Consider the following 144,179-nt stretch of genomic DNA (forward strand, 5'->3'; position numbering starts at 1 on the left):
TAGATAAGGCTGAGGAAACAAGGTTCAGACAGAGCAGTGGAGGGATACAGGATAGCTAGGAGGGAGCTGACAAAAGGGATTAGGAGAGCTAAGAGAGGGCATCTTTGGCGGGTACGATCAAGGATAACCCCAAGGCCTTTTATGTGTATGGGAGAAACATGAGAATGATGAGAACAACGGTAGGTCCGATCAAGGACAGTAGTGGGAGACTGTATATTGAGTCGGAAGAGATAGGAGAGGTCTTGAATGAATACTTTTCTTCAGTATTTACAAATGAGAGGGACCATATTGTTGAAGAGGAGAGTGTGAAACGGCCTGTTAAGCGAGAGGAGATACTTGTTAGGAAGGAAGGTGTGTTGGGCATTTTGAAAAACTTGAGGAAAGACAAGTCCCGCGGGCCTGACGGGATATATTCTAGGATTATGTGGGAAGCAAGAGAGGAAATTGCAGAGCCGTTGCCAATTATCTTTTCGTCTTCACTGTCAACTGGGGTGGTACCAGGGGACTGGAGAGTGGCGAATGTTGTGGCCCTGTTCAAAAAAGGGAATAGGGATAACCCCGGGAATTACAGGCCAGTTAGTCTTACTTCAGTGGTAGGCAAAGTAATGGAAAGGGTACTGAGGGATAGGATTTATGAGTATCTGGAAAGACACTGCTCGATTAGGGACAGCCAGCACGGATTTGTGAGGGGTAGGTCTTGCTTTACGAGTCTTATTGAATTCTTTGAGGAGGTGACCAATCATGTGGATGAGTGTAGAGCAGTGGATGTAGTGTACATGGATTTTAGTAAGGTATTTGATAAGGTTCCCCATGGAAGGCTTATGCGGAAAGTCAGGAGGCATGGGATAGAGGGAAATTTGGCCAGTTGGATAGAGACTGGCTGACCGCTCGAAGTCAAAGAGTGGTGGTAGATGGTAAATATTCCACCTGGATCCCAGTTACAAGTGGAGCTCCGCAGGCATCAGTTCTGGGTCCTCTGCTGTTTGTAATTTTTATTAATGACGTGGAAGAGGGAGTCGAAGGGTGGGTCAGTAAATTTGCAGACGATACGAAGATAGGTGGAGTTGTGGATAGTGAGGAGGGCTGTTGTCGGCTGCAGAGGGACTTAGATATGATGCAGAGCTGGGCTGAGGAGTGGCAGATGGAGTTCAACCCTGCCAAGTGTGAGGTTGTCCTTTTTGGAAGGACAAATAAGAATGCAGTATAAAAGGTTAACGGTAGTGTTCTTAGTAAGGTGGAGGAGCAAAGGGATCTTGGGGTCTATGTTCATAGCTCTTTGAAAATTGCCACTCAGGTGGATAGAGCTTGTAAGAAGGCCTATGGTGTATTAGCGTTCATTAGCAGAGGGATTGACTTCAAGAGTCGTGAGGTGATGTTGCAGCTGTACAGGACCTTGGTAAGGCCACATTTGGAGTATTGTGTGCAGTTCTGGTCGCCTTACTTTAGGAAAGATGTGGAAGCTTTGGAGAGGGTGCAGAGGATATTTACCAGGATGTTGCCTGGAATGGAGAATAGGTCGTGCGAGGATAGGTTGAGAGTGCGAGATCATTTCTCATTGGAACGGCGAAGGATGAGGGGTGACTTGATAGAGGTTTATAAGATGATCAGAGGAATAGATAGAGTAGACAGTCAGAAACTTTTCCCCCGGGTACAACAGAGTGTTACAAGAGGATATCAATTTAAGGTGAAGGGTGGAAGGTATGGGGGGTATGTCAGGGGTAGGTTCTTTACCCAGAGAATGGTGGGGGCATGGAATGCGCTGCCTGTGGGAGTGGCAGAGTCAGAATCATTGGTGACCTTTATGCGGCATTTGGCTATATACATGGATAGGTGCTTAAGCTAGGACAAATGTTCGGCACAACATTGTGGGCCGAAGGGCCTGTTCTGTGCTGTATTGTTCTATGTTCTGTGTTCTAAGACTGTCAGAAACAGATTTTAATCAGCAAGGTATTCAAAGGTTAGGTGCTATTGCAGGAACTTGAATCTGAGGATTATCAGATCAGCTGCAGTCGCACTGAATGGTGAGAGCAGACTGCACAGGTTTAATTGACGACTTCTGCTCTTGCATCTTATTATCTTTCCTTTCTGGACTTTCAATTACTTCTGTTTTTCCTTTATCAATGAATTTACTGGGCATTAGAAGAAGAAGGTTTACAGTGCGAAGGCTAAAATCCAAATATCACTTCAGTATCTGATGGTGTTGTCCAGTTGATTGTTGCCTGACTATGATTCGCTTTTGAACATGAAAGGGAAAAGCATCATTCACCGTGTGGAGAAACTGTACACGTGTTGTACGTGTGGGCAGGGCTTCACCAGATCATCTGCCTAGTCAGAACATAAATACAGTCAGACGAGGGAAAGGCCATTCGTCTGTTTCGTGTGTGGGACAGAATTCACTTGATCCACTACGTTGTTATAACAACAGCAAGTCTGCCTAGCGGAAATGTCTTTTAAATGCCCTGAACGTGGGAAGCGGCTTAAAATCTCTGAGAATCTGTTGACCCATCAATATGTTGACACAGATGAGAAACTTCATTTGCTCCCAAACTGGGCCTGGATTAAAGTGGTTAATTGGACTCTCTGTGCACGCGCCATCTCACTGTGGGGAGAGGCTGTTCACCTGCACTGGTGTGGGAGGAGATTTTATGTGAAATCCAACCTACTGAAACAACAGCAAGTTCACAAGGGAACAAAGTGCCTGGTTGTTACTGTGCTTCATCGTGTGTCAAAGTCTCAACCAAAAGTTTTGGTTTGAATTCCAGCTTACTGTGGAGCTATTCCATAGAGTTTAATGTATAGGAAAGGATTAGAAGGTTACGGGGCAATGGCAGGAAGATGGGGTTAGTCTGAATGCACATTTTGGTTGGAATGGGCCAGTTTGGACCAAAGAGTCTGCCTCTGTGCTTTAGGACTCTATGACTCTCACAACCATTGCTTGTCTCCCACTGAATGTCATATTGTACTTTCCCAATTCACTGGAGCGAACTTGACCCTCCACCCTGCAGGCTTCCCTGATGTTTGACAATCATGTTCAACATTCGATATTATATGCAGATGCCGTGTAAAATGCAACCTATTAATTTCACATTTCCTGAGAACAAGATTATTAATTAGTCCTTCTGAGCACACATCAGCAAATCCAAACTAACCTTGTCTCTAGTTTGGATTACAACATACTCTTCCAGCTGCCTAATACACACTTCTGTAATTTATTTTTCACAGCATGAGCAGTCACTTAGTTTATGCAGTTTAGATGTAACGTGAGATAATTCAGTATTCCTGCAGCACCAACAATACCAATTTTCCACAGCATAAGATATACAAAATTTGCACGACAATTTTACACGGCAGAACACACCAATGCCTGTTTCTCATTGCTAAGATCCTCCAAAACCGATTCTGTGGGATCTGAGGGACAGGGTCAGTGGCATTATTAGTGACAGACTTAGAGAAGACGTTCATTGAGGCTCACCTCGACGCTGAGATGATCTGAAGAAATGTCCAGGACGTTCTGTATCCTCGTTCTACCAGGATAAGTATAACCGTATTCTCTCTGCTCCCTCACACTCACTGTATATCTGTTATCGCACCTACCCCCGAACAAGGCTTACGCTCTATCTCCAAATAAAGTTCATGCATTTCCAATCTCACTGTTGAATTCAGCACCTTTCTTCCATTATTTTGTCTGTCGCCCATGCAATACACCCGCACCAATAACACCTTATGGATTCTGCACTGTGGACTGACTCCGTCCAGACACCTCACCGTTCAGCAACCCTCCCACCCCCAAAAACCACCTAAAACAGTACGAACAGCTCATTCCCCATTTCCCTTTCTCCCATTCCAGGATAAACAGCCTTGAACAAGACAGAAAGGGCCAAGCCAGGTGGTGGAGTGTCCGATATCCGTTCCCTTTCCCCCCCTCCCCTCTCCTCGCCATGTTGGTAGGACCCTTGCACGAGCTGGAGAGGACCGAGTGAATCGTATGGAGATTCTGTAATATCCACATCCTACCAACTGAGTAAGAAGCAATGTTTTATGGATGGCAATTCTCACTTTAACCGCTCTGTCTTTTCCGCAACTTCTTTCTCTCCCAAAACAACAAATATCTCATTGCAGAAAAATGCAGACACAGAAATACTGAGAGACATATGTAAACACCACAATATACTAACACTCACAGCACATGCAATGAAATGGACCCGCACACATGTGGAGGCATACAGAGACATACACAGTCACAAACAGACTTAAACAGATAAAACGCAGAGGCAAATACATGGAAGAACAAATGTATACACACAAATACACAAACACATGAACAAACACACACGCACGCATGCAGATACACAGAAACGCAGGCACTTGTGTCTCTAAGCCAGAGATAGATAGGTTTTTGATGAATAAGGGTACAAAGGGTTACCGAGAGAAGTCACTAGAATGATGTTGAGAAACCTCGAAGCCAATATTAAATGACATTCAGCTTCGATGTACCCAATTGCCTAATTCTGCTCCCTTTTTTAATGCTCGTGTGGTGTTATGCTATCTGGTATTCTCTTCCTGGAACAGGAGCAGCGTATGAGTTTAATACACATTTGATTGGAAAGAGTCAGTGGTAATGTTGGACAGGTTTAGGGGGCTGTATAAGTCTATTCCTAATTATTCTGTCCTTATGTTTCAAAAAAGGTGACAATTTGATGTTAGTTTAACACAGTTTTAAAATGAGTCCTGCAATGGAATAAGGACGTTCCTTTCCCTTTCGTGTTATGCTATCTGTGGTGCCCTTTTCCTCAGGGAGCACTAAAGACGCATTTTTTTAAGCTATTCAAGGCTGACCTCGAATGATCTTTCCTGGACAGGAGAGTCAATGTTTATTGGGAACAGACCAGAGACAGGTGGTCAGAACATTCAGATCAGTCATGAGCATTCTCAATGGTGCAGCCGAATGACCAACTTCTGTTCCGATCCATGAAGTTAGTCTGCAGATGTAGCAAGTGGTATGAAATGGTGTTGTTTCTGGGAAAGGGTATCCGGTTTAATCGTAGAAATGTTTTACTGCATCTGGACAGCGAGACTGCAGATGCTGGAGGTCAGAGTCGAAAAGTGTTGCCCTGGAAAAGCACAGCAGGTCAGGCAGCATCCGAGGAACAGGACAGTCAATGTTTCGGGCATAAGCCCTTCATCAGGAATGTGCCCGAAACATGCCTCTCCTTCTCCCTGTACACACGTTCCTGGGAGGCCTTTTGATAAGAAGCATTACCAGTTTAGGTATTGGATGCGAAATCTTTTAGAACCATCCACGATTTTGTGAAAAAATTAACTGGATACATATTTTACCTTGTTAGACGTTTGAAACTACAGAATAAATGTTAAGAATAAAATGTGTTGATTGATAAAATTGCATAGGCGTGTACTGCACCTTTTAAAGAGAGTAAAAGTTGGCAAGGACTTAACAAACACAGAGCATGCTGAAATTTTTTTTTAAAAAGTAACATTTGACTCAAAGAAACAGTTGAGCTGAGTGCTATGGTATACAACAAATTCGATTTAGGCCGATCAGTTTAACTTACGCCCAAAGAAACCAAAATCCAAACGAATTTGAATTTTAATGCTATAAAACCAATGAGACATTCTGGTGTTTTGTGGTATAAAATCGGGCATTTTAAACAGTTAGCCAGGGCGGCAAAAAGCACTAATAAATGCAGACTGCCTGCAGAATCACTCTTTGAAAGGTACCTGTTTCTATGAAATCTGTGCAGTTGAAGACCGAAGAAAAGACCCGGGAAAACCTACAGATGAAGATTCACAGGAAAATCGACATAACTCACTTGGGGTTTTGAAGTTCGATTTTTTTTTGTAAATCTTAATCGGGTGGTTTTATTGGATCAGTATATTGCTGTCGAGTAGGAAGTAAATAAACTGATCAGACCAGGATGAGTACAGTGTAGAAAGTTGTTGTTTAATGTTCTCTTTTTTTTTCTTGGAGTGAAAGAATAAACTATTATTGCTTTCGATAGACAGTGAGATTTGGTCATTCTTTCTCACTCACACTTTTAAAGACTATGAGGCGAGGTGATTTTTTTTCTGTTTGGTTTAAATTAGCAGAAGGGCTTCACACTCTGTCGTAACATTTATTTTAAGCAGATATGATGAAGACATCAACCGATTTCTTAAAATTATGCAGACACATGTAAACATGCCATGAAATTATGCAGCTGGGATTTTGTTGTTTTTTTTTGCCCAGAAAAGGCACTGTGTCCAACAGCAGTAATGATGCATTTGTATACAGGATCTTATCATCCATTGCACAGAATTTTCAAGGAAATCACACGTGGTGCTTTTTGGTGTTCAGTTGGCATTATTGCATATTTTAACACAGGGAGGGATAAAAATGTTACCTGCCACAGAAGCAGCAGCCTCGTGCCCCCCTCCCTCATTTTCTTCCACCTGACGAGAAAAAAATCCTGCGTCATCTTTACCAATCGCGTAGGTTTCCTGATGAAAGATTCTTTGGCATCTTTCCACTATCTGATGTAAAGTGAATTGAACCAAATCCAACTGTTCCAGGGAGATAGCCCATTACAAGCAGCTTGTGTGAGTGGAAGAACTTCAGCGGACCGAACAACATTTGGGACATTCTGTCATCTTTCCATTTGTTAAGAGGTCAGCTATTAAAGAACTCTGGAAAGCTTTCTTTTTTGTTTTGTCTTAAAATGTGTGTGTTCATGTGTGCATGCAGCGGCACGTTTGTGTGTTTGTCACATTTCTCTAGAAGGTGATCCAGGCTGATACTTATATCATTGGCCTTATCAGTAAACTTTGAAATTTCTTGTAACCAGTGGATGAGTGTGACTGCAAAAGGAATCAGTGACCCTGTAACATTGTTTGGAACACGAATGAGAAATTCTGAAAGAGCTGTAAAAGTGGGAATTCCCTTTCCCAGAAGTATGTGATGTCTAGGTGTTTGTATTGAACAGAGAAATGAATGAATGGAAATGGTACATACAGAAAAGTGCTGCTAAGGTCACAACCAGATCAGCTACGAACTTAGTACCTGGTACAGCAGTGGCGAAGTGGTTAATGACCCACTCCTGCTCCTCACTCAAATGTTCCAATGTTCTATTCAGCCCCTCACAGGAACATATGGAGGCCACTTGCGCCAAATACCTGGTTCACAGTAACATAGGATATCATTCAGTTCCTCCAGACTGACACACACACAGTATGGTGTGGGTTGGAAAATGTTATTGGGTAATACAAGCTGGGTTTGAAAGAGGCCTCTGGTCTCTTTACAGAGCGTTTCCACTCTGCAACCTGTGGTTCATTTGTTGGTCATGTCGTGGACCCAGATTCACTGTGAATACAACCCACAGACATCACTCAGAGATGATACACAAGATAATTTGCGCTCGCTGACTGCAACATTCAGGAAAATTACAACCGTTAACTTTCCAGATACAGGATATGACAACATAAGGAACAGGATTAGTTAATTCGGCCAGACAATCCTGCTGTGCCATTGTATACCATGATGGCTGATCCACTGTTGGTAGCAATTCCATTCAATTCCCAATTCTTCACACCCTGCAACAAAATGAAAGTGGGCAAAATCCAATCTACCTCCACTGTAACTACTTTCAGTGATCTAGATCCCCGAACTCTATCATCCAGATAGTTCCTGACATGCATTACCATCAGTGAGAAGAAAACACACCCCACACAGACACAATGACCTATTGAGTTCAAAAGAGGTGAACACAGGAGCCCAGCTAAGAGTGGCAGACCCTGATATCAAGGCAGGAGTTGACTCAATGTGGTATCAAGGAACGCTGACTAAATTAAACTTAGTGGGCATCAGCCACAATATCTCTTCTGGTTGGGGTCATCCATAGCACAACGGAAGATATGTGTGATTTGTGGACATCAATCCTTTCAGTTCCAGGACATCACTTCAAGACATCCTCAGGGGAGCTTCCTTAGCACAAACAGCTCCAGCTGCTGCATCAATACTTTCCACCACCATAAGATCAGAAGATGTGATGGTCACTGAAGATCAGACAATATTCAGAATATTTTGTACACTGTCAGCTCCTGAACCAGTCTGCGTCCATATGCAGCAAGACCCGGACAACATTCAGGCTTGTGCTGTTAAAGTGTCGGTAACATTCATGATACAGCAAGGCCAGATACTGCACATTTCCACAGTTAAAATATGAGCTCATTCAGCATCTCAATGTGGTTGCACCCGGATATGAGGAAGTAATTCAGGCCATTGAAACGAATGAACAAGAAGAGGGACAAACCATTCAATCCTTCTGCCTGTTCCACAAGAAAAGAAGCAGCCTCGTCAGTGTATCTAACTGCTAAACAGGAACGTGAAAAGTCCAATCAGACCCTTGAGCGTGTTCCATGCGACATGGACGAGAACATTCATCCCCTCAAGGGCTTATGCAGAAAAAGGAGGATGTCATTGATGCTCCAACGCGACAAACAAAAGGAGCAGAGACTGCACTCAGAGACGGCTCCATGATGTTCCTCGTAGCCCCATTGCATGTGGAACGTGTGCCATTTTAACATAGTTTCTTGTCAGTGCGGAGAGAAGCCAAATATTTTGTGCAAAGTCTCAAGGACACATCTTCCCCCTCCGAGAAGACAGACCCATTTTCTCCATCCAGGACAGAAGCAGTTGGGAATAGTTAACTGTTTTAGTGTGAAGGTATTTTGGCTGCTCTCGGGATTGTGGGTAACATGACGTTCTGTGCAGAATCACACATACCGAATGCACTATATTAATGTCGGAGACTGTATGCAAAGCCTGAACATGTCTCTGTCAATCGACATGGAGAGTGGGGCTGAAGTAGGAGAAACGTTCTCAGAGGCACTTAAACTATCGAGAATTATAACCCGCATAAAAAAAACCAAACAATGGAATTTATTACTTTCTTAGTGTCTGTTTAGAACATAATGAGTGATTGTCCATTCCCCTCAAGTTTCAATGCAATCACCTCTTATTCTCTCACAGCGCTACAGATTAATCTTCACTCACTCCTCATGGTACCATGATCCCAGTGATTAGTCTGTTGACACTCTTTCACACTCTCTCTGTGACGAGAAGATCATTCCCGATAAAGGAGAGAAAATCTGCCCCAAAATACCCTAAATACTGCCTCAACAACACTCTCAGAGATGATCATAATAATTCCCTTACCTCACTTTGCCGTCTCTGTTTCTTTCCTGTGGTGTGAAAAAGCCATTCCTTCTCTATGCCCTGAGACTGACGTGAAATTTACAAGTTCCTTACGTCTGTACATCAACATCAATAAAGCCACCACCAGAGATGGAGATGAACATCACTCTTGTGAAGAACTTCAAAGATATAGAATACACCTAAAACAAGGAATGGTCACCTCCCCCAATGGAAATGGGCTGTGGGAATATGGTAAACAGGCAGAGGGAGGAGCTATCTTTCCTTTGTTCTTCCCTCACGGGATGTGTGCAGCCCTGGTCAGACCAGCATGTTATACCGATCTGAAACTGAGTGGCTGGTTCAACTGTTCCACAGGACAGTAAAGAGTAAACTACATTGCTGTGGGATTGCAGTCACACTGAGACCTGTCCAGGCAAGGATGACCCATTGTCTTCTCATAAGGACATGAGGCAAGCAGATGGACTTTTTCTCACAAATGATAATGGTTTCATTTTAATTATATCAATTTCTTTCATGAGATGTCAATGGATTATTATTCGATGGCAGTAGGTGAAGCGTCATGGACTTGAGCACTATACACTGTCTTACATCTGACAGATTCTGTGCAGAGAACAAGTTAAACATCTCAAATGCAATTATTTTGTAGTGGACACGTGGTTTGAAGAGATGTGAAGAAACAGCTGTATCGGATTTAACAAAAACACAAACGATGGTTCATTCAGGAATTGCACTGAGGCTGAGGAGGCGACTGGGATATCATAATGGTGGTATTAGACAGGAGTGGTGGGTAGGGAGGATATGGAAATGTAAATTTGTGCAGGACAGAAAGGATTATGGAGTTTGAGTTACTTCTCGCATATCTGTGAGTAATTTGTAAATAGTAATTTGCTTTATATATTTTATAAGGAAAGGAATTTTTGATTGGAACTGAAGACATTGATTGCCATTTCCTATTATTTACATATCATGAGCAGAATTTCAATTCAACCCAGTTTAACAGTCAAAGAAAATGATTTACTAGGAACACCAAATATATTGAGGATGGGATAGTAACCACCTTGAATAATCCAAAGGATATCCTGGATCCGCCATGCTAATGATATCCAAGGCTGAGAAAGATAGTAAAGACCCAAGGATAAACTCCTGTCCATTGTTGGAAAATTCCAGTCTAATATGCACAGATTCTGATCCATTGTTGGGACATTCGAGTGTAATTTTCTCAGATTCTAATCTCTCCTCCCTTCCCTTTGGAGCTGCTGATCCCTGTTAGTGCTGTCGGTGATACTCCCTCTCACACTATGTCATAATACATTGACAGAGCCCATTTATCGTTTAACGATGGAAACGCTCCACTGGGATAATTAGAATCCACAGAGATTGATAATAATCACAGTTGGTGAACAATTAGCTCCAGGTAAACCCTTTCAGTTCAATATTAATTTTATTAAAATTCAAAATAACGTTTCAAATTTTCACAGTCCGCATGGGATATGTTGGAGTGACTGAGGGAAGGGATGTTGGAGATGCAGATTGTTTGTGAGTAATCATTGAATCTGCCCTGGATATGAGAGCAATGACAGAGAATTATTGGAACATAAACGATTTTCTCCATTTATAAATGAAAATTATAGCCTGAAATTATTGATCAGTGATTATATTGATGAATTAACTTTTATAGTCCAAAATCTGATGGGAAAATGTGCTTAGGAAAACATGGATTATAACAGGAAAACTGCATGGATATGTTAACAGAGAATTGTACATGACAAATACAATTCAGATTGTTATTTGAGGATGAGAAGGGGCAAGTAAGGGTCATGCTGTTGATGTTATTGATGTCAATGAACTCTGATAAAGTATCATTTATTAGACTTCAATTACTGTGTGATTATGACATTGGGGAGGAGACAGAAATCAGAGAGAATCGGAGGAAATGGCTGCTGCGACTGGAGGGAGAGATTATGATATTGCCAGTCATCAGTATTGGAATGTGTCTCTTTATAAATCATTAGGTCAGAATCATGATGCAGCTATAGTAAGGGATGAGGACAGCCAACATTGACCATAAGACCAGAAGACATAGCAGCAAAAATGTAGCCTTTCTGCCCATTGAGTCTGCTCCGCCATTTGATCATATCTGTTAAGCTTCTCAACATCACTCTCCCGCTTTCTCCCCATGACCCTTGGTCTCCCTGACAATCAAGAACCTATCAAACTCAGTCTTAAATATAATGACCTTGTCTCTCCAGCTTCTGTGGCCGTGAATTCCAAAGATCCCCGACTCTCTGGCTGAAGAAGTTTCTCCTTATCTTGTTCTAAAACGTCTTCCCTTTATGTTGGGCTCTCGAGTCCTAGTCTCTCCTATCAATAGAAACATCTTTCCAATATCCTCTCTTTCCACGTCATTCAGTATTTGGTAAGTTTCAATTAGATGCCCCAGATAATTCGAAACTCCATCAGATACTGACCCAGAGTCCTCAAATGTTACACATATGTTAAGCTTTTCATTCGAAAACCATTCCTATGAATCTTCTCTGAACATCCTCCAGTGTCAGTGCATCCTTCCTGAGATAGGAGGCCCAAAACTGCACACAATGCTCCAAATGTAGTCTGACCAGAGCCTTATACAGCCTCAGAAGTATATCCCTGCTTTTATATTCAAACACTTTTGTAATGAATAGCATCATTGTATTCGCTTTCCTGACTAGTGACAACCTACAAGTCTACCTTGAGAGACTCCTGGACTAGAACTCCCAAGTCTCTGCACTTCAGACTTCTGATTTTACTCTTAATATTGAAAATAGTCCATGCCTCTTGTCTTTCTGGCAAAGAGCACGACCACGCACGTTTGCACACTGTACTCTATTGACTAGTTCTTTACCCAATCTCCCAAACTGCCCACATCCTTCTGCAGGCGAAGGTGAGGACTGCAGATGCAAGAGATCACAGCCCAAAAGTGTGGTGCTAGAAAAGCACAGCCGGTCAGGGAACATCCGAGGAGCAGGAGGTGCGACATTTCAGGCATGAGCTCTTTGTCAGGATTGAAAAGGGTGGGCGAAAGGGTGCTGAAAGATAAATAGGAGAGGGTGAGGCTGGGGGGATGGTAGCGTGAAATGCGATAGTTCGATGAAGGTGGATTGTGATCGTGAAGGACAGGGAAGATGGAGAGATTGGACAGTTCAAAGGGACAATGTGAAGTTGGAGTGCTCGATGTGAGATAAGGTGGGGAAAGTGAGATGAGGAAATTGGTGAAATTGACATTGTTACCGTGTGGTTGCACGGTCCCATGGTGGAAGATGAGATGTTGTTCCTCCAGGTGTTCGGTGACTTGGGTTTGGCAATGGAGCAGACCCAAGACTGGCATGTCTTTGGCGGATTGGGAGGGAGAGTTGAAGTTTTCGGCCATAGGATGGTAGGGTCATTGTGTGTGTGTGTGTGTGTGTGTGTGTGTGTGTGTGTGTGTGTGTGTGTGTGTGTGTGTGTGTATGTGTGTGTGTGTGTGTGTGTGTGTGTGTGTGTATGTGTGTGTGTTTGTGTGTGTGTGTGTGTGTGTGTGTGTGTGTGTGTGTGTGTGTATGTGTGTGTGTGTGTGTGTGTGTGTGCGTGTATGTTTGTGTGTGTGTGTGTGTGTGTGTGTGTGTGTGTGCGTGTATGTTTGTGTGTGTGTGTGTGTGTGTGTGTGTGTGTGTCCCAGCGATGCTCCCTGAAACGGTCCAAAAGTTGACATCGTGTCTCCTCAATGTAAAGGAGACAGGGAACAATGGACAAAGCACAATGTCTACGGGGTGTGGAAGGATCCTTTGGGGCCTTTGATGGAGTTGATGGGGAAGGTGTCGGCGTGCGTTTTACACAACTTGGGATGGCAAGGGAAGGTGCTGGGAGTGGATGATGGCTTGGTTGGGGGGTTGGGGCGTGGACCTAATGAGGGAGTTGTGGAGGGAATGGTCTCCGCAGAATGCTGATAGGGGTGGGGAGGGAAATATATCTCTGGTGGTAGGGTCTGCCTGGAGGTGGCAGAAATAGTGGAGGATAATGATTCTATCTGGAGGTTGGTGGGGTGGAAGTTAAGGACCATGGCAGTCTATCATTGTTGTTGTAGGAAGGGTGGGGTTCAAGTACAGAGGTTTGGGAAGCTGAGGAGAATCGGTGGAGCAACTTTCTGCAAGCTCACCACCTCTTCAATACTATCTGACCCTCTTCATATCTTTGTACTGTCTGAACATCAGGCTGTCGGTGGCACGGTGGCTTAGTGGTTAGTACAGTACCAGGGACACGGGCTCGATTACCACTTCGGGTCAATGCTAGTTTGGAGTTTGTGTATTCTCCCCATATCTGCCTGGGTTCCCTGCGGGTGTTCTGGTATCCTGCTGCAGTCCAAACATGTGCAGATTAGGTGAAATGGGTATGTTAAATTGCCCAGATATTACATTATTAGTCAGCAGAAAATGGGTCTGCTTTGATTACTCTTCGGAGGGTTGGTGTAGGACTTATTTTGCCAAAAGGCCTGTTTCCACACTCTAGTCATTCTAATACTAAAAATTAGCCAACGTGCCCTCTGTTCCTTCATCTAGATCGTTAGCTGTATAAGGTGAAATTTGGTGCTCCCAACACTGAGCATTGTGGCAATGCTTGTCACTGACTGCCATCGTGAGATGGCACATTTTACGCTTACTCTCTGCTGGCTTCAATCGATGCCAGCACGTTGCCTCTGACACCATGGGTGCCCCTTCTCTATAACCTCCAGTGTAGCAATTTGTCAAAGGACGTCTTGAGGTGTAGGTAGATAATATCCATTGGCTCTCCTAATCTACTCAGTACTTCCTCAAAACATTCTAGTATGTTTGTCAGACATGACCGCCCTTTGATGAAACCATGCTGACTCTGCCCTATTTTACAATCGACATCCAATGATACAGAAATCGCATCCTTCATGATGGATTTCAGAATCTTACCCACAACTGAGGTTAGGTTAATCAGTCTGTAATTTTCGGTCTTCTGCCTTATTCCCTTGTTAAACGGGGTGTCACGTTAGCGATTTTCCAGTCCACTTTGCCCTTTCCTGATTCTAGTCATTCCTGAAAGATCACAACTAATGCTTGCACTACACCTTCAGCTATCTCCCTTACAAGGCTTGGGTGTAGTCCATCTGCTCCAGATTATTTATCTGCATTCTGGTTATTCAGTTTTCTAACCCGTTGTCTTTGGTGATGACCACCATACTCTGTTCTTCCCCTCACTCTGTTGAGTTTTTTTGGGAAAGTAATCCTGTCTTCCACTGTGAAGACTGACGCAAAGTTCCTCAGCCAGTCCTTTGTTCCCCACCACGACCTCTCTGGCATCATTTCCAATATCTACGTTTGCCTCTCTTTTGCACTTTATATCTCTAAGTGGCTAGCTTACCTCCTTATTAAATTTTCTCCCTCCTGAAACATTTTTGTTGCCCCCTGTTGGTCTTTATAAGCTTCCCAAAACTTTGGTTTCACACTGCCCTTCACCACATTATATACTTCTCTGCTTTGCTTTGATGCTATCCCTAACTTCCCTCGTCAGCCATGGTTGCCTCATCCTCCCTGTACCATGCCTCTTTGTCTTGCAATGTATCTCTGCTGTGTCTCCTAAATTACTTTTAGAACCTCCCGCCATTGCTGTACTACTGTCTTTTCTGCAAGGCTACTCTCCCAGTCAATTCTACCCAACTTCTCCCTTATGCCTATGCAGTTGCCTTTATTCTGCTGAAGTACTGTTGCCTCTGATTCTATCTTCTGCCTCTCAAATTGTAGTATAAATGTTATGATCGCTGCTTCCAACGGCTTGCTTCAATTTAAGATCCCTTATCTAGTCTGCCTCTTCGCACAACAATAAATCCAGTATTGCCTGTTCCCTCATGGATTGCACCACAAGCTACTCAAAAAAAAATCTTGTAGACATTTCATGAATTTCTTTTCTTACAATCCACTATCAACCTGATTTTCCCAGTTCCCCTGAATATTGACATCACCCATGATCACTGCAACCTTGCTTTTCCTACACACCTTTTCTATCTCCTGATATATCTGATGGCCCACCGCCTCACTACTGTTTGGAGGCCTGTATAAGATTCCAACTGTCGTTGCTTTAACATTGTGCTTCCTCAATTTTACATATGCAGATGCTACACCATCTGACCCTATGTTATTTCTTGCTATTGATTTAATTTCATTTCTTACCGATAAGGCAACCCCACCTCATCAGCCCACCAGCGTATCTTTTGGATAGGGTGCATATCCTGGAATATTTAGCTCCCAATCCTGATGCCCTTGCAGCTATATCTCCGTGATGCCCATCACGCCATACCTGCCAATTTCGATCTGGGTCACAAATTCATTTACCCTATTCCTCATACTGCATGCATTCAGATATAACGCTGTCAGTCCTGTATTCACCATCTCTCCTCTCATTGTCATTCGTATTCCAGTGTGCTTGAAGTTTGTTTGTTAATCATTTCTCGATACTCTATCCTATTTATGTCTGTGATGGAGATGTTAATAATCTACCCTGAATTCTGCACTCTTACCTCCTCTTTTAATTCAGGTTTCTAATTACCCCTATAACTGATTCCCGTTCCCCCACTCCTATTCCATTTACATCTCTGTCTATCGCCCTAGTTAAGCGATTCATTTGGACTCTGGTACCAACATGGATCTGATAAAGGCTGTCCCATCAGAACAGGTCCTTTCTTCCCCAGAAATGATATGCGTTTATTCAACACAAAATACAGGGACAAAATGATTTTGTCGACAAACCAAAATATGAAATGTACAAAGAGATAAGATTGTTCAAATACCCTCATGATATCGAGCTGTATGAAGTGAAATGTGGATTACTAAACCATGGAAGTGGGGTGCAAACCTTTTCAGTCATTACTTGACCCATAGCTGAGATGCTGATTTCCCCTCTGACAGTGATCCCCCTCACTGAGATTCTCTGGCTCAGTCACTCGCACAGATTCTCAGGGGGTTATCAGTTCCTGCTACCATTGGCACAGTCTATTTAAATTAATCCACCTTCTCTCTGGAGCCAGTCAATTGGTCTATTGGTTTCTGTTTAGCTGTCAGCCACTCAACTCTGTGATATTATAGGAGATAAATGATCTGGGATCATAACCAGAATCAGCATGGTGCTCACAGGGCATGGCTCCCAAACAAAGAGCTTTTGGTTCAGGGGAAATGTTTAAATAAAGCTTCCATCTTCTGTCTATGTCTCCTCATGCTGTCTCCTGATCTACCGAATTTCATCCCCATTTCACACCCCTTCATTTCTCAATCACTCTGTCATTCCGTTTTCTCTCCTCTCTGTTCATCTCCCTTCACATTCTTTCTTTCTATTTCATTCTCTCTCTCTCTCTCTATCTATCTCCAATAACTCTCTCTGCTTTCTGATTGCATAGTTGGAGAGCTCGTGAATGTACGAAGGACTGAATGGCTTCCGTCTGTGCTCTATTAATTCTGTGGTGCTCTGACCCACAATAAAAATATTAGGTGCCTGTGGAGACAATCTGATTCAGTGAAGGACACAGGTCACAATCATCCATTATCTCTTTCTGTTCTCTGGTATACAGCGACTTCGAAATATCTGTTCAAATAAAATAGATTGAAATTCGAACAGTCAAGAGGACGTTCGCCAGATGATATTGCAATCAGGATTTAATAAACAGTTGCCACATACAAAATGTGGATTTGCCTGATAGTTACTCCTCCCAATTAACACTCCCTAGCTCCTGCCTGATACTGACATAACTTGCCTTACTCCAATTCCATAGCTTATCAAAAGATCCTGACTTATCCATGTTCCTAGCTATCTTAAAACTGAAGGAGTTTCCAAAATGATTCCACAATGCTGTCCCCCTGAAATGTCAGTCAACTGTCCAGGCTCATTAGCCAATACGAGGTCCAGTATGGCCCTTCCTGTAGTGGGCTACCCACATACCGATTCAATTAACCCGCTTGGATGCACCAAATTCTGCCCCGTCTAAGCCACTTGCTCTAAGGGAGTCCCAGTTAATATTGGGGATTTTGAAGTCACTCAAAATGACAACTCTGTTTTCATTACACCTTTCCATAACTGGTCCACACATTTGTTCTCAAAGTCTCGGTGGCTGTTGAACGGACTATAGTATAATCCGAACACAGCAATTGCATCAATCTTATTTTTGTGCTCTCCTCATATTGCCTCAGTGGATGCGCCCTCCAGTACTACCTCTCTGAGTGCAAATGCAACATGATCCCTGATTAGTAATACTTCTCCTCCACCTCTTTTACCTTCCTTTATATCTCACCTAAAACAACAATACCCGGAAATGTTGAACGCCCAGTCCTGTCCCTCTCCAAACTAAATGCCTGTAATAGCTGCAACATCATGGTCCCACGTATTGAATCAGGCTGGAAGCTCATCTGCCTTATCCATAATAATCATTGCGTTGACATAAACACACTTCAGCCCAATGTCATCAGATCCTGAGTCGATAGGATATACACAAGAAGGACGGGATGGACCTTAATTGGCAGCAATCTCCGATATGTGGATGATTGGGATTTGCAGGTCGGTAGGATGTTCGCAAGAAGGACGGGATGGACCTGAACTGGCAGCAATCTCCTGGCAGGCAGGTTTGCTGTTGTCAAACAGGAGGGTTTAAACTAGTGTGGTCGTTGGGGGAGGGGGGAACAGTGGGAACCAGAGCTGTCGGTCCACAAGTACACGACTGAGGCGGGGTTGGTGACTAATCCCAGTACAGCTAAGACCAACAACAAACAGACAGAGGTTACTGAACACAATGAGCCTGGCAGTCTGAAGTACACTGATTATAATGTGAGGAGTATGACAGGTAAGACGGGTGAAATTGGAGCTTGGGTGAGTATATATCACTGCTATGTCAATATTATAGATATTTGTTTGAGAGAGGGACTCGGGAATCCCAATGATACACATATCGGAAGTTCTGCCTCCTCTACCAGTTCTTTGCCCATGTATTTAACTCTACCTCCATCCTATTCCTCACCTCATTGGCGCATTGAATAATCTTGTCGCATGAAAATGTACATATCATTTCAGCACAACTCCGGCAATTACTTTTTCTTTAAAATGGACAGACTTGACAATAAATACTTAAGAGTGAGTTCATTAACTGGGAAAGAGGAGTCCTCTGAATTAGTCCAGTGATGACAGGATCTGATATCCATCACCTCCACCAAACCTGCTTGACAACGAACTCCATTTTTTCAGAGCGGCGGGGAGAGGAGGAAGAGTGAAGCGAGGGCTGCTGGGAAGGTTAGGGCTTAATTTATATCTGGGCTGTTGTTATACCGAGATACCACACGTATATCTCCCTAACGCCCCCCTCCACTAACCAGAAGAAAACGATCCTGTAAGGTAAGGCTTTTATATCTTATCCATCTTTTTCATTTATTTAAGTGCATTGTTTGGTTTTAGTTAGTTCATATAAAGGTAAGCTTACAATGGCAGGGGACCTCAGACGCGTGCCATGTGATTATTGCTTGATGTGGGAGCTTAGGAATGTGTCTGTCGTTCCTGACTCTTACACTTGCAGGAAATGTGTCCAGCTGCAGCTGTTGTTTAACCGCATGATGGCCCTGGAGCTGCGGATGGACTCACTGTGGAGCATCCGCGATGCTGAGGAGGGAGTGGATAGCACATTTCGTGAACTGGTCACACCGCAGGTTAGGATTGCTGAGCGAGACAGTGAATGTCTCCAGCTACCACATGATGCAGAAATAACACATCCCCCGACCCACCATCGTTATTGTATTTAGCTAGTGCTGAATTTGTTTTTTTAAATTTTTAAATGTTTTTATATCTCTACTTATGCAACTTGTAACCAATAGATGAACAAAATTCAATTTAAGACAGATTCATATTTCGCAGAGTCCCAATTAGCCAATCAAATCACATCCTTCCTTGTCAAACTTGCACATTCTCATCTGAAAGAATTCTGCCAGACTTGTCAGCGAGACCTCTCCTTGACGAAGTCATGCTGACTCAGCCCTATTTTACGATGCACCTGCAAGTCCTACATTACAATGGCCCTGTTCTGCAGCGAAATATCCCAGGCCAAGCCATCTCCAGCTGCTTCATCAATGTCCTTCCCTCCATCATAAGTTCAAAGGTGGGAATGTACAATGACAAATGTGCAATTAATACCACCCACAACTCCCCAGTTTAAGTTTAACTTAGCACAATCCATTAGAGATTGGGCAACTTTGGATTTAGTCATAGCAATGAGAAAGTCCAATTGCTAGGCCCTAAGGGATCCTTCCATATCTGCAACAAATTCACCTGAACCTCCACACATATCATTTACTGCATCCGCTGCACCTGATGTGGCCTTTTCTATATTGGGGAGACAGGCCGCCTACTTGAGGAACGTTTCAGAGAACACCTCTGTGACACCCGGACCAACCAACCCAACCACCCCGTAGCTCAACAGTTCAACTACCCCTCCCATTCCACCAAGGACATGCAGGTCCTTGGACCCCTCCATCGCCAGACCATAGCAACACAACGGCTGGAGGAAGAGCACCTCATCTTCCACCTACGAACCCTCCAACCACAAGGGATGAACTCAGATTTCTCCAGTTTCCTCATTTCCCTCACCCCACCTTGTTTCAGTCCCAACCCTCGAACTCAGCACCACCTTCCTAACCTGCAATCTTCTTCCTGATATCTCCGCCCCCACCCCCACTCTGGCCTATCACCCTCACCTTAACCTCCTTCCACCAATCGCATTTCCAACGCCCCTCCCCCAAGTCACTCCTCCCTACCTTTTATCTTAGCCTGCTTGACACACTTTGCTCATTCCTGAAGGACGTATGCCCGAAACATCGATTCTCCTGCTCCTTGGATGCTGCCTGACCTTCTGCGCTTTTTCAGCAACACATTTTCATCCTAAATTATTCACAAGGTTTATAAATAAAACATGCAAAACTGGCAGCGCGTACGTAAAAGGAGAGTGCAGCTCTGTGTTCAAAATGCTACTTCAGGCTCCCTCAGAAATGACCTTTCTACACCACTCTGTACATTCCCCAAAATAAGAACAACAAGAGATTGTCCCACTATTTCCATCGCTGTGAGCATCATGTGGGGAGGAATACAATCTCCAAGGTTACACAGCATCCTGGCTTGAATCAATATCATTGTCCCTTCACTGTCACTTGTTTAGAATTCTGTGGCTCTCTTTGAAACATATCAGTTAGTGTCCCTGCACCATGAGGATCACTGGGGTTCACCACCATATTCTGAATGGAAATTAAACATAGGAAATAAATGCTGGTCTTGTTAACGGAATTCACCTTACAAGAACAACTGACAGGAATCTGCTCAATTAACGGCATCCATTCTAAACTATCTGATTTCTAACGCCGTTTTAATGAGGCTTTTACTTTGACCTAAGCATCTGATCTTTCTGTAACTCCATGAAACTTCCACGAGCGCTTTTGCAATGCTGATTAAAAAACACATTTGCAAGTTGTGCTCATCATTCTGAAAGGGAGAGCCTTTTTGCACTTGAGAATGCTTTCATTATTTGTCAGTATCTAAAGGCAATAGCTACAAAGAAACTAAGATCAGGAGTAAGTGATTGGACAACTTGAACCAAGTCTGCCATGTAATAAGATCATGGATGATCTGATTGTGGCTATGCCCTATAACTTTAATTCATAATTCATAGCCGATAAACTGTCTGACTGTGTCTTAGAATATTCATTGTCTTACGTTTCATCACTCTCTGGGAGGGATGTTCCCACAGACGCAGAACCCTTTGAGATGGTTAAAACAATCACAAACTCCTTCACTGGGATATTCTCCAGTTTCCAGGAGTCCATCCATTTCTGGAAATCTCTCGCACAAATTGAAATATTGTTTCAGCATTCAACTTGAATAGACTACTCAGAATATTATGGGTTTAAAAGGGATCATGCGTCATTTGCCTATACCCTAACTGATCCAAAGCCAATCTGACAACGTTCTTTCAGAGATAAATGCTCCTCACAGGAATCAGTTGAGTGAATCTTCTCTGGACTGCTTTTCATGTCATTGGGCCCTCAGCTCTCCTAATGTGGTCTCACCGTACCCTACAAAAGTGTAGGATATCTTCCCTACTCCTGAATGTATTCTCTTTCAAAAGGTTTGAAAATTTATATCGCCTCCCTATGATGTGCACGCAACGTGTTTTTTTTTGTTATCCAGGTGTCTGATTCCTCTGTGCCTCAGCTTTGCAATCTCTCCATTGGATTAATGCACCGTTTTTCATTCAAATCACCAATCTATTCAAACACAGACACATATTTCCTGCTATGCCCCATATACCAATATATCATTCACTTGACCCACTTCGAACTCTCTATAATATAATGAAGTGGAGGTCAACATCCATCTGATAATTAAAAGCAATGCACCCAGCGAAGAGAGTGTGACAAGTGATGTAACCCACTTCCTTTTTGACAACCCAGTTTGTTATAAAGGAATGGTTCAATGAAATGGAATCCTTTCACGCATTTTGTAATTAACAAGTACTATTTGATTGTCTAAGGGTGACACCGTGGCTCAGGGGCTAGCACTGCTGCCTCATAGTGCCAAAGACCCAGGCTTGATTCCAACCTCGGGCAACTGTCTATGTGTAGTTATCACATTCTACTCGTGTCTGCGTGGGGTCAAACACGTGCTCCTGTTTCCTCTCACAATCAATGATGTGCAGGTTACTTGAATTGGGCATGCCAAATTGCCCATAGTATTCACGGATGTGGAGGTTAGGTGCGTTAGTCAGGGGTAAATATAGTCAATAGTGTAGAGGATTGCATCTGAGTGGTTTACTCTTTGGAGGGCCTGTTCGTCCGAAGGGCCTGTTTCCCTACTCTATGTATTCTATGATTCTAACTTGAACAGTGAACAAATCACTAACAAACTGAACGAGCAGTCTGTAACTAATTACGTTTTCCGGAAAAAAAACAAGATTTTCATGATATGCAGTTTCATTAATGCGGATTCCACTCATAAATCCAGTAGTACTAAGAGTAAAATTAAAACTTAGTTTCTCAAAGTTCATCCAGAATGGAATCTCTTGAAATTTCTGTATCTTATTCCGTCGTCTTTCTCTGCCTGAAATGCCTTCTCAGTTGTTTTCTGGTTTCAAGAATATTTGCTCAGCGTGTTGTGTACCTTTATTGATGGATAGAGGTTTTTAGGCAGGGCATGGAGATTTTTTGTGAGACCCCAATATTTCTTTCACAGATGACACTTCCCTGTCATCGTTTTTTTCAGCTAGCAGTGGACTCCCCCCCTCTGTCCAATTGCCTCTCTGTTATATATATCTCCTTGACACAATAAATTCTTAGTATATGATTAGTTTCATATTGTTAACGCAAAAATGGTTCCTAATCTCCAAGTGCCGTTTGAAGTTAATTGGCAGCATTCGAACTGTTGCCTGGATAAAAATGCTGCTTGGGCCTGCTAACTGAACGGGTTTGATCCATTCTTTCAATTTGGGCACCTGTAAACTGCTTACCACAGACATTTGTTCTTCTGTTGAATCACCAAAAAGCACCTTACCTTGTTAAAAGTCATCATGGTATTGCCAAAAATTTTGCAAGTTCGCCGCTTTCACTAACCAATAGACTGATATGCACACTGATACCTCCACCTCTATAATAATAGCCCGATCAAAAAATCCTGATGAAGATTTTTTTTAAAACTCTTATTTCAAAACCAGGCAGCTGTCGAATCTTCTCGATATTCCTTTCTTATTATTGGGGATTCTGCTTCCCAGGTCTTTGGTTGATAAAGGTCCCTGTCAGATTAGATTAGATTACTTACAGTATGGAAACAGGCCCTTCGGCCCAACAAGTCCACACCGCCCCGCCGAAGCGAAACTCACCCATACCCCTACATTTACCCCAGCACCTAACACCTGACCTGCACATCTTTGGACTATGGGAGGAAACCCACGCAGACACGGGGAGAATATGCAAACTCCACACAGTCAGTCGCCTGAGGCGGGAATTGAACCCAGGTCTCTGGCGCTGTGAGGCAGCAGTGCTAACCACTGTGCCACCGTGCCGCCCTTGAGAGCAGATCTTTCTGCTGCCAGGCTGGACTTGTTAGCGGTTTGCTGCTCTTTGCAGCTCTGGCCAACTGTTCAAAATGTTTGATATTTATACCTTCAAAAATTGGATTGTTTTATTGGTTTTATTATTGTACAAACACTAAATACAAACTTGATTAGCATTTGGCGTCTTGGCACATTATTTAAACTGATTGGCTGAATTTAAATTTGAATTTGTTTCATAGCAACCCAGATAATGCTAGCTGTTTGACCAAATATTACATTTTTAATTTTTCCACTACTCTGGCCAGCCTTTCAAATCTCTTGAAGGTATATACACTTAAAGATTCATAACACTATCCACCCTATCTAACCCTCTGATTATCTTTTCTAGATCAATTCAGACAGCTCTCATCCTTCTTCTCTCGAATGAAAACAGCGACAACTACCTCAGACTTTCCTTATAAGACCTTCTCTCAAAAACAGGCAACATCCTTGTAAATCTCTTTTGCACCCTTTCCAAACGTTCCACGTCCTTCCTGTAATGTAGCAAGCAGAAATATACAGTACTCCAAGTGCGGCCACATCGGAGTTTTGTGCCCCTGCAGTATGATCATGTGGCTCCAAAATTCTATCCCTCTTACAATAAAAGCTAACATACTCTACGCCTTCTTAACAAGCCTATTAGACAGATTGGCAACTTTCAGTGATCTACGTACATTGACACCGAGATCTCTCTGCTCGTGGACACTGCCAAGAATCTTACCATTGGCCCAGTACTCTTTATTCATTTTGCTACTTCCAAAATGAATCACCTCACACTCTTGCACATTAACCTGAAGTTGCCACCTCTCAGCCCAGCTCTGTAGCTTATCTATGTCCCTCTGTAACCTGCAACATCGTTCAGCACTATCCACACTTCACCAACCTTAGTATCATCATTAAATTTACTACCACATCATTTTATGCCCTCATCTAGGTAATTTATTAAAATGACAAACAGCAGTAATCCCAACAAGGTCCTCTGTAGGAACTATAGTTTTTAGTGTAGTCTGTGAAAACAGAAAACATTGCTTTTGTGCCTTTGCCATTTTTGAGTTTTTCATCGTTATTTTGTCAGTTTCATCCTGCAAAGAGCCATCACTTAGTTTCACTCTGCGATTCTTTTTTATGTACTAGTGAAAGCTACAGGTATCAGTATTTATATTTCCGTTCATTTCTTGTCATAGCTTCTTTTAATGTTGTGTGTTAACCCTTTGCTGATTTTTTTTTGTTTGTTTTCATCAATTCACAGGAAGTGGGCATTGCTGCGTAGGCCAGCATTTATTGCTCATCCTTGATTTCCCAGAGGGCAGTTAGGAGTTATCTACATTGATGTGGGTCCGGAGTCACATATCGGTCAGACCAGGTAAGGATGGCAGTTTCCTTCCACATAGGACATTAGTGAAACAGGTGAGCTTCTTCTGACAATCTACTCATGTTCACCATCAGTTTGGTAAAAACAATGACTGCAGATGCTGAAAAATACATACTGGATTAGTGGTGCTGGAAGAGCCCAGCAGTTCAGGCAGCATCCAACGAGCAGGGAAATCGACGTTTCGGGCAAAAGCCCTTCATCAGGAATAAAGGCAGCGAGCCTGAAGCATGGAGAGATAAGCTAGAGGAGGGTGGGGGTGGGGAGAGAGTAGCATAGAGTATAAAGGGTGAGTGGGGGAACGAGATGAAGGTGATAGGTCAAGGAGGAGAGGGTGGAGCGGATAGGTGGAAACGAAGATAGGCAGGTCGGACTAGTCAAGGAGACAGTAAGTGAGCTGGAAGTTTGAAATTAGGATGAGGTGGGGGAAGGGGAAATGAGGAAACTGTTGAAGTCCACATTGATGCCCTGGGGTTGAAGTGTTCCGAGGTGGAAGATGAGGCGTTCTTCCTCCAGGCGTCTGGTGGTGAAGGAGGCCCAGGACCTCCATGTCCTCGGCAGTGTGGGAGGGGGAGTTGAAATGTTGGGCCACGGGGCGGTTTGGTTGATTGGTGCGGGTGTCTCGGAGATGTTCCCTAAATCGCTCTGCTAGGAGGCGCCCAGTCTCCCCAATGTAGAGGAGACCACATCGGGAGCAACGGATACAATAAATGATATTAGTGGATGTGCAGGTGAAACTTTGATGGATCTGGAAGGCTCCTTTAGGGCCTTGGATAGAGGTGAGTGAGGAGGTGTGGGCACAGGTTTTACAGTTCCTGCGGTGGCAGGGGTAAGTGCCAGAATGGGAGGGTGGGTCGTAGGGGGGTGTGGACCTGACCAGGTAGTCACGGAGGGAACGGTCTTTGTGGAAGGTGGAAAGGAGTGGGGAAGGAAACATATCCCTGGTGGTGGGGTCTTTTGGAGGTGGCGGAAATGTCGGTGGATGATTTGGTTGCTGCGAAGGTTTGTAGGGTGGAAGGTGAGCACCAGGGGCGTTCTGTCCTTGTTACGGTTGGAGGGGTGGGGTCTGAGGGCGGAGGTGCGGGATGTGGACGAGATGCGTTGGAGGGCATCTTTAACCACGTGGGAAGGGAAATTGCGGTCTCTAAAGAAGGAGGCCATCTGGTGTGTCCTATGGTGGAACTGGTCCTCCTGGGAGCAGATACGGCGGAGGCGGAGAAATTGGGAATACGGGATGGCATTTTTGCAAGAGATAGGGTGGGAGGAGGTGTAATCCAGGTAGCTATGGGAGTCAGTGGGTTTGTAAAAAATGTCAGTGTCAAGTCGGTCGTCACTAATGGAGATGGAGAGGTCCAGGAAGGGGAGCGAGGTGTCAGAGATAGTCCAGGTAAATTTAAGGTCAGGGTGGAATGTGTTGGTGAAGTTGATGAATTGCTCAACCTCCTCCCGGGAGCACGAGGTGGCGCCAATGCAGTAATCAATGTAGCGGAGGAAGAGGTGGGGAGTGGTGCCGGTGTAATTACGGAAGATCAACTGTTCTACGTAGCCAACAAAGAGACAGGCATAGCTGGGGCCTGGACTATCTCTGACACCTCGCTCCCCTTCCTGGACCTCTCCATCTCCATTAGTGACGACCGACTTGACACTGACATTTTTTACAAACCCACTGACTCCCACAGCTACCTGGATTACACCTCCTCCCACCCTATCTCTTGCAAAAATGCCATCCCGTATTCCTAATTTCTCCGCCTCCGCCGTATCTGCTCCCAGGAGGACCAGTTCCACCATAGGACACACCAGATGGCCTCCTTCTTTAGAGATCGCCATTTCCCTTCCCACGTGGTTAAAGATGCCCTCCAACGCATCTCGTCCACATCCCGCACCTCCGCCCTCAGACCCCACCCCTCCAACCGTAACAAGGACAGAACGCCCCTGGTGCTCACCTTCCACCCTACAAACCTTCGCATCAACCAAATCATCCACCGACATTTCCGCCACCTCCAAAAGACCCCACCACCAGGGATATGTTTCCCTCCCCACCCCTTTCCGCCTTCCACAAAGACCGTTCCCTCCGTGACTACCTGGTCAAGTCCACACCACCCTACGACCCACCCTCCCATTCTGGCACTTACCCCTGCCACCGCAGGAACTGTAAAACCTGTGCCCACACCTCCTCACTCACCTCTATCCAAGGCCCTAAAGGAGCCTTCCACATCCATCAAAGTTTCACCTGCACATCCACTAATATCATTTATTGTATCCGTTGCTCCCGATGTGGTCTCCTCTACATTGGGGAGACTGGGCGCCTCCTAGCAGAGCGATTTAGGGAACATCTCCGGGACACCCGCACCAATCAACCAAACCGCCCCGTGGCCCAACATTTCAACTCCCCCTCCCACTCTGCCGAGGACATGGAGGTCCTGGGCCTCCTTCACCGCCGCTCCCTCACCACCAGACGCCTGGAGGAAGAACGCCTCATCTTCCGCCTCGGAACACTTCAACCCCAGGGCATCAATGTGGACTTCAACAGTTTCCTCATTTCCCCTTCCCCCACCTCATCCTAGTTTCAAACTTCCAGCTCACTTACTGTCTCCTTGACTTGTCCTACCTGACTATCTTCTTTTCCACCTATCCGCTCCACCCTCTCCTCCTTGACCTATCACCTTCATCTCCTCCCCCACTCACCCATTGTACTCTATGCTACTCTCTCCCCACCCCACCCTCCTCTAGCTTATCTCTCCATGCTTCGGGCTCAGTGCCTTTATTCCTGATGAAGGGCTTTTGCCCGAAACGTCGATTTCGCTGCTCGTTGGATGCTGCCTGAACGGCTGTGCTCTTCCAGCATCACTAATCCAGAACTCACCATCAGTTTGTTAATCCCAAATTTGAATTCAAATTCCACCATCTGCCATGGCTGGATTCGACCCCAGCTCACCAGAACATTGTCTGGGTCTCTCGATGAGCAGTTTAGCTGGAATGCACTAGGCCACCGCCTTACCCAATCTCCCGGAGCATGACTAACTTGTGCAGTATGATTTGCCCTAGTTTTTGCCCTCATGTTGTCGTTGAATTCCTTATCAAGTCATGGATAAATTTTCTCTGTCATGCAATTCCTCTTCTCTCACAAATATACTTTAATTGAGAGGCATTTAGTATCCCCTTAAGTATTTGCCAAATTTCTTCATCTGTCCTGCCTTTGACTGTTCCCCCACACCCCACCAACACCTTCCTTAGGCCACTGTAAGTATCATTACCCTACACTAAGGCTCTCGTATGTGACTCTGTCCTCACTCTTTCGATCTAAATTTGAAACTACAGCATGTTGTGGTCATTCTTTTCAAGAGGATCCTTTCCTGCAAGATCGTTTTTCATTCCTTGCTTATATCAAAACTAAAGTACCCTGCTCTCTGGTTGGTTCCATGACATGTGTTCTTAGAAACTATCCTTCATATAATCTACGATTTGTTCTTGGAGCCTACCCTTTGCCAAGTTGATTAATTGATTCAATATGCACGTGTATCCCACCGTTGTTATCTTGTCACGAACCTTCATCATTTCCGACCTCAGAAGTATTTTAGGGAGACGGTGGCTGAAAATTACTCTTCCAAAGAGGTTTCTTCAGTTGCTTTTTATTTGCACCTGGACTGATTTTAATTTTGCTCCCTAGTGCCAATATCATTTCTTAATATAGCCTTGATATCATCCTTAACCAACACACCAATTCCACCTCCTTTACCTTCATGTCTATCCTTTCGGAATACGGAGTACCCATGGGCAGTTCACTGTCCAGTCCTGATCTTCCTGTAACCATGTTACAATCATCCTTACCAGGCCATACCCATTTATGTCTGTATCTACTGCCAGCTCAGAAATTTTATTCGAAATACTGTGTGCTTTTAGGCCTAAGGATTTTAAATAAGATTGTTTCGATTTATTTTTCCCCTTTAATAGTTTCTTGAGTACGAGCTCCTTGATCTCACACACCGCACTCCTTCACGAACCCCATACATTCCATCTTCATTTATTAATCGTTGACATACATCTCGATCATTTATTCCAATCTCCAACTAACATTTTGGACTGATTTGATTCCTTCTCGCAGCATCGTCATGAGACTCACCTCTACATTCTGCTCCGTTGCTGACCTGCTGCTTTGTTTCCCAGCCTCCTGGTTTATTAGTTTAGATCCACCCAATTTGCACGAGAAAACCTCCCCACTAGGATGTTGGTGCTCTTCCAGTTAAGATACAATCTCTCCATTTCTTAAAGCCCCCACCTGTCGTGGAAGAGGGCCCAATGATCCAGAAATCTGAAATCATCGCCCCTGAAGTAGCTCTTTTACCATATGTTAATCGTTACCTAATCCTTACCTCTTTTACACCAGGCATTGGGTGTAATTCAGACATTACAGAGAATTGTTTTCTCTCTCTCTCTCTCTCTCTCTCTCTCTCTCACACACACACACACACACCCTTCATTACTTTGAAGAAGAATACCTGGAACCTTATAAATAATCAGAATGATAAGTGGAATGAAGAAATTAGTTAAAGGTAGGATGTGAGAAATTAGAGTAATGAACTTACTCCTGATTGATCAGAACAGACTAGGATGTGAACTTATTGCAGTGATCAAAATTATGGCAAAAAAACAGGGTAAAATAAGAATACTTCATTTCTCTTAGCTGGCATTACATCATCCCAGTTTCAAGATCATCGGCACAAGACGTTGGAGTGAGATAAGTCAAAAGCTCTTTATTGAGAGAGTGGTTAGGATTTGGAATGCCCTACCTGGGAGATTTGTGAATGAAGACTCAAGAGGGAAATGGATATATAATTTAACCTTCCCAAATTAAAGGGCAACAGTGATAGAGGTGGCAAATGGGAGGATTTGGGAGACACTTCCTCAGCTGATGCATACACACTGTTCCAATAGCCTCATTGTGTACATTAAAGTTCTGTTCTCTATCAGGTACAGATGCAAGTCAAAGCCAGTATCAGATTATTTCCAGCTGTAAATGTTGGCAAATATCTGATCATTTTGCTGTAGCATAACCATTTATAATGCAAGTATTGCAAGTTCAGCTTCCTGATGAAGTCTAATTAGTACTCAGCACACGAATATTTTAAATTTTGTATCCCAACAAATATTTCCTTTGCTTTGCCACAATACTCTTTCGAAAATGTCTGACTGTTTACTCACACGGATGTATGTTGTTCATTCTTTTTCACATTTCACATTAAATACCATTCATTCTGAAAATTGCAAGGTTTCAAATTGTTGTTCACTTCAATTTAATAACATAAATCATTTATTTAATCTAATATTCTCTGAATTATTGTCATTTTTCAATTGTTGGAAAATAACTGAAGCTCGCACATTTGGTGAGAAATTAAACTGATCGATTATGCATAAATATGTAAGAACGCAATTTCTATATTACTGTTCAATAGTTTTCTCACTCGAAAAATACAATCATTCAGAAGCCAACGACTTTCCAAATGTTGGAGCAACGATGTATTCATTTAAATACTGACAATGAGTGTGCAATTGCAGCGAGTTTTGAGAAGATTTTTAGCTCAGGTTGAAATTTTGGATGTAGGCTTCTTCGCTGAGCTGGGAGGTTCATTTCGAGATGTTTTACCATCTTCATCTTCAGTGGGCCTCAGGGGAACCAACGCTGAAACTTCCTGCTTTCTATTTATATGTTTAAGTTTCTTTGGGTTTGTGATGTCATTTCCTGTGGTGATGTTATTTCCTGCGGTGAAGTCACGTCCTGTTCTTTTTCTCAGGGGTGATGGCTGAGGTCTAACTCGGTGTGTTTGTTGATAGAGTTCAAGTTGAAATGCAATGCTTCTCGGAATCCTCGTGCGTGCCTCTATTTGGTTTGTCCTAGGAGGGATGTGTTGCCCCAGTTGAAGTGGTGTCCTTCCTCATCCGTATGTGAGAATACTAGTGAGAGAGGATGATGTATTTTTGTGGTTACATGATGTTCATGTATGCAAAAGCATGTAATTGTGATCACCACTATAGTCAGATAACATGTTCTTTGTTCGGTATTAAATAAAATATACAATCTTTATTTTTGTATCATAAAATGTTGGCAGGAAAGTATATTTTAGTTCCATAAATATAACATCAACCTAATTATTTTCAGAGGTGATGCAATTATTGTTTGGTTAAATAATGATATTTCACACTTTTGTGAATCACAGTTCACGATCATAGCAAATATCTGATTTTATCAGATCAGATTGCAATCATAACCTACATTGAAAAAAGACTTTAAAAGATTTGAATTCATGCACAGCTGCCTGTGATACTGGGTAAGACATTTGTCTGCTCTTAAATGAATCCAGAGAGCTTCCACCTGGGTCAGGGCAGTCATTCAAACATTATTTCACAACAAATTATTTCGACTCCATCTTCGGTCTGAGCCTTGACTGGGGGCAGATGAATGGACATGGAGTCTCAGAATCACATCGCACAAGTTACTTATGGTGATTATATCTGGCCTGCCTCCCAGACTCCAAGCATCTGCTATCTGGACCAGACACTGGGTAAAGACAAGTTGACAGTATTCTGCAGCACATTGTGTCTCGCAAAGAAAGCTCCAAACCCGTGTCCAATAAATGTCACCTTCACATTCACCAGTATACAAATAAAATTGTACATCTCTGTTGATGGACAAAAAAATAATACATGGGTCAACCAACAAAATCTATCTGAAGAAAACAGCAGCAAATGACAAGTCCAGAATCACCTTAATAACAGAACTTGACAGATTCTGTCTGGTGTAGGTCATCACACACATGTTGTACTGGTACTCAGGTGACTGTAAAAATGCACCCCAGAAGTGGACGCCTTGGCCCAAGGCCCCTACAGAGCTTCCTGATCTCACACACATCACTCCCTCACACATTCAACAATTGAAAAGAATCCACATGCTGAGTGAAACATAGAACAGTACAGTGTAGACCCTTTGGCCTTGACATCCTGCCGACTCTTTATCCTACTCTAACATCAGACTAACCTACATACCCTTCATTATACTATCATTCAATTGCCTATCCAATCGTCTCTTAATATATCCCCAATGCAGCTGACTCTACTACAGTTGCCAGCAGTACATTCCAACCATCCACCATTCTCTATGAAAGGAACCTACCTCTGACATCTCCATTCAACCTTCCTCCACTTACCTTTAGGTTTTTCGCCCTTGTGATAGATATTTGCATCATGGGAAAAAGTATCTCGCTATCCACTCTATCTTTGCCTCTCGTCATCTTATAAACCTCTATCAAGTCATCTCTCATACTTCTTTGTATTCATCAAATGCAACTTTCCAGAACTAAGTAATGGAGAAAGTGAGAACTGCAGATCCTGATGAACTGCTGATTCCCAAAGCTTTGACTCTCCTGTTCCTCAGATGCTGCCCCAATGGCTGTGCTTTGCCAGCACCACACGTTTCGACTCTGATCCCCAGTACCTGCAGTTCTCACTTTCTCCATTACTTCGAGCTCTCCCCTCTGCACACTGAACAGGGAATTAATCAGCAGAAACCCGTTGCATGTGGAGCTGACTGTTTAGTTCTGGAAAGCTGCATTTGATGAATACATTTATTAAAAGAGAAATTACAATTCAACAAATATTCATTCATTCCCAGAGGTATAGGATTGGTTCATGAATTGGGCAGCTTGAGAACAAACAATGAATGACGAACGAACTCCGCGTTATAGAGTATTCCAGGTGTTACATTCCAGGCTGGATTTTGTTTACCTTAATGCTGGGAATGTTATCGGATAAACAGATGTGATAACGGAATGAGGTGAAATGGAGAGTTGTGACATTTTTGCCATCACAGAGATGTGTTTGAGGGAGGTCAGGGCTGACAACTCAATGTCCTGTCGTACAAGATCTCGAAGCACGACAGGAGAGGTGGTAAAAGAGGAAAGGGGGTAGCATTACTAATTGTGGAGAAAGTTACTGCAGTAAGAAGGATCTAATGAGGCTTGGTGGTTAGGGCTCAGGATCAAAACCATGAAGACACACCGCTGGGGATATATTATAGACTCCCAAACAAAACAAAGTACAGGAGCTGATATAGAACCAATTTACTGAGGTGTGCTAATACAACAATGGGGTCATTATATTCAGGCATTTCGATTCCAAACATTCATTCGGGCAGTGATAACATTTTTAAGAGGGGACAGATGCCTTGAAATTTATTCCTGGGAGCTTGTTATGTCAACGTGTAGCAGATACAACAATGGGCGGGGCTGTGCTGGGCCTCACCGTGGGGAACGACGCCAGTCAGATGTTGCAGGCAGGATTGGGGTGAGCATGAAAGGACCAGTGACCGTGTCTCCTATGTCTTGAGTTTGCTAAGGAAAAGACCCAGAAATGTTTGAAAAATAAAAGCTTCTTGGATTTTGGAGACCGATTTTATGAAAAAAATATGACAGGATCTGGCCAAAGTGCAGATGCTTCTGGGTGCAACTGTAGCAGAACAGCGTGGGGCGCTAGTTAGGGGGTCACTTGAACAAAATGTAATTGATGACAGTATCGGCCCAGCATGTTACACCGAAGATAAATTTTAGGAACACAAGCCCAGAGAACCTCGGGTGTCGACACATTTCCGAACAGAATTAAAAAGGAAAAAGAAGCTTAAAGCAGTTACAAAGTGAGCAGGTCCACGGAGGTCCGAAAAGAATATAGAAAGTGTAGGGCAAAACTTAAAAAGTCAGTAGAAGAGCAGAAATGTTGGCGGGGAGTTAAAACATTCGAGGGTAGAGATGAGCAAGAATTCAAAGACATTCTTTCGAGTTATTAAGGGGAAGAGGATAACGCGGGAGAGAATGGGGAGTATTAAGGACCAAGGGGGCAGCCTGTGCACGGAGCCAGAGAATATGTTAAACACTGACTTTCTTTCGGTCTTCAGTTTGAAGAAGGAGTTCCTGGATTCAAGGAGAGTGACCGTGTGATCCTTGAGTGAATTGATACAGAAGCTGGCAATGAATTGGAAGTTTTTGTGGGATAGAGAGTAGTCAAATGCACAGACCAGAATGCGCTGTATCTTAGGCTGACGTGAGGAGAATACTGTCTCTTAACTTTTCATTTTTGTTTTGCCTCTGGCCACAGAGAAGGTGTGATAGGACAGGATAATATCTAATATTGATACAACTTTCAAACAGAGTGCTAGAAATACCGCATGGGGTTAAAGACCACCAAGTCTCACATCAGTGAGAGGGAAATCATGTTCGAAAATTCTTCGGGCTGTTGAGGCTGGCTCATTAAATATCTTTAGGATTGAGGCAGACATTCTAATACAAGGTTTATGGGGAAAATGCAGACAAGTGGAATGGGGGATTATCAAAATCGATCTCACCTAATTGAGTGGAAAAGCAGACTCAGTGAGCGGATAGACATATTGTTGGCCCTGTGTCGAATTGTATCATTTTTTCAATCGCCTTGTATTCTCTGGAACATCAACCTCTCTCGCTGTGGAGTGAGACACAGTTTGGAATGCAGTCGATAGATTCATGGAATTAATAAATGCAGTACTCTTAGACAGAAAGGACCAAGGGACTGTGACAACGCAGATTGGCTGCCGGGGTCAAGATTAGCATCAGCGCAGTTAGCACTACCAGAAGGAAAATCTCAGTAAGACATCTTCCAAGGCCAATCAGTGATCTTGGATGGAGAGCAGGTAGTTAGTGGCCAGGTGTCAAGGAGTGCTTAATGCCCAAGTGCTACATCACTGAGTGTCTCCCTCCTTCCCTAACCAAAACTAAATGTGAAGGGGTAGAGAGACATGCGGTTGGTAGCAGAGTCAGGAGTAATGTTTGGCTCAAGAGGTTTTGGACAACAGCAGCTCAGCGAAAACTACAGGCAAGCTCAAAAAAAAGTCCTTTAAACTTTAGTCTTGCAGCAATGGAGATGGCAGTTAGGACTGTTGATACGGGATGTGGGGAGCTCAGAGAAATTCCCACAGTCCTTGGTAACTACACGTGTGGAAAATGCACCCAGCTGCAACTCCTGGGAGACCGTGTTCGGGAGCTGGAGCTGGATGCACTCAGGATCATCTGAGATATTGAGAACTTCATCGATAAGAGCTTTCGTGTTGTGGTCACACCCAAGACTCGCCCCAATCATATTTCTGTAATGACTATAATATCCCAGTCCCGCATTAAGATCCATGTTGTGAGTACATTAGGTTTACCTATCTGACCTGTTGCATTTAAATAAGGGCAATTTAATCCAACATGAGTCCTTGCTCCCTGTTGTGTTCAAGACAGAGAGGAAGTTGGCGACCACCTGGAATGGGGAACGGAGTAGGCAGAGAATGCAGGAATACCCTATGGCAATTCTCCACAAAAACAAGTACACCGATTTGGAACCTGTTCAGGGTAAATACAATCCAGGGGAAAGCAGCAGTCGCCAAGGTTGGTGGCATTACCATTGACTCTGGGGCACAGTGGGAAAGGGTAACAGTTAACAGGACCTTAGAGATAGTAGAGTCGATTGTTAGAGGGACAGACCGGAGATTCTGTGGCTTCAAATGGGAATCCAGAATGTTGAGTTACCGCCCAGGTGCCAGGGTCCAGGATGTCTCCGAGCGGCTGCAGAACATTCTCAAGGGGGAGGGGGAGAAGCCAGAAATCATTATGCACGTTGGCACAAATGACACGGGTCGATGTCGGAATGAGGTCGGACACAGTGATTAGTGAGAGCTGGGAGAAAAGTTAAAAACCAGGACCTTGACCATGGTCATCTCCTGATTACTTCCATTGTAATGAGCTAGTGAAAGTAGGAACAGGAGGATATGGCAGATAAATAAGTAACTAAAGAATTGGTGCAGGGGTGGGGGGCAGGGAGATTCAGATTTTTACATTGTTGTCTTTTCTGTGACAGAGTTGACCTGATCAGGAGGGACAGGTGGTGCATGCACTGGGAATGGGACCAGGATCTTGTTGGCGAATTTTGTTCATGCTACAAGGGAGGATTTAAACTATATTGGCGAGGAGCAATATCGTCATGATCAGGGAGGCAAGAACGAGGCTGGTAGGAGATACAGTAATCAGAAACAATAAAGTGAAGAGACAGGACAGGCTGGAACATGATAAGGAGTAAGGAATGCCTGTTGGATTAAACTACTTTCATTTCTGTGCAAGAGGGTTGGCAGGTAAGACCAATAAACTAATGGCGTGGATAGGAACATGAGATTGGGATAATGTAGCCTTTATAGAAACATGGCTAAGCGAGGGTCAGGACTGGCAGCTTCACGCATCAGGTGCTGGTGCTTTAGGCGGGACACGGATGGTGGAAGGAGGGGAGGAGTTGAACTTTTGATTAAGGGGATTATCACAGCAGTAATCAGAGATAAAATAACTGACCAATCATCCAGTGAGGCTTCACGGGTGGAGCTAAGAAGTAGGAAGTGGATGATGATGTCACTGGGTTTGTACTATCGGCCTCCAAATAGTCAACGTGAATTTGAGTAACAAATATGCAGGGGGAAAGTAGACATGCAGGAGCAATATGGTTGTCAGAAGAGTGGATTTTAATTTGTAACAGACTGAGACTGCCAGAGTGTGAAGGGATTTGATGGAGTGGAATCCGATAAGTGAATTCAGGAAACTTTCCTCCAGCAGGATGGAGAGTGTCCTACTTGGGAAGGGGCAAAACTCAAACAACTCTTGGGAAACAGAGCGGGACAGGTGACTGAGGTGACAGTGGGGGAGCACTTTGGGACCAGTGACCATCATCCTATTAATTTTCAAATAGCTATGGAGAGGGACAAAGCTGGTCCACAGGTTCAAGTTCTAAATTGGGACAAGGGGAATGTTGATGGGATTGGACAGGATCTTGCAGGGGTCGACTGGAGTAATTTTTTTGCGGGTAAATGGCTCGCTGGCTAGTGGGAATCCTTTAAACGTGAGATAGCTAGAGTTCAAAGTCTATATGTTTCTGTGAGGGTGAAGGGCAAGGTTGGCAGGAATGGGGAAGCCAGGATGACAAGAGATATTTAGGCATTGACTGGAAAAAAGGGATGTGTGACTCAGGCACAGGCAACTGGGATCATGGGAGTCCCTGGCGCACAATAAGGAATATAGGAGTTAACCTTTGATGGAAATCAGGAGACAAAGTGGTTATGAAAGAACCTTGGCTGAGAAGATTAGGATGAATCCAAAGAGGCACTTTAAGAATATGTGAGAAGTCTGGTTGAATTTATAAAACAGATGTCAAGCTGGAAGATTAAGTCCAATCCCAAGATCCTGTGCTTAACCAAAGTAGACTACAACAGGATGAGACAGTAATTTTTCAAAGTGCACAACAAAATTATGTATATTTGTGAAAAGGAAGGACTGTAGGAAAAGGAGTAATCTGTCATTTGTATCTAAGGAAATTAGGGAGTCTATCAAATTGAAATAGAAGGCATACAAATTGGCAAAGACCAAGGAGAAACTAGGAGATTAGAAAAACTTTAAAGATCAACAAAAAGCTTGATGGGATTTTGACTGGGTATACAAATGAGTAGCTATCCCCAGGGCAAGAATAGCAGTTTACACTGCTCGAGGAAACCTATTGCGTGGGGAACATATGGCTTATTTAATTGTTGAAGTACTTATCTGAAGAAGTCTGTCAGCATAGAGATGAACCTGATAAAGTTAAAAATTACATCGTGCTTGGAAAGCTAGTGCTTCCTAATAAACCTGTTGGACTACAACCTAGTGTCATGTGATTTTTAACTTTGTCCACCCCATTCCAAGACCGGCTCCTCCACATGAGAATCCTGACAGACAACCCCACCGAAAATGAAGCACCTGTCAAGTACTTGACTGAGCCACGGAGGTGTTGGGGAGGGGTGTGTTGTTAAAAAAAAAATGCTGAATTGAACTAGTATTTTTAAACTGCCGTTGCCACGGAGATAATCCTGACAACCAGCTTCCATTCAAAGCCACAAAGCACGTTAACATGGACTTGCCTGTGTCTCAGTCCGTTTTCCAGTCACACTGAGATTTGAAATATTCGCCCACGGACAGAATACACACCTTTCCTTCCAGATGAAAAGGCCAATGATATTCAGATCGGCACGGATCAAGTAACTATCAGATCAGAACATGAAGTTCAATTTGAATTTCTCATCCGCAAATCCACCCTTTCAGTACCCTACAATAGGAAAAAACAAGTCAACATTGTTAATACAGGATGGAACTTTAAAAGACAATGATAGTATTAAATTGTAGTTTCCTTGTTCCCCCAAAACTTTAAATCTCAGTCTCACAATTTCTCTCTCTTGTTAACTGAAATCCAAACCAATCTCATCCCTCCTTTCCTCCACACTCAGTTCTCGCAATCTCTCTCCTCGTCTTGAATTCAGTTTCCGAGCTGCTGTCTGCAGACTAAGAACCAAATCAATGAGTTTGACTTGGAGCCTCCAGGGTGTTGGTGAATCCTCCCCCAATCTCCCAGAACACCCATTCTCTGATGAGAACCATTCTGCACACACTGGCCAAATCATATCTGGTTGAACTAAAATTAACCAAATTAGAACTCTAATTAGAGGCCCATCCTTGTCATTTTCCATAACAATCCTGACTATTCATAAGAGTTCTGACAACTTGCTGCAAAATGCTCCCCCAGTGATACTTTGACCAATCGTCAGGACACCAGGCAAAGGGCTATTCCCCTGGGTCGTGTCCTCAGAAGAAAGAAGGAAGGGAGCTGCTAATGACAGATTAATCCCACACATCCACAGCCTCCCTCCCTGGCACTGACCCGCCCTGCACATCCGCCAACAACTGGCCAGCACTGCGCCCGTGCACTGATCTCCCTTCCTACGGAACATGCTCTCGATCACACAGGAGCCTGGAGGATTGATATCAGCTGCTGCCCAATAGAGTGGAGGGGGCGGGGCTGGAGGACGGGAAATAATGGAATTGTAACCAATGAATGAATGTGGAGGACACTGGGGGATGGACAGGTCAGTGTGGGACAGGAGCAGTGCAGCAGCAGGAGGGGATCCTGGACAAACTGAGCAATAGGAGAGTCTGACAGGAGAGAAACTACAGGAAGGTTCTGTTTGGAGGCTCAGGCAGGGACAGTTGGGAGACAGTATGGCCTGGTGGCTTGGGCATGTTTTATAATCATCTTCTTCAAAGCCACTGTTACCAAACTCTGAACCCGATCCTCTTGGTCCAGAGGAAAGGACACTACCACCATTTCATAGTGGGGTTGTGGAAAGAAAGGAAGATTTGCTCAACCTCACTCACATGGAAACTCCGCGAGTTCCTTGTACTTACAGTCTACCGTGGAGATGGAGGAGACAGAGCAGGTGGGAGGGGGTAGGGGGTAGGGATATAGGGACTGCCTTTCAAAAGGAACTCACCTGTGTTGGTGTTATTAACAAGACTCAATACACAGTCACCAACACAAAGCTGGTGTACGTGAACGTTATCCAGAATATTAACTCCTATAACTGGGAGACGCAGACCCCAATGTACAGAGTTAAGTCCTGGCTATCAATAACAGCCTTGTGCGTGGGAAATCATGACTCATGGAGTGGACTGAGTTTACTGAAGAAGTAACAAAGCGGATTGATGAGGGCAGAGCGGTGAACATGATCTTCATGGACTTCAGTAAGGCGTTCAACAAGGTTCCTCATGGGAGATTGGTTCGCAAGGTTAGATCTCATGGAATACTGGGAGAGCTAACTATTTGAATATAGAACTGGTTCAAAGGTCGAAGACAGAGAGCGGTGGTGGAGTGATGATTTTCAGGCTGGAGCCCTGTGACCAATGGAATGTCACAAAGATCGGTGCTGAATCCACTACTGTTTGCCATTTATATTAATGTGAACATAAGAGGGATTGTTAGCATGTTTGCAGATGAGACCAAAATTGGCAGTGTAGTGGACAGTGAAAAAGATTACCTCAGAGTTAAACGGGATCTGGATCAGATGGGCGAATGGGCTGAGGCGCTCAGTTTACATAAATGTGAGATGCTGCATTTTAGGAAAGCAAACATTAGCAGGATTTTTGCAGTTAATAGTAAGTTCCTGGGGAGTGTTGCGAAACAAAGAGACCTTGGAGTGCAGGTTCAGAGTTCCTCGAAAGTAGAGTCACAGGTGGATAGGATAGTGAAGAAGGCAGTTGGTATGCTTTACTTTATTGGTCAGGGACTGTAGGAAAGGTGTCGGGATGTCGTATTGTGGCTGTACAGGACATTGATTAGGCAACTTTTGAAATATTCCAGCAATTCTGGTATCCTTCCTATCGGAAGGATGTTCTCAAACTTGAAAGGGGTCAGAAAAGAATTACAAGGATGTTGCAGCGTTGGATAGGGTGTTTTCCCTACAGCGTCGGAGGCTGAGGGGTGACCTGATAGAGATTTATAAAATCAGCCGGTCATGGGTAGGGCAAATAGACAAGGTCCTTTCCCTGTGGTTGGGGTATACAGAACTAGGGGAGAGGGAGGGGAGAGTAGGCAGAGAGGGTGGGCTGAGGGTGGGGGGAAAGAGAGGATGTGGGGATTGAGAGTGGTCGCACGGGTGAGGACAGAGATGGGGGCAGGGGAGGACAGACAGAGGCAGGTGAGAATCAGAGAACGGGGAGTGGAACAGAGGGGGAGGGAAACAGAGTGGGGGGGAACAGAGTTATTTTATGGATCTACAACTCAACCCTGTTCCTGTTTTCGCCTCCTCACTTTCAACCCCCCTGAAGAGCTCAGAACTGCATAGTTCCTGGAAAGTCGAGTTTCAGGGAAACTGGGTGCTGAAGACTGCATTTGGCATGCTGACCTTTATTGGTCTGTGCACTCATCAATAAAGGGACCTGGGTTCGATTCCACTTTGTGTCGTGTTGGCACATTCTCCCTCTGTGTGTTAGCACGGGCGTCCTCTGGGCGCTCTGGTTTCCTCAAACAATCCAAAGAGGTGCAGGTTAGGTGGATTAACTGTGGGTAATGCTGGGTTACATGGTTCTGGTGGGATGGTATTCCGATGGTTGGTAAGGTCTCATGGGCTGAATGGGCTGCTTCCACACTGTATGGATTCTGTCACTGAGTATAAGAGTTAGGAGGTCACGTTGTGGCTGTACAGGGCATTGGTGAGGCCAGTTTTAGAATACTACATTCAATTCTAGTCTCCCCGATTTCAGGAAGATAGGACTCAGCGCCATAATAACAAGTTCCTGGGAAGTGTTGACAAATAAATACACTGTGCAGAGTGGTTTGATCGTTCCTTGAAAGTAGGGCTGAAGGTAGACAGGTCGGTGAAGGTGGTGTTTGGTATGCTAGCTGTTATTTGGCAGTGCATTGAGTATAGGAGTTGGGAGATCATGGTTCGGTTGTACAGTTTATCGGCTCAGCCACTTTTGGAATGCCCAGACTGCTTTACATTCTAGTATCCCTGCTATCGGAAAGATGTTGGGAAACCTGAAAAAGTCCAGAAAAGATTTATAAGGGTGCTGCCAGTATTGAAACATGTGACCCATAAGGAGGGGCTGAGGACATTTTGCCTGGAGTAGTGGACGTTGTGGGATGGCATTATACAACGTCTTCAAGGCTGCAATGTTTCCTGCAACTATCACCATTTCAGATGCTGCCAGACCTGCTGAGGAGCTCCAGTAATTTTTTTTTTAAATTTCAGATTTCCACGATTTTGCTGAGGCACTTAGAGTCATAGACATTTAAAAGGCTTCATATTTTGTTGACTCTCACCCCTGGGATGGCAGGACTGATGGATGAAGAGGACTCAAACCTCGTTTAATTCTCCTTTCCTTTGTCTTTCTGAGCTGTTGCCTGCATCACGAATACTCTATCTCCCATTCCCTGACCTGAATCTGGCCCATCTAAGCCACTCTTTAGCTCCTAACCCCCTGCCAGACTAGTTACAGTCTCATCAATGGAACTGGCAATCACCCCACCAGGAGATTTCTCCCAGCCCTGCCCAGGGGTAACCAGTCAGGCTGGTACAAGTCTCACCTAGCCCAGAAACGGTCGCAGTGCCTGGAAAATCTAAACGCTTCTCTGGTACACCATTTCTCCAGCCACACATCCAGCTGATCTATCCTCTTGTTCCTGGTCTCACTAGCACATGGCACTGGGTGTAAATCTGACATTATTTCTTTTCATTTTAATATATCTCTGATTTTCCTTTATACATATTTCAGGCCCTCATCCCTTTGTTTCGCGATGTTGTTGGTATCTGTGTGTTCCACAAACATTAGTTATTAACCCTCCAGCTGCAGAACTCACTGTAGCCACTCCATGCTATGACGAATCCTAGCACCAGGGAGGTAACATGCCATCCTTGATTCATGTCTGTGGCCACAGAAGTACCTGCCCTTACTCTGACGACTGATCCCATGTCACGATAGCCCTGCAACTGTCTTTCCTCCTGTTCTGTGCAGCAGAGTTATCTGTGGTGTCATGACCCTGGCTGTTGCTGATTTCCCCGAGAGACCACCCCACCCATTCACCCCCAACAGAATTCCAATATCTGTTTGAGAAGGGGATGATGAATGGGGACTCCTGCACTCCCTTGCTGAGCCTTTAACTTGATGTGATGGTCACCTATTTGTGCCTGTGTAACCCTCACCTGCAGTGTGACGAACTCACTAAACGTGCTGTCCATAATATTCTCAGTATCGTAGATGGTCCACTCACAGCTCCAGGTCTGAAAAGCAGTTTCCCAGTAGCGCAGATGGACACACTTCCTACACACATAGCCGTCAGGGACACTGGAAGCGTCCCTTATTTCCCACATTGTACAAGAGGAGCCCGCCACAGGTCTGAAGATTCCTGTCTCAATGTCTCTCTAGATTCAGCTAGTTGCTCTCATTAAGAGAATTTAAAAGAGCTTTCAACCTTACTTCACTTCAAACAAGTCCATTATAATCAATAGCCCTAATCTTTACTTAAGGTGATATATTATACTTTAAAAACTGTTAACAAATACTCCACAGTGTCGCTTACAAATTAGCTGTTCCCATTGGGACCATGCGAAATTCTGAATAGCCTGAACTAAAACTGAGTTTCAGCATCACCTTCTCCCTGTCTCATCCCCCTCTGTTTTCACCCAACTCCAAAACATTCTCATTGAGCCAAGCAGCACTCAGCGTCAACATGGCCTTCAGCAATTTCTGGATGAACAGATAATTGTCAGAATCTGTAAAATTCCACCTGAAAAGTTACTGGAATTTGAGTCCATAAGAAATTGTAATGGGAAATTTACATGGAATTGAAAGTAAGGAGTTCACAGGTGAAAGTCATAGAGTGGTTGACTGGGTCTAAACATAACAGTTCCTGCAAAGAGTCGAGGTGTAGTTTGGATAAATCTATGTTCCCTCTCAGACCAATATCTCCTTCCCGGGCTGCACGGCCCAGAACAGAGCACGTACCCCAAGGGTGAACCAACCATGAATTTGTACATCTTTCTGCTATTTGCTTGACAAAAATATGAGAGTCTGGAATAGGGTGGTTCTGGAAAAGCACAGCAGTTCAGGCAGCATCTGAGGAGCAGTAAAATCGACGTTTCGGGCAAAAGACCTTCATCAGGAATAGAGACAGGGTGCCTGCAGGGTGCAGAGATAAATGAGAGGAAGAAAACGTAGGAAAGAGTACAATAGGTGAGTGGGGTGATGATGAAGGTCAGAGAGGAGGGTGGAGTGGATAGGTGGAAAGGAAGATAGGCAGGTAGGACAAGTCATGGGACAGTGCTGAGCTGGAAGTTTGGAACTGGGGTGAGGTGGGGGAAGGGGGAATGAGGAAACTGGTGAAGTCTACATTGATGCCCTGGGGTTGAAGTGTTGAAAGGCGGAAGATGAGGCGTTCTTCCTCCAGGCGTCGGGTGGTGAGGGAGCAGCGGTGAAGGAGGCCAAGGACCTCCATGTCCTCGGCTGAGTGGGAGGGGAGTTTAAGTGTTGGGCCACAGGACATTGTTTTTACCTAAAAATATGAGCTACTTTTCGACAGACAGAACAGACAAACCTTTCTCGTTCCACAGTGAAATGCCAATGATATCCAGATCCTGATGACTCCACTGACTGTAGAAACCTGCTTTTGAGATCCCGGTCTCAATTATTCTCAATTAATATCTGATAAAAAAAATCACAAGACAAAGGTCACAGTCAGTGCAAGATGAATATCAAAGACAAATATTTCCCTGGTATGTGTCTGATGTGTAAATGCTCCTCTTCAAATCGCCCCGCCCCCACCTAGGAAGAGGACATGTCCATGCGCCTCGCTGTACCTTGCCCCCAATAAAGATGGTGGCCATAACCCAGGACCGATCATTGCCTGAGGGCCACAGACATTTTCCCATTTGCTGCAAACGTGGGAGCAGGAGTTTCTAATTCAGGACTAGCGACCTGTACAGAGTGTAATTAAACCCCTCCCAGTCTAAACTGATACATTTCATTCGATTTCCGCCGACACTTCCCCTTTCCCGTTTCCACCTCCTTCACACACCAAGGGTCATTCTGGTACCTGTGACCCGTCCTTAGATCCGATTGTAGGAATTCTGAATTTTCCCAGCTCCCGTGTGGAAACAGGGCCATCAGCCCAACAAGCTCACACCCACCCTCCGATGATTATCCCACCCAAACCCATTCCACGACCCTATTACTCTACATTTCCCCTGACTAATGCACTTAAACTATGCATCCCAGAACACTCCGGGAAATGTAGCTGGGCCAATTTACCGAACCTGCATATCTTTGGACTGCAGGAGATAGGGGATAAAGAGTAAATAATAGGTTGAGATGGAGTGCAAAGAGAGACAGGAACATGTGGACAGACAAAAGAGTGGATAATGATCTTGCTGGAAGGGTGCACAGCTGTTAATGGAGGGGACAGGAACCTGTGTCTGGCAGCATCTCAGTGGAGGTGGTGGAAATGGTGGCTGATGATTTACGTTCTGCTGCAAAAACAGACCCTGAGCTTCCAGTTGCCTGCCACTTTAACACACGAGCCTGTTCCCTGGCCAACATCTCTATCTCAAGCTTACTGCAGTGTTCCAGTGAAACTTGATGCAAGCTGGCAGAACCCTCCAAAAACATACCAAATTGCCTCCTCTTTCAAGGATTCACAATTTCCCCTCCCATGTGGTCAACAATGCTCTCCAGTGTAGTTCCTCCACTTCCTGCACCTCTACTCTTGAACCCCACACCTCCAACGCAACAAGGATAGAACCCCCCAGTCCTCACCTTCCACCCAGATACAACACATCATCCTCTGACAGTTCCACCACCTTCGATCAGACCGCACCAGAGATATATTTCTCTTCCCACTCCTTTCAGCATTCCACAAAGGCCATTTCCTCTGCGACTCCCTCATTAGATCCATGCTCCCCACCAACCCACCCTCCACCCTCCACTCCCAGCACCTTTGCTTGCCAGTTCAAGAGGTGTAAAACCTGTGCCCACACCTTCACCTCAACGTCAATCCACGGCTCCAAAGGATTCTCCCACATCCAGCAGAGATTTCCCTGCACGTCCAGATACCTCACCTATTTTATCCTTTGCTCTCAATGTGGTCTCCTCTACATTGGGGAATCAGAACGCCAACTTGATTCAGAGAACATTTCTGGAACACATGCACCAAACAACTCCACCACCCTGTGGCCGACCACTTCAACGCCCTCTCCCACTCCACCAAGGACATGCAGGTTCTGGACTGCCTCCATCGCCAAATCCCAGCCACCCGACGTCTGGAGGAATAACACCTGATCTTCCACCTTGGGATCCTTCAACCACACGGCATCAAGGTTTGCTCACCTCCCCTCCCCCCACCTTATCTCCGATCCAACCCTCCAACTCGACACTGGCCTCTTGAACTGTCCCACCTGTCCATCTTCCTTCCCAATTATCCACCCCACCCTCTCATCATTACCTCCCATCTACATCGACCTATTGCCTTCCGAGTTCCCATCCCACCAACCCCACACACCCCTCTTATTTACCTCTCAGCCCTCTTACTTTTGGAGAGCTGATGAGTGAAGCAGCCTCCTTTCAGCATTTACAATTCTGTGAACATTTCATTCTGAGCCCTCGAAGGAAAATCAGGGCAGGGTTTGTAAAGAGGTCAGATTGAATGAGGGTCTCAGTGAACAAAAGTGAGACACAAATACAGAGAGGTTTTGGGATGGATTGAATCAAATGTTATCAATTTGCACGGCTGCCAACATTACAGAAGTTACAAATGGGACTGATCAAGAGAGTGGAATTAGAGCAGCAAATAAATCTTAAACATTTATGCAGCTAAAGGGGATACTGGGTAAAGATACCACAGTTAGTGCTGATTTCATTCCAGACACACCGGCCAGGGCACACTTCCGTGCTGTGTCTACCATATTGATCTCTTTAAGATTTTTGTTCATTTGAAGTGTTTCATGTTTAGATAGTCCAGAGAAGACAGCTTCATTCTCCTCAATGTCTTCTGCCAAGGCAATGCTGCTGTTAGAATTCAAGTCGCTATGGTGTGTTACTGGCTGCTTCAAGGACTGGAACTGGCAATTGAGACTGAAAGGTTACTGTATAAAATATCTTCAATTGTATTGCCAGCTTGCCAGACACATGAGGGGCTTTAGAAAAAGAACTTAAATGATGGGCACTGAGTGTCAGAGTGCCTACTGTTGTGGGGACATTCTGTTTGGATACAATCTATTGGTAATTGTTAGAATTGACTTATCCTGGCTCCAGAGAAGTGGTCAGAGCATTATAACGGTCATCAAAGATGGTAACAAACTTCCCAGAGGTTACAAATCGTAAATGACAGAGTAGGCATGAGTTCTGCTGGTAAAAGTGTATAAATTTATTCAAAATGGCTCCAATTTACTTTCAGAAACAAGTGAGAGAAAAGCACATTCCTGAGGTCTTTGCATTAGTCCAAATTTAGACATTCAGGAGAGCTGAAGGGAGAGCTGGTGTTGGGAGTTGGAGTAATGATAGGGAAAAACTTGTTTCACAGAGAGAGAGAGTTCACAGATGGAAAACTCAGCTTTAACATCACATCAACTGCAGAGTTGTCCAATTCTGCAGGTCCTGGTCCTTATCAGTAATATAAAAGGGAAAGCAGCATTCCGAGCTCAGAGAAATCATTCCCATGTTAGGCAGCTGGTCGAATATTTAACCGGTCATGTGATCTGGGAAGACACCAATGTAACGGGACCAGGGCGAAGCTGTGTAAATGTGGGGACTGTGGGAAGAAATTTACTTACCCTTCCCAGTGGGACACTCACTGACACAGTCACACTGGGGAGAGGCTGTTCACCTGCCTCACGTATGGGAAGGGATTTACTCGATCTTACAATCTGCTGAGGCACCAGAGCGGGCACAATGGATTTAGATCCTTCACCTGCTCCATGTGTGGGAAAGGATTCACTCAGTCCTCTGATCTGCTGAAACACCAGCGAGCTCACTCTGGAGAATGACCATTCACTTGCTCCCAATGTGGGGAGAGATTCACTCAAATGGACCACTTGCTGAGACCCCAGTGAGCCCACACAGGGGGAGAGGCCATTCAGATGGTCAGTGTGTGAGAGAGGATTCAGTGATTCATCCTGACCCCCTGAGACCCCAGTGAGCCCACACAGGGGAGAGACCATTCAGATGGTCAGTGTGTGAGACGGGATTCTGTGATTCATCCTGACTCCCTGAGACACCAGCAGGTTCACACTGGGTAGGAGCTGTTTCCCTCTCTGTGTGACAAGGGATTTGCTGAGACTCAACACGACTGAGGGCCCAGTGAGTGCTCACAGGGAAGTGGTCATCCCCCTGCTCCGTGTGGACTGCAGGACTCTGATTCTGATGTTACTGTCCATCAGAGTCAGGAGTGGACCTTGTACATGATGACACTGCTGGAGTATTGATGTTGTTGTTAACCACATTAACTGGGCTGGAGTTGACTGAATTTATATTGCCACTTTCTGAACCTCTGGGTGTCTCTCTGGGCAGTAGGTCACCACAAACAGCAATGTGACAAGGAGCAGGGTTCATCTGTATTGATTTAAATTGTGATCATAGCACTGCTGTCTCACAGCACCAGGTAAAAGGTTAGAGTCCAGCCTTGGTCAACGGCCTATGTGGGGTATCCACATTCTCCCCATAATAGTGTGGGTCCCCTCCATGTGCGCTGGTTTTCTCCCACAATTCAAAGATATGCAGGTTAGGTGGATCGGTCGTCATAAATTGTCCACAGTGTTCAGAATTTGCAGACTAAGTGGATCAGCCATGGGAAATACACTGTTACAGGGATGGAGTGCTCTGGGCGGGATGTTCTTCAGATGGTTGGTGGGATTTGATGGACCAATGCTCTCCTTCCACACTGTAGGGATTATATTCTATGATTGAGGATAAAGAATATTCTCAGGGTCTCCTTGGAGGAGGAGCATGTGGTGTGTATCAATGCTCTCTATGCCATTAGATAGAGGTGGGCACCGCAGGGGATACAGTGCTTTATCTCCACCACCACCCCCACCCCCTCACCCCCAACTCTACTTTGATTTAGTCCCTTCCCACTCTGTCACTTGTAATGGTTTGCTTTGCCCATAATGGGCTTTGTTTGTAAATATTCAACTGATGACACTGGTGTGCTACTGCTGGTGATTATACGTTAACAAAAAGCAAAATACTGGAATAATGATGTTGATGGTGGGAAGGTTGCTCAGCTGTGTGAGATAACACTTCTAGGTCAGAGAAATGGGAGAAAAATGCTTCACAGCTCACAGAACGAGAACTGAAAGTAGTTAAATCAAACCAGAGAGGAAGGAATATTTCCCTGGAGTTTGAGTAACTGAAAAGTGATGGGGTCCGGGAGTAGGCAGGATTTTGTTTAAAGGGCATTTGAAATTTTAAAAACTGTTATGTGCAGATAGTTTCGATTCTTTAAGTTTTATTTATTATGGAATAAACTTGTACTTTTAAAAAAAAACAAATTCACAAACCTGGCGTTAAAGACAAATGTTAAATAAAATCCATCAAACTATCCCTCACTGAAAACAGATGTGGAAGTGCAATCTCCTGCAGAATCCCTGCCCTGACTACTTCTTCCTACCTGGGGCCATTGGCTATATGCGTACCTGGGAGATAGCAGCAGGAGAAGGCCATTCGACCTTTGAATCTGGCTCCACCATTCAATGGGAAACAGCTGACCATCCAGATCAGTCTCCTGTTCCTGCTCTGTTCCAATCCCCTTTCATGACTTTACCACGAAGAACTATATTTCAGTCCTCCTTGGGCTTCACTGCCTTATATACCAGTGATGTTGCTGTGTTATTGCTGGGTGTAGGCAGGGGTAATGTGATGGTGCTGCTTCCTGGAGGACACACTCAGCGTCCCTCATCATCCTGCAGTAACATCAACTGGGTTTCAGCAACTAGAGATAGAACCCATTTCCAGGATATGGTCATCACTTGCTCAGCCAGCATTTATTCCCCATCTCTAGGTACCATTGAGAAGATGGTCGTGAGCTGCTGTCTTGAACCATTCGCAGTCCATTTGGCGCAGATAGACCGACAATGCTGGGAGGGAGAGTGTTGCAGGATATTGGTCCAGTGATTCTCCATCTTTGGTTCTTCAAATACTGGTCAACTTAATCACAATCTGCACATGATTTTGAGATTTCAGTCTGCAAATCTTCACCGTCTCGCACCCTGTGTAAAGGAATATGCACAGATTAGAAATTCAGAACAGACTATTCTAGTTTCTCTGGAATATCTTTTTCCCCTTTCTTCCCCCGAAGCTGTAACCCTCCAGTCCACTTACTCTCTCCTACCATTCTGACTCTGCTGCCCCTAATGAACACCCTCCCCATTCTCATGGAGTTACTGATAAACAGATCCATGCCATCACTTCCTGTCCCTGGTTAGACTCTGCACCCTTTCTGGGTTCACTTCCTTTCCCTTCAGTTGTTGCAAGACAATAATATAAGAACAGAATGAAACAGACAGAAACAGAAAGGGAGGTGGCACATCCTGGACAGAAGAGGAACCTTAAGTCTGGGAGAATGAGTCAGATTCTTCCTTGTTTCCCATTAGTTTATTCCCAGCATTACAATGAACTGGGGATGGAGAGTGGTCCCACGAGGGTGTAGTGACACTCTGACCCCCCAACTGATCAATACTACAAGCAGATACGTTCCTCCTCTAGCCAATCACAGTGTGAAATACTTTCCCCTAATTACCCCAAAACACGTGCTCCAAAACCTGCCAACATTCTGCACATGTACAGTGCCGGGTTTCCCCACACATGTATTGTCCCTGCCTCAGGGATTGTGGGAGTTTCAGTCCCCATGAAGTCACTGGAGGCCTGTCTCTGGAAAGTGAATGAAATGTGTGGGGTGGAAGGGTGTTATGTATAGGATCCCCATTCAGACAGACAAGGACATATGGCTTGTCACTGGGTTTTACTGAGACATCTGGTTAGACATCCCAATTTCTGACGTAAGGAATATAGATTCAGTCAATTGCAGGGTGGAGGGGTCAATACGGGGAAGCAGTTTTAGGCAGAGGTGGCTCAGTGACTCGCACCTCAGCCTCACAGCTTCAGAGATCCTGGTTTGATTCAACCCTTAGGTGACTGTGTAGAGTTTACACGTTCTCCCAGTGGCTGCATGGTTTTGTTCGGTGTTCCAGTTTCTTCCCAAAGTCCAAAGATGTGCAGGTTAGGTGGATTTGCCATGCTAAACCACAGTGTCCATGCATGTGCAGGTTAAGCCATTAACCATGGGAAATACTGGGAATGGGTGACTCTGAATGGGATGCTCATTATAGGATTGGTGTGGACTCGATGGATGAATACCCTGCTTCTGCACTGTAGGGATTCTATTCTATTTTCATGAAGAAGAATGTACCTATCTCGATGTGTTGTGAATCTGTGGAATTCCCTATTCAAAACGCAGTGGATGCCAAGACAATGAGCAAATTTAATGGACAGATACAGATTTTTAATTTGCAATGAGCTGAAGGGTGAGAGAGACAGAGAGAAGGCGGGAAAATCCAGCTGAGACCGAGGTGAGCTCAATCATCATGGTATTAAATGGTGGAGTTGATTCGAAGGGCTGCATTGCCTCTCCTGTGCCCAGGGCTTATCTTCTTACGGTAATAACTGGAAAGCGGAATCAAAACTCACCAACTTCACCAAAGGAGATTTTCGGAAAATGTTGGATAGTCAAGTGGAATAGTATTCAAAACTGAGATAGTGAGGAAGTGTGTAGAAGATAATGATTTTGCAATTTTAAACTGAGGGGTAACAGTGATTTATGGTTATAGACTGTGTGGTACATTCACACTGTCCAGAATACTGTTTTGTGAATATCTATTCTGCAATTTATTACAAAGCCAAGGTCACCGATAATGAAAACCAAAACACCCAGGAAACATCGCCTCACCTCGTAATCTAACAAAAGACGCGTGATATATCTGGTTGAATTTAGAACACAGATGGAAAGCGGGTAGATTAAATCCAGTACTAAGATCCTGTGCTTAAACAAAGAAGACTACAATAGGACGAGGCAGGAGTTGGTAATGTAGACTGGGATCAAAGACTTTACGGTGAGATAGTTTACAGATAGTGGAGGAATATCAAAGTAATTTTTCGAAGTGCTCAGCAAAAGTATATATCAGTGAAAAGGAAGGACTGTCGGAAAAGGAGTAATCTGCCGGGGGTGTCTAAGGAAATAAGGGAGTCTATCAAATTGAAATAGAAGGCATACAAATTGGCAAAACCAAGGAGAAATTAGGAGATTAGAAAAACTTCAAAGGTCAACTGAAAGCTTAATGGGATTGGGTATAAATAGTGATGAGTAGCAATGCCCAGGGCCAGAATAGCAGTTTACACTGCTAGAGGGAAACCTATTGTTTGGGGAACATATGGCCTCTGTAATTGTTGAAGCATTTAACAGTTACCAGAGAGATAATCCTGATCAAATTAAAAATCACAGTACACCCCAAAAACTTGTACTTCCAAATAAACCTGTCGGACTATAACCTGGTGTTGTGTGGTTTTTAACTTTGCCCACCCCACCCCAACTCCGGCTCCTCCACATCAGAATCCTGACAGACAGCCCCACTGAAACTGAAGCGCCTGTCAGGTACTTGAGGGAGCCACGGGGGGTGTGGGGGGATGGGGTGGAGTGGTGTGTGGTTTAACCACAGAGTTGAACTGAACTAGAATTTTTAACTGTTGTTGCCATGGAGATAATCCTGAGAGACAGTCTCTATGTAAAGTCACAAATCACAAAGGTAGAAGAATGGGAGCCGTACATCGGACCTGATGCTGCCTAAAGGCGTTTTGCACGTAAAATACCCAGGTAACGACCACGTCTCATCAATAAATACTCAAAGAAGACCTCTCAGAGTTCTGTGCCTTGTAATTCCTATCCAGCAGGGTTCAGGAAGATGAGTACACAGCAGTCAGTCTTCACAATGGAGGATACGAAGAACATGCCAGTAATTGATAAGGAGACTGAGGAAGGTGAGGACCTAGATAATAACCATTATCGTGAAAGAGTTAGAGCTGGGCAAGCTAATGGAGTTAAAGGTAGACAAGTCTCCTTCCCCTGATGGAATACATCCCAGGATACCAACAGAGTTAGGGGGACAAATAGCAAATGCACTTACTTACTGCATCCTACAGCAGAGACAGGCCCTTTGGCCCAAAATGGCCCATGCCGATCAGAATGCCCATCCATGCTAACCCCATTTCCCTGCACTTGGCCCACCTTCCTCTGAAACTTTGCTATCCATGTATTTGTCCATGTTTTTACATGTTGTTAGTGTACCCGCCTCAACCACTTCCACTGGCAGCTCATTCCATATGCGTACCACCCTCTGTATAAAACAGTTGCCCCTTAGCTTCCCTTTTATTCTTTCTCCTCTAACCTTAAACTGATGCCCTCCAGTCCTTGGTTCCTTGGGAAAAAGACTGAGTGCATTCACCTTACCCACGCCTCGCATGATCTTATACACTTCTATAAAATATTCCCCCTTGGTTTCCTCTGCTCTAAACAAAAAAGCCCTCACTTGTCCAACCTCTCCCTGTAACTCAGATCCCTGAGCCCTGGCATCACCCTTGTAAATTTCTTCTGCACCTTTTTCAGTTTAATAACTGAATAATAATAGTTTAATAACATTGCGTTCATCACTTTTCCAGTGTTTCCCCATGGCGCTGGAACAGACATGACAACGCCAATGGATTACAATCAATGATCAATAACTTACCCCGTTACTACAATCCCATTTTCATAGCTTTTTCCATGATGCAGGTATCCTTTTGTCTTTCTGGTTTCATGGTTAATTGCCCTCATACAAAACCAATCTATGGCTTACCTCTTCCAGGGAAATGTGCCATGATTTTTTAGACTTTCAAGAACCAATGAAATCTCTCTCCACAATCCCCACGCTAACATAGACTTCACTGTCTCAGTACTTTTTTCCCCAATCACACTGAGATTTGAAATATTCGCCCACGGACAGAATGCACCACCTTTCCATCCAGATGAAAAGGCCAATGATATTCAGATCAGCACGGATCAAGTAACTATCAAAACTGAACATGAAGTTCAATTTGAATTTCTCAACTGCAAATCCCCCCTTTCAGTACTCTACAGCAGTGAAAACAGAAAGTGCTGGAAATCCTTAGCAGGTCTGGCAGCATCTGAAACGCTGACAGATGCAGGAAACATTGCAGCCTTGAAGAAGTGGTTAGATTATCACACCAGGCATGTGCGCTTGGTGGCCAGTATGTAGAAGATGGGGACATTGTGTTCAACAGTTTTATACCAGAGACTCTGACCTCATTTGATTCCATGTTTCTCTGCGATTCCCTCTTTTTCGGAAGTAGGCAGGAGTGGGAAGCAGTGGAGAATGTAAATGATGGGTGACCTTCCCAGTGAGAGGATTCGTGTACAGGAGCAGGGATCCCTTTCTGGAAGGGCCTTGGTGAGACCACACCTGAAGTACAGTGTATACCTTTGTTCCCCTTTCGCAAGGAAGGCTCTCCTGGTTATTGAGACAGTAAAGTAGGGTCACCAGCCTGAGTCCTGGGATGTGGAGATAGTTATGGGCTGCAGATGCTGGAAGTCAGAGTTTATACAATGTGGATCTGGGGAAGTGCAGCAGGTCAGGCTGCATCACAGGAGCAGGATGGTTGATGTTTTGGGTCGGAACCCTTTGTCAGCCCTGATGAATAGTCTTGACCTGAAACGTCACCTTTCCAGCCCCATCTTATTCATGCTGGTCATCAAGCACCTATTAATTCTCGTCCCACGTTCTGGCACTCAGCGTGTAACCGATATTGTAGTGCCTGGTGTGATCATCTCAACACTTCTTCAAGGCTGCAATGTTTCCTGCATCTGTCACCATTTCGGATGCTGCCCGACCTGCTGAGGATCTCCAGCACTTTTTGTTTTTATTGTGGATTTCCCCCATTTTGCTCAAGCACTTCGAGTCAGAGAGCTGTACAGCTCCATATTTTGCTGACTATAATTCCTGGGATGTCAGGACTGATGGATGAAGAGGGACTCAATCTTCATTTCATCCTCCTTTCCTTTGGCTTTCTGAGCTGCTGACTACATCACTAATCTTCTACCTCCCATTCCCTGTCCTGAATCTGACCCATCTAAGCCTACACTTTAGTTCCCATCCCCCTGTTAGACTCGTTAAAACGACACCAATGGGACTGGCAAAACACTCCACCAGGAGATTTCTCCGAGCTTGCCCAGGGGTAACCGGTCAGGCTGGTACAGGACCCACCCAGAAACGGTCCCAGTGCCGGAAGAATCTAAACCCTTCTCTGGTCCAACATTTCGCCAGTCACACGTCCAACTGATCTGTCCTCTTATTCCTGCTCTCACGAGCACATGGCACTGTGAGTAAGTCTGACATTATTTTATTTCAGGAGCTACATTTTACTGTATCCCTGATCTCCCTATATCCAGCTTTCAGGATCTCATCCCTTTGTTAAGTGATGTCATTGGTATCGGTGTGTTCCACAACCACTGACTTTACCCTCCAGCTGCTCCATGATAATCGCGGATCCTGGCACCAGGGAGGTAACATACCATCCTGGATTCATGTCTGTGGCCACAGAAGTGCCAGCCTGTACCCCTGACCATTGAATCCCCTGTCACTATAGCCCTGCCACTGTCTTTCCTCCGGTTCTGTACAGCAGAGCTATCTGTGGTATCATGAACCTGGCTGTTGCTGATTTCCCGAGAAGCCACTCCACGCATTCACCCCCAACAGAATCCCAAGCAGGATTCAGTATCTTTTTGAGAAGTGGATGATCACTGGGGATTCCTGCACTGCCTTCCTGAGCCTTTTATTTGGTTTGATGGTCACCCATTCTCTTTCTGCCTGTGTAACCCTCACCTACAGTGTGACAAACTCACTAAACGTGCTGTCCATAATATTCTCAGATGACTCCACAATGAGTCCACTCATAACTCCAGGTCTGAAAAGCAGTTTCCCAGCAGCTGTAGGTGGGCCCACTTCCTGCACACATAGCCATCAGGGACACTGAAAGTATCCCTTATTTCCCACATTGTACAAGAGGAGCACACCACAGGTCTGAGGGCTCCTGTCGCAACGTCTCTCTAGATTCAGCTAATTACTCCCATTAAGAGAATTTAAAAGAACTTTCAACCTTCCTTCACTTCAAACATTTCCATTATACATCAAAAGCCCCGATCTTTATTTAAGCTCATACATCATATTTCAAAAACTTAACAAATACTCTGCAGATATCACTTACAAATTGGCTGTTCCCATTGGGACCATGTGAATTTCTCAATGGCCTGAACTAAACCAGAGTTTCAGCTTCAACTTCTCCCTGTCTCACCTCCCTCTGTTTACACCCAACTCCAAAACACACTCATTGAGTCAAGCAACACTCAGTGCAGCCCTGTCATTTTCATTGTCTGCTCACACCTACACTGCCCTCAGCCTCCTGTCCTGTCCCTATGCATCTCAATGGGAGCTCAGGGACTGCATCTCATCTTTCAGCTCAGCCCTTTGTAACCCCAGAGTCAACATGGACCTCAGCAATTTCTGGATGAACAGACAGTTGTCAGAACCTGGAACATTCCACCTGAAAATGTGCTGGAATTTGAGTTCACAAAGAATTTTAATGAGAATTTTGCAGGGAGTTGAAAATTAGGAGTTTACAGGTTAACATCATGAAGTGAGTGATTGGGACTAAATCTGACAGTTCCTGCAAAGAGACTAGGTATAATTTAGATAATTCTGTGCTCCCACTCAGGCCAAATCGCCCATGGGGGATTCAACCACAAATGTGAACATCATTCTGCATCTTGCTTTACAAAAGTATTGAAGATATTTTCCCAGAGACAGAACAGACAACCCTTTCTCCTTCCACAGTAAAATGCTCATGATATTCAGAGCCTGATGACTCCGCTGAGTACAGAAATCTGCTTTTTTGAAATCCTGTCCTCAATTATTCTCATTTAATATCCCATAAAGAGAATTCACAAAACAAATCTCAGCCAGTGCAGGATGAATTGGAAAGACAAATATTTCTCTGGTATGTGTCTGATGTGTAAATGCTCCTCTTCAAATCACCCCTCCCCCACCCAGGAAGAGGACATGTCCATGCACCTTGCTGTACCGTGCACCCAATAAAAATGGCGGCCATAACCCAGGACCTATCACTGACTGAGGCCCACAACCGTTTTCCCATTTGCTGTAAACATGGGACCAAGAGTTTCTAATTCAGGACTAACATCCTGTACAGACGTGTAAATAAAACCTCCCAGTCTAAACTGAATCATTTTCTCCCGGTTTCCGCTGCCCCTCCCCCTTCCCAGTTTCCGGCTCCTGCACACACCAAGGGCCATTCCGGGTCCAGTGACCCTTCCTCAGAACCGATGGCAGCTGGGAAAATTAGACTCCCTAGAGTGTGGAAACAGGCCATTCGGTCCAACAAATCCACACTGACCCTCCGAAGAGTATCCCACCCAGACCCATTCCACTACTCTGTTATTCTAAATTTCTCCTGAACAACACACCTCACCTTCACATCCCTGAACACGACGGGAAATATAGCTTGGCTAATTCACCTAACCTACACGTCTTTGGACTGCAGGAGATAGGGGTAAAAGAGTAAATAATAGGTGGGATGGAGCGACCCTTCAACAACATGGCAACATTTACTCATCTCCTCTCCCTGACCTTATCTCAGATCCAACCCTCCAACTCAGCACCGCCCTCAAACTGTCCCATCTGTCCATCTTCCTTCCCAAATATCCACTCCACCCTCTCACCATTACCTCCACCTGCATTTCCCTATTGCCTTCCCAACGACCTTCCCACCAGCCCTACACACCCATCCTATTATCTGTCCTCTTCCCCACCCTCACATTCCTGAAGTAGTGCTTAGGCCCAATATGTCAACTCGCCTGCTCCTTGCATACTGCCTGACCTGCTGTGCACATCCAGCGCCACACTTTAACACAAGCTGGAAGAACATCACCTCATCTTGTACCTGGGGACCCTTCAGCCCTCTGGCCTCAATATTGGATTCCATAATTTTAAGTCCTAAGCCTCCTACGTACTAGTGTCCTAGCCCCCATCCCATAGACCAGGCCCTGTTATTACATCGCCTGCAATTACACACTACCTATGGTTAGTCACTAACAGTCTCCATAAACAGCTATTCACCCTCCCCCAGCCAGATCGTTATGCACTCATTTGTCCAACTGCTCCCATCACGTTCTTTGGAATCTATCACCACCTATCATTTACACCTTAAACCCTACCTTCTGCATATAAACCAACATTGTTTCTCAGGAACATCAGTTCTGACAAAGGGTCATTGGATCAGAAATGTTAACTTTGACTTCTCTTCACAGATGCTGCCAGACCTGCTGAGCATTTTCAGGATCTTCTGGTTGTTGTTTCTGATTCACAGCATCCGCAATTCCTTTGGTTTTCATTTACTGGGAGTTTATAATTCAGGTCTAGCAGCCTGCATCGTGGGTTTATCAACCCACCTAGTACACAAACTCAATTTCTCTCCCAGTCTCTGCTGTCTCTCCCACTCTCTTCACACTCACTGGGTCCCCCCTCACAGTGACATTGCACCTGCACAGCTCATGGTCACGTGTTGGCCTGCTGGCCACACCCCTCATTCACTCCCATTGGCGGGAGGATTACACCAACTCCCCTATTGGTCTGAAGCTGCCATCAATCAGCCGGGTCCCTTTGTGACTTGAGTGGGAGGAGGCTGAGGGGTGACCTCAGAGGTTTATAAAATCATGAGGGGCGTGGATGGGATACAGAGACAAGGCCTTTTCCCTGGGGTTAGGAAGTCCAGAACGAGGGGGCATAGGTTTAAGGTGAGAGGAGAATGATATAAAAGAGACCCAAGGGGCAACTTTTTTCATGTGCGTGTATGGAATCTACTGTCAGGGAAGTGGTGACAGCTGGTATAGTTCCACCATTTGAAAGGCAGCTGGATGGGTATATGAATGGGAAGGGCGTAGAGTGATATGGGCTAACTGCTGTCACATAGGACTAGATTAGATTGGGATATCTGGTCGGTGTGGACGAGTTTGACTAAAGGGTCTGTTTCCTTGCTGTACATGACTGTGGCTCTGCCCTGGGATGAGCTTCATCATTCAGTGAATGGGGCAGTATCACAGAGCCCAGGGCCTGGGGGTTATTCAGCCCATTGGGGCTGTACTCTCTCCATCTGGAGATGCTGCCAATCTGCCCTTTCTCCACTCCCATTTACCAGTAGCCCTCCACATTTATCCTCAAATAGTTAAATTCCAAATCTTTTTTGAAAATAACAAAAGCTGCATCTAGCTGTGGTTCAAGCTTTTCCAGATGCTCAGAACCTACTGAGTAAAATAACCTTCACATTTTTAACCTGCATTATTTGCCAATTACCTGAAAGTAGTTACTAAAAATTGTGACAATAAATTCTCTCAGTGTTTCTGTAAATTAAATATCCTGGAAACAAATCTGTTTCTGGTTGAAATGACTGATTAAGCTTCTCAGCTCCAAGGAGAATTGTCAGGTCTTTTGCTAGCTCTCCATAAAAGAGAAATCTATCTTAATTTGAATTTATTAGTGTCATAGAGATGCACAGCACAGAAACAGACACTTGGGTCCAACTAGTCAATGCCGCCCAGATATCCTAAATTAATCTCGTCCCATTTGCCAACACTCGGCCCATATCCTTCTAAACGTTTCCGAAACACGTACCCAATCAGATGCCTTTTAAATGTAATCCTACCAGCCTCCACACTTCCTCTGGCAGCTCATTCCATACACGTACCATATTCAGCTTGAAAACATTGCTCTTTAGATCGCATTTAAATCTTTTCCCTCACACCTCACGTCTGTGCTCTCTGGTTTTGGACTCCCCTAACCTGGGAATAAGACCTTGGCTCTTCACCCTAACCATGTCCTTCACGATTTATCAACCTCGAAGGTCACCTCTCAGCATCCGATGCTCCAGTGAAAACAGCCCGAGCCTATTCAGCCTCTCTGTATGGGTCAAACCCTCAACCCTAGAAACATCTTTGCACACCTTTTCTGAATCCTTTCATGTTTTATTATATCATTCCGATAGCAGGGAGCCTAGGACTAAAATCAGAATTCCAGAAATGGCTGAATCAATGTCCTGTACAGCTGCAAAATAATGTCGCAACTCCTATACATAATGCACAGACCAATAAATGCAAGTTAACCAAATGCCTTCTTCACCACCCTGCCTATTGCACTTTCAAAGAACTATGAACCTGCACCTCAACATCTCTTTGTTCAGCAACACTCCCCAGGCCCTTCCCTGATTTGTTTTTCCAAAATGCAGCACCTCACATTTATCTGAATTACACTCCATCTGCCACTCCTCAGCCCAGTTGTTTGAAGTCTCATTGTTCTCTGAGGTTACTTTCTTCCCTGTCCACTGCATCTCCAATTTTGGTGTCTCTGTAAAGTCACTAATCATAGCTCCTATATTCACATAGAAATCATTTATATAAATGATGAAAAGCAGTGGACCCAACACCAATCCTTACACCATATTGCTCAGCACAGATCTCCAGTCCGAAAAGCAACCCTTCACCACTATCCTCTGTCTCCAATTTTCCAGCCAATTTTGTATAATTTGTTAACCAGTCTGTTATGTTGAACCTTGTTGAACGTCTTTCTGAACTCTAAGTTAGTGATTTCCATGCACAAAGCCATGCTGACTATCCCTAATTATTTCTTGCCTTTCCAATTACATCCAAATCCTGTCCCTGAGAACCCTTCCAGCAACTTGCCTGACTTCAGGCTCATCGGTGTATTGTTCCCTGGACTTTCCTCATCACCTTTCTCAAATAATGGCACCCGTCTTACAGCACATCACCTGTGGTTATTGGTGATACAAATATCTCAGCGAGGGGCCCGGCAATCACTTCCTTAACTTCCCACAAAGTTCTGGGACACACCTGATCAGGTCCCAGGGATTTATTCAGCTTTATGTATTATCAGATATCCAGTACCTCATTCTCTGTAATATGGACACTTGTCAAGTTATCACTATTTATTTTTCCAAACTGTCTCACTTCCACATCCTCGAAGTAAAAGCTGACATGAAATCCTCCCACCCCGGATGGTTCCACAGACAGCCTTGCTGATCTTTGAGGGTCCCTAATCTCTGCCTGGTTACTCTTTTGTCCGAGGTGTATTTGTCGAATCTCTTTGGGTTCTTCCTTAAACCTATTTCCCAAAGCTATCTCATGTCCCCTTTTAGCCCTCATGGTTTCCCCCGACTATACTCCTACTGCCCTTTTACTCCTGGAGGGATTCACGCAAACCCTGTACCTGCCATATCCCTCCTTCATTTTCTTGACCAGGCCCTCAATTTCTCTCGACAGGCAGCATTCCTTACACCTCCCAGCCTTGGCCTTAACAGGAACATACTGTCTGTGTACTCTCGTTGTTGCAGGCCTATGGATGCAATGGCAGATGAGGACATAGAAGCATTCTCAGTAAAGAGGTGGTGTTGGGAAGGATAACAGCCGAAAGGTAGATGGGTCGTCTGGCCGTGATGGAGTGCATCCCAGGAGACTATAACAGATGGCAGAGGCTAAATAGCAAACGCACTCGTGATAATTCACTAAAATGTGCTGGACTCTGGGACGGTTCTGACAGATTAGATAGCTGCAGATGTGATGCCAATATTTTTAAATGGACCTGTTAGCATAACATCTGTAGTGGGGGAAATGCTCGATCTCTCAAGGAAGAAATAGTGAGCTATCTGGATAGAAATTGTCTCAGAGCAGACACAGCATCGATTCATGAAAGGTAGACAACACTAAGCTGAGTGGTAGAGCAATGTGTGCAGAGGCCACTGTAAGTCTGCAGAGGGATACGGATAGGTTAAGTGAGTGGGTAAGGGTCGAACAGATGGAGGACAATGTTGGGAAATGTGAGGTCCTCCATTTTGGTCGGACTAACAGCTAACTGATGAAATGGTGAAAACTTGCAGCAGGCTGCTGTACAGAGGGAGCTGGGTTTTCTTGTGCATGATTCACAGGAAGTTGGTTTGCAGGTGCAGCAGGTAAATAAGACAGTGAAGGGAATATTGTCCTTCATTGCTAGAGGGATGGTTATGCTGCAGCTGTACAGGGTGCTGGAGAGGCCACACCTGGAGTACTGTGTACAGGTTTGGTATCCTTAGTTCAGGAAGGATGTACTGGCACTGGAGAGGGTGCAGTGGAGGATCACTAGTTTGAGTCAGGATTTCAGAGGGTTGGCGTATGCAGAGAGATTGAGAAAACTAGTTCTATACTCATTGGAATTTCGAAGTATCGGGGGGTTGGATAGGAAAAAAATTGAAATTATTAAGGGAGTAGATAAACTTGAAGCAGGGAGGTGATTTCCACTGGGGACAGAGCAAAATAGGGAGCAGAGAGTCAAAATAAGGGGATATCAGATTTAGGACTGAGATCAGGATGGACTTCTTCAGATAAATCTGTGAATCTGTGGAATTTGCTGCTGAGTGCAGCAGTTGACGTTATCAACTTGACTATCGTTAGGTCAAAAGGTAGATTTGTGAACAGGAAAGGAATTAAGGGTTATAGTGAGAGAACAGGAAAGTGGAGCTGAGGCCATGAAAAGATCAGCCCTGATCTTATTGAATGGCAGAGCAGGCTTGAGGGGCCAGGTAGCCTACTCCTGCTCCTCTTCCTTCTGTTCTTTTGTTCCCACTTTCCAGCCATCCCTTTACCTGGGAATAGCAAAGAAATATTGAAGGTTCTCGCCTTGTACCGTCAAAATTCGCCTTTGTCCAATTTAGAACACCGTTTAGATCTGGTTTATTATTTTCTGTAACTATTTTAAAACTAGTAGAATTATCAGAGAATCCTGAGTGTGGAAGCAGGCCATTCGGCCCATCACATCCACACTGACCCTCAAAGCCTCCTACCTTAAACCTGTAACGCTGCATTTCCCACGGCTAATCCACCTAGCCTGCACATCCCTGAACAATATGGCCAATTCAGCCTGGAATATCCACCCAACCTGTATATCTTTAGATAGTGGGAGGAAACCACAGCAAACAGACGAAACCCACGCAGGTAATAACAACAAGGTGATCATCCCTTTCTTATTTCCCAGGTCAACCTAAGTAACTTCGCTGGACGTAATCTCAGAATATCCTCCCTCAGCACAACTGTAATGCTACCCCTAATCAAAAAGGCCACTCCGCCCCCTCTCATGTCCCCCTTTCTATCCTTCCTCTTGCATCGATACCCTGGAACATTACGCTGCCAGTCCTACCCATCTCTGAGCAACGTTTCTGTAATACCCATGATATCCCAGTGCCACATTCAAAACCATACCCTGAGCCCATCTGCCTTCCCTGTCAGGCCTCTTGCATTGAAGTCAATGCAGTGTAACTTGTCAGTTCTACCTGGTTCTGTGCCTTGCCCTTGCCTGCCTTGACCGCCTGACTTCTGAACTGTACCAGCCTCAGACTTACCTCTTTTCTCACTATCTCTTTGAGTTTACCCACACTCCCTCACTGGTTTAATGACTCCTGAGTAGCACGAGCAAATCTCCCTGCTTGGATATCAGACACCTTCCAATTCAGGTACAATCCATCCTTCTTATGCACATCAACTCTACTCAAGAGGAGATTACAATGATCAAAAGATGTGAATCCTTCTGCCCTACACCAGCTCCTTAGCCAATCATTCATCTCCTCCATCCTGCTATTCCTAGTCTCACGAGCATGGAGCACCTGGAGTAATCCACATATTATGACCGAGGACCTGGTTTATTATACTCCAGGCTAATTTGCTATATTCTCTCATCAGGCCATTTATCTTTTCCCCTTCCTTTTTCATTGGTACCAATGTACAATGACCTCCCACTGGTCATTCTTTCCTTTGAGAATATTCTGCTACCTGTCCGAAACATCCTTGACCCTGGCACCAGGGAGGTATCACCCCATTCTGATGTCTCACTGTTAGCTGCAGAAACAGCAGTCTGTGCCCGACTAGAAAGTCCCTTATCATCCTTGAGCGTTTGGAATCTGATAGACCTCTCATTATAGTGGAGCCAATCTCAGTAACAGTAACTTGGCTGTCAGTGCAACATTCCCTGAAAGTCTATGACCACCTACATTATCCAAAACAGTAAACATGTTTGAGATGGGGAGAGCCACAGGAGACTCATGGCTGAAAAAAATGTGTTGCTGGAAAAGCGCAGCAGGTCAGGCAGCATTGAAGGAGCAGGAGAATCAACGTTTCTGGCACAAGCCCTTCTTATGCTCGAAACGTCGATTCTCCTGCTCTTAGTGCTCGAAACGTCAATTCTCCTGCTCCTTGATGCTGCCTGACCTGCTGCGCTTTTCCAACAAAACATTTTTCAGCTCTGTTCTCCAGCATCTGCAGTCCTCACTTTCTCCACAGGAGACTCCTGCTCTACCTACCTCCCTCTCCTACCTTTCCGAGAGGTAACCCATCTACCTGACTGTATCGGCAGTTTTCCGGCCTGAAACTGCCACCTATCACACATCCTGACTCTTGTAAATTCTTCATTACCATTAAGTACTGCTCCATCTGATCCATGTGATCCAAGAGGACTTGCATCACTTCCTGCAGGCTATCATCAGGATCATTCAAACTCCCCCTACTCTCCTCCAGGAAGTGCACATCACTGTACGAATGGCCATCTCTGCACCTTAATCTGTAGATCCAGAAAAAGGCAGAGTCTTACAGCTTTACAAAAGACTACTCTCGAATACATTGGTACCTGTATTTTATATTTAAAACATTCAACCAAAAGATCATAACAGAGGCATTTAAACTAGTAAACACTCACCCTACTGAATGTTTTACTTTTTACAATCCGCAACAGAGTAAGATTTACCTTTTAAGAGACTGAAACCCACTGAGCTGATCCCCGGCTGCGAGTCACAGACATACAGCACGGAAACAGACCCTTCAATCAAACTCGTCCATACCGACCAGATATCCGAACCTAATCTTTTCCTATTTGCCAGCACTTGGTCGATATCCCTCTAAACCCTTCCTATTCATATACCCATTCAGAAGCCTAATAAATGATGCAATTGTACCAGCCTTCACAACTCCCTCTGGCAGCTCATTCCATAAACGCACCACTGTCGCATGAAAAAGTTGCCCCTTAGGTCCCTTTTATATCTTTCCCCTCTCGCGCTAAATCTATGCCCCCTCGTTCTGGACTCCCCCACTCCAGTGAAAATACCTTGTCTATCTATCCGATCCATGCTCATGATTTTATAAATCTCGGAGATCACGCCTCAGCCTCTGACACTCCAGGGAAAACAGCCCCAGCCTGTACAGCCTCTCCCTATATCTCAAACCCTCCAACCCTGGCAATATCCTTATAAATCTTCTGTGAACCTTTCTAGTTACACAACATCCTTCTGACAGGTGGAGAACAGAATTGCGCAGAATATTGCAAGAGTGGCCAAACCAATGTCCTGAACAGCCGCAACATGACCTCCCAACTCTCTTACTCAATACTCTGGCCAATAAAAGAAATCATACCAAACACCTTCACGATCCTATCTACCTGCGCCTCTACTTTCAAGGAGCTATGAACCTGCACAACAAGGTCTCTTTGTTCAGCAACACTCCCCAGGACCTGACCATGATGTGTATCAGTCCTGCTAAGCTTTGCTTTCCAAAATAGAGCACCTCGCACTTATCTGAATTGAACTCCATCTGCCACTTCTCAGCCCATTTGCCCATCTGATCAAAATCCCATTGAAATCTGAGGTAACCTTCTTCACTGTCCACTACACCTCCAATTTTGATGCCATCTACAAACTTACTAACAATACCTCCTGTGTTCACATCCAAATCATTTATATAAATGATGAGAGGTAGTGGACCCAGCACCGATCCTTGTGGCACTCCACTAGTCACAGGCCTCCAATCTGAAAAATAATCATCCATCACCACCACCCTATGTCTTCTGCCTTTGAGCCAGATCTATATCCAAATGGCTACTTCCATGAGATCTAACCTTGCTAACCAGTCTCCCATGGGGAACCTTGTCGAATGCCTTACTGAAGTCCATATAGATCACATCTACTACTCTTCTCTCATCAATCCTCTTTGTTACTTCTTAAAAACCAGATCAAGTATGTGACACATGATTTCCCATGCAGAAAGTTATGCTGACTATCCCTAATCAGTCCGTGCTTTTCCAAATACACGCAAATCCTATCGCTCAGGGCTCCCTCCAACACCTAGTCTAGCACAGCGTCTGTAGTTCCCTGGCTTGTCCAAACCACCTTCGTTAAATAGTAGCACCATATTAACCAACCCGCAGTCTTCTGACACCTCAGCTGTGACTATCAATAATACAAAAATCTCAGCAAGAGGCCCAGAAATCACTTCCATCGCTTCCTACAGAATTTTTTGGATACACCTGATCAAAGCCTGGGGATAGATCCACCTTTATGCATTTCCAGACATCCAGAACTCTGCAGTATGGACATTTTTCAAGATGTAACCATTTATTTCCCCACATTTTACATCTCCCGTGTCCTTCTCCACAGTAAATACTGATGCAAAATATTGCATCTTGATAAAACAAACAAGGGCAGGACTTACACTAATTAAAAGTAAGGCTTTGAGTAGTGATATGGAACAAAGAGACCGAGGGGTTCAGGTTTTCTTAGTCTGTGTCACATGTAGACAGGGTGGTTAAGAAGGTGGTTAGCACACTTACCTTCATTGCTCAGACCTCTGAGTACCGGAGTTGGGAATTTAGGTTGAGGCTGTACAGGATGTTGGGGAGGCCTCTTCTGGAATACTGCGTCCAGTTCTGGTTGTGCTGTTATAGGAAGGATATTATTAAATCGGAGCGGATTCGGAAGAGACTAACCGGGATGTTGCTGTGAATGGAGGGATTGTGTCACAAGGAGAAGCTGGATAGGCTGGGATGCTTTTTCACTCAAGCGTAAGAGGTGGTGGGGGGGGGGGGGTGGAATTCAAGACCTGGGTGCATACAATTTGAAAATAGATGAGAAAGGTTTGAAAAACTAATTGGGGATTTGTTTTTACTTTTACATGTGTGAAGTGAACTCCCAGAAAAAGAGGCAGCTGTGAATACAATTACAATGTTTAAAAGACATTTAGACAAGTCCATAAATAGGAAATGTTTGGATGAATGTGGACCAAGCGGAGGCAGGTGCGATTAGATTAGTTGGGAATTATGGTCGACACGGACTGGTTTAACCACAGGGTCTGTTACTATGCTGTATCACTTTATGACTAATTCTCGCTATCTCTGTGAATTCCTCCATCCTCACAACTCCCCAGATCTCTGTCACCTCATCCAGACTTAACTCTTCCTTATCTCTAGAAGTCCTCTCTAGCCTCAGAACCATCACTATCTCTGGTATCACAAACATGTCAATCTCTATAACATCCTCCAATCTCCTCCTGTCTCATCACCCTCACGATCTCTAATCTTGACAACCTCCACAAATCTGTCCTTCTCCACAGTAAACACTGATGCCACTCGTTTAGTATCCCCCCAACAACCCCATCTCCTGCGTCTTCACACATAGGCTGCCTTGCTGATCTTTGAGGTGGCCTATTCTCTCTCTAGTGACCCATTTGCTCTTAATGTATTTGTAAAAACCCTTTCCCTATTCGCCAAAGCGGTCTCCTGTCCCCTTTTAGCCTTACTGATTTTACCCTTAAGTATACTCCTCTTGCCTTTATACTCGAAGGATGTTTGTGATTTGTTGGATTGGAATAAATGCAAAATATTACATCTTGGTAAAACAAACGAAGGCAGGACTTACACTGATTAAAAGTTGGGCCTCGGATAGTGATATGGAACAAAGAGACCGAGGGGTTCAGGTCTTTGAAGTATGTGTCACATGCAGACGGGGTGGTTCAGAAGGGCTTTAGCACATTTGCCTTCATTGCTCAGATCTTTGAATATAGGAGTTGGGACGTTATGTTGAGGTATTACAGGATGTTGGGGAGGCCTCTTCTGGAATACTGTGCCCAGTTCTGGTTGTGCTGTTATAGGAAGGATATTATTAAATTGGAGCAGGTTCAGAAGAGATTTACCAGAATGGTGATGGGAACAGAGGGATTGAATTATAAACAGAGTCCTGATAGGCTGGGTCCCTTTTCACTGGAGCACACAGGAGGCTGAGGGGTGACCTGATTAGAGGTTTATAAAATCCTGAAGAGTTTCGGTGATGTGAACAGCAGGTGCCCTTTCCAGGAGGGGACGCAATTCAAGACTGGGGACATACTTTTTAACGTGAGAAAAGGAAGGGTTTAAAAAGAAGTTCCGGATTTATATTTTGTTTTTGCACAGAGAGTGGTTCACATGTGGAACAAACTTGCAGAGGACGTGATAGATGTGAATACAATTACAATTTCAGGGTGGCACTGTGGCTCAATGGTTCGTGCTGCTACCTCTCAGCGCCAGGGACACAGGCTCAATTCCTGTATTGGGTGACTGTCCATGTGGAGTTTGCATATTCCTCCCCATGACAGCATGGGTTCCTCCAGGTGCTCCCGTTTCCTCCCACAATCCACAGATGTACAGGGTAGGTGAACTGGCCGTGCTCAATTGCCCATAGTGTTCAGGAATGATTGGGTTGAGTGAATTAGTCAGGGGTAAATGTAGAGCAAGAGGGTAGGGGAATGGGATTCTAATAGGAAAAAAAACATTTGGACCCGTATATCAATAGGGAGTGCTCGGATGGACTTGGACCAAGTGGAGGCAGGTGCGATTAGTTCAGTTCGAATTTATGGTCGACACGGACTGGTTAGACCACAGGGTCTGTGTCGATGCTGTGTAACTTTATGACTCGTTATCTCTGTAAATTCCTCTATGTTTGGAACTCTCCCTATCAGTGCCACCTCATCCAGCCTTACAAATCCTCCACATCTCTATAATTCCACTCCAGCCTCAAAATCCAAAAACCTCTATCACAAATATTTCTATCTCTGTAATATCCCCCATCCTCACAATCCTTTCCAACTTGCATCTCCTCCAGCTTCATTATCATCCCCATGTCTAATCCCCTCCAGTCTCTCAAAGCTCTGCTATATCTGCCTTTCGTTATTTCCAGCTTTCAGGATGCCCAATGTTTATTTCTCACTTGATGATGGCCCTTTCCAATTCCTGCGCTGAGCTTCTGAATTTCCTCTTAAAACTCTGCATCTCACGTTTCTCCCAAAAACATTGACCAATCACGTGCCATCTATTCTAGTATCACCTTTTCTGACCTGATGTCCAATGGAGCCTGTCATATTCCTATAATAAACATCTCAGCGGTCTACAAGACAGAAAAACGCTCTAGTGGTACATTGGGTCTGTGAGAAAGAAAACTTTCTTTCATACTGTTGAGGGCTGCACTGATGCAGGCAAGTGGAGAATGTTCCAACACGATCCTGATGCGTGCCTTATAGAGAGCAAACAGACACTGGGGAATCAGGGGTTTGGGAAAACTGAGATTGTTCTCCTTGTAGCAAAGGAAATTGAGGGGAGCTGAGAGACAAGTGCTTACAAAACATATACATCAGGATGTTAAACCTTACACTCATCAATTCATCATAAATGGATTACTGGACACATATTGAAGATTTCGGGGAGATCGATTGACAGGACGGTTTGATTCAAAGGAGAATTTTTATGCAGAAAATGGAATTGAGCTGGAACAAAATACTCACACACAGTGCAAATATCCAGGTCCTGATGAATGGAGTAATTCAATCAGAGTTTGGCGTTACAATTACTGAGATTGACATCTGAATATCCACCTGTAGTATCCTGTAATACAAGTTTATAAAATCTGTCACTGTCAGGTCAGGTTAGAAACTCACACCATCCCCTCCTCCTGGTCCAGGATGACTGTACACATCACCCCTTGTGGAGACCAGTAGTCAGCTCAGGGGGAAATCTGTGTGGGTTTCTATGAGTTTCCACCTTGGGACTTCATGTGACTGAACAGGGCAGATCTTTGACACATGGGAGAGAATGTTCCAAGAGTCAGTGAGATGCGGACAGCAGGATTTTCTTCCTTTTCTTTCCTTCCGTGCTGCCGCTGTGCCTCATCAATAAGACATGGAGGGTGAAAGTCTCATGCAGCTTGATGGGCAAGTTCTGACCAATGGGCAGCAAGATATTCCCAATCCTTCCAAAGAGTCTCTCTGAAAAGACAGCAACTCAGCATGCTTCACACTGCCCGGTGCTCCCTGGAAAGGTTGAGAAGAATGAGGGGGGAATCTCCGAGAAAATGCAGACCAGTATACTTCCAAAAGGATTATAAACTGTTTACAGAGAGGGATTCGTTGGAGAAGTGGACACCAAGTTGGCAAATGGCGCATAACTTGGGATAATGTGAAGTTGTTCATTTTGGAGGAGTTAATAAAAGAACAGAGGACTATTTAAATGGTAGAAATGTAGAAACCTGCAACACAAAAGAGACCAGGAGGTAATTGTGCAGGAAACACAGAAAGCCAGCACACAGTTACAACAGGTCATCAGGAAGGGAGATGAAACGTTGTTCCTTGTTTGAAGGGATTTGCAGTATAAGAGTTTGGAGTATATACCTGAGAGCAACTTTATAAAGTGCGAGTGAGACTACATATGGAGTAATGAGAGACATTTTGGACCCTTTATATAAGGAAAGACATCACTTCATCGGAGGCATTTAGAGAAGATTGACTGGGATGATCCCTGGTTTGCAGGGACTCCCTTTTAAGAAAAGGCTGAAGAAGTTGGGACTCGACTCACTGGATTTGGGGGAGAATGAGAGGGGATCTTATTGAAACACATTGGCTTATTAAGGGGTATAAAAGGGTAAATACTGAGAGGATGTGTCCCATCATGAGGGAACCTGGAACCAGACTCTGGGGCAGTTGCAGAATCAAGGGTTCTGTTTTAGATTTGTCAACTTTAATGCAACACAGACATGGGTAAGGGGTTTCAGTAGCAATGGAGCTGGGGTGAGGTGGAGAAAAATAACATTTTAGAGATTGGAGTTCCTGGTGTTTGCGATTGTGTAGATGTCTGATCAGAAGGTCACCTTGGGGTCAGAATATGAGAGCAATATTGTGAAGTCCTGCCTCAGGCATTTCCCAGTAAGAGGGATGGGCTCAGCAATAAGGGAAAGGAATTTGTAATAGCAACTGAAGGCAATGGGTTTAACCATTGCAGTGTTTCATTGGAGGAAATTGCAGCCAAACGTGTGGTAAGCAGTTTGATGAATGAGTAACAGTGGAGCAATGGAGAGGGATGATAGGGAGAGAGAGCTGGGCATTGTCAGTCTACATGGGAAACCAATACGATGTCACCTCCTGGCAGTATGTAGGTGAGATACAGGAGGGCACAAAGATAGATCCTGGATGGACACCACATATGAGGAATCCAGAAAGGAAAGGGAGAGTGGAGATGGAGCAGGACCTTGACGTCAAACATTAGTTCTTAGCAGAATTGGAGAGAAGGACATAACCAGAAAAGACAGACAGAACAACGAACAATATTTGTGAATGGGTGAGGGGGAGTGATGAGGAGGGGCCCGACTCAAAACTGCTATTCCTACATCAGTGACATCACCCAACTCCACCCTAGTCTCAGCTCATTTACTGAAATACTCGTGCATCCTTGTGTTATCTCCAGACTTCGTTCTCCAAACACACTCCTGGCCAGCCTCCCACATTCAAATTACATATAATCTCAAGAGTATCGAAAACCCTACTGCCCAAGTGCTCACTTGTACCAAAACTTGTTGATTCATCAAAAGGCTTCTATTTACAAGCAACAATTTAAAATTCTCTCACTTGATGTAATTCCTGGCTGTGAACATCCCTGTCTCCCTGCACCACACAACCTGTGAGACCTCGACAACTCATTTTCTTTCAGACTCCCAAAGATGCATTTATTCATTGCTTCACCGGTCTGGCTGTTTCGACAGTTGTCAAGGCAACACGGTCTGGAATTCACTTCCTGACCCTCTCAGACCTGCTTTTATTCTTTAAGGTATTCCTGAAAACCTGCTTATTTGGCAATACTTTTGATAACCTACCTAATATCCCCATCTGTGGCCTTATGTCAGAAATTCTCAATGTCTGTGAAATTATAAAAATGATAAAAATACAAACTGCTGTTGGTTTGCACACACATTGTCAACTCTTCACTGTCGCTGAATGAATAACCTATAACATCTCTTACCCAAGAACATTGTGGGAGCACCTTCACCACACGAACTGCAGCTGTACAAGGAAGTCAAACATCGTCCTCTCCACAGGCAATGGGGCTTTGGCATTAATCACTGGTGTCTGTGGAGAGAGAAGCATTGTTGATATTTCAGGGAGGGCTAAATGCATTACAGGAAATGAGAATGTTGCAGAATATGATGGTCAGAAATGGAAGGAAAATGCACTCTTTTGTTGAAAAAAAAAGAATTATTCACTGTCAAAGATACTGTGGAAAATTTAGTCCGTTTAGAGAGGAGCACATTGTCAGGGGTTGGGCAGCAGAGGAAAATTAACTAACAAAAGGTCTGTGAAAGTAACAGGAAAACACTAAACAAGTCAAACAGCCTGTGCCCAAAGACTTTAACTCCCCTTCCCGCTGCACCAAAGATATGCAGGTCCTGGGCCATCTCCACCGCCAAATCCCAGGCATCTGATGCCTGGACGAAGAACGCCTCATCTTCTGTGTTCAGATCCTCCAATCACATGGGATCAATGTGGATTTTACCAGTTTCCTCATTTCCACTCCACCCACCTTATCCCAGATCCAGCCTTCCAACTCGGCACTGCCCTTTTGACCTGTCCTACGTTTCCAACTTCCTTCCCACCAATCGGCTGCTGCCTGACCTGCTGTGCTTTTCTAGCATCACACTCTTTGACATTGAAAACATCCTGACTCTGACACTGTGTAAATCCTGCCCTATCACTCCCTGCCAAGGAAGGCTGCGCATGCGTCCCCCTACAGCTTGCCCCTCTCAAAGTTGGCAGCCACACACACGTGTCCCGTGGATCACTGCCCCCAATAAAGATGGCGGCGATCACTCACACCTTTCACCATTTGAAGCATTTTCCCGTTTGCCACAAACACGGGCCTGGGATTTTCAAATTTGTGTTTTCCCATGTGCACTAAGTTCTGTAAAACGTCTCAGCCCGTTCCATTAAAATTTCCTTCTCTTCCTGGTCAATATGTCTTTCCTTAACCATGTACTGCACCTTCACACATTTCCAATGCCTTGGTCACAACATCACAGTGCTGCCAGTGAAGGTTATCACGTGGTATCACTTCATTCCTGATGAAGGGCTTTTGCCCGAAACGTCGATTTCGCTGCTCCTTGGATGCTGCCGGAACTGCTGTGCTCTTTCAGCACCACTAATCCAGAAGCTTATCACATGGTTGAGTGTAGCCACGCCCCTCATTCACTCAGACCAACCGGCATTACCTTGTCTTCCAGCCCTGTCCCCATCCTCTTATTGGTCCTGCACTGAGATCAATCACCAGAGGCCCTTTGTGGCTGGAGCATGCTCAGTGCTTCCTGCTTTTGCTGCTGTTCATCAGGTACAAGAGAGAGTGTTCATTCCTGTTTCTCCTAATGTCAGACATTAACAACAACGAACTGCATTGTATGGAGCCTTTCACACTGACAAGTCTCCTGAAGTGCTTCACGAATGCTGGAAACATTGATTAAAGAGAACAACTTTAAGATACATCTTTGAGGAGTACTGAGGGGGTTGGGAAGGATATTGAAGAGGTTTTTAGATCAGACAAACCATCTAAAGAGCAACCCACCCAGACCCATTCCCCTACATCTAACACTACGGGCAATTTAGCGTGGCCATTTCACCTAACCTGTACATTTTTGGACTGTGGGAGGAAAGCGGAGCAGCCAGAGGAAACCCACGCAGACACTGGGAGAATGTGCAAACTCCACACAGACAGTTGCCGGAGGTGGGAATAGAACGCGGGTCTCTGGCACTGTGAGGCAGCAGTGTTAACCACTGTGCCACCGTGCCGCCAATCTGCAACTTTGTCCTCTGCAGCTCCAATCATGGAGTGATGTCTGTGGAGAACAGCTTACGACGGAGACAGTTAGTGGCTAACCGTAGTTTAGCAACCCCATGTCCTAGCCCCCCTACCCCACACACCAGGCCTCGTTCTCACAGCCTGTCATTACACACTACCTATGGTTAGCCACTAACAGTCTCCACTAACAGCGAGTCGCCCTCCCCAGCCAGATCGTTATCACTCCTTTATCCAACCCTTCTTCTCACTCTATTCCCACCTATCCTTTACTCCTTACATCCTCCCCTAAACCCTACCTGCTCATATAAACCAACATTTTTTCTCTCAGTATCAGTTCTGAGGAAGGGACACTGGGTCTGAAACTTTATCTGATTTCTCTTCACAGATGCTGCCAGACCTGCTGAGCTTTTCCAGAACCTCCTGGTTGTTGTTTCTGATTTACATCTTCCGCAGTTCTTTTGGTTTTAATTTACCAGGAGTTTGTAATTCAGGTCCCACAGCCTCTGTCCCAGTCTCTGCTGTCTCTCCCAACCCCAAACAGTGACACTGCACCTGCACAGCTCATGGACCTGTGTCATCTTGCTGGCCACACCCCTCATTCACTCCCATTGGCTGCAGGACCACACAGATTCTCCTCCCATTAGTCTGGAGCTGCTGTCAATCAGCCGGGCCCCATTTTGATGAGAGTGGAGGGCTAATCCCTCTCTCTGCCCTGGGATGAGCTTCATCATTCACAGTGAATGGGGCAGTATCACAGAGCACAGGGCCTGGGGGCTATTCAGCCCATCGGGGCTGTACTCACTCCCTCTGGAGATGCTGCAAATCTGTCCCAATTCCCCTCCTATTTGCCCACAGCCCCCCAAATCTTTCCTGAAAAATTAAAATTTCAAGTCTGTTTCAGAATACCTGCTAAATCTGTGTCGTTCAGACTGTTCCAGAGGCTCAGAACTTACTGAGTACAATAATGTTCACATTTTCACTTTATATTATTTGCCAATTACTTGAAAGTAGCTACTAAACGTTGTGACAGTGTTAATAATTCGTCTCTCTCTCTGCAAATTCAAGACCTTGGAACCAAATCTGCACCAGGTCAAAATCACTGCTTCACCTTCTCACCTCCAAGGACACCTATCTGTGCTTCAGCTTGCTCTCCACAAAAGAGGAACGGATCTTAGTTTATTAACGTCATAGACATGTCCAGCACAGAAACAGGACTTCGGTCCAATTCATCCATGCCAACGAGGAATCCTAAACTACTGGAGTCCCATTTGCCAGCTCTTGGTCTGTATCCATCAAAACCCTTCCTGTTCACCTACCCAATCGGATGCCTTTTAAATGTTGTGATTTTATCAGCCTCCACTACTTTACCTGGCAGCTCATTCCATACACACACCACACTCAGCTTGAAAACATTGCCCCTTAGATTCCTTTTAAATCTTTGCCCTCTCAACCATGTGCTCTAGTTTTGGACCCACCTAAGCTCAAGAAAAAGAACCCCGGCTGCACACCTTATCCATGCCCCTGGTGATTTTATAAATCTCCATGAAGTCACCTCTCAATCTTTGAATCTCCAGGGAAATTAACCCCAGCCTATTCAGCCTCTCCCTGTAGCCCAAATCCTTCAATCCTGGCAACATTTTTGTAACTCTTGCCCGAACCTTTTCACGTTTCACAACATCCTTCCCAGAACAGGGAAAATCAAACTGAAAACAGAATACGAGAAATGGCTTCATCAATGTCTTTTAAATGTTGTAATTGTACTAGCGTCCACCCCTTCCCTTGGCAGCTCACTCCAAACATGCACTGCCCTCAAACTGTCCAACTCTGGCAAAGTCCTTGCAAACATTTTCTGAAATGTTTCAAGTTTCACAATATCATTCCTGGAACAGGGAGATTGGAACTGAAAACAGAATTCCAGAAGAGCCTTAATCAATGTCCTGTACAGCAACAACATGACGGAGAGCATAACAAACGCTGCATTCACTCCCTTACCTACCTGTGACTCTACTTTCAAGGAACTATGAACCTGCACTCCAAGGTCTCTTTGTTCAGCAACACTCCCCAGGACCTTACCAGTAAGTGTATAAGTCCTGCCCCGATTTGCCTTTCCAAAATCCAACAGCTAACAGTTATCTAAATTGAACTCTATCTGTCATTCCTTGCTCCACTGCCATTCTGATCAATATCCTGTTGTATTCTGAACTAACCCTCTTCGCTGTCCATAACAACTCCAAGTTTTGATGTCTTGTGTAAAGCTACTAATAATACCTCATATATTCACATTCAAGTCATTTATTTAAGGACCCAATAATCGATCCTTGTAGCACACTGCTGCTCACAATCCTCCAGTCCACAAAACAAACCTCCATCATCACCCTCTGTCGCTTACCATCAAGCCAGTTTTGTACCCAGATGGCTTGTTCTCCCTTCATTCCATGTTATGTAACCCTGCTAACCAGTCTGCTTTGTGGAACCTTGTCGAATGTCCATATAAACAAAGTTCACAGCCTGGTTTAATCAATTTTCTTTGTCACTTCAAAACATTCAGTCAAGTTAGTGAGACACGATTGTGCACGTACCAAGCCACATTGACAATAGTCAATGATTATTCCTTACTTTTCCAAATAGATGGATATCCTGTCCCTCAGAATCCCTTCCAACAACTTGCCTGCCACTGACTTCAGGCTCACTGTTCTCTTGTTCCATGGCCTCTCCTTACCACCTTTTAAAATAATGGCACCTCATCTGTCGCTATCAATGATACAAATACCTCAGAAGAGGCCCAACAATCACTTCCCTAGATTTCCAGAAAGTTCTGGGATACATCTGATCAGGTCCCAGGGCTTTATCCACCTTGATGCGATTCAAGACATCCAGTAACACCTCCACTATAACATGGATACTTTCATGTTCTCTCTGTTTATTTCTCCAAACTCTCGAGCTTCCATATCTTTCTCCAGTAAAAAGGACGTGAAATATTTGCATATCTTCCCCACACCCCGGTGGTTCCATAGACAGCCTCGTTAATCTTTAAGGGGTCCTATTCCCTGGTCCAGTTCATCTTTTGTCTGTGATATATTTGTTTAATCTCTTTGGGTTCTACTTAAACCATTTCCTGAAGCTATTTCATGTCAAACAGCATCAGCAGCAACAGAGCTAAACAATCCCACAACCAATGGAATAGATCGGAGCTCTGCAGTTCAGCCACACCCAGTTGTGAACGGTGATGGACAATTAAACAACTCACTGCAGGAAGCATCACAGATATCCCCACCCTTACTGATGGAGGAGCCTCACACCCTGCAACAGATAAGATGACAGCATTTGCAGCAATCTGCAGCCAGAAGTGCAAAGTGGGATGATCCATCTCAGCCTTCTCCAGTGGTTTCTAACATCACAGATGTGAGTTTTAAGCCAGTTTGATTCAGTTTGAATAACATCAAGAAATGGTTAAGTAGTGCAAACGCTATGGGCCCTGCAAAATTCTGGCAATAATACTGATGGTTTGAGCTCCACAACTTGCCACCCACCAAGCCAAGTACCGCTCCAGCACTGGCATCTACCGACAATGTGGAACATTGCCCAGGAATGTTCAACACAAAAACACAGGGCAATCCAACCCAGCCAATTTCCCTCTATCAGTCCACACTCGATCAGCAGTAAAGTGATGGAAGATGTCATCAACAGGACTACCAAGCAGCAGCTGCTCAGCAACAGTAAGCTGAGTGACACTCATTTTAGGCTCCACCAGGGCCACTCAGCTCCCGATTGTGTTACCGCCCTGATTCACAACCTGACAACCAGCTGAATCCCAGAGGTGAGGTGAGGGTGACAGCCCAGTCCCACTCCAAGATCACTATTTCTAGCCGATTCTACCCTTGTCTCAGCTCATATACTCTCATCCACCTTGTGTTATCTCCAGACTTCAGTATCCAAACACACTCCTGGCCAGCTTCCCACAGTAAATCTCCCTGTAATCTTCAGAAAAACTAAATCTCTGCTGCCCAAGTGCTCCCTCCTACCAAAACTTGTTGATCCATCAAAAGGCTCCTATTCATAATCAACAACATAAAGCCACAGAGATGTACAGCATGGAAACAGACCCTTCAATCCAACCCATCCATGCTGACCAGATATTCCAACCCAATCTCGTATCACCTGCCAGCATCCGGCCCACATCCATCAATTTAAAATTCTCACCCTTGATTTAATTCCTGGTTGTGATCATCCCTAGCTCGCCGCATCACACATCATTGAAGACCTCGACAACCCATTCTGTTCGAGACTCCCAATGATCTGTTAATTCATTACTTCACCTGTATGGCTGCTTTTACAGTTGGCAAAGCAATATTTTCTGAAATTCGCAGCCAAAACCTCACAGCTCTGCTTTCCTCCTTTAAGACATTCCTCAAAACTTGCTAATTTGGCAATGCTTTTGGTCACCTGACCTAATATCATCCTTCTCTGGCCTTATGTCTAAAGTTCCCAATAATATTTTTGTGAAATTATAAGCACGATGATAAAACTACAAACTGTTCTTGATTTGGACATTACCTTCAAATCATCACTGTTGCTGAATGAATACTCTGTAATGTCTCTTAACCAACCACATTGTGGGAGTACCTCCACCACACAAACTGCATCTGTACAAGAAAGTCAAACATCACCCTCTCCACAGGCAACAGGGCTTTGGCATTAATCACTGGTTTCTGTGGAAGGAGAAACACAGTTGATGTTTCAGGGAGTGCAAAACAGATTACAGGGAATGAAAATGGTGCAGAATTTGATAGTCAGAAATGGAAGGAAAATACACTTGCTTATTGGAAAAAAGAATTCTTGACTGTCAAATATTTTCCAGAAAAAAAATTAATAAGCGGCACATGGTCAGGGGCTGGGCAGCAGTGAAAAATTAATTTACAAAAATGTCTGTAAAAGTAATCATAAAATACTAAACCGACCAAAAATACACCATTGTTCGATACTGAGCAAGCTAGATATTGACAAAGTGCTCATAAGGGATCCCAGAGATGAAGCACAGCTGTATAAGCTATTATGATCCCACAGTCATAGAGACGTATAGCACCGACACAGACCCTTCGGTTGAACTCATCCTTGCCAACCAGGTATCCGAACCTAATCTATTCCCATTTGCCAGCACTTGGCCCATATCCCTGTAAACACTTCCTAATCGTATCATGTGTCTAGTTAGATGCCTTCAACAAGTTTTAATTGGACTAGCCTCCACCACTTCCTCTGGCAGCTCATTCCACCCACTGCATGAAAGAGTTGTCCTTTAGGCCCCTTTGAATTTTTGCCCCGTTCAACCTAAAGCAATGTCCTCTACTTTTGGACACCACTGCTCGAGGGAAAACATCTTGTTCATTTACTCTGTTCATGCTCTTCATGATTGTATAAACCTCCATAACATCACTGCTCAGCCTATGGCACTCCAGGGAAAACAGCCCCAGCCTTTTATGCCTCATCCTGTCGCTCAAATCCTCCAAACCTCACAACATCCTTATAAGTCTTTTTTGAAACCTTTCAAGTTTCACAGCACCCTTCTGATAGGAGGCAGGCCAGAATTGCACACAATATTCCAAAAGTGGCCTACGAATGTCCTGTACAGCAAAATGACCTCCCACATCCTATACTCAATGCTCTAACCAATAAAGGAAAATACACTGAACACCTTCTTCATCATCCTATCCACCTGCAACTTGACTCGCAAGGTCTATGAATCTGCAGTCCAAGGTCTCTTTGTTCCGCAAGCGTCTCCAGGGCCTTGCCATTCAGTGTATAAGTCCTGGGCTGAAAAAGCACAGCAGGTCAGGCAGTATCAAAGGTCAGGAGAATCGACGTTTCGGACATGAGCCCTTGATGCAGCTTGACCTGCTGTGATTTTCCAGCAACACATTTTTCAGCTCTGATCTCCAGCATCTGCAGTCTTCACTTTCCCCTAGTGTATAAGTCCTGCCCTGACTTGCTTTTCCAAAATGCAGCACCTCACATTAATCTAAATTAATCCGTATCTGATCGATATCTCAATGTAACCGGAGGTAAACTTCTTCACTATGCACAATACCTCCAATTTTGAATGACCTGCAAACTCAGTTACAACAGCAAGTCATTTAAATGAATGACAAAACAAATCCAGAAATAAACATTCATTTGAATGTGCTCTGTGCAAATCCTGCCCAATGACTCTGTACCAGAGAAAGGCTGCACATGCGCCTGGCTGCACCTTGCCCCCTACAAAGATGGCGGCCGCGCACGTGTCCAGTGAATCGTTGCCCCGAATAAAGATGGCGGCGCTCACTCAGGCCTGCAGCCGCGCTGAGGCAATTCCTCGTTTACTCCAAACACGGGACTGGGACGTTCAAATTTGTGTTTTCCGACGTGCACAACTTATTTGTAAAAACTCTCCGCTCATAACAACACAGTTTTTCTCCCGTTTCCCTGTTTATTTATTTCCTTACCGTATCCTTTCGCTCCATAACTTCCTGAGCATCCATTACAGCGACTCTCCTCCGCGTGCGAGGGTGATCACGTGGTTTAGTCTAGTTCTGCCCCTAGTTCACTTTGATTGGTTGGAGGATCTCCAGTTCCGCCCACCGTCCTTTCATTGGTCCGGAGCTGACATCAATCACCCGGGGGTCCCTTTGTTGGCTAGAGCATGCGTAGTGCGTGCTGCTTTTGCTGATATATTGGGTAATGTGATGGGAGAGTTCACTGAGGGGAAGGATCCCTTTGTGTGAGCTCTGCAGTAGATTTCCTTTATTCATGGAGGGAATTGCCTTCCTACTCATGACTGTATAGCTGTGATTGATGAATCAATGCCATCTGAACCAGTACATAAACACACCATTTTCACAATATCTGAGATCTTCAGCACATTGTATCACACTCTTCTTTGGAGATAAAAAAAGCATGAAATGGAGCCTCAAGGAATCAGAACAGGAGTAGGGCATTCATCTCCTCCAGCTTGTTCCCCCATTCTATCAGATCATGGCTGGGCCAACCCAGACCTCAACACCTCTTTTATGCTTGATCCGCATAGCCCTCAACTGCTCAATATTTCAAAAATCTATTTGCCCTCTTTTAGAATAATTTGAGATAGAATCATAAATTCCCTACTGAGTGGAAACATGCCCTTCGGCCCAACAAGCCACACTGACCCTCTGAAGAGTAACCCAACCAGATCCATTCCCCTACCACATTTAACTTTCACAATTGTTTGGGCTAGAAAATTCTAGCCATTCACTGAGATAAAAAAATTCTTTACATTTTTTACAAAATGAATGTTCCCTTATGTAATGTTTGGTTTGAGACTTCATTGGTGCTAGAAGATCTAGTCAACATCTACCCTGTCAAGGTCCTCAGAATCTTGTTTCCATAAGATGACCCTTATATTAAGTGGGTGTCACAGTGGTTAGCACTGATGTCTCACAGCGCCAGAGACCTGGGTTTAATTCCTGCCTCAGGTGACTCTCTGTGTGGAGTTTGCATGTTGTCTGCGTGGGTTTCCTCCGGGTGCTCTGGTATCCTCCCACAATCCAAAAAAAATGCAAGTTAGGTGAATTGGCAATGCTAAATTGCCTGTAGTGTTAGGTGAAGGGGTAAATGCAGGGGAATGGGTCTGGGTGGGTTGTGCTTCGGCGGATCGGTGTGGACCTGTTGGGCCAAAGGGCCTGTTTACACACTGTAAGTAATCTGGCTGTCGAGATTCTATTGAATAATGACCTAACCTGTTTAGCTATTCTTGATAGAACCTTTTCGTTCTCAAAGCAGCTAGTTGAATCTTTTTTTGAATGGTCTCCAATACTGGTTTATCCCTTATTAAATATGGGAGCTAACATTGTATACAGTACTCCAAGTGAGGTCTCGGCAACAGCCAGTATGGTTAACCAATCCTCACTCCATGCAAATACCTTACCCCTGACACAGTGAGCTCCTGTATTATGCAATTAACTTTTCTGTAGCACCTTATCATTTGCATTTTTAAAATCCAAATACAGAACATCATTGGATTGCCCTTTATCAGCCCTGCTTGTTATCTCCTCAATGAACTATCGTAAATTTGTCATAGTGTCTCTTTCACAAAACCCAGTCTACCATGTTAACTGATGAGCTTTTCTAAATGTCCTGCTACTTATTACTTTAATATTCGACTCTGCCGTATTACAAAATCAGATATTAAACTAACTAGTCTATAGTTTCCTGATTTCTGTCTCCCTTCCCTTCATGAACAGGTACATCAATCCACTGGATTTTTCCTGTATCCCCTGATTCTGGAATGTTCCAATCGATGCCTTGAATATCTTTGCAGTCAGTTGCCCTAAAAGTGTTTGATCCAGGCCATTAGGTCCTGTCTGCCATTAGTCCTATTAGTTGGTCAATACTTTGTCCCTTGTGACAAAGACTGTTTTAACAATTTTCTACTCATGATTAACTTGCTTATTTGCTACCTTTAGGATGATAACGGTATCCTCCTTCATGAAGATCAATGTAAAATATCGGTTTAAATTATCTGCTGTTTCCTTGTACCCATTATCAATTCCACAGTCAGAACCTCCAAGGGTTCGATGCTGACGTTAGATACTCAATTTTTATATACCTGTACAACTCTTGCCATTCATTTTTGTTTCTTGTCAATTTAATTACATGATCAGTTTTCTCCCTTTTTAGTCATCCGCGGCTATGTCATTCTTTTCCTTGTGGGTACTACTCTTGACTGTCTTTATTACCCATGGGCAGTTCACCTTTCTCTCCGAGTTCTCCTTTTTGCTTCAAATTAACTTTTGCTTAGAATTATGTTAAACAAAACTCATCATATTACAGTGACTGAGAATGTGATTTTTTTAAACACTGGTTGCCTTCATGTTCTCATTGGGTTTTGCTGTTTCAAAGAAGAGCTGAGATCATCTGCAAAGGAGGTGGCAGCTGATTCACTGTTAATTTCCAAAATTAATTTGAATACTTGCAAAAAGAAATTATTTGCTTTACTGTGAGAGCAGGGATCTAGCCAAATAGCTATTTTAAAAAGGTGGCACTGTTGTGATGGGTTGAATAGGGGCCTCTGATTTCAAAAGCACAATGTGATCCAAGTTGTCTTCTTATCTGTGCTGTACTAATTCTTTCTGATAGAGATGACTGGGTTGGCATGTGCGCAGGTTGTAGCAGGATCTCTGACTGCCACAAACCGATCTGGGGGAACAGCTCCTGTGTCAGTGACAGTGCTGTTGGACTAATAGAGGCAACAACATTCAGACTTCACGAAGCAACTGCGAACCAGGGCTGCAAACCCACAATTCAAAGAACTGCAGGTTAGGTGAATTGGTTATGCTAAATTGCCATAGTGTCCAGCGATGCACAGTTTCAGCGCATTAATCAGGGGTAAACATTGAGGAATAGGTTTGGTTGGGATACTCTTTGCAGGGTTGGTGTGGATTTGTTGGGCTGAAGGGCGTGTTTCCACAACGTAGGGATTCCTTGCTATGAGTAATTTTGGGGATCTAACAGAATCCTGGAATTCAGAGGGTTCACTGTTAGTTAAAATAGTATTGTGCACTCAGCTTATGCTACCTTCTGAAGCAGTTTGAGGTCGACTGCTCCGTGCAATTCCACAGAACAGATGCTCTGGAACCAATCATGGAACAGCTATTTTAGACCTGATAATATGATTGATTAATGAGCTCAAAGTCAAAGACCCTTTTGGTAAGATGCAATGCAGCATGATAGAATCGAGCTTTAGGGTGAGGAATTTGGTTCTTCAACTAGTATCTAAACTTAAAGGCAGTGACAAGGGGATAAGGTAGTAGTTCGCTAAACTGGAATGGGACTCTAGTTAGAATGTCAAAGCAGAAGAATATATTCAGTTATTTTATTATTCTCAACAATATATATTAACTTGTAAAAGAAATGCACGATGAACAGCGGTGCATAGCTGAGGGAATTATGAGTGACATCAAATTGAAAGAAAAGATGTACAAAACTGCAAAGATGATGGTAGACAAGAAAGTTTAAAAATTTCAAACTATCGAAGGATGAACAAAACAACAGATGGAAGATATTTTGTCCCTTGTCAGAGAGACTGTTGTAACATCTTTGCTCCCCTTAATACCTTGCTTATTTCCCAGCATTAGGATGGTAACAGCATCTTCCGGATTAGTAAAATAATTGGGCAAATTAACCCACCAGTCACTCAGCCTAAAACACAGTGCTCTTGTGATTCTGTGGTAGTGTCTCCAACTTTGAGCCAGAAGGCCTGGAACTGTCCCACCTCCAGAGGTGTCATAATGCATTGAAATAGTTTGATTGGGAAAGCAATACTGAGACAAACTTCAGTAATTGAATGGACAATCTTGATGGTCTCTGAAAAATCCAAACTTGACTGATTTGTATCCTCACCTGAGGCCTGATCTCAATTAATCTGCCTCATTTAAATGGAATTGCCTTTTCTTGTGTTGAATATAATTGAAGTTTGCCCTGTCTGCATGCCCCCTTGTGCAAAACATGTTGCAATCTGTCAAAGAATAAGATTGAAAACTCAGATCAGCTGATAACCTGTTCAAGGGCTTAAACCAGTGGCCTTTTCCACTGGGACAGTAGGCGCTACAAAATTGATCCCATTTCCCATTAAACTGAGACAGGTGGTGGTGAGCTTCCTGGAATGTCTTTCACTGAAACATTTTTGAATTAAAATAAATTACTTTGGTTGCGGTGCAATTGAATTTAGAGATTTAGTGGGGAGTATCGACTGTCATTTCTTCATTTCATCGCAGAAGGAATGAGAGCAGCCCAACGCCAGCCGAAACTGCCAGATATTAAAATGCGTAACTCCACCTCATTAGCCAGTCTGACTGAGTCATCCAGACTCAAACATCATGACTGGAGGTGGGTTTTTGTGTTCACTGTGGATGCTTTTACAGAGTTCAAAATTAATGCAGAACATATTTCATGAGAACTGAAAACAACAAATAATGAATATCACAGGAGGGAGCTGATGGCCGAGTGGTATTACTGCGAGGTAAAAACATTGACTGCAGATGCTGAAAACCAAATACTAGATTAGTGGTGCTGGAAGAGCACAGCAGTTCAGGCAGCATCCAACGAGCAGCGAAATCGACATTTCGGACAAGTGCTCTTCATCGGGAATAAAGGCAGTGAACCTGAAGCGTGGAGAGATAAACTAGAGGAGGGTGGGGGTGGGGAGAGAGTAGCACAGAGTACAATGGGTGAGTGGGAGAGGAGATGAAGGTGATAGGTCAAGGAGGAGGGGATGGAGTGGTTAGGTGGAAAAGAAGATAGGCAGGTAGGACAAGTCCGGGCAAGTCAAGGGGACAGTTACTGAGCTAGAAGTTTAGAACTAAGGTGAGGTGGGGGAAGGGGAAATGAGGAAACTGTTGAAGTTCACATTGATGCCCTGGGGTTGAAGTGTTCCGAGGCGGAAGATGAGGCGTTCTTCCTCCAGGCGTCTGGTGGTGAGGGAGCGGCGGTGAAGGAGGCCCAGGACCTCAATGTCCTCAGCAGAGTGGGAGGGGGAGTTGAAATGTTGGGCCACGGGGCGGTTTGGTTGATTGGTGCGGGTGTCCTGGAGATGTTCCCTAAACTGCTCTGCTAGGAGGCGCCCAGTCTCCCCAATGTAGAGGAGACCGCATCGGGAGCAACGGATACAATAAATGATATTAGTGGATGTGCAAGTAAAACTTTCATGGATGTGGAAGGCTCCTTTAAGGCCTTGGATGGAGGTGAGGGAGGAGGTGTGGGCGCAGGTTTTACAGTTCCTGCGGTAGCAGGGGTAAGTGCCAGGATTGGAGGGTGGGTTGATTGGGGGCGTGGACCTGACGAGGTAGTTGCAGAGGGAACGGTTTTTGCGGAAAGGGGTGGAGAGGGAAATATATCCCTGGTAGTGGGGTCTGTTTGGAGGTGGCAGAAATGTCGGTGGCTGATTTGGTTTATGCGTAGGTTGTTAGGGTGGAAGGTGAGCACCAGGGGCGTTCTGTCCTTGTTACGGTTGGAGGGGTGGGGTCTGAGGGCAGAGGTGCGGGATGTGGATGCGATGCATTGGAGGGCATCTTTAACCACGTGGGAAGGGAAATTGCGGTCTCTAAAGAAGGAGGCCATCTGGTGTGTTCTGTGGTGGAACTGGTCCTCCTGGGAACAGATTCGGCGGAGGCGGAGGAATTGGGAATACGGGATGGCATTTTTGCAAGAGGTAGGGTGGGAAGAGGTGTAATCCAGGTAGCTGTGGGAGTCGGTGGGTTTGTAAAAAATGTCAGTGTCAAGTCGGTCATCATTAATGGAGATGGAGAGGTCCAGGAAGGGGAGAGAGGTGTCAGAGATGGTCCAGGTAACTTTAATTTCAGGGTGGAATGTGTTGGTGAAGTTGATGAATTGCTCAACCTCCTCGCGGGAGCACAAGGTGGCGCCAATGCAGTCATCAATGTAGCGGAGGAAGAGGTGGGGAGTGGTGCCGGTGTAATTACGGAAGATCAACTGCTCTACGTAGCCAACAAAGAGACAGGCATAGTTGGAACCCATACGTGTGCCCATGGCTACCTCTTTGGTCTGGAGGAAGTGGGAGGATTCAAAGGAGAAATTGTTAAGGATGAGGACCAATTCAGCCAAACGAATGAGAGTATCGGTTGAAGGTTACTGTTGGGGACGTCTGGAGAGGAACAAACAGAGGGCTTGGAGGCCCAAGTCATGGCGGATGGAGGTGCACAGGGATTGGATATCCATGGTTAAGATAAGGCGTTGGGGGCCAGGAAAACGGAAGTCTTTGAGATGGTGTAGGGCGTGGGTGGTGTCTCGAACGTATGTGAGGAGTTCCTGGACTGGAGGGATAGGATAGTGTCGAGGTAGGTAGAGATGAGTTCAGTGGGGCAGGAGCATGCTGAGACAATGAGTCGGCCAGGGTGGTCAGGCTTGTGGATCTTGGGAAGGAGGTAGAACCGGGCAGTGCAGAGTTCCCGGACTATGAAGTTGGAAGCTGTGGGTGTGATATGTCCTGAGGTGATGAGGTTCTGTATGGTCTGGGAGTGGGGACACTGCTGGGCAAGGAACAGCTATATTCGAGGCTTCAATCCCACTATCTTGTGAGGACATTTCTTTCCCCTCTGATGTATGGTCCTCACTGAGACAACCCAGGTGGTCCCAGGTATCAATCTTGACCCATGCTGTATTAGTGATCCCTGTAATATCCTCCATTCCCGATCATCTTTCCTCTGTTTGGAATCTCTTCTAGTCCCCACAATGCTCTCTATCTCTGTCAGGTTCTCCAATCCCTAACAACATAATCCCTATACATCTCCAGTAGAAACTAAATTCCTTCATCCTGGTTAACCCCGAGAGTCCTGTTTATCCCTGTAAGCCCCTCCTACCAATACTGCCCTCCATGTAAATGTATTTGCCTTTAACCTCTCCATCCTTTCCTATCTGGGTAAACGTCTCCAGCTCCTCCAAGTCTTCCTTGTCTGTGAAAAATTATTCACTCCATTGAGCTGTCCCGATCTGTGTAATCCCTTCCAGATCTAAATACCTCCCTGTCTTTGAAACTATGTCAGGCTCCTACCTTAGAATCTCACTATCCGTGTAATCTCCCAAGGAACCCCTGACTTCAGGAACCCCTCCACCTGATAATATTCTCCACGTCTGTAGAAATCTTCCAGTTCAACCGTCCCTATCATGGAACTTTGTCTCTATAATCCTAATGATGATGATAAACTCTTCCTCTCTAAAGCGCACTCAATCTCTGTAAATTCTGCTGGTCCCTGCTCCCCTCCTTGTGCATGTAATCTGCTTCAGTCACTACATATCTTTATATCTTTAACGTCCTCCCCATGTGACTACACTATTTATTTCCATTACCTTCATGAGCTTCCGTAATTCTCACCGACTCTCACCATGTCCCATCCCTATATCCCTCCGTTTTTCTGAAAAGTCCTCCTGATTCATAAAACCCTCCCTAAATTTGTCTCCTGTTCCAGCCTCCACATCTCTCCCTGGAGCAGTCAAAGCTGCTCCAATAACCTCAAAGCCTCCTGGTGTTTCTAACTCCCTTTAGTTGTGAAACTCTCCCCATGTCTGTAATATATCCTGCAGTGTCAAAAGTTCTCCCTATATTTGTATGGTCCTCCAATCCCTACAATTGCCCCTGTTTTTGTAACATTATCCTGCACCTTGAAACCTCCTGATTGCCGAACCTTCTTCAGGCTCTGCACTTTCTCTATTTCTGCTACTTTCTCCTGCTCTTAGAACACTCTCTCTCTGTATGATCCCCTGCAGTCTCTGTAGCCATCCGTATCTCAAACCACAAGCTGCCTCCACAACCTTCCCCACACCTTTTCCTGCTTCCAGTCCCTTCAGCACCTTCTATAACTGCAAACTGCCCGTTTGCCAAGGCTACTCCAGTTCCTACAATGTCTGTCAGAATCTGATGCCCACACTCTCTCTAATCTGCAAGTCTCTCTGTAATCTGTTAATATCTGCAGCCACCACTACTGTCCGTAACTTTCTTCGGTCTTCCAGTCCCATTAAGCTTCCCATTCTTGCATTAACTAAAGCCTGTGTATCTTAGTACTGCCTAAAAACGTGCATGTCTATGTAAACTGTTCCAACCCCTCACTATCTCCATAAACACCTGCTACCCCTAAATCCATCTCTATTTGTATTCCCTCTTCTCGTCCTGTCAAAACCCCCAATCTATGGAGCCCATTTGATCTTCCCTTGTTGGGTAATCTCTTGAAGTTCCAGGTGATTTCCCAATTTTAGCAGTTTCCCCAATCTTTATGACTCTCCAATTCGGATCAGACTCACTTTCAATGCCAGTTTATCTAGTATCAAAACCTACCTATAATCTGCTTATTCTTCTCCAATTCTTAGAAATTAATCTCTTTATATTTCACCCTAGTTCTCCCCCAACCCTCCCAACCACAGGAACCTCTTTCAGTTTGAGCAACCCTCCCCATCTGTGTCATTGTCTCTAACCCAGTAACCTGGCATTCTCCATTGCCTTCCTATCTATGAGCCTTCAGAACCTAGAAGCCTTCGAATATCTGTAAACATCTTCCGTCACTACAACCTTCCATACCTCTCTTAGGACTCTTCTCTTGGAAACACCCCCTGTCTGTCCCTCTCAGTCTGCCTGCCTCACCCTACACCCATCCCAATCCCTATCTCCAGAATTAAATCCAGCTCCCTCTATCTCTGTAAATTCCTCAAATCCCCAAACACCTTTGTCCCGCTGACATTCTTGATCAGATGTACTCTGTTTAACTCTAACATCCTTGTGTCCCTGTAAGCCTCCCTATCTCTGTAACCTTTATCCATCTGTTCAAACCCCCACTACTGAGGAATGACTCCCTGTATTCGCCATAAGGGAGAAGGAAAGACAGTGAACAAATATGATGGAACTGTCATTCTGGAGATGTAGCTGCAGAATCACCATCGCTGGAAAGGGAATATTGAAGGGTTGTTGGGATCTATACAAAAAGGCAACAAGTTGTGAAGAAAGGATGAGGTTAATGCATTAATGAGACAGTCATATGGATCTGAAGATCAAATGTTGGAGTCTGTTTGGGTGGAGCAAGCAGCAACAACCGTTAGCAGGAATTATTTTATGGGCACCAGAAAATGATGGTAATGTCAAGATGGTTATGATCAGGACACTGAATATACTTGGAGCAAGGGCAGTATAGTTACTGTGGGTGACGGTGGTCTCCATCCCGACTGGATAACTAATGAATATCAGGGCTATAATGGATGGAATCCTGGATTGATTACGAGATGGTTTTCTCTAACATCATATCAAGGAGCCATCAACAAAATTGTCTATTGTAGATCAAATACTGTGTAATAATAAATATCTAAAAATCCTAATCTAAAGGTGTTTTTTTGAGCAGAGACCCACAATGTTGAAATGTAGATGCTCAGTTTGAGCTAGGACCATGAGAAGTAGGAGTGAAATTAGACCATTTGGCCCATTGAGGATGCTCTGCCTTTCAATCTGATCATGGCTGACCTGATACTCTTCAACTCTACTTTCCTGCCTTTTCCCCAAGCCCTTGTTTCCCTGATTCATTAACATCTGACCATCTCTGCTGTAAATATTCTTAATGACCCAGCCTCGACAGCCCCCTCCAGTCAGGAATTCCCACAGAGTCACTACCCTCTGAGTGAAGACATTCCTCCTCATCTCCATCTTAAATAGGTAAGCCCTTGATGGGATTTTATGGTCTCTGGTTCCAGATTCTCACACAACTGAAACGAAGGGAAATGACAAAGATAATTATTGGAGGTGAAATGAAAATTGGTGGAGATGGGGTTAACGAACAAGAATGTCCAAGGTTGCAGAGCTTTACAGATCAGTTGGAAAGATGTGCAGAGAAATGGCAAATTGAGTTTAATCTGGACAAGTGTGAGGTGATGTCAGATTCAAGCGGAAATTAAGGACACTGAGGGAAGTTGATAAATAGAAAGATCTTGGTGCAAGACGTTAACTCCCTGAAAATGACAACAGAAGTGTTTCAGACAGGAAAGAAAACAAATAGAACACTGGCCTTCATCGGTCACAACATTGGGTATAGTGGTTGGCATCTGATGTTGTAATTGTATTAAACTTCTACTTGGCCACATTTGCAGTACTGTGTGCTGTTCTCATCTCCACACAATAGGAATTATGGGGAGACTTTGGAGAGGGTACAAAAGGTGTTTATCAGCACGTTGCCTGTGTTAGGGTTTTCATGGTGTGTTAGGTGTAAGAGGAAATTAAACAAAGTTGGATTGTTTTGCGAGAGTATCAGAGGCTGACAGGAGACCAGGTACAGAGGACGTTTAAACGAGATGTGTATGACAAGTTTTTTTTAATATAGAGAGTGGAGGTTACCGAGGGATGTCGTAGCAACAGAATGTGAATAAAGTTTCAAAGTGGCATTTAGACAGAAACATGAACAAGGATACGGGATATGGACCATGTGCAGGCAGATGGTATGTGTTAGAATAGCATCTTGCACAGCACAGCCATGGTAGGCCGAAGGGCCTGTTGCTGTGCTCTACTGTTCTATTTTCTAACTTCACAGCATCTGCCCGATCAGAGACCCTCAGAATCTTGGATGGTTCATTCCATTTCTCTCTCATTATCTAAACTTCAATGGGTTCAACCTCAATCTACTTCACCTATTCTCACTAGAAAATCCCTCCATTCCCAGGATCAGCCGAGTGACCCTTCTCTGACCTGCCTCCAATGCGACAGTATCTTTCCTTCGGGCACTCAAACTGTTCATAATATTCTAGGTATTGTCTGACTTGAACCATGCCTAATTTTAGCTAGATCTGCCTATTTTTAGACTCCATTCCCTTTGTAATAAATGCCAGCATTTGATTTGACTTCTCTATTACCTGCTGACCTTGGAAGCTAACCTTTTTAGATTGATGAACAAGAACTCCCATAACCCTTTCTCCTGCCAGTCTGAAACCAAATAGTGTTAGCCTGACATTAAGTCGGGAGCATATTAAAATTGTTCGAAAGGATATTTTAAAATAAAATAACTGGCCACTTAGAAACACATTTTATAAAAAAGACTTTGTTTTTGAGCCTGTTGGATTTAATTGGTTTGTGTGAATATAAATGGCTGAATTGAATGGGTATAGAAGGGGTGTAGTGGTACAGGGGAAATGGTGTCTTTGAATTATCAGAAGCCTTTACACAAATTTCAATAAGGGCTAATGAGTAACTTGGTAGAGAATAGGGCCTCTGAAATATGAATAAGTTCGCCTATGTGTGGAACCAGAGGAGGTGGGTGAGATATTAGACAAAATAGTGTTGTCAGTATTTACTGTGGCGAAAGACATGGAAGTTAGGGAAAATGGGGAAGTAAATAGTGATGTCTTAGAAAGAATCCTCAACAGAGAAGAGAAAGTGCTGGAATCTTAAAACAAATAAAGTTAGATCAATCCTCAGTAGCTCATTAGGTGCATCCTAGAATATTGTGGAAATCTAGGGAAGAAATTGCACTGCCCCTAATAGAAATATTTATATTATCAACAGATGCAGTGCGGTGCCGGAAGACTGGAGGGAGGATAATGCTGTTCCATCCACTTAAGAGCTGCAGGGAAAAGCCAGGAAATTACAGCCCAGTGAGCCCAGTGGTAGGGAAGTTGTTGGAGGAGATTATGAGAAAACGGTACCACATATATTAACAAAGGCAAGGGCTGATTAGAGATAGTCAGCATGGCTTTGTGAGTGGAAAACCGTGTTTCACAAATCGGATTCACTCTTTGAGGAGGTAGACAAGAGATCGATGAAGGCAGACCAGTGAACATTGTCCACATGGACAGCAAAGCATTTAACATTGTTCGAAGGGATTTCGAACATCTTGTCAAGAGGAAGAAGGAAGCTTATTTTAGGTTGAGGAAGCAAGGGTCAGAAAGCTTTTTCGAGGGTAACATAGAGCAGAACGATGGCTCAGTGGTTAGCACTGCTACCTCATAGCACCACGGACTCCATTTTGATTCCAGCCTCAGGCGACTGTCTGTGTGGAGTTTGCACATTCTTCACGTGTCTGCGTGGGTTTCCTCCAGGTGCTCCGGTTTCCCCCCACATCCCAAGGATGTGCATGTCAGGTGACTCAGCCAAGATAAATTACCCATAGTATTCAGGGATGTGTAGGTGTGGCGCATTAGTCAGGGCAATTGGGGAGTAATAGGGTGGGGGAATGAGTCTGGGTGGGATACTGTTTGCAGGGTTGATATGGAGGTGTTGGACCAAATGGCCTGTTTCTATACTGTAGGGATTCTCGAAAGTACCAGGAAGGAACTTAGGAGTGGACTTAGGACAGCTAGAAGGAGACATGAAAAATCATTGTTGGGAAGGATTAAGGAAAACCGTAAGGCAGTCTCCACTTAAGTGAGGAACAAGAGGATGGCCAGAGTGAGAGTAGGGCCTGTCAGGGATAATGGAGGGAACTAGTGCCTGAAGTCGGAGGAGGTTGGGAAGGACCTCAATGAATCCTATGCCTCAGTATTCACTGCTGAGAGGGACATTTGTGAGGACAGCCTGAAACAGGCTGATATACGTGAACAGATTGATGTTAAGAATGAGGATATGCTGAGAATTTTGTAAAAGATAAGGATAGATAAGTCCGCTGAACCAGATTGGATGTGCCCAAAGTTACTGCACGAAGCGAGGGAAGTGATTGTTGCACTTTGGCGATGACCTTTGCACCCTCACTGTTCACTAGAGTCGGACCAGATGATTAGAGAGTTGCAAATTTTATTCCCTTGTTGAGGAAATGGAATCCTGGGAATTACAGACCTGTCAGTCTTATGTCTGTGGTGTGCAGATTATTGGAGAGGACTCCGAGACAGGATTTATAATTCCTTGGCAAACCATAGTTTGATTACAGATAGTCAGCATGGCTTTGTAAGGGGCTGATCATGCCGTATAAATCTTATTGAAACTTTTGAGAATGTGACAAAATACCTTTTAGGCTCAATTCAGAAAGTACAGAGACATGGGTTGCCGGGAAACCTCTCTTTCTGGACATGGAATTAATGGCCCCCAGAAGACAGAGGGTGATTACAGATGAAAAGCATTCATTCTCGAGCTCAGTGACCAGTGTTGTTCTGCAGGGAGAGGTGCGAGGACCTCTGCTCTTTGTGAGTTTATGAATGACTTGGATGTGTGAGTGGAAGAGTGAGTTAGTAAGTTTGCCAATGACACAAGCGTTGTTGGAGTGGTGAATAGTGTGGAGGACTGTTGTTGTTTGCAACGGGGCAATGACAGGATGCAGAGCTGGGCTGACAAGTGGCAGATGGAAGTCAATCTGGAAAAGTGTGAAGTCATTCATTTTGAAAGATTGAATTTGAATACAGAATGCAATGTTAAAGGCAGGATCTTTGGCATTGTGGAGGAACAGAAGGATCTTGGGTAACAGGTCCAGAGATCCCTCAAAGTTTGCCACCCAAGATGATAGGCTTGTTAAGAAGGAATATATTGTGTTGGATTTCATTAGCTGGGGGATCGAGTTTTAAAGCTGCGAGGTTATGCTGTAGCTCTATAGAGCCCTGTCTGGACCCCACTGGTAATATTGTGTTCAGTTCTGGTCTCTTCATTACAGGATGGATGTGGAAGCTTTAGAGAGGGTAAAGAGGAGATTTACCAGGATGCTGCCTGTACTGGAGGGCATGTCTTATGAAGAAAGGTTGAGGGAGCTAAGGCTTTTCTCATTGGAGTGAAGACGTGTGAGGATGACTTGGCAGAAGTGAACCAGATGATGAGAGGCACAGAAAGAGTGAATAGTGAGAGACATTTTTTTTACCCTGACATAAATAGCTATTACAAGGGGGTGTAATTTTAAGGTGATTAGCGAGTATTTAAGGGGAGATTTCAGAGGTAGGTTCGTTACATACAGAGTGGTGGGCGAGTGGAATGCACTGCCAGAGGTGGCAGTAAAGTTAGACGCATTAGGGACATTAAATATATTTCTGGATAGGCACATGGATAATAAAATGAAGGGTGTGTAGGTTAGTTTGATCTTACGTTTGGATAAAATATTGGCATGGCATCATGACCGAAGGGTCTGGTGCTGCACTGTCCTGTGTTCTTTGCTCCATATGGTAAAGTGGGTAATGAGCTCAGATCAATGTAAAAGGATATGGCATTCAGGAGGAGTGAGGGAACTGGTTACAAAACTGGGCTTGATGGTAGGAGACAGAGGGTGATGAGAGACATATTGTTTTTCTGACTGGATGCATGTGACCAGCGATGCAGTGGGTGCCCTGTTGTTTGTCATTTGGACTAATGGTTTGGATGGGAATATTGGTATCCTGGAAAGTAAGATTTTGTTTTTGAGTTATACTGAAATTGGTGGTAAAGTGGACAGTGAAGAAGGTTATCTGTGATTCTACAGGATGAACAGTACTGCTGGGATAGTGGGCTGAAGAATAGCAGATGGAGTTTAATTAGATAAATGCGAAGTGTGCCATTTTGGTAAAACAAGTCAGGGTGGGACTTGTACAGTTAATGCTTGGGCCCTGGGTGGTGTGGTCAATCAGAGACCCAGGGATGTAGGTACACAGTTCTTTGAAAGTAGTGTCACAGGTAGACAGGCTGGTGAAGCAGGCGTTTGGGATGGTTACCCTCATTGGTTAGAGCATTGAGAGTCGGAGTTGGGATGTCATGTTGAATCTGTACAAAACATCGGTGAGGCCTCCATAAAACCATTGTTGATCAGTAGGAAGAACTCACCTGGTTCACTTACCTGCTTTAGGGAAGGCCACCTGACATTCTAACCTGGTCTGGCCTACATGTGACTCCAGAACAACAGCAATATGGCTGACTCTGAACTGCCCTCTGGGTAATTACCAGTGGGGGCAAAAAATGTAGTCCAGGCAGTGACACGCACATCCCATGAATAAATAACTAAAAATACCCATGGCGCTCCCTACCTCTGCAAACCCCTCCAGCTGCAGCAATCCGTACTGACTTTGTAACAACGTTCAGGCCCTGACCACTCTCTGTAACACTCTCACCACCTCCATCCCCTTCATCTCTCCCTATTCCTTTTGTGACAATAAACCCTGACAATGGTACCCCTTCCATCTGACCTCCTCCTGCTAGCATACACTTTGTAATTCCTTTAAAACGTACTCCTAAACACTCCCTTACTGCAGAATTTTAAGTAATATTTGGTGATCTTCTCAGCCTGATAATCTAATATGATCCATTCTGTCCTGAGTGAGGGACCAGTGGGAATTTCTTGCTGAGGTTTTGTCTGTTTCAATGGAATGTCCTTTTGTTGAGTATTTTACACTGTTCCTTCAAATATTTTCCACTGTTCATTTACAGACACATATTTCAGTTTGTTTAGCCTGTTTACCTTGGTCACTTGTCTGCTCAAACTCAAGTAATTGGCTATTTTCATTTCTAGTTGTAACTTGTCCTTTCTGCGAGTCTCTTTACAACATTATAATGCTTAAAACTGCACTTACCACAATTTCCTATAGGATCTCTTAAGGTGATATGACTCATTCACTAAGTTTCATCACACAACGGTCAATCTGAGATAGTTACGTTCCTAGCCAGTTGCCCAATGAGTTATTTAAAGCAACACTGAAAAAATATTCTTGGAACTCCTCTTCCAATATCACAGTTGTCCATCTGACTGTCCCAGGTTATGCGAAAATTGAAGTTTCCCAAAATTATCACAATGCCTTAGTTAAAAATTTCATTGAGTTCCTGTTCAATGCAGTGATGAGGAATGAAATACTGTTCGGTGGCGAAAAACTGTTCTGCTGCTTGAGTCCTTGACAAGTAGTAGCCAGAATTTACATTCAGACTGACTCTACTTCATGATCTGCAGCCAAATGCTTTCTCTGTAATGCCTTTGTTATCCATTATTGTTAGCGTTACTGATTTTGCCTGAGTTTCCACAAGATTGTGAACCATTGAATATTTATGTTTCACCTTTTGTTCGCCCTGTAACCACGTCTCCCTGGTGACTAAATCTCTTCTTATCACTGCATCACAAATCCATCTACCTTATTGATGAGAATTCGTCCATTGCAAAAACAAAGTCATATTTTACTCTTTCCCACAATTTCCTGTCACAAACCGATTCACTGATGTACAGTTTTAGTTAAACTTTGTCCCATCCTGTTCCTTTCTGCTTGTCTTCAGCCACATTCCCATGCTGTTCCGATGCTTCACCTTTTCTTTTTGGATTTGGAAAGCTCCTTTCACCTGAACCCTGTCCCTTAATCCTCTCTGTCAGTTTAAAGCCCTGTCCATAAACCTACCGACATGATTGGCCAGGATACTGCTCCCAGTACAGTTCCAGTGGGACCGTCCTAATGGACTATTTATTAAATCAGTTATGGGATGTGGGTGTATCTGGCTAACCAGCCTTTCTTGCCCAGCCCGAGCTGCCCTTGAGCTGAGTAACTTGCTCGGCCATTTCAAAGTGTAATTGAGAGGCAAACACTTTGCTGTGGATATGTCGTGCCGACCACGTGAGGATGGGCAGATGTCCTTATCTAAACAACAAGTGTTTGGGTTTTTTGTACATCAGCAATGGTTTCATACTTACTTATGGATTCTTACTTACTATTTTTGAAATTATTCATTTGAAATTCCACTATTTCTGTGGTGGGATTCAAATCTGTCTCCCCTGAACATTAGCTGTGGTTTGGGATACATGCTCTAGCAATAATACCACTAGGGCATCACTTCACCTGCTCACTGGTTGCTCATCCCTGAAACCAGTGCATCATGAAGCTAAACCCATGATTCTGTGATCCCAACACCTTCCAGCACTCTAGTGATATCACTCAGTATCTCTCCATGTGGTATCCCTCACTGTGTGGGTATAATTGCAGTCTCTGTCAGTGCTTCCCGCTCTTGCAGTTAGTCTAGATCCTGGGTCAACAGATTTCTACCTCCAGAAAGATACAGCAACACAGAGCAGGATGCATTTTCCAGATCTCCGTGGGACTTAGTACCATTCTTCTTGTGTAACCCTCACTGCATCAGTCTAATGTCCCATTCTGTGTAATGTCCCATTCTGTCTATTTCCCTGTCTCCTGTAGGTACTTGGGAAGTTCCTGGCTCAATAGACTTCCCAACTGCTTGTCTGTCACCACATTGAAGATGTTTGGTCAGCCAAAGAGACAAAGGGAAGAGAGATCTGGAGCCTTCAATAAATCCTGCAGTGAGGTGAGATCACTCACAGTGCACAGAGCAGGGAGCAATGAGTGGGCTCCAAACACCGGCAAACAAGACATGACACAGATGCAGTGCTGGAGGGGGAGCATTGTACAGACACACCCCAGGCTCAATCACCACATCTACTTTAACGTACGTTGTGAGACAGCATCGGGAGTTCAGAGAAATCATTCCAGGCCTCTGCTGTCTTAGTGAGCATCAGTACAAAATAGGTTAAAGCAGGCCTCCCACAAGACGTTTGGAATGCTGCATGGGATCTTTCTCTTCTGTGTTCTCCCTCCAACACTGCACTAAGACTCAGTACCTGTAACACTGTGTCTACGGCATGGCTTGTGCACCAGTGTCTTCAATAATTTGTAACTCCTAGAACAGTTCCTGTCCCTGTAACCACCTCCATTCCCTGTACTCCCTCCACATATTTGAAAGGTACTGCATTCTGGATTACCATCCCTATTGCTGTAAATTGCTTCAGTGTCTATAACATGCTTTATTTCGGTAATCTAATCCTCTTTAACTGGATACAGAGTCATACAGCACGGAAACAGAACCTGTGGTCCAACTTCTCAATGCTGCCCAGCTTTCCGATACCGAACGAGTCTCACTTGCCTGCATTTGGCTCTTTTCTATTCTAACCTTCTCCTCTCCATGTACCTCTCCATGTTCCTGCCCAAATGTCTTTTCCATGTTGTTATTATTCTTGTTTCTCCCATGTGCCTCTGGCAGTCCATTCCGTCTATGCACCATCCTGTGTGGATAATGTTGCCCCTCAGCTCCCTCTTTAAATCTTTGCTCTCTCACCTCCCGTTTATAGCGTCTAGTTTTAGACTCACTTCCCCTTGGCTATTCACCATTCTTAGGAACTGTATGGTTTTGTAAAACTTTATAAAGTCACTCCGTAGCCTCCTCTGCCCAAGAGAACTATTTAGGACAATGTTACAAATATCTCCAACGTATCTAACAAAGTGCTGGACAATGACGGCAAGTGTCCTAAATGCCACTTTCGCCACCCTGTCCATCTGTAACTGTACCCCTTGGTCTCTCACTGTTCGACAACACTGGCCAGGGCTCTCCCATTAACTGTGTCATTCATCCCTCGTTTGTCTTAACAAAATCCAAAACCTGAATTAAACTCCATCTTTCATTCCCTGGTCCACTGGCCCAGTTGGTCAGTGTATTCACTGTATACGATAACTGTACTCACTGCCCACTACACCATTAATTTGATCATCTACAAACTTACTAACAATGACTCCTATATTCTCAACCAAATTGTTTGTGTCGGTGATGTATATCAGTGGACCCAGCCCTGAACCTTCTGGCACACCGCTGGTCACAGGACTCCAGTCTGAACAACAACCCTTTCCCACCGCCCTCTGTCTCCTATTATCAAGCCAATTTTGTATCCAATTGGCTAGTTCCCCCTGATCCCATGTCAACTAATCTTACGAAACAGTATATCTTGATAAATCCTGTCAAAGACCCTGCTGACTTTAGTGTAGACAATGTATGGTCACCACTTCAACAAAAGTATCAAGTTAATGAGACCTGACTTTGTATGCACAAAGCCGTGCTGACTATCTTTAATCAATCCTTGCCTTTTCCAAATGAATGTGACTCCTGTCTGGCAGAGTCACTTCTACAACTTACCCACCATTAGGCTAATTGGTCTTTAGTTCCCTGGTTTTCTATTGCAGCCTTTCTTAAATAATAGAATTAACCCACATTCTTGTCATAGAGTCATAAAGAATGGAAACTGACCCTTCACTTGATACCCATCATAATCTCAAACTAAACTCATCCCAGCTGCCTGTTGCTGGCCCAAATCCCTCCAAAACATTCATGTTCATATACTCATGCAAATGTCTTTTAAACGTTGTAATTGTACCCACATGCACCCCTTCCTCAGGAAGTTTATTCCACACTCAAACCACCCTCTGTGTAACAATTTTCCGCCATGTCTTTTTTTTTAAATCTCTCTCTTCTAACTTTAAAAATGTGGTCTCTCCTCTTGAGAATCCCCCACCCTGAGGAAAAGGCACCGACCATTAAATTCGTCTATATATCTCATTTTTTTCATAAAAAGTGCTCAGCCTATCCAGACATTTTTCAATCTCAAGCCTTCCATACCCAGCAACATCCTGGTTAATCTCGTCTGAACCCGTGCAGCTTAATAATATCCTCCCTATAACTGGGCGGTCACAACTGGATGGAGTACTGCAGAAGAGACCTCACCAGTGTCCATACAATCTCAACATGTTGTCCCAAATCCTACACTCAATGGACTGAGCAATAGTCAAACATGCCAACACTGTCTTATCCATCCTGTGATACAAACTTCAAGAAATATGTAACTGAACCTGGAGGTCTCTCTGCATTAAAACACTAACTGAGGCCCCGAACATTAATTGTATAAGTTCTACCCTTGTTTGTTGTACGAAATGTATTCGTTGCATTTATTCAGACTGAATACCATCTACGGTTTTTCAGCCCATTCACCCATATTGTCAAGGTCCATTTGTAATCTGAGTAAACCTCCTTCACTGTCCACTATGCCACCCTCCAGCCTTCCAGCACCTCACACGTAGATGTCAATGGTATAAATACCTTTGCTAGGGGCTCCACCATTTCTTCCCTAGCATCCCACAATGTCCTGTGATACACTTAATGAGGTCCTAGGGCTTTCCATTCCTCTGTGTTTTAAAACCTCCAGCACTACCTCTTCCATAAATGCACTCTTTTCAAGTCACAGAGATGGATACCATGGAAACAGAGCCTTCGGTCCAACGTATTTATGCTGACCAGTAGATCTAACACATCCCTCCCATTTATCAGCATTTGGCCCATGTACCTCAAAACCCATGTTATTCATGTTCCCATCCAGATACCTTATAAATGTTGTCATAATATCAGTCTCTGTTACTTTCTCTCTCAGCTCATTCCATACACGCATCACCATATGCATGAAAAAGCTGTCACTTCAGTGCCGTTTAAACCTGTTCCCTCTAACCTTAAATCTATGCTCTCTAGTTTTGGACTCCCCAACCCCTGGGAAAAGACCTTGAATGTTTACCCAATCCATGTCCGTCATGTTTATATAAACCTCTGTCAGGTCACCCCTCAGTCTCCGATGCTCCACTGAAAATAACCCCATCTTATTCAGCAGCAACCCGGGCAACGTCTTGTAAATCTTTTATGAGCTCTTTTTAGTTTCACAACATCATTCCTATAGGAGGGAGACTGGAATTGCAGAGAACACCAATTGTGGTGTAACCTATTACTCTTGTTCCCTGAGTTCCCCAGTCTTTGTCCACAGTAAGTTCTGGAGTGAAAAATGTGTTTAGGGTCTTGGGAAATATCCTGCAGTTCCACACATGAATTGCCTCATTGATATTTAAGGGCCCCAATTTTGGCCTGAGATACTCGTTTACTTTTAATATTTTATACAATCACTTTTGGATTCTCCTTATTCTTCTCTGCCGAGGCATTTTCATGTATCTTTTCTGCATTACTGATTTCTACCCAAAGTGTATTCCTACAGTCCCTATGATTCTCAAGGATCCCCTTGATCCAGCTGGCTATACCTGACATTCGCCCCCTTTTCCATGACCAGACCCTCAATAGACAGCCAGCATTTCCAAATGCTGTCAGCATTGACCTACACAAAAAACAGGAACATGTTGGCGCTGAATGCTCAAATTATCTCACTTTTAAAATATTCTCACTTGCCAATCTTCCCTTTCCCTGCAAATACACTCCCCAGTCACCTTTTGAAAGTTCCTAGCTAATGCTATCAAGATTGGGCTGGCTCCGTTTTAAAAACTGAACTTGTGGACCAGGCCTGTCCTTTTCCAGAGCTATTTGTAAACTAGAAGAACTGTGGTCACTTTAGCAAAATGCCTTCCCACTAACACCTCAGTCCCTTTCCTGATCTTGTTTCCCAAGGAGTTGGTCAGGTTTTGTCCCTTTCTCTTTTTAGGCTGTTTACATATTGATTGGGAGTTTTCTGGAACGCAATTACCAAATTCCTCCCTTCCAAACGCTGAACACTGGCAGTCCCAGTCTAAGTTTGGAAAGTTTAAAAAAATCCCTAAAATTACAGACCTATTATTCTGATTGATATTTGAGATCTCCTGACATACTTGTTCCTCAATCTGCCACTGGTTATTCGGGGTTAGTAGGACAATTGTATCAAAGTGATGACACGTTCTTATTTCTGAGTTCCACATAGCTTCATTGGGCGATCCCACAGGAATATCCTCTCTAAGTACTGCTTTGATGATTCATGCAATCAAAACCCACCACCACGCGTCCTCCCTTGCCTCCCCTTCGATGCTTCCTGTAGCATCTCTACCTTGAAACAATGAACTGCCAGTCCTGCCCCTCCCTCAGCTGTGTTTCTGTAATAACTATAATATCCCAGTCCCATGTTCCAATCCATGTCCTGAGTTCATCTTCCTTAGCTGTCAGGCCCCTTGCAATGAAATAAATGCAGTTTAATCATCAGTTTCCCCCCATTCCCTGTTATGTTCTTGCCTGCCTTGTCTTTTGAAATCACTCTCTTTAACGTGTGCACCAGCCTCAATCTTCGTTGTGACCTTACAACTGTTTAAGGTCCAATACCCTGCCAGACTAGTTTATATCCTCTCAAGCAGCTCTAGTAATTTACCCCATCAAGATATGGGTCTCGCTCCCGCTACCAGTTCAGGTGTCTTCCCCACCCTGTCTACCTGTGCTGACCCATTCAGAGATCAATGGACTTATCCACCAAGGTCCCTGTGTTCCTCAGTACGCCGCAAGGACTGACCATTCATTGTGTTTGTCCGTTGCTTATCATACCTCCCACAAGTTATTACCTCACATTGATCAGAAATAAGTTCTGCTCAGCTTATCATCTGATTGACATCGGACTGCAGCCTGAGACCATCCCCCTCACTGTGGACAACACCCTCACCTTTCATGGCATCTGCAAACCGACTAATGACACCTTCCGCTTTCACATCCAAGTCATTAATGTACATCATAAACAACAGTGGTTCCTGCACAGATCCCTGTGGTACACCCGCTGGTACATCCGCTAATTTTACATCCAATTTGCCAACCTGCCTTGGATCCCAATGGCTCTTTACCTTTGGATCAGCCTTCCATGACGGACCTTGTCAAAGGCCTTATTCAAGTCCATGTAACCCACATCATCTACACTGCCCTCATCAATATTCTTAGACACCACTTCAAAATCTGAATTCCTCAGACAATATCTTCCTCTACTCAATCCGTGATCACTGCCTTTTCAAATGTTGATTCATCCTCAGAATTGTTTCCAATAATGTCCCTCCCCCTGCTGTCAGACTCCCTGTTCTGTAATTACCTGGCCTACCCCTGTTGCCCTTCCTGAATAAAGGTGAAAATGCATTGCTGGAAAAGCGCAGCAGGTCAGGCAGCATCAAAGGAGCAGGAGAATCGACATTTCGGGCATCAGCCCTTCTTCCAGCATCTGCTGTCCTCACTTTCTCCTCCTTCCTAAATAAAGGAACCACATTAGCGATCCTCCAGTCATTCGGCACTTCACGTGTGGCCAGCAAAGTATTAAATATATCCACTAGGGCCCCAGCAACCTCCTCCCTTACCTCCCATAGCAGCCTGGGAACACTTCATTGGGCACTGGGAATTATCTCCAACATTACGCCAAATAAAACATTTAATATCTCCTCGTTATTGATCATACCATGTTATAGAATCTCACCAACCGAAATGAAGTCCGCAGCTACAATGTCTTTCTCCTGTGTGAATACAGATGGGAAGTATTCATTGAAGACCTCAACTACTTCATCTGGCTCCATGCACAGATTGTCACTTTGGTTTCTAACAGGCCCCACTCTTTAGCTGGGAATCCTCTTCCTCTAACTACACTCATAAAATACCTTGTGACCTTTCCTTAACAGTATTTTAATGAGGATATTTCATGGCCATTCTTTGCTACTCATTTTTAAGGACCCCTTTGCACTCTTGATACTTCTGAAGAGCTTCGCCTGTTTCCATCGTACTGTACCTCATTTATCCAGCTGACAGTATCGCTTGACCAGTATTCGCTCTTCAGGGACCACACCGGCCCTGAATTCTCACTGTATCACTTTAACATTTTTCCTCTTTCCGAATGTGAACGTAACTGCAAATAGTTCCTCCGTGTCTGTGTTTGCCAGACCCTGTCTCCTGATAGTGAGAATGCCCAGTGACAGTCAGATTAGAACAATTAGGGGGCTTCCCCAAAATTGGCCTCTTCACTTCTGCATTATTCCTTTTCCAAAATGACATTGAAACCTAGTGTTATGACCACCATCGCCAAAACATTACAAAAATCCTTATGTTTGCCATCTTGTCCAGCACCTACAGCCGACTCTGTCTGTAACATCCAGCCCTTACTGACCTCCCCATCTGTGTACCTTCCTCCAGCACATGATGTCACTGTAACCTTCTCCAGTCCCCACAGCACTCCTCCATCCTGTCTTACAGCACCCCATTACCTCTAACCTTCCACCATCCATTTCACCTCCCTGTCTGTACAGAGTCCTTCAGTTCTGTAGCGTTTCCTGCCAAGCCTCCCTTTGTGTAACGTTCTGAAGCCACTTGAACTGTCCCAATATCTGTAACCTTGCCCTCTCTTTCCATACCTCTCTGTCTCTGTAACAAACTCCCTTCCTTACCTTTGACCACCTCCAGTCAGTACTAGCCTTTCTAGCTCTCGAACATCCTGCAGCCACTAAAACCATTCATGTGTCTGAAACCTCCTCTCAATTGTTGTAAAAACTTTCATTCACACAACTGCCTCTGTCTATAACCTCAGCCAGTCCATAGAATCCTTGCTAACTCTGGAACCTCACCCAGTGTGCACAACTCTGAGCAGTACTAACTTCATTCAGTCTCCCCAACCGTCCCTACCTCTTATTGCCTGGAGATTCCACAGCCCTCCCTATTGCGCTAACCTCCTCCAGTCCCTCTCATGGACACCATCTGTGAAACCTTGTCCTATCCCTGACTATATATTCTTCCTTTTCCAATAAACCCTTGTGAACTTTCGAACCTGGTCTAATGTATGCAGCGCTCTGTATAATCAGACACAGGGATGGCTCAGTGGTTAACAATGCAGCCTCACTGCGCCTGGGACCTGGCTTCGATTCCAGCCTTGGGCAACTGTCTGTGTGGACTTTGCATGTTCTCCCTCCGACTGTGTGGGTTTTCCCGGGCGCTCTGGTTTCATCCCACAATCCAAACGTTGCACGATCAGTGGATTAACTATCATTAAGTGTGGTTTAGGTGAGCTAACCATGAGAAATGCAGGGTTAAAGGGATAGGTAAAGGGGTGGGTCTGGGTCAGATGCTCTTCAGAGGTTTGGAATGGACTGGTTGGGTCGAATGGCCTGGTTCCAGACTGTGGAGATTCTATTCAGATTTTTGTCCAGTCCTGCCAACCATCCCGGTCTCTTGAACCTTGCGTCATTCCAGTATTCTCTTTAAAACTGTAATATCCTCCAGTCCCTAAGACACTCCTTTCCGATGTAACCTTCTCCAGTCCTTACAAAGATTGATATATAAACCTCTTCCTGTTTTTAGCACCCTCCCTACAACTACTGCCATTTGTTACACCACTCCCAATCACTGTTCCCTCCTGAAACTCCCATGAACATTCATATCTTTGAAACACATTGGACTGTCTCAACTTCCCTTTGACAGTTACGTGCTGAGACCTGCTCTATATCAGTGAAGTAATTAAGTCTTGGCAACACTCACTGTTATAATCTCCCTCCAGCCTTACAGCACCGAGGATCTGTAGAAGGTCTTTTCAACCCGACAGCCATCTCTGTGTCTGTAATCTCCTCCACTCCCCATAATACATTCTCTCTGAGCTCCTCTGTAGTCCACTAAACACTCCCTAACACTGTCTGTATCAGTGAAACCTTCACCAAAACACAACCTTCCCTATCTGTGTAAATCCCTACACCAGTCCCTATCCCTCTAGCTCCGTCTAACAAGATAACCCTCCATGTCTGTGTATTTACCTTCAGTCCTTACAACCCTCCCTATCTGTGTAACCTTCTCCATGCATATTTGCTTCACTCTCGTCAACTGTCCCTGTCAGTGTAATCTCTTCCAGACGCAAAAACTCTCCATCTCTTTAACTTTCTCAGGCCACACAACCCTCATATCTGTAACCTACTCTTGTTGGAGAACCCTCACTATGTGAACTGCTCCAACTCTTCCACTCTCCATAAGCTCCTGCAGCTCTTACATCCCTCCCTATCTACCAAATCTCTTCCAGTCACTAAACAACAACAGTCTGGGGAGACCCGACAACTATCCCTATCAGTGTAATCCTCTCAGGTCTCGGCAGCACTTCTGATCTGTAGAACTCACTTAAATGCCTGTGACTCTCCCAATCAAGTTTCTACAAAACTCACTATCTATTTAACACTTTCCTGTCACTATCATCCCCCGTCAATATTAGCTCCTCCACTGTCTCCACCATCTACCCACCTCCATAACCTTGTCCAGCTCTTATACCCCCATCTGTGTAAACACCACCCTCCTCTACAACCTCCTCCTGTTAGTGCTGTGCTCCCTTATCTGTGAAACTGTCTCCAACCAAACTTCCTGCACCAATCTCTGAAAAATATTCCAGATTCCACATCCTCCATGTCGAAACAACCTGCAGAACCTAAGCCTTCCTATATCTATAATCATCTTCAGTCATGACTACCCTGCATATCTCTGTTTGTTCGTCCAGTCGATACAAACATCTTTATCTCTGTAATCTGCTCAGCTCCCTAAAACACTCCCTGTCTGTGATCCAGCCCTGTCCTACAAACATCGTTATCCCTGTAAACGCCTCCATCCTTCCCAAATTTCCAAACTTCATGAACCACTGACATCCCTGTAGCCCTCCACATTTCTGTAACCTCCTGTGGGTCTATGGTCCTCCCACCCTCTGAAACCACTTCCGGTCCCCACGTCCCTCCCAGTCTGGGTCCTCTGCTCCATATCAGACCATTGATATCTCTGTAAACACCTCCACTACTGAAAACTCTTCCTATTTGTGTAACCTTGTTCAGATCCCATACTCTCCAGCTTCCTGAATCCTCTTCATGCATTGCAACCAAAATCACATCTTTCTGTAGTATCCACGAGTGCTTACACCCTCCCCAACTCAGTAACCACTTGCAGCCCTAACAAACACCCAAACTGTGAAACCTCTTAATTCCCTACAGTACTCCCTCCCTCCCTCCCTCCTCAAATGCCTTCATCACCATGAAACCTCATAATTACTGAAACCTCCTTTTGAAACTGCAAACCTACTAATGTCTGCAAAATCCTCCTGTCCTGATATTCGTCCTTATTTCTGTAACCCCCGCCACCCTCCAGTGCCCCTCTGGGGAACATGGCAGAGGAGAGAAGATTTGTAAAGTCCGAGCCATGTTACGGAGGTAGAATCCTGGGAATTACAGATATAGTCTTATGTCTGTGAAGTGCAGATTATTGGAGAGGACGCTAAAGACAGGATATATGACTACTTGGAAAACCATAGTTAATTTAGAGACAGTCAGCATGGGTTTGTGAGGGGCAGGTCATGCCTCAGAAACCTTATTGAATCCTTTGAGGATATGACAGAATACGTTGATGGCTCATTCAGAAAATGAGGAGGCATGGGAAACAGGGAAATCTATCTGTCTGGATGCAGGATTGGATGGCCTAGAGAAGACAGAGTATGGCAGCAGATGGACAGTATTGAGCCTGGAGCTCAGTGACCAGTGGTGTTCTGTAACAATCAGCTCTGGGACCCTGTTCTTTGTGATTTTTATAAATGACGTGCATGTGGAAGTTTGAGAGTGGGTTAGTAAGTTTGTCAATGAAGGTTGGTGAAGTGGTGGGTAATGTGGAGGGCTGTTGTAGGTTGCAACTGGATATTGACAGGACGCAGAGCTGGGCTAGAAGTGGCACATGGAGTTCAATCTGGAAAAGTGTGAAGTGATTCATTCTGGAAGATTGCATTTGAATGCAGAATACAGGGTAAAAGGCAGAATACTTGGTAGTGTGGAAGAACAGAGAGATCATGGGGTCCATGTTCATAGATCCTTCAAAGTTGCCACGCACATTGATAGAGTTGTTAAAAAGGCATATGTTGTGTTGGCTTTCCTGAGCAAGTGGATTGATTTTAAGAACCATGAGGTTTAACTGCATCTTCATAGCAGCCTGGTGAGACCACACTTGGAATATTGTGTTCAGTTCTGGTTCCTTCTTTACAGGAAGGATGTGCAAGTTTTAGTGAGCATACACAGGAGATTTACCAGGATGCTGCCTGGAATGGAGGGCATTTCTTATGGAGAACGTTTGAGGGAGCTAAGGCTTTTCTCATTGGAGTGAAGAAAGGGGCGAGGCGACTTGGTAGTGCTGAACAAGATGATGAGAGGCACAGAGAGAATGAACAATGAGAGATTTTTTTCTCCTATTGCTTAAATGGCTGTTACAAGGGGGTATAATTTTAAGGTCAATAGAGGATGGACAAAAGGATAGAGAATGGTATGTGGTTGGAATGCATAGACAACGGTGGTAGTAAAATTAGATACTTTTGGGACATTTAATAGTCTCTTTGGTAGGCACATGAATGATAGTAAAATGACTGGTATGTAGATTAGTTTGATCTTACAGTTGGTTGAAAGGTTGGCATGGCGTCATGGCCAAAGGGTCCTGTGCTGTACTGTTCTGTGTTCTATGTTCCGTGTGGTAAAGTGGGTAATAAGCTCAGATCAGTGTAAAAGGATATGGCATTCAGAAGGAGCTAGTGAACAGGATACAAAATTTGCTTGATGGTTGTAGACAGAGGGTGACGGGAGACATGTTGTTTTTCTGACTGGAGGCATGTGACCAGCGGTGAAGTGGGTCCACTGTTGTTGGTCATTTGGATAAATGGTTTGGATGGGACTATTGGTTTCCTGGTAAGTAAGCTTCTTGGGTGACACTGAAAATGGTGACAAAGTGGTTAGTGGAGAACGTTATCTATGATACAACAGGATGAACAGTACTGCTGGGATAGTGGGCTGAAGAATAGCAGGTGGAGTTTAATTATATATCTGTGAGGTGTTCCATTTTGGTGAAACAAACCAGGGTGGGGCTTGTACAGTTAATGTTCGGGCCCTGGGTAGTGTTGTCAATCAGTGACGTAGGGACGCAAGTACACAGTTCTTTGGAAGTTGCGTCACAAGCAAACAGGCTGGCGTTTGGGATGCTTACCTTCATTGGGCAGAGCATTGAGAGTAGGAGTTGGGATGTCATGTTGTATCTGTACAAGACATTGGTGAGGTCACAATAAAAGCATTGCTGATCAGTAGGAAGTACTCATATGGTTAACTTACCTGCTTTCGGCAAGGACATCAAATATTGTAACCTGGTATGGCCAACATTTGACTCCAAATCCACAGCAATATGGCTGGCTCTGAGGAGCCCTTTGGGTAATTAGCAGTGTGGTCAAAGAATGTTAGTCCAGGCAGTGACAACCACATCTCATGAATGAATTTATGCAAATACATATATCCCTCCCTACCTCTACACACCCCTCCAGCTGCAGCAGTCCGTACTGGCTTTGTAACACTGTTCAGGCCATGACCACTCTCTGTAACATTCTGACCACCTCCAGCACCTTCCCCTTCCCTGCTCCTAACGTGTCATTCAACCCTGACAATGATTCACTTTCCCACTGACCCCCTCCTGCTAGCAAACCCTTTGCAATCCCTTTAACTCTTACTCCAAAAACCCTCTCTCACTTCTGGATTTTAAATACTTTTTGGTGATCTTCTCAACCTCATACTCGATTTTGTTCTGAGTGAGGGACAGGTGTGGGTTTCTCATTGAGGTTGTGTCTGTTTCAATGGAATGTCCTTTTCTTGAGTGTTTTACAAAGTTCATTCAAATGTTTTCCACTGTTCATTTACACACACGTTTCAGTCTTTTTAGCCTATTTACCTTGGTCAGTTCTCCTCTTAAACTCATGTAATTGGCTGTTTTTGTTTTTAATTGTAGTTTGTCCTTTCTGTGATTCACTTTAACATTTTATATTGCTTTAAACTGCACTTTATCACAATTTCCCGGAGGATCTCTCCAGGTGACATTTCTCATTCACTAAGTTTCATCACACAACGGTCAATCTGATATTGTGCAACTGGCTAGGGCTGTAACTATTTGTTATTCAAAGAAACACTGAAAACAATTGTCCAAACTCCCCTTCCAATATCACTGTTTTCAGCGTGATTGACCCAGATTATACGAATTTTGAAGTTTCACTGAATTGTAATTATGCCTTTATTAAAAATTCCAATGAGTTCCTGTTTAATGCAGCGATATGCAATGAAATGCTGTTTGCTGGCCGAAAACTGTTCTGCTGCTTGTGACCTTGGCAAGTAATAGCCTGAGTTTACATTCAGACTGACTTTACTTCATGATCTGCAGCCAAATGCTTTCTCTGTAATGCCTTTGGTATCCATTATTGATAGCGATGTCCATTTTTGCCTGAATTTCTGCAAGGTTGCAAATCATTGAATATTTATGCCCACCTTTTGTTCATCCTGTAACCACGTCACCCTGGTGTCTAACTCTCTTTTATCTCTGTCACAAATCCATCTATCTTATTTAGAGACTTTGTCCATTCCAAAAAAAAAACATATTATATGTTTCCTACAATTTCCTGTCACAAATCTATTCCCTGATGTACAGTTTTAGTTAAACTCTGTCCCTTCCTGTTCCTTTCTGCTTATCTTCAGCCATATGACTGTGTTGTTCCGATGCTCACCTTTCTCTTTGGATTTGGAAAGCTCCTTTCACCTGAACCCTGTCCCTGCATCCGCTCTGTCAGTTTAAAGCCCTGTCCATAAGCTTATTAACATGATTGCCCAGGACACTGGTCCCAGCACGGTTCCAGTGGGACCATCCTAATGGATTATATTTTAAATCGGGTATGGGATGTGGGTGTCTCTGGCTGACCAGCCTTTCTTGCTCAGCCCTAGCTGCCCTTGAGTGGAGTAACTTGCTCGGCCATTTCAGAGGGCAATTGAGAGGCAAACACTTTGCTGTGAGTATGTCGTGCAGACCACATGAGGATGGGCAGATGTCCCCAAGTGTCTTTTTGATTAACCAACGTTATTTTGGACATCAGCAATAGTTTCGTACTTATTAATGGATTGTTAATTGCAATCTTAAAAAAGTATTGACTGCAAATTCCACCACTTCTGATGGTGGGATTCAAACCTGTTTCCAGTGAACATTGGGTGATGTTTTGGATACATGCTCTAGCAATAATACCACTCGGCCATTACTTCACGTGCTCAAAGGTTGCTCATTGCTGAGCACTGATACCAGTGCATCAGGAACCTAAACCTGTTCTTCCAACATAATTGTTTCATTATGAAATCTTCCTGCACTCTGCTAATATCACTCAGTCTCTCACTGAGAGGGTCTAATTGCTGCCTCTGTCAGTGTCTCTCGCTTTTGCAGCTACTCCAGATCCTGAGCGAACAGAATCCTCCAATCCAGAGAGCCGCAACAGCACAGGTCGGGGATGGAGACTGGGATTTTCCAGATCTCTCTGGGACTCGGTGCTATTCTCCCTGTGTAACCCTCACTGCATCAGTCTAATTTCCCATTCTGTCTATTTCTCTGCCTCCTGTCGGTACTCAGGAATTTCCTGACTCAATAGACTTGCCAACTACTGGATGTCTCGTCCATCACCACATTGAATATGGTTGGTCAGCCAGAGAGACAAAGGGCAGGGAGACCTGGAGTCTTCAATCAATCCTGCAGTGAGGTAAGATCACTCACAGTGAACAGAGAAGAGAGGAATGAGAGAGCTCCAAACATCGGCTAACAAAAGATGACATAGATACAGTGCTGGAGGGGGAATATAGTACAGGCACACCCCAGGCTCAATCACTGCCCCTACCGTCAATTCTGTTGTTCTGAGACTCACTAATCCGCAACATTGTATCTGTGGCAAGTCTTGTGGACCAGCGTCTTTAATAATTTTTAACTCCAATAACATTTCCTGTCCCTGTAACCTCCTCCTTTCCCAATAGTCCCTCCACATATTTGAAACGTACTGCATTCCAGAATAAAAACCCTATATCTGTAACTTTCACCAGTGTCTACAACATGCCAATAACTGGAGGTAGAGCCATGCTGCACAGAAACGGTTCTTTGGTCCAACTAGTCCACGCTGTCCAGAGTTCCTGAACGAGTCGCATTTCCCTGCATTTGATCCATATCCCTTCAAACCTTCTCCTCTCCATGTACCTGCCCAAATGTCTTTCCCAAGTTCTTATTGTGCTTTTCTCTACCACGTCCCCTGGAAGTTCATTCTCTACCTGCACCATCCTCTGTTTGGATTTTTTTCCTCCAAACCCTTTTAAGTTTTTTCTCTCCCATCTCATAATTATGCCCTCTAGAACACAGAACATAGAACATAGAACATAGCAACGTGGTACAGGCCCATCGGCCGTCAATGTTGCGCCAACCTGTGGAACCAATCTGAAGTCCATTATACTTCCCTAATCCATTCTCCACCACATGCCTATCCAACGACCGTTTAAATACCCTTAAGGTTGGTGAGTCTACTACTGTTGCAGGCAATGCATTCCATTCCGTGACTATTCTGAGTACCACTGGCATCTGTTCCATATCTATTAATTAATAATATTAATATCTAGCTCAACTTAAAGCTATCTCCCCTCGTGCTAGGCATCGCCTTCCGCCGGAAAAGGCTCTCACTGTCCAACCCATCTCACCCTCTGATTATCTTGTATGTCTCAATCAATTGGCCTCACATGTCTTCTCTCGAACAAAAACAGATTCAAGTCCCTCAGCCTTCCTCATAACTGGAGGTTATGAACTTCGTCCCTCCGTACCAGGTAACATCCTAGTAAATCTCCTTGGAACATTTTCCAAATCTTTCACATCCTTCATCTAATGCAGTGATCTGAACCAGAGGCAACTCTCCAGATGTGGCTGCACCAGAGTTCTGTACAACTGCAGCATTATCTCATGGTTCTGAAACTCCATCCCTGTACCAATAAAAGCTCACATGCTGAATGCCTTTTTAACAACCCTATCAAATTGGGTGGCAACTTTCAAGGATCTATGTACATGAACACAGGGATCTCTCTGCTCATCTGCACTACCAAGATCTGCTTTACCCACATCCACCTGTTTGGTCACCTCAAAGAAGTCAATAATGTTTGTGAGGCATGACCGACCCTTCACAAAACTGTGCTTACTATCCGTCATCAACTTATTTATCTCCAGATGGTTATAAATGCTAGCCTCTTTTACAAGCCTTCCCAACATTTTACCCTGAATGAAAGTAAGGCTCACAGGTCTATAATTACCAAGGTTGTCTCTATTCCCTTTTACGGACAAGGGGACAACATTTGTTGTCCTCCAGCCTTCTGGCACTATTCCCGTAGACAATAACGACATAAAGATCAAAGCCAAAGTCTCGGCAATCTTCTTCCTGGCTTCCCAGAGCAGCCAAGGATAAATCCCATCTGACCTAGTGGACTTACCGATTGTTACACTTTCCAGAATTCCTAACACCTTCTCTTTCTGCAGTTCAATCCCATCTAGTTATGGACTCCACTACCCTGGGGTAAAGACCTTGTCTAATCAACTTACCTGCAACCCTTATGGTTTTCTAAACCTCTATAAGGTCACCCCTCAGCCACCTCCACCAATGGAAATGCGAAAGACAATGATATAAATATTTCTGCTCCTGTCCCTGCCACTACTTTGCCACAATGTTCTGGGATACATTTGTTCAGGATCTAGGGCTTTCTCTACATTTGTGTTCTGAGACCTCCAGCAACACCTCTTCTGAAACGGGGACTCTTTACAAGCCATCACTGTTTCTTCCCTTTGTTTCCTAGTCTTTGTCCGCAGTACGTTCTGACATGAAATGCTCATTTAGGCCCTTGCCTATCTCCTGTGTGTCTACAATTGGATGGCCTCACTGATTTTTGAGGAGTCCTAGTATCTGTCCAGTTGTTTTTGTGCAGTTGTATGCGGTAGAAAAATATTTGCATTTTCCTTAGCCTTATCTGCCAAATCTATCTCATCCCCCTACGTTGCTTTCCAGCATATCCAGCCTCTCCGATTCTGTCAAACCCTCCAGTATCAGTAACATCTTCTACAATATTTGTTCCATTTACAGTTTCAGGAAATACTTCTTCAATCCGGATGATCAGAATTCTATGCAGTACTCCAAAGCTGTGCTGACTGTCCGTAATCAATCATTGCCGTTGTAAATGCATGTAACTCATGTCCCGCAGGATCACTTCCAACAATGTACGCGCCACTGACATCAAGCTAATTGGTGTTTATCTCCATGGCTTTCCCTCGTAGCTTTTCCTAAACACTGGCACAACATTAGCCCCTCCAGGCTCCCTGGTCATCACCCGTGGCTGTCAGTGATAGAAAAATCTCTTTATGGGACACACAATGTCTTCCTGAGCTTCGCACAATATCCTGGGATGTGCTTGATTAGTTCCCATGGAATTGTCTCCCTTATATGCTTTTAAAAACCTCCAGTACCTCCTATTATGTGGGGTCTTGTGAAGACATCACTGTTTATTTCCCTGACATCCCCTTGTCTTTCTCCACAGCAATTTCAAACATGATATTTTTGGTTAGGATTTCACCCATCTCCTGTGGTTCCACACTTGGATGGCCCCATTCATCTTCAAGGAGCCATACTCTGCCCCTAGTTAATCTTCTATTGTTAATATACTTGTAGAATCTCTTTGGATTTTCCTCAGCCTGATCTGCCAACCCTTTTTGTTGTCCCCTTTGTGCCCTCCTAATTTCCCTTTAAGTGAATTACTCCACCCACAATGTTCTTCGATGGATTCCCTTAATCCAGCTGGCTATATGTGACATGTGTCCCCTTTTTGTTGAGCAGAACCTCAATACCCCCAGTCATCTAGAGTTTCCTACGTGTGTCAGCATTGTCATTGACACTAACAGGAATATGATGGCTCTGAACTCTCATTTTAACTCCCTTTTGAAAGCTTCCCACCTGCCTGACGTCCCTTTACCTGCACATAGCCTCCACAATCAATTGATAAAAGCTCTTGACTAATAACATCTGGATTGAGGAAAGGCCACTTTTGATCTTTAACTTGTGGACCAGGTTTTTCCTTTTCCATCGCTATTCTCCAACTAATACGACTGTGATCACTTTGCCAAAGTGTTGCCCCACTAACAACTCAGTCCCTTTCACTACTTTGTTTCCCAAGGCGAGGTCAGGTTTTACCTCTTCCTGCAGTCCGACCATTTACATTTGGACTGGGACAGCTTTCTTGTACATGCCGAACAAATTCCTCGCATCGAAGCTCTGAACACTCCAGCAGTCCGAGTCTAGGTTTGTAAAGTTAAAATCCCTGACCATTACAATCCTATCATTCTTACAGATCTCTGAGATCTCCCGTCATATTTGCTGCTCAAATTCTCGCTGACTGTTGGGGGCCTGTATTACAGTCATATCAAACTGATAACCCATTCTCATTTCTCCGTTGCACCATTATATCTTCACTGGGTGATCCCCAGGAATATCCTGTCTCATTAATGCCGTAATGTTTTCACTGATCAGAAACTCCAATACCCCTCCTCTCTCACCACCTGTTCTGGCCTCAACCTTCAGATTGTAGCCTGAGACCATCCCCCTCACGGTGGACAACAGCCTCACCTTTTATGTCATCTGCAAACTTACAAATGATACCTTGTGCTTTCACATCGAGTTATTAATGCACATAATACTGTTCAAAATAATTAGAGTAATAGATCGAGTCAATAGCCAGAGACTTTTCCCCAGGGCAGGATTGACTGGTACGAGAAGTCATCGTTTGAAGATATTAGGAGGAAGGTATAATGGAGACATCAGAGGTAGGTTCTTTACGCAGAGAGTTGTGAATGCATGGAATGTGTTGCCAGCTGAGGTGGTGGAAGAAGAGCCACTGGGGACACTTTCGCGACTGATGGACAAGCACATGGATAGGAAAGAGTTAGGGGTGCATAGGTTAAGTTACGATATTTTACATTAGGATTAAGACTCGGCACAACTTCGTGGGCCTAAGGCCCTGTTCTGTGCTATACCTTTCTATGTTCTATGTTCTATAATAACCAGCAATGGTTGCTGCCCAGATCCCTGTGGTACACCCGCTTTTGAAAGAATTTCAAACACAAAACTTACCCTCCACCGTTGTGCATCCAGGTTGCCAAATTGCCTTGGATCCCATTGGTCTGTTGGACCAGCGTTCCATGTGGGACCTTGTCAAATGCCTTAATGAATTCCATGTAACACACATCTTCTGCACTGCCCTCATCAAAATCCTCAATCATAATTTCAAACAAAAATCTCAGCTGAATTTGGGAGAGGATCTTGCTCTACCAAATCCGTGGTGAGTATCCATAATCGATTTCTACCTTTCCAAATGCTGATTCATTCTGTCCCTCAGAATTGTGTCCAATAAGTTCCCTCTCCCTGCTGTCAGATTATCTGCTCTGTAATTACCTGGCCTATCCCTGCTTCCCTTTCTGAATAAAGGAACCACGTTAGTTATCCTCCAGTCATTCTGCACTTCACCCGTAGCCAGCAAATTATTAAATATATCCACGAGGGTTCCAGCATTCTCCTCCTTTACCAGAACAAGGGGGGCGGGTTTGACTTGAACCGGAGGGACATCAGTATCCCTGGGGGAGATTTACTTGTTTTATCGCAGTGGGTTTAAACTAGTTTGGCAGGGTTTTGGACTCTGAGTAAGAGAATGCCCATTGACCAGCCAAGTGAAAAATGCATCAACCTTCAAGAGCAAGTTTTCTATCCAGGATATCGAGGGGCACAGTCAAGGGAGGGAAAAGACTTTTGATTTAACGCGCATTTATTTCAATGCACAAGGCCTGACTGGTAAGGCAGATGCGCTCAGAGCATGGATTGGCTACGGGTACTTGGATATTATAGACATAAAAGAAACATGGCTGAGCGAAGGGCAGGACTGGCAGCTCAGTGTTCCAGGATACAGAAGCTACAGGCGGGACAGAAGGACAAGTAAGTGAGGAGGGGAGTTGTCCTTTTGATAAGGGAGGACATAACAACAGTGCTTAGTGAGGATACTCTTTCGGGGTGATCAAATGAGGCCATATGTTAAGACATTACAAACTAAAAAAGGATGGTCAGTCTGCTGGGATATTGTTCTGGACCCCCAAATAGCCAACGGGTACTAGAGGAGCAGATGTGAAGAGAGATTGCAGGTACCAAAAGAAATAATAGGTCAGTATTGGTTGGAGATTTGAACTTCCCCTGTATTGACTGGACCACCCAGTGTGTAAAAGGCCCATATGGGGTGTGATTTGTCAAATGTGTCCAAGAAAGTTTCCCAGATCGATATGTGGAGGGCTGCACTCTACTCAGGCGGCTTCAAACGAGATCTCCCCTCAGAAAACGGGGTCGGGCAAGTGACTGAATTGGCAGTCGGAGAGCACTTTATGTCCAGTGACCACAGCTGTCTTAGTTTAACATAGTTATTGACAAAACTCAGACAGGTCCATATATTAAGGTCTTAAACTGGAATAGGGCCACATTTGGGGCCATTTGGCAGGATCGAGCAGATGTTTATTTGGTGACTTAAAAATCACACAACACCAGTTATAGTCCACCAGGTTTATTTTGAAGCACCAGCTTTTGAAGTGCAGGTAATCATTCTTAAAGATGAAAACTGAAACTAAATGTGTTTGGTATTACATTCCATGACCCTGCTATCCTGTTGTTATAAATCCTGTGCCTTATGATTGTGCTTCACCTGATGAAGCAGAGCTCTGACATCTAATGCTTCCAAATAAACTTTTTGGACTGTAAGCTGGTTTTGTGAGATTTTTAAGGTTGTTCATCCCAGTCCAACACCGGCTCCACCACATCATGCTCCCATCAACTGGGTGAGTCTGTGTGAAGGAAAAGGAATGACTGGCAAATGGGAGGCTTTCAAAAGTGTGATCTCAAGAATCCAATATGTCTCTGATTGAGTGAAGGGAAAAGCTGGCAGGTTTAGGGATCCCTGTCTGATGGGGGATATTGACGCTCTGTTCAATAAAAAGAAGAAGGCACATATTGTCTTCAATGTGTCTGTATCTACGTAATCTCTTCCAGTCCTAAATACACGATTACTCGGTGGAGACTTTACAATCCTCACAGGATTCACCACTCCCCATCTGGAGAATCCACTGAAAGCCTATGATTCTCTCGATACAGTTCTGACAAGACTCACTATCTGTGTAACGTCATCCCATCGCTAACACACAACCTATCAATGTGAACTCCTCCTGTATCTCCATCCAGTTACTCATCTCCATAACCTTCTCCAACTCTTACACCCCTACCTGTGTAAATGTCACCTTCCCACTTTGACCAAACTGGAGAAGGTTACAAATGCTCCCTTATCTGTGAAACTGTCTCCAACCAAGGTTACTGCCCTTCTGGAATATCTGTCAGTGTCCACACCCTTCATATCTAAATAATCTGCAGAAGGAATATACATCTTCAGTCACGACTACCCTCCATATCTCCATAGAACAGTACAGCATAGTACAGCATAGTACAGGCCCTTCAGCCCTCAATATTGTGTCCATCTTTTACCCGTCTCTAAGATCAATCTTACCTGCAAACCATTCAAGGAACAAAGAAAATCACAGCACAGCAACAGGCTCTTCAGTCCTCTAAGCCTTCACCAATCCAGATCCTCTGTCGAAACCTGTCGCCTATTTTGTGAGGATCTGTACCCCTTTGCTCCCTCCCCATTCATGCATCTGGCTGGATACATCTTAAGTGACATTATCGTTCCCGCCTGTACCACCTCTGCTGGCCACGCGTCCCCTGTCCCCATCACCCTCTGCATAAAGATCTTTCCAGCCTATCTGCCCTAAACCTTTCCCCTCTCGCTTTGAACTCATGACCCCTAGTAATTGAGTTCCGCACTCTGGGGAAAAAAGCTTCTTGCTATCCATCCTGTCTATACCTCCCATGATTTTGCAGACCTCAATCAGGCCCCCAGTAAACCTTCATCTTTCTAATGAAAATAATCCGAATATATTCAATCTCTCCTTATTGTTAGCGCCCTCTATACCAGGCAACTTTCTGGTGAACATCCTCTGCACCCTCTCCAAAGCATGCACCTCCTTTTGGTAATGTGGCGACCAGAACTGTATGTAATATTATAAATGTGACCAATCAAAGTCATATACAACTGTAACGTGACCTGCCAACTTTTGTACACGATACCCCTTCGAATAAAGGAAAGCATGCCATATGCCGCCGTGACCAATTTACTGTCCTGCGTTGCCACGTTTAAAGAGCAATGGGCCTGAATACCCAGATCTCAGTGTACATCAATTTCCCCCAGGACTTTTCCATTTACTGTATAGTTCACTTTCCAATTAGATCATCCGAAATGCATCACCTCGCATTTGTCTGGATTGAACTCCATCTGCCATTTCCCAGCCCGCCTCTCCAATCTATCTATATTCTGCTGTGTTCTCTGACAGTCCCCTTCTCTATCTGCTACTCCACCAATCTTAGTGTCATCTGCAACCTGCTAATCAAGGAACCAATATCTTCCACCAAACCGTTGATATGTATCACAAGCGACAGTGGTCCCAGCACGGATCCCTGTGGAACACCACTGGTCACAGCTCTCCATTTTGAGAAATTCATTTTGCTATCATTCATGTGTCTATCTAAAAATTACTTAAATGTCCCTAATGTATCTGACTCTACCACCCACACTGGCAATACATTCCACTCACCCAACACACTCTATGTAAAGAAGCTACCTCTGACATCTCCCCTCAACCTTCCTCCAATTACCTTACAATTCTGCCTCCTAGTTATAGCCATTTTCGCACTGGGAAAAATCTCAGGCCACCTTATGTCTGCCTCTCATAATCTCGTACCTCTATCAAGTCACTTCTCATCCTTTTTCATTCCAAAATTAAAAGCCCAGGATTCCTCAACCTTTCTTCGTTAGGCCTCCCCTCCAGACCAGGCAACATCCTGATAAATCTCCTCTGCAACCTCTCCAAAACTTCCACATTTTTCCTGTAATGAGGCAAACAGAACTGAACACGATATTCTAATTGTGGTCTAACAACAGGATGTATCGAGCTGCAACATAACCTCACAGCTCTTAAACTCAAGGCCCCTGCAAACGAAAGCTGACACATCATTGGCTTTCTTAACAACCCTAACAACGTGGTTCGCAACTGTGAAGGATCCCTGGACATTGACCCAAGATATTTCTGCTACTCCTCACTGTCAAGAATCCTGCAGTAACCCTGTAAAATATTTCTGCAGAATCCTTCAAACGTAAACCCTCCCTATTTTGGTATTTTCCTCCAGTCCCCACTGCACTCATAAACTGTGAAACCTCTTCCAGTCCCTACAATCCTCCTTAGCTCTGTAACCTCTGTAAGCATGTAGTTGTAGGCGTGTGGTTTAGACGGTGGGTTAGAAATCCATTGGGGCTTGCCCACACACGTTCGAACCCTGCCCAACAGGGTGGTGGGTTTGAGTGGTGCCAGTGTCCGGAGGTGTTCTCTAACCTGCTCTGTGAGAAGTTGTCCCATGTCCTCAATGTACGAGAGTCTCCACAAAAAGTCTCCAGGATACCTGAAAATCAACCCAACGACTTGTTGCCAAACATTTCAACTCCCCCACCCACTCTGCCGAAAACATGCAGGTCCTGGGCCTCCTCCAACCGCCATTCCCTCACCACCCGACGCCTGGAGGAAGAACGCCTTTTCTTTTGCCTTGGGACCCTTGAACCCCATGGCATCAATGTGGACTTCACCAGTTTCCTCATTTCCCCTTCCCCACTTACCGCAGTTCCAACCTTCCAGCTCAGCACCATCCTTATGACCTGTCCCACCTGTCAATCTTCCTTCCCACCAATCTGCTCCACCCTCCTCTCTGACCTTGAACTCTTACCCCATCTCCAAACACCTATTGCACTCTCAGCTACCTTCACCCAAATCTCACCCCCTTCCCATTTATCTCTCCACCCCCAAGTCTCCCAGCCTCATTCCTGATGCAGGGCTCCTGCCCGAAACGTTACTTCCCTGCTTCTCGGATGCTGCCTTACCTGCTGTGCTTTTCCAGCACTACACTCTCAACTCTAATCGCCAGAAGCTGCAGACCTCAATGTCTCCTGTTTATCAGATGGGTCAATGCAGTGAGGAATGGCAGATGGAGATTAATTTAGATAAATGTGAGGTGCTTCATTTTGGAAAAGCAAATCCTCACAGGATTTATGCACTTAATGGTAAGTTCCTAGGGAGTGTTGCTGAACAAAGAGACCTTGGAGTGCAGGTTCATAGTTCCTTGATAGTGGAGTCTCAGGTAGATAAGATAGTGAAGAAGGCGTTTGGTATGCTTTCCTTTATTGGTCAGAGTATCGAGTATAATCCCACCTAGTCTAGTTCCCTGGATCTCAGTTTCTCCTTGGCAAAATTATCGTTTTCTAGAGTGAATACCGTCGAAAAATATTAATTTAATGCTTCCCCTATCTCCTCTGACTCCACACACAATTTCCCATTAATATCCTTGATTGGACCTTATCTTGCTCTTGTCATTCTTTTATTCCTTAAATACCTATAGAAGTCCTTAGGGTTTACCCTGATCCTATCCGCCAACAGCTTCTCATGTCTCCTCCTGGCTCTGAGTTTCCACATCTCATCCTAACATAAGCCTCCCTCTTCCTCTTGACCAGAGATTCCACATCCTTCATAAACCACGGCTCCCGCGCTCTACAGGGAGAGCCTGTTGACAGGTACATACTTATCTCGGACACTCAGGAGGTTTCCCTTGAATAAGCTCCACATTCCTGATCTGCCCATCCCCTGCAGATTCCTTCCCCATCCTACGCTTCCTAAATCTTGCCGAATCGCATCGTAACTGCCGTTCCCCGAGCTGTAAATTTCGTGGAAGTGTATAACTGTTTGATGACAGGAGACAGGGTGGTCAAGAAGGTTTGAGTGAGTGTGTTTCTGTGTATATGTGGTTAATGAAACGAGACAGTTTGGTGTGTGTGTGTGTGTTTGTGTATATCTGACCAATGGCTGGAGGCAGGGTGTTCATGGAGTGTTGCGTGTGCTTGTGTGCGTTTGTCAGTTTCTGCGTATATCTGTTTCATGGCAGGGGGCAGGGTGGTCGTGGAGAGCATATTTGTTGAGTTTCTGTGTCTATGTGCTTACTGGTAGGAGACAGGGTGGTGGTGGAGGGTAGACTGTACTTGTTTCTATATCTATGTGCTTACTGGCAGGAGTCAGGGTGGGGGTGGAGGGTTGTGTATGTATGTGTGTTTCTGCGTATATCTGTTTAAGGTCAGGAGGCAGGGTGTTCGTGGAAGGTTGTATGTGTTTCTGTGTATATCTGTTTACTGGCTGGAGACAGGCTGGTGGTGGAGGTTTATGTGTGTGTTTCTGTGTATACCTGTTTAATAGCAGGATACAGGGTGGTGGTGGAGTATAGTATGTGTGTTTGTGTGAAAATCTGCTGAATGGCAGGAAATAAGGTGGTGGTGGAGGGTTGTGTGTGTGTGTGTGTTTCTGCATACATCGGTTTAATAGCGGGTGACAGGGTCGGAGTGGAGGGTTGTGTGTGTTTCTGGGTACATCTGATCGATGGTAGAAAACAACTTGGTGGTGTAATGCCGTGTGTGCGTGTTTCTGTGTATATCTGTTTAATTGCAGGAGACAGGATGGTAGTGGAAGGTTGTGTGTGTGTTTCTGTGTATAATTGATTTATGGAAGCAAACAGGGTGGTGGTGGAGGGTTCTCTATGTGTGTGTTTCTGTTTTTATCTGTTTAATTGCAGGAGACAGGCTGGTGGTGGAGGCTGGTATGTGTTTGTTTCTGAGTACATCTGTTTCATGGCAGGAGACGTGATGGCGGTTGATGGTTGTGCATGTTTACCTGCACATATCTGCTTAATGGAAGAAAACAATGTGCCTTCGTGCCGCTGTGTGTGTATTTCTATGTATATCTGTAATGGCAGGAGACAGGGTTGTGGTGGAGGGTGGTGTGTGTGTGTTTCTGCGTATATCTGTTTAATGATAGGCGAGAGAGTGGTCGTGGTGGTGTGTGTGTGTTTTTGTGTATATCTGTTCAATGACAGGAGACAGTGTGGTGGAGGATTGCTTGCATGTTTCTGTAAATATCTGTTTAATTGCAGGAGACAGGGTGGTTTTGGAGGTTGGTGAGTGTGTGTTTCTGTATATAACTGTGTAATGAATGTAGACAGGATTGTTGTGGAGGTTGTGTTTCTGCTTAATGACAGGAAACAAATTGGTGGTCAATGGTTGTGTGTGCGTGTGTGTGCGTGTGTGTTTCTATGTATGAATGTTTAATGGCAGGAGACAGGGTGGTGCTGAAGATATGCATTTATGTTTCTGTATATATCTGTTTAATTGCTGGAGACAGGGTGGTGGAGGAGGGTGGTGTGTCTGTGTGTTTGTGTGAATATATGTTTAAATGCAGGAGACAAGGTGGTGTTGGAGGAATTGGGTGCACGTGTTTTGGTGTATATCTGTTTAATGACAGGACACCGGGTGGTGCTGGAGGGTTGTCTATATGTTTCTGTAAATATCTGTTTAATTGCTTAATGACGGGAGACAGACTGGTGTTCGTGGAGGGTTGTGTGTGTGTTTCTGTGTATAGCTGATTAATGCAGGAAACTGAGTGGTTTTGGAGAGTTCTGTATGTGTCTGTGTTTCGGTGTATATCTGTTTAATGGCAGTAGACAGGGTAGAGGTCGAGGGTTTGTGTGCATGTATTTCTGTTTATATATACTCAACGGCAGGACAACAGGGTGGTGTTGGAGGGTTCTGTGTGTGTTTCTGTAAATAACTGATTAATGACTTGAGACAGGGTGGTGCTGAAAGTATGCGTGCATATTTCTGTCTATATCTGTTTATTTGCAGGGGACAGGGTGGTGGAGGAGGATGGTGTGTGCGTTTCTGTGTATCTATGTTTAATTGCAGGAGACAGGGTGGTGGTGGAGGGATTTGTGTCTGTGTTGTTGTGTGTATCTGTTTATGGGAAGAAGACAGGGTGGTCGTGGAGGTTTGTGTATGTGTGTGTGTATCTGGTAGATCTGTTTAAGAGCTGGAGACAGGGTAGTGGTGGAGGGTTGTGTGTATGTGTGTATTTCTGTATATCTCTGCTCAATGGCAGGAGAACAAGGTGGTGTTGGAGGATTGTGTGTGTGTTTCTGTGTATATCTGGATATTGGCAGGAGAAAGGGTGGTGGTCGAGGGTTGTGTGTGTGTGTATTTCTGCATATACCTGCTCAATGGCAAGAGAACAAGGTGGTGTTGGAGGTTTGTGCGTAGGTAGGATGTTCGTGGAAGGTTGTATGTGTGTTTCTATGTATATCTGTTTAATGGCAGGAGACAGGGAGGTGGTCGAGTGTAATGCATGTGTGCATTTCTGTGTATATCTGCTCAATGGCAGGAGACATGGTGGTCTTGGAGGGTTGTGTGAGTGTGTGTTTCTGTTAATATCTATTTAAGGGCTGGAGACAGATTGGTGGTGGTGTAGTGTCTTGAGTGTGTGTTCCTGTGTCTATCTGATTAAAGGCAGGAAACACGGTGATGGTGGAGGGATGTGTGTGTTTCAGTGCATTTCTGTTTAATGACAGGAGACAGGGTGGTGTTGGAGGAATGGGTGTGCGTGTTTCTGTGTATATCTGTTTAATGACAAGAGACCGGGTGGTGGTGGAGGGTTGTCTATATGTTTCTGTAAATATCTGTTTAATTGCTTAATGACAGGAAACAAATTGCTGTTGAAGAGGTGTGTGTGTGTGTGTGTGTGTGTGTGTACGTACGTGTGTGTGTGTGTGTCTGTGTGTGTGTACGTACGTGTGTGTGTCTGTGTATGTCTGTTTAATGGCAGAAATCAATGTGGTGGTGGAGGGTTGTGTGTGTGTTTCTGTGTATGTCTGTTTAATGGCAGGAGTCAGGGTGTTGCTGTCGAGATGTGTGGGTTCTGTTTAGATCTGTTTAATCACCGGAGAGTGTGTGATTGGGGAGGTGTGTGTGTGGTTATGTGTCTATCTGATTAATGGCAGCAAACAGGCTGGTGGTGGAGGGTTCTGCATGTGTGCGTGTTTCTGTGTATATCTGTTTAATGGCAGGAGAGAATGGTGATGGAGGATTGTGTGTGTATTTCTGTGTGTAGCTGTTTAGTAGCAGGAGGCAGGGTGGTGATGGAGGGTTGTGTGCGTATATCTGTGTATACCTGTTTAATAGCAGGAGACAGGGTTCTCATGGATTGTTGTGTGAGTGTGTTTCTGTATACATCTATTTAAGGGATGGAGACAGGTTGGTGGTGGAGGATAGTGTGTGTGCGTGTTTCTGTGTATAACTGTTTAATGACAGGAGATAGTGTGGTGGAGGAGGGATGTGTGTGTGTTTCTGTCTATATCTGTTTAATGACAGGAGACAGGGTGGTACTTGAAATATGTGTGTATGTTTCTGTATATATCGGTTTAATTGCAGGACACGGTGGTGGAGGAGGCTGATGTGTGAGTGTTTCGGCGTAAATCTATTTAATGGCAAGGGACAGTGTAGTGGAATGTAGTGTGTCTGTGTTTCTGTGTCTATGTGCTTACTGGCAGGAGACAGGATGTTCTTGGAAGGTTTGTGTGTTTCTGCGTATATCTGTTTAATGCCAGGAGACAGGGTGGTGCTCGAGGGATGTGTGTGTGCATTTCTGTGTATATCTGCTCTGTGGCAGGAGACAGGGTGGTGATGGAGGGTTGCATGTGTGTTTCTGTGTATGTCTGTATAAGTGCTGGGGACAGGGTGGTGGTGGAGAGATATGTGTGTGTTTCATTGCATATCTGTTTAATTACAGGAGACAAGGTAGTGGTAGAGCGATGTATGGATCTGTGTTTCTGTGTATATCAGTTTACTGACAGGAGACAGGGTGGTGGTGGAGGGTTGGGTATGTGGGTGTGTTTCAGTGCATATCTGTTTAATGATGGGGACAGGGTGGTGTGTGTATGTTCCTGTGTTTATCTGTTTAATGACAGGAGACAGGGTGGTGGTGAAGGGTTGTCTGCATGTTTCTGTAAATTTCTGTTTAATAGCAGGAGACAGTGTGGTGATGGAAGATGGTGAGTGAGTGTTTCTGCCAGAGACAGGGTGTTGCTAGAGTTTTGTGTGTGAATTTCTGTATGTATCTGTTTAATTGCAGGAGACAGGGTGGTCATGGAGGGTTGTGTGTTTGTTTCTGTGTATATCTGCTAAATGACGGGAAAGAAATTGGGTGTCAAGGGTTGTGCATGTGTGTGTGTGTTCCTGCGTATGTCTGTTTAATGGCAGGGGACAGGGTGGTGGTGTCGAGATGTGTGTGCGTTTCTAGTTATACCTGCTTAATCGCTGGAGAGAGAGTGTGCGTGTATGTGTGTGTGTTTGGTTCTGTGTATATCTGTGTAATGGCAGCAGACAGGATGATCGTGGAGGCTTGTGTGTGCGTGTTCCTGTGTATATCTGTTTAATGGAAGGAGACAGAGGTCGTTTAGTCTTGTGTGTATTTCTGTGTTTATCTGTTATTGACAGGTGGCAGGGTGTTAGTGGAGGATTGTGTTTGTGTGTTTCTGTGTATATCTGATTAATGGCAGGAAACCGGGTGTGGTGGAGGGTTTTGTGCATGTGTTTCTGCATATATTTGTTTTATGGCAGGAGACAGGGTGGTGGTGGGAGGTTGTGTGCTTGTGTTTCTGTCTATATCTGTTTAATAACAGGAGACAGATATTGGTGCAGGTTGGTGTGTATGTATTTCTGCATATCTCTGTTTAATGGTGGGAGGCAGGGCAGCGATGGAGGGGTGTGTGTGTGTGTTTATGTGTATATCTGTTTACTGGCAGAAAACAATGTTTTGGTGAAGGGTTTTGTGTGTGTGTGTTTCTGTGTAAATCTGTTTAATGGCAGGGAACAAATTGGGTGACAAGGGTTGTGTGTGCATGTGTGTGTTTTTCCATGCATATCTGTTTAATGGCAGAAAACACTGTGGTGGTGAAGGGTTGTGTGTGTGTTTCTGTGTATGTCAGGTTAATGGCATGAGACGGGGGTTGGTGTCGAGATGTGTGTATGTTTCTGCTTATTCCTGTTTAATTGCCGGAGAGTGTGTGATGGTGGACCATTGTGTGTGTGAGTGTGTGTGTTTCTGTGTAATGGCAGGAGAACGAATGGTCGTGGAGGGTTGTATGTATGTGTTTCTGTTTATATCTGTTTAATGGCAGGAGACAGTGTGGTCGTGGATGATTGTGTGTGTGTGTGTGTTCCTGTGTATTTCTGTTTAATCACAGAACACAAAGCAGACATGGAGTGTTTTGTGTGTGTGTTTCTGTTATATTTGTTTCATGGCAGGAGACAGGAAGGTGATTTAGAGTTTTGTGTGTTTTTCTGTGTGTATCTGTTTGTTGACTGTAGTTAGGGTGTTAGTGGAGGGTTATGTGTGTGTGTATGCGTGTGTGTGCTTCTCTGTCAAAACTGCTTAATAGCGGGAGACAACGTGGTGGTGGAGGGTTGTGTTGTGTGTTTCATTGGATATTTGATTAATGGCAGGAAACAGAGATTTGGTGGAGGGTTGTGTGTGTGTGTTTCCATGTATATCTAGTTAATTGAAGGAGACAGCGTGATGATGGAGGGTTGAGTGTGTTTTTCTGCATATATCTGTTTAATGGCAGGAGACCGGCTTGTGGTGAAGGTTGTGTGCTTGTGTTTCTGTCAATAACTGTTTAATAACAAGAGACAGATATTGTTGTGGGTTGGTGTGGATGTGTTTCTGTGTATCCCTGTTTAATAATTTGAGACAGGGTGGCGATGGATGGTTGTGTACATGTGTGTTTTATTTATATATCAGTTGAATTGCAGGAGACAGCGTGTTGTTAGACGGTTGTGTGTGTCCATTGCTGTATATTTCTGTTTAATGGCAGGAGACAGAGTTGTAGAGGGGGATTGTGTGTGTGTTTCTGTATATATCTGATCAATAGCAGGAACCAACTTGGTGGTGAAGGGTTGTGTGTGTGTGTTTCTGTGTACACCGGTTTACTGACAAAAGACTACGTGGTGGTGCAGGTTGGTTTGTCTGTGCTTCTGTGTATATCTGTTGTGGTCCTGTTCACCGAGCTGGGAATTTATGTTGCAGACGTTTCGTACCCTCTCTAGGTGACATCCTCAGTGCTTGGGTGCCTCCTGTAAAGCCCTTCTGTGATGTTTCCTCCAGCATTTATAGTGGTTTATCTCTGCCGCTTCTGGTTGTCAGTTCCAGCTGTCCGCTGCAGTGGCCGGTATATTGGGTCCAAGCTGATGTGTTTGTTGATAGAATCTGTGGATGAGTGCCATGCATTTAGGATTTCCCTGGCTGTTCTCTGTTTGGCTTGTCCTATAATAGTAGTGTTGTTCCAGTCGAACTCATGTTGCTTGTCATCTGTGTGTGTGGCTACTAAGGATAGCTGATCGTGTCGTTTCGTGGCTTGTTGGTGTTCATAGATGTGGATCGTTAGCTGTCTTCCTGTTTGTCTTATGTAGTGTTTTGTGCAGTCCTTGCATGGACTCCATCAAGTCACGTTTCAAAAATCATTTTAATCCACGTGCTCAGACATATAATGAAAAATCTCTGTGGGATGTGAACCTTTAGGTCAGAGGTCAGGACACTACCACCGCTCAACAATAGCCCCTAAAGCTGCAACATGATTCTCCTGTGTGTTTGTTCATCAGCTTTCTTTGAACATACTATGACACACCCCCACAACATAATCGAGACCATCTGTTCCAGAGAAAGTGACACTACCACAGTTCATGGAAGGGAGTCGAATCCAGAGCTCTGCCCCGGGGCAGGGGTGCTATCCACCACACAAGACTTTAACCATGCCCAGAATTTTAAGTGTCAGTTTTCAGCTTTATATGGATTTATTACATTCTGATTAACATTACTGAAAAAGACAGGCAACAGTTTTCATTGTTAAATAAATAAAAGGTGTTAGCCTCAACTATAAGATGATGAGTGTACGTGCTCTGCCAAGCAACTTCTTTAATTGCTTGGCTATGATTTCCAGCTTAAATGGCTATTATCTGTAATCTGCAATATTAGAGCAAGAAATCTTGCAGAAACACTCTGCAATGGGAGGGATCTCGAATAAATATCAAAACTGAACACCAGAGAATAGGAAAGAGCACAATTTCTGGCCAAAAACACTGGCCACTGTTTCCAACCTCTGACATGTGGCTTCCCTCTTCCTGAAATGATTAAGTGATACAAGGCATCGGTTTACTTCCCAGCCTCTCCTTACCCTCTCCTCCCTCTGCTTGCACAAAACAAATCAAGCTTTGATCTTTGGAAAACTCAAGGCCTGAGATATAGACCTTCTGGAGAGGGGAGGGTCTTTGAAACCTGAAGCAGGAGGGTGAGGGGGCAGTAATATCACTCACTGGGCTGAGGTGTGGCAGTTCAACTTTAATATGGATAAATGCGAGGTATTGCATTTTTGTCAAATAAAAAGCGGGGGCTCATGTAATTAATAGTAGTGCGTTGGTAGTGTTGTAGAAAAGAGGGACCCACAGGTGCCGATCGAATTCACAGAAGTTTGTGACACTTATAGACAAGCTGTTTCAGGCTACTTCATTGCTCAGACATTTGGGGTTAGAAATTGAGAAGTCATGCTGAGATAGTGCAGGACATTGATGAAGCCTCTTTTGCAGTACTGTGTTCAGTTCTGTTATTGGAAGGAGATTATTAAGCTGAAGAGTGTTCAGAAGGGATATACCAGGATGTCGCCAGGAACACCTCATCTTCTGCCTCGGGAGCCGACAAACACATGGCATGAACATTGAACTGACTAATTTGCAAATCGCCCCTCGACGACCCAGATCCCAGATCCGACCCTCCGACTCAGATCCACCCTCTCGTGGGAAACTACCTGTCCATCTTCCTTCCACCTATCCGCTCCAACTTCCCACCGACCTCTCACTATCACCTCCTAGCTTCGCCAACCTATCACCAACCTTTACCCCAGCCTCACCCCACCACCCATTTATCTCTCAGCCCATTGACTCCTTCGCAGTTCTGAAGAAGTGCCCTGCCTGAAACGTTTACTCTCTTGCTCCTCGGTTGCTGCCTGACCTTCTGTGCCTTCTCCACTATCATGCTTTATCTACACTGAATTCTCCATCATCTGGAGTCCCCATTGTCACTTAGGTACAATTCTCTGTTAACATATCTATGCTGTCTGTCTGTTGTAACCCCACACTGTCTTAGGTACATATTGTCTCCAGATCATGGCCTATAAAATTTCTCTCAATCTCTTACTGATATTGTCATGCCTCAACAGTAGTTACAGGGTCTATGTTTCCATTTATAAGCAGAGAAACATGTTGGTGTTCCGATAAACCTCTGGCATTACTTTCATATCCAATGCAGACTGAATGGTTACACACAATTAATCTACCAGACTCAACATTCATTCCCTCAGTTACCCTCGCATATCCAATCCAGACTGTGTAAATGTTAATCATTATTTTGAATTTTAATTCAACAATATTGAATTGAAAGGCGTTGGCTGCAGCTATTTGTTCTGTGACTGGAAATAATGTCAGTCTCCGTGGATCCTAAATGTGTCACTGAAGGGCTTGCCTCTTTTATTAATTAAGGATTCAGTTCAATGTGTTATCCCATAGTATGAGTGGGAACATTGCCGACAGTACAGGGATCAGCAGCGCCAAAGAGACAGGGAGGAGATATCAGAATCTGAGAACATTAGACTGGAATGATCCAACATGGACAGGAGTTTTTCATCTAGTCTTTACTGGCTTTCCAAACCTTGGGTATCATTAGAATGGAGGATCTATGATGTACTGAGTGTTATTCAAGGTGGTTACTATCCCATCCTCGCTATAGTTGGTGTTCCTGGTAAGTCATTCTAACTGTCTATTAAAGCAGTTTAAACTGAACTGTTGTTCACGTTATTGAAATTGGGAAAGGTGGAAGTCATCATTTTCAGCTCCAATGAAAAAATCCCATTGCTTAGAAATTATAATGAGCAGATTACTACTTTCAAATGACTCACCAGTATGCGAGGAGAAACTCTAAAACTTCATAATCCTTCTAGCCCTGAACAGATCGATATCTCCATATCCCCCCCATTCGCTTATTCTGTCCAGTATCACCTTCGTGATATCCCCGTCTCCTCCTCAGCCACAGGGCACCTTCTGAGTAAACCATCATTTGGGCCTCTGTTAAATCCGGAATCACCTGTTTCAAGCCCCTTCTAACCACATGTCAATCACAACATAATTACACTTGAAATGTTTAACTTGTTCTCTTCATAGAAACTGTCTGACGGGAAGATAATTCATGGTGCTCAAGTCATTGACTCATGATCTAGAGCCACAGCATAATAATCTGTTAATATGAATGAAATTGGTGGCTTTGAAGTGAAACCATCATCATTAAGTATAAAAAGCCCATCTGCTTGCCTCATGTCCTTTCGTGAAGGCAATGGGTCATCCTTCCCTGATCAGGTCTCTGTGTGACTGCAAACCCACAGCAATGTGTTTTACTCTTTACTGTCCTGTGGAACAGCTGAACCAGCCTCTCATTTCAAGATAGGCATAACATGTTGGCCTGACCTGTGAGGGAAGAATAGTTTCCCATATTCCTACAGCGCATTTCCATTCAGGTGGGTGACCATTCCTTATTTCAAGTGTATTCTTTCTTAGCCTATTCCCTGAGTGTGATGTCCATCTCCCGTAGCACCTCTGGTGTTGGCTGTATTGATGCTCACATATAGATGTAAGGAACTTTTAAATTCCAGGTCAGAGGCAGTGTAGCTAGAAGGAAAGGCTTCTTACGCCACAAGAAAGTAAAGGAGATGTCTCAGTGAGGAAAAGGAATTATTGTGATAAAACCTGAGAGTGTTGTTGAGGCAGTATTGGGAAATTGTGGACAGATTTTCTTTCCCTTATAAGAAATAATCGTCCTGCCACAGATAGAGTGCAAAGGTTTTTCACCAGACTAATCCCTGGGATGGTGGTAAAATGAGGGGTGAATGACGATTAATCTTTAGCGCTGTGAGAGAATAAAAGATGATTGCATTGAAACTAAAGGATAATGGACAGTCTCTCATGATGTTCTAAACAGATATTGATACGGTGATAAAATCAATGGCTTGTTTTTACTCGGGTTACAAGAGCCTCTGAGGACGTTCCCCTCACCCCATCCCCACTCCCTATATCGATAGAGAGAGAGAGAGCGAGAGAGAGAGAGAGAGTCAGACTTTGAATATAGTGCATTTGGTGTGTGCTCCTACATTAAACATCACGTTATCCAAAATCCTGACAGCAGCCACAATGCCTTCACTCTAAAACAGTTAACTATTCCCATCATCTTCTGACCTCCATGGAGAATATAGATCTGTCTACTCAGAGATGGAAGATGCCTCTTTGAGACTTGATAGAATACATCTGGCTTCCCTCCTCACTGCTAGCAAACCACGTTAAAGTAGCAGATGTTCCACTGGCGATGGACCCACGAGGAACCTCGTACAGCCATTCATGAGTGCAGTCTCTGCTCCATTGGTTTGTTGTATTGGAGCATCAGTGACACCCTCCTGTTCATGTATAACAATCTCGTGGGTCTGAATGGCCTCCTCCAGGTCCCATGAAACAAATTCAAGGCTCTGATTGGACTCTACCTGATCCGGTTTAATAACTCCTTGTACTGACCAGACCCTTTCTCTTCCTGTGGAACAAGCAGGAGTATTGAATGGGCTTCCCCTCTTCTTGTTCAGTAGTTTCGATGAGCTGAATGGCTTCCACATTTCTGTATGTAACCAGCTTGAGATGTTGAATGAGCTCCTCTTTTAACTGTGTCTGACAGCACTGTTACATGAATGTTACCGACACTTTAACAGCACAAGCCTGAATGCTGTCCGGGTCTTCCTGAATACGGAGACAGGCTGCATCAGGAGCTGATGGGAGACAAAATGTTCTGAACATTGTGTAACCCTCAGTGACCATCCCCACCTCCGGTCTTATGTTGGCGAAAGACATTGATGAAGCAGCTGAAGATGTTTATGCTGAGGAAGCTACCCTGATGATCTCCTGAAGAGATGTCCTGGGACTGAGATTTTCGGGCGCCCAAACAGGCATCTTCCTTTGTGCTCTGAAAGACCCCAGCCAGTGGGGAGGGGACACCTGATTCCCATTCAGCTCAAATGACATTCTCAGTCAAATACTGCCTTGATATCAAGGCTCTTCACTATTTGCTGAGCCCCTGTGTTCCCCCCTTGTTCATATCAACAGGTGACAATGTCTGTGTGGGGAGTGTTTTCCTCTCACAGAGGGTAGTGAATGTCAGGAATTATCTTTTCTCGAGAGCTAGGGAAGCTACATCACTGAAAGTATTTTAAAAAGGAGGTGGATGAATTTTTGACCTGAACGAGAGCTGAGAGGATGTGAAGAATTGGACATTAAAGATGAGTTAATATGAACAACAGATCGGTCATGATCGTATACAATGGCTTGATTATCCGAACTACCTGATCCTGTTCCATATTCTGTAATTATAACGTTAATGGTTGCAATTTTCCTGCACGTTCTGTTATTGAACGTTGCAATCAGAGAGAGCTATGTACTTTATGAGTCATCTCTTAGTGAGGTCTTGGGGCTGAATTCACAGTGAATCTGGATCTATACCATGACAAACAAATGAAGCACAAGATGCAGAGAGGAGACACTCTGTAAAGAGACCAGAGTTGTCTTTCGAACCCAGCCTGGGTTTTGAAGTAACATTTTCCAATCCACACCAAACGATGTGTGACAGCCTGGAGGGAATGAATGAGATCCTGTGTTACGGTGGACCATGTATTTGGAGCAAGATGCCCCCGTCAGTACCAGTGCAGGAGTTTTGAGGGGCTGAATTGAACATAGGAACATAGGACTGAGGAGCAGGAGTGGGTCATTAGACACGTTGTCACTGTTCCACAAGACACTAAGATCATAGCTGCTCTGATTGTGGTTTCAGCAGCACTTTTCTGCCTGTATACAATTTTCCTGCATGAACTTGTCTGTCAAATGTTTGAATACAGCACAACGTTGACCAAATGCAATCATCCAGGCACTACAAATGTTTGATAAAGGGAATTCCCACATAAACAGTCCAATAAGAATTTCTAATTCGCGTTCCGATAAATGTTAGAGGGTCACTGTGTCCTTTTCCAGTCCCACTCCTCCACTGATTACAAAAACTTTGAAAGTAGCCAGTTTAGTGTTATGACCAATTGTATAGGACTCGGACTGGGTCATTTTTGAGAAAAATGTGAAATTCAGGAAGTTGAACTCACAACAAATAGTAAACGATAGTGTCCAAAATGTTCTTCTGCCTTTGAAATTATTCTGCTCACACAAGCTGCTGGTATTGGGATTTATTTGTGGAACAGTTGGATTTGGCTGAACTACCTTTGCTTCCAGCAGTGAAGAGATTCCAATGAGTCCTCACCAGGAATCCTTCACGAGTGGTGAAGATAACTCAGGGATTTTATTGTCTCACATTTTGCTATTGGGTGGACAAAGTAAGAGAGAGGGATCAATCAGCTCTGCTTCTCAGGCAGGGAACATTTTTCTCCCTCTCTGTGTTGAACAATAATGTCAACTGAACATCAAACTGGGCCATGTGTGCTCTCCTGGAGCATTCTCTGGAACGGATGATAATGGTCGATATGAAGGTGCATCATCCCTGTTGTTGTACACAGTGTCTTTCATTAGGAAAAAAGAGTCCCTGCTTTCACAGCTGATGACATGTTTATATGCGTCTGTGTAATTTGTAACTATCGGTCGATGTCTATATAATACGTGTGTTGATATCAATACATCTTATTCTTAAGTTTGTTCTCTAGCTTTAAACTCTATAACAAGAGGAAATATGCATCCAGCTGAAACACATTTCAGAAAGTCATCTATGGTTCAAGAAGATTTCTCATCTCAAATCAAAATTATAATCCCCCATAACAAAAGACCTTCCTTCCAGGAATGAGTGAAGGGAAACATCTATGAAAATCTTTTGAAAGGATTATATCGCTTTTCTTAAGTTTAGGCGATCAAAACTGCACACAGTGTATCTGATGTGGTCTCAGCAATGCCCCGTACAGATGTAGTAAAACATTTCTCATTAAACGTGATAACCTTTGCCAGAAACAGCATCATTCCACTTACCTTCCAAATCACTTGCTGCATCTGCAGACTGATTTCATATGATTCATGTCCCAGGAACATGGAAACGGCCAGTATCAGAGAGTTCTGCAATCTCTCTCCATTTAAATTGTTCACCATTGTTTTATCCTTCGTGACACAGTAGACAACTCACCTTATGTTCTTTCTGCTGAAGGTTTGCTCACTAACCTTCCCTGTCTGTATCACATTGCAGACTCAGTACCTCCATTTGACGACATCTTGAATGATCATCTTGGTGATGCGCTAATTGAGCTTTGCGCCATTCAGTTCCCTTCCACCAGATCTTTGATACAGATTATTTGTCATTGATGATCTCACAGTGATCTCTACAGCAGTGCATTAGTTACAGTTTTGCAACCTGAAAATAAATATTTACCTCTACTCTCTATTTCCTGTTAGTGACAGCTTCCCCGTTCCTGTGTAGCACCTAAGTTGGGTTGAATCGTCTCCTCCTGGGCTGTGTAACGTAACTCAACGAGCTGAATTACTTCATTCTCTATTCCTGTATAACTTCTTCGAGGGGCAGAATGGTCTCCTCCCGTCTCATTTTAATGAATCCTGCCTGACTGAAAGCGGTGGTCCCCTACCTTGTAACAGCATCGAGGGGTGGATTGAGCGAACACACATAGGGTAGGGGCAGCAGTATATCTCTGTAACAGCTGCGAGGGCTGTATTGAGGGAACACACAAGGGGTTAGGGAGAGCAGTATATCTCTGTGATAGCCTTGAGGGGGAGATAGAGGGAACAACACATGGAGTAGGTGCAGCAGTACATTCTGTAACAGACTCAAGTGTGGATTGAGGGCACAGTGCATGGGGTGGGGCAGCAATTGTTCTTTTGGCTGCACCATTCAGACTGCTCATAACTAATCCGATTGTGTCTAACTATCCGTATCTGGTCTGTTTCCAATAAACATTGACTCTCCTATCCAGCAAAGATCAGTCAAGCTCAGCGTTGAACATCTTCAATAACCGAGTATAGCAAAGTGAACAAAACTGAACATAACGCTACCAATACTGCCTCAGCAGCGTCCTGTATAACTGCAACATAACTCCCTAATTTTGATGAGGTAAAAACAATGACTGCAGATGCTGGAAACCAGATTCCAGATTAGTGGTGCTGGAAGACCACAGCAGTTCAGGCAGCATCCAAATAGCTTCGAAATCGACGTTTCTGGCAAAAGCCCTCCATCAGGAATAAAGGCAGTGAGCCTGAAGCGTGGAGAGATAAGCTAGAGGAGGGTGGGGGTGGGGAGAAAGCAGCATAGAGTACAATGGGTGTGTGGGGGAGGGGATGAAGGTGATTGGTCAAGGAGGAGAGGGTGGAGTGGATAGGTGGAAAAGAAGATAGGCAGGTAGGACAAGTCCGGGCAAGTCAAGCGGACAGTTACTGAGCTGGAAGTTTAGAACTAGGGTGAGGTGGGGGAAGGAGAAATGAGGAAACTGTTGAAGTCTACATTGATCCCCTGGGGTTGAAGTGTTCCGAGGCGGAAGATGAGGCGTTCTTCCTCCAGGCGTCTGGTGGTGAGGGAGCGGCGGTGAAGGAGACCCAGGACCTCCTTGTCCTCGGCAGAGTGGCAGGGGGAGTTGAAATGTTGGGCCACGGGACGGTTTGGTTGATTGGTGCGGGTTTCCCGGAGATGTTCCCTAAAGCGCTCTGCTAGGAGGCGCCCAGTCTCCCCAATGTCGAGGAGACCGCATCGGGAGCAACAGATACAATAAATGATATTAGTGGATGTACAAGTAAAACTTTGATGGATGTGGAAGGCTCCCCAACACATTCCACCCCGACCTTAAATTTACATGGACCATCTCTGACAGCTCCCTCCCCTTCCTGGACCTCTCCATCTCCATTAATGACGACCGACTTGACACTGACATTTTTTACAAACCCACCGACTCCCACAGCTACCTGGATTACAAGTCTTCCCACCCTACCTCTTGCAAAAATGCCATCCCGTATTCCCAATTCCTCCGCCTCCGCCGGATCTGTTCCCAGGAGGACCAGTTCCAGATTAGATTAGATTACTTACAGTGTGGAAACAGGCCCTTCAGCCCAACAAGTCCACACCGACTCGCCACCCACCCATACCCCTACATTTACCCCTTATCTAACACTATGGGCAATTTAGCATGGCCAATTCACCTAACCTGCACATCTTTGGACTGTGGGAGGAAACCAGAGCACCCGGAGGAAACCAACGCAGACACGGGGAGAACATGCAATCTCCACACAGTCAGTCGCCTGAGGCGGGAACTGAACCCGGGTCTCTGGCGCTGTGAGGCAGCAGTGCTAACCACTGTGCCACCATGTTCCACCACAGAACACACCAGATGGCCTCCTGCTTTAGAGACCGCAAATTCCCTTCCCACGTGGTTAAAGATGCCCTCCAACGCATCTCGTCCACATCCTGCACCTCCGCCCTCAGACCTCACCCCTCCAACCGTAACAAGGACAGAACGCCCCTGGTGCTCACCTTCCACCCTACAAACCTTCGCATAAACCAAATCATCCGCCGACATTTCTGACACCTCCAAACAGACCCCACTACCAGGGATATATTTCCCTCCCCACCCCTTTCCACCTTCCGCAAAGACCGTTCCCTCCATGACTACCTGGTCAGGTCCACGCCCCCAAACAACCCACCCTCCAATCCTGGCACTTTCCCCTGCCACCCCAGGAACTGTAAAACCTGCGCCCACGCCTCCTCCCTCACCTCTATCCAAGGCCCGAAAGGAGCCTTCCACATTCATGAAAGTTTTACTTGCACATCCACTAATATCATTTATTGTATCCGTTGCTCCCGATGCGGTCTCCTCGACATTGGGGAGACTGGGCGCCTCCTAGCAGAGCGCTTTAGGGAACATCTCTGGGACACCCGCACCAATCAACCACACCGCCCCGTGGCCCAACATTTCAACTCCCCCTCCCAATCTGCCGAGGACATGGAGGTCCTGGGCCTCCTTCACCACCGCTCCCTCACCACCAGACGCCTGGAGGAAGAACGCCTCATCTTCCACCTCGGAACACTTCAACCCCAGGGCATCAACGTAGACTTCAACATTTTCCTCATTTCCCCTTCCCCCACCTCACCCTAGTTCTAAACTTCCAGCTCAGCAACTGTCTGCTTGACTTGCCCGGACTTGTCCTACCTGCCTATCTTCTTTTCCACCTATCCACTCCACTATCTCCTCCTTGACCTATCACCTTCATCCCCTCCCCCACTCACCCATTGTACTCTATGCTGCTTTCTCCCCACCCCCACCATCCTCTAGCTTATCTCTCCACGCTTCGGGTTCACTGCCTTTATTCCTGATGAAGGGCTTTTGCCCGAAACGTCGATTTCGCAGCTATTTGGATGCTGCCTGAACTGCTGTGCTCTTCCAGCACCACTAATCCAGAATCCCTAATTTTGATACTCAGTGAAATACACTGATTAAGGCCAATGTACCAAAAGGTTTCTTCACTGCACTGTCTACTTCTGAATCAACTTCCAGAGAACCATACACCTGAATTCCAAGGTCCTTCTGTTCCACTACACTCCTAAAGACCCAACCATTCACCATGAAACTCCAACCTTGATTTGACTTTCTAAAATGCAAGAACTTACACTTTATTAAAATCCATTTGCCATTTCTCAACCCACTTCCCCAGCTGATCAAAATACTGCTGAAATTTCTGAAATTTATGATAACCTTCCTCACTCGCCATGAGACTGCTTATTTTCGTGTCGTCTTCAAACTTACAAATCATGCCTGTACATTATCATCTAAATCATAGACATCTGTGATATGCAGTGATCCCAGCACCATCCCCTGAGGCATTCCACTAGTCACAGGCCTCCAGTCTGACCAGCATTCTTCCTGTATCACCCTCTGCTTCCTACCACCAAGCCAATTTTGTACCTAATTTGCCACCTCCCCCTCAATTCCATGTGATCTCACCTTTCAGAGCAGCGGAACATGCGGACCCTTATTGAGGCCTTACTGGAATCCATATAGACTATGTATACCATCCTGCCCTCCTCAACGTTGCTGGTCACTTCATCAAAGAACTCCAACCAATTTACGAGTCATGATCTCCCATGCACAAAGACGTGCTGAATTTCATGAAGGGCTTTTGCCCGAAACATCCATTTTCCTGCTCCTCGGAAGCTGCCTGGTCTTCTCTGCTTTTCCAGCACCATTCTAATCATACTCCGAATCACATCCTGTCTTTCCAAATGCATGTATATCCAATCTCTCCGAATCTTCTCAAGTAACTTATCCACTAGATTTTAGGTTTGCTGGTCTTTCGTTCCCAGTTTTACCTTTGTAGCCTTCCTTGAATAAGGGCACAGCATTCGCTACCCTCCAGTCATCTGGGACCTGACCAGCGATAATGGAAAAGAACCAACCAGGGCTCCCGCAATTTCTTATCTATCCTCCTGCAGTGTTCCTGGATATATCTGGTCAGGATCAGGAGGTTTTAGAAATACTGCAAAGTCTGAAAAATACGTCTATTTATTTCCTGTACAAACACCAAAAAGTGAGAAAGTGACTCAATGATGGTTAACATCACTAATTAGAAAATTTATTAATCACAGGAAGTGACTTCAGAAGAATTCCAAATATTGTGAAAACCCGTGAATTCTCAGAAGTTTAGAATCCAGAAAAGGAAGGCCATGAAACTGATAAGGAAACCAAAAAGCGAGCATACCTGCTAATAAACAGGAACACAAAGACTGCATAAATCAACGATCTATATTTCAAAGGAAACAAAATAAAAGCAAGGTCAAGTGTGGAAATTTGTAATTGGGAGAGGAGAGTTCATTGTGGAGAACAGGGAAATGGCCAAGAAAATAACCAGTTACTTTGCATCTGTCTCCATGGAGTAATATCCAGGAAATCACCCAGTAATTCCAAGTGACCATATCGGCCTTCTGAAGCTTAAGACAAAAAGTCAATTCAAATCAGTAACAAGGTAGTACTTGAAGATGTAGCTGTATTGAGCATTGCTAAGTCTAACGAAACAGATGTACGTCTCATCAAAACGTCAGAAATGAATCCCCAACAGTAGTATTAATTGCACTGTCGATGTTTTCCTTTACATTCTGCAGAGGACAGAAACTATTGTGGATAAACATGATCCAAGCACTATCGACGAATGGAAGGGATCCAAACAGCTACAAAAGGAAGAAGACATAGTGTGGAGAACTGCAGACCAATTAATCGACATCTGTAGGGAAACTGTTGAAATCTATTACACAGGATGATATTTTTGATATTTAGAAATTAACATCAACAATGGAGAAAATCAGCATGCATTTCTGATAGAGAAATCGTACTTGATAAACTTCGGAATTGTTTGCAGTTGTTTCTTATAACATAGATAATGGGGAACCAGTAGAAGTTGCAGATATTTGATTTTCGCAAGAGTTTCTCAATGAGTCCGTAAATTGAATGAATTTGAAGGGAATTTGGAGGAAGATATGTAAGTGGAAAGTTAAAGTTTGGTTTGCCTTCATTTAAGAGAGTCAGAGCATTGATGTAAACACATGTTGAAGCAGTTTCACAGCGTGTTGATAGGACTATACCTGGAGTATTGTGCACAGTTTTGGTGAGCGAATCTCAAAAAAACATTCTCCAGATTAATCCCTCAGATGGTGAGATTGCCTGATGAGGAAACTCGGCCTGTGTTCTCTAGAGTTTCAAAGAATGAGAGCTGGGTCACAGTGAAATTTTGAAAATTCACAAAACATATGACAAGTTGGAAATGAACAGAACTCTCCCCTCGCTGTCTATTCCACATTAAAGGCAAATAATGGCAGGATCTGGGACAGGCCATTTAAATCTGCAATAAGGAAGAAATTCATCACTTGGAGGGGACTAATTAACACAGGTGCAGGGAAGCCTACTGGCACGCAAGATGAGTGAGAATCTCCAAATATTCGAGAGATTGTCCAGCGGAACAAAATAACCAGGGAACAGGTAGGACTCATTCGTGATTTGCCAAGTTGCAACCAAATCAACTTTAGTGGTAGGAGACAGAGGGTGGTGGTAGAAGGCTGTTTGTGTTTGGAGGCTAGTGTCCAGTGGTGTACCACAAGGATCAGTGCTGTGTTTCTTAATATTTGTGATTCGGAGGTGTTGGTGTTGGACGGGGGTGGACAAAGTTAAAAATTGCATAAAACCAGGTTATTCTCCAAAAGCTTTATTCGGTGGCACTAGCTTTCGAAGTGCTTCATCAAAGCGCACAACCACCTGATGAAGACACAGCACTTCGAAAGCTCGTGCCTCCGAATAAACCTTTTGGAGAATAACCTGGTGTTATGCAATTTTTAACTTTGTCCACCCCAGTCCAACACCAACAACTCTGAATCACAAATATTGAGGGACACAGAACTGATCCCCGTGGTACACCATTGGACACTAGCCTCTCAAATAAATAAGCTGATGTTTTGTGATTTTAAACATTATCATAAAGGTTTCAGCTGTGAATATGGACGAGGGGTGGGGGGGGGGGGGGGTGTCATAAGTAAGTTTGTGTTTGATACAAAGTTTGGCCGGTTAGTTGGCAGTGAGGAGGAAGGCCTTATGTTACAGGAAGATACAGATGGAATGGTGAGATGGTCACATCAATGGCAGGTGGACTGTAACCCTGATAAATATGAGGTCATGCACTTTGGAAGAAGGAACCAGGCAGGGGAGGACTCAATGAATGGCAGCACACTGGGAAGCTCAGAGGGTGCTTCTCCACACATCCCTGAATGTAGCTGGACAGGGTAGCACACAATTTGAGAAAGCGTACTGGAGCGTAAACACAGCCTTCACATATTGAAGCATAGATTATAAGAGCTATGTGGAACTTTCGTTAGCCAAGATGGAATACTGTGTGTAGTTCTGGGAGCTACATTACAGGAAGGATGTGATTGCACTGGAGGGGTTGCAGAGGAGATTCACCAGGATGTTCCCTGTGATGGAGCATATCAGCTATGGAGAGAGCTTGGATAAGCTCGGGTTGTTTAGTTTGGAGCAGAGAAGGCTAAGGGGGACGTGAATCAGGAGAATAAGATTACGAGGGACATGGACGGGGTGGGTAGACAGCAGCTGGTCCTTTTAGTCAAAGGGACACACTTTTAAAGTAAAGGTTTTGAGACTTAGTGAGGATTTGAGAACTGTTTTTTACCCAAAGTATGTTGGGTCTGGGATGCACTTCGTGAGAGGGGAATTGTCATGGTAACCTCAAAACCATTACAAAATACATGGTTGTGCACTTGAAATGCCATAAGATTTACAGCGACGGGTTTTGTGTTGGAAAATGGGGCTACTGTAGACCGTGCTGTATTTCTGATCGTACAGAGTCTGTGCTTCTGTGATTGTATGGCTGTGGAAGGTCAATCATTCAGTAGCTCAAGATAGGAATTGATGGGTTTCTGAAGAATATCTTATCACAGAGTATATGAGTGAACTTGTAGTATCTTCTGAAAATACATTAATGGCAAAATTAAGAGAAAAAGGTGCAGCTTCCTTACAGTCTGATACCAGATAATTGAGGACAGGTAAATAGCAGATCAATGGAGCAAATACTTCAGTTATGCATTCACAGAAAAAAACCAAAAATAAGATTTCCTCGCAATACTAGGGAACTTTAGTCTGGTGAGAAAAAGGGAATAGAATGAAATTAGCAACTAAAACGTTTTAGAGAAAATATTGTACTGAAATTAATGGGCATAGACAAAGTCACGAGAGGTTTATGAAATAGGAATCATATTTGAGAAAGTGGCTTTTAGCAAAATTATGGAGACGGTATCAACGCAATACGACTGGAATCAGAAAGATTTTTGATAAAGCCCCAAGCCTTTTGTGCAAATTCGAATCCAGTGGGACTGGGGCTAATATATGGTCATGGTTTTAGAATGGGAGAGCTGGCAGGAAACAGTGAGTAGGAATAAAACCATGTTTTTTGAATGGAAGGCTTGGAGGATATAAGAGGGATCGAGATTTGACATCCAGCTATTCCCAATACACATCATATCTTTGGTTGTGGGGCTCAATTGCAATATTCCCAAGTCTGCTGACAGTACTAAACGATGTCAGCTTCTGAGTGGATGAGGAGGTTGTAAGAAAGGCTCCAAGGTGATTGAGAAAAGTGGAGTGACTGGGCAAATACGTGGTAGATGGAGAGCAATGGGAGAGATGAGAGGTTGTGTACTTTGATGGGAACAATAGAATGGCAGGCTATCATTTGAAAAAGGATTGGTTGAAAATGATGATCTATAAATGAACTTTAGCTGCATTTTTGTTTATTTCTGCGAAGCTATCCGAGTCCATGTAGGTTAGTGAGTTCTGAACACGGAAGTCAATACTGGGAATGGCATTGGCATGCTGTATACAGTGTACATAGACCCAGCAAGTGGGGAGCTGTAACAGTGAAAAGAATCTGGATCTCCCTGTACACCAGTCACTGAAAGCAATATTGCAGGAGCAGAAAGCAGGTAGGAAGATAAGTGATTTATTCACCTTCATTTCAAGGGATTAGAATACAGGAGTAAGGGTCATTTACTGCAACTGAACAGGGTCTTGGTGGGACCCAATCTCGAACATTGTGCAGTGTTGTGTGCAGTTTTGGTGTCCTTACCTAATAAAGGGCAAACCTGACATTGAGGGAGTGCAGTGAAGGATGACCAGACTGATCTCTGGGATGACAGGTTAGTTGTGGGAGCAGAATTTGGGGTGACTGGGCCTGTATTCCATGGGCTTTAGGAAAATGAGTGGAGATCTCAGTGAGATATATAACACTCTGACAGGGTATGACAGATTGGAAGCAGGGATGATAGTTCACTTTGTAGAAAACAGTTCACGAATCGTATTGCACTCACATCGTACTTAATAAACAAGTGTTATCAAAGAACTCCCAATATATTGATGGGCCGAAGGCACTGTATTTCATAATGTTAAAACATATTTTGAGATATGAACATTGTGTGGGGAAAACTGCATTGAGGAGATGTTCGCCCATGAAATAGCATGGGGAAAGCTCAATGTGCTGAATGACCTCCTCCTCTCCCGATGTTTCTGTGCAGTCTGTGGGAAAGCTCTGTAAATGTTGTCACAAGATCTCAGATGTTAGGAAAGATGTCTATGCAGGGACAACAGGATAGTACTTCCCATTCCCTTTTCTGATAACGAGATTGATGCCAGATGTTCTGTCAGGTCTTATCCTTTAAGACCTCAGAGTCGTTCGATACAATTCAGTGTCTCACGTGGCCGATTCAGAGACCATATCTGTGTGTCTGGAGTCACTTTTAGGCCAGACCAAGAAAGCACGGGAGATTCACTTCCTGAAAGTACATTGGGGAAGGAGATTGATGTTTACAATCAACATTAGACACAAGATCACTATTAATGACACCAGATTTTAGGTCTCGATATTTTATTAATTATTTTTAACTTCCACCAGCTGCCAGAGCATTGGCCTGGTCTGGATTCATAATCCAATGATATGTTCATTACAGCACCATCTTCACATGGGGACCTATCGGAAACCACACTGACCTGATTATTTCGGTGCTACTTGACAGCTCTGTCAAAAAGTATTCTCACCAATGTGACTGTCGTCATGGGGCTGAGGGGGTGGTAATTGGTCAGATTGTAATTATTCTCCTCTTCGGGGACTGGACATAGTTGAGGAATTTTCCACGTTGTAAGGGAGATGTCAGAGTTGGAGCTGGAATGAAACACCTTCCCCAGGGACACGGCTTGTTGTGCAGCACAAGTCTTCAGGACTGTTGCAGGGATGGTGTCAGGGCCGATTGCCTTTGTCGTATCTACTGTGTTCAGCTGTTTCTTCATGA

General features: G+C 44.4%; 1 long non-coding RNA gene across 2 annotated transcripts; it reads right to left on the reverse strand.

Moving 5' to 3' along the window:
• Positions 1-30,054: 30,054 nt before the first annotated feature.
• Positions 30,055-79,817, reverse strand: LOC140469981 (uncharacterized). 2 transcript variants are annotated; one of them, XR_011956253.1, is made up of 8 exons: positions 79,738-79,817; positions 71,438-71,544; positions 68,935-69,034; positions 65,957-66,061; positions 48,791-49,363; positions 43,702-43,808; positions 37,764-37,881; positions 30,055-30,660 (listed from the first exon to the last, which is right to left on the reverse strand). It is a non-coding gene; the product is annotated as an uncharacterized lncRNA (long non-coding RNA). The 2 variants fall into 2 exon arrangements; XR_011956252.1 differs by having other exon boundaries at positions 37,697-37,881.
• Between the last annotated feature and the right edge of the window lie 64,362 nt (positions 79,818-144,179).

The sequence above is a fragment of the Chiloscyllium punctatum genome, chromosome 50 (assembly GCF_047496795.1).
Source record: "Chiloscyllium punctatum isolate Juve2018m chromosome 50, sChiPun1.3, whole genome shotgun sequence".
Taxonomy (NCBI): domain Eukaryota; kingdom Metazoa; phylum Chordata; class Chondrichthyes; order Orectolobiformes; family Hemiscylliidae; genus Chiloscyllium; species Chiloscyllium punctatum.